General features: G+C 40.8%; 2 protein-coding genes and 1 non-coding gene across 8 annotated transcripts in view; all 3 read left to right on the plus strand.

Moving 5' to 3' along the window:
- Positions 1 to 9946: 9946 nt before the first annotated feature.
- trnat-agu (transfer RNA threonine (anticodon AGU)) lies at positions 9947 to 10020 on the plus strand. The gene has a single exon. It is a non-coding gene; the product is annotated as a tRNA-Thr (tRNA).
- A 1624-nt stretch (positions 10021 to 11644) lies between these two features.
- rims1b (regulating synaptic membrane exocytosis 1b) lies at positions 11645 to 116713 on the plus strand. 6 transcript variants are annotated; one of them, XM_063010519.1, is made up of 30 exons: positions 11645 to 11941; positions 38082 to 38295; positions 61268 to 61542; positions 64213 to 65087; positions 70061 to 70101; positions 70831 to 70941; positions 72666 to 72765; positions 73574 to 73697; positions 73950 to 73996; positions 74145 to 74263; positions 76614 to 76744; positions 76953 to 77124; positions 78750 to 78903; positions 80226 to 80282; positions 83047 to 83197; positions 83368 to 83481; positions 84291 to 84353; positions 85707 to 85826; positions 90268 to 90357; positions 90771 to 90836; positions 91133 to 91207; positions 91663 to 91769; positions 93394 to 93512; positions 94596 to 94747; positions 101362 to 101579; positions 107822 to 107969; positions 109227 to 109333; positions 109650 to 109751; positions 110973 to 111112; positions 115779 to 116713. In XM_063010519.1, the coding sequence occupies exons 1-30, from the start codon at positions 11769 to 11771 to the stop codon at positions 115995 to 115997; spliced, it is 4584 nt and encodes a 1527-aa protein (XP_062866589.1). In that variant the 5' UTR covers positions 11645 to 11768; the 3' UTR covers positions 115998 to 116713. The 6 variants fall into 6 exon arrangements, with proteins under 6 accessions (XP_062866589.1, XP_062866584.1, XP_062866587.1 ...); XM_063010514.1 differs by lacking the exons at positions 85707 to 85826; positions 91133 to 91207 and adding an exon at positions 43991 to 44011; XM_063010517.1 differs by lacking the exons at positions 85707 to 85826; positions 90771 to 90836; positions 91133 to 91207 and adding an exon at positions 43991 to 44011.
- Positions 116714 to 130986: 14273 nt separating this feature from the next.
- kcnq5b (potassium voltage-gated channel, KQT-like subfamily, member 5b) overlaps positions 130987 to 144179 on the plus strand; it is a 170924-nt gene continuing 157731 nt past the window's right edge. The window contains exon 1 of the mRNA XM_063009305.1: positions 130987 to 131794. Within this exon, the coding sequence (XP_062865375.1) occupies positions 131520 to 131794 (275 nt within the window). The 5' untranslated portion in view covers positions 130987 to 131519. The remainder of the gene's footprint in view (positions 131795 to 144179) is intronic.

Genomic DNA, 144179 nt, shown 5'->3' on the forward strand with positions numbered 1-144179 from the left:
ACCTCACAAATTCCCATAGACACACACCAGAATGTTGTGGAAAGCCTGACCAAAAAGTAGGCTGCTAAAGTTGCAATATGGACCTTACACTGTAATGCCCATGTTTTTGGAAGGGGATTCCCAACATGCTCATGGCCAGCAGTCCACATACACCGCACACTTAACCAAGTGTTTAAGCCTTAAGTAAAGTAAACCTAGTTTATAGTGACCTCTAGTGGTAACTCTACAAAATACAGCATGTTTTAATAAGGTTCCAAATGGGATACAAGTTCCAAAATAAACAATCTTAGTTGTGTTTATATTTTTATATTTTATTTGAAACAGGTGAAACTCTGGTATTATCCAGAAATAATATGCACAAGGTAGGAAATTGCCCACACATTTACAATTCCTAGAAATTAATTATCAAATTGCAGGAATTTCACGCAGCAATTTTAGTTTGTATCAAAGAAGCTATTTAGGAATTTGACTTAAAACATACTTTGTTTAAAAGTTGAACATTCTGGTTATGTGAAACCTCAAACACATGCAGTCAAATTATTTTAATTATTTGAATTTTTTTTAAAGATCAATAGAGGGGAAAAAATGGAATCGCTCACTGCTGAGAAAAAAAAACATCATGGATTCACCTTACAATTTATATTTCAGAAATAAGTCCAGAAATGCAAATTAGTCTGCTGTTAAAATGTAGTGCTTACAGACCATAACGAGCTGTTGGACTTGGCTATTTGAAATGAAACCTGGCTCTAGCAGGAGAATTGTCAATTAAAACACTGACAAATAAATATCAAACTCCTTTAAGACAGAGATCCTGTGTCAAAAGATTTCGGTTGTTTTTAGCCATTTGGGCCTAAATCTTTAAAGCATTTAATAGTAGAGAAGCACCACCAATGGCAAGTTGCCACTGTTGGGTCCTTGAGCATGGCCTTTAACCCTTAATTGCTTGCACTGTATTCAGTCACATTTGAAAGTCACTTCTGAGAAAAGTGTCTCCTAAGTGCCACCATGTAAATTTACATTTTCAGCAGACGCTTTTATCCAAAGCGACTTACACAATGAGCAACTGAGAAGGGCTTTGCTCAGGGACCCAACAGAGGCAACTTGGTGGTGGCGGGGCTTGAACCGGCAACCTTCTGTTTACTAGTCCAGTACCTTAACCACTGAGCTAGCACTGCCTGTAAATGGTAATGAAGTTATTTGAGGAAGGTCATGCTCTTGCCACAAGCACAAAGTTTGGAAACTTATTGATAGATCTCATTTGGAGTTAAATAATTATGGTGGAAATAGGTCCCTGACAAGCTCCATTCAGTAAAGCTTTTCGAGAAAGTTGGAACATGTGTGTATTTGGGAGATGGGAGTTAACAGCAGTACCCCAAGGAAAACACTCACATGGGTAGAACTTTGAGACAGTAAGAAATGAACCCAGGTCGCAAGGACTTGTGTTGCTATGCAGCACCTACTGTACCAGCTGTAACACCATGCAGTTCCAGTACTAGACAATATACAAAAATGAAATACACCCACTTGTTAGTAGTCTTATATTTAACAATATTTATATTATTTATTATTTATAAAACACATTAAATATATAAAGTCGTTACAAGGGACAGTACATAATGATCTTAGGAGACGACTAAATAAGCTTTTCATCACAAGATCAACTCACAACTGTTAGTCAAGAAAATACGAAAATGTATAAGTACTACCATAAAAAAGAAATTAAGCTGAGTTATAACAAATTGAACTTAAAATGAAAAGGACTATAATCAGCAACACGTGCTTAAAACTGCAATAATTTCTTTCTTTTCTTCTGGCTGCTGCTGTATTTAGGGTTCACCACAGCGGTCCGCATACCAGGTTTGCTTCAGTTTTTCCACCAGATGCCCTCTCTGATTCGAGCTTGGACCTGGCACAGAGAGCGCACTGACAAGTGCATCTCCCAAAAGCTAGGCTGTTTCAGCCCATCCCAAACCGACCCTGGGCCCCATATTCCTCCAGTAGAGTGCTATAGTACTTTACTGCTGCACCACCCAAGCATACGAATATTACTTCCTTAATAGCATGCATAGCACATTGCAGGATTTGTGTCACTTCTTTGCAAGGTAGATGTTTGATGTGTGTATGTGCTGTTTTAAGAAATTCCAAATGATGATAAGAAGTTTTTGTAATTATATTTTTTAAGAAATAATTGAACACTTAATCCTGGAGGCTCATACTTACATGTGAAAATTTTAGATTTATTACTCCAGTACCAGGGGGAAAAAAACATTTACCCAAATCAGCAAAGGAAGTCCATCCACCTTTAGTTGTTCTTTTTAAATGTGATGGAAGATTGAAGTTAACAGCAGTACCCCAAGGAAAACACTCACATGGGTAGAACTTTGAGACAGTAAGAAATGAACCCAGGTCGCAAGGACTTGTGTTGCTATGCAGCACCTACTGTACCAGCTGTAACACCATGCAGTTCCAGTACTAGACAATATACAAAAATGAAATACACCCACTTGTTAGTAGTCTTATATTTATGTGGGCTATCATAACTGAATACTTACGTGATTACACTCTGGGTGTAATAAATAATTGTCACGTTAAAATGTATGATCACCTCTGTGTAGTCCCTGTTGCATAATGCCACAAAACTGAGAAAGGAGGGGAATCACTTTTTTTATGGATAACAATGATTAAAATAACTTTTTGTTTAAAGCACAGCCTAATGTGTGCTACTAAAGGGATACCGTATTTTCTCGCGGATGTTATTGGTAGTATAAACAGATAATTTGCCAACTTTCTTTAAAATGTAGGCCCAGGTTGTTACAACTACCTAAATGTTTTATTCATGCTTGTGATTGCTGTTATTAATAATTTCACCTTTTTAGTATCCGGCCCTAGCTTGGATTGTCCACAAGAGGGAGCCCTGTTGCTTTTCTGCAATGGCACTGTGTGCTTGTTTCACATGAGCTATGGTAAACTATTTACATTGAGACTGCTTTATAGAAGACTCATCCTTGACTGGCTGGCCCTCGGGTCATAAGTTAAATACTTCTAATAAATTAGTAACCTTGCTAGTGTGCCAGTTTTATTTACACATGAAGGATGCTGCTGGTTCTAAGCAGTCAAGTGGCAATCTGCAGCTGCAAACATCTGACTGAAAGTTTGTTAGTGATCCAGCTTCCAATCAAAGATGTTTACAAATGCTCCACTGCCAGGGCCCTCCGTTTGGTTGATTCCACCATCCAAAGGTGTGTCAAGGTCATCCGGTGTGGTCTGTGTGACAAACAAAATCATTGTTAAGAAAGTGTGTGAAAGTGTGTGCTTTGTCAACTGAGGTGGATATTTTATTAGATTTTACTGTACTCCTATCACCCCTATGACCTTGTCTATATACAGTAGCAACCTAAGCACAGGATCATATGGCAACACCGCTCTTGATTGACTTAATGTCCTTGACAGGTTACATGGACACAGGTTAGAATATAATAAGATGTATGGATGAATGGTGCAGCCAGTTATGTTGGCAAAAAAGCCATTTGCCCAATTGTTTAATGGTTTAGTTTGAGTTTTGATATGCTAAAGTGCCTCAGAAGAGGGGAGGGAATGACATTCCTGTCTCTGCTCATCAGTTGTAACAATAGTATTGTCTAATAGGTGTTTGTAAGCGCATGTGTATAGACAAAGGCAGGTAGCACCTTCTCCAAACACAATGATCATTCCAATGACATGAAAAATAACAACTAAAAAAGCAGTAAATAAAAATATTTGACATTAATAAATAAGAATTTATTTTTGTTTGTGGCCCATAATTGTTGTGTGCTGGACAAAGTAGTTTCCCCTCATTTAGGAAATGTTAGGAAATTGATTTACCCTGTTTTTTCAGAAATAATCATTGACAAGGTGTTTTTTTCTCAGTATTATTGATGGTTTAGCCGCTCGCTTACTATAACTGTAAAATCATTTCTATTTGAGTTTAAAAATACAAGTAGGCCTGATAAGTAGTACATTTGCCAATCATGTTACAGATGCAGAACATGAAATGCCACTTCATTATTATATATAGTGAGGTGAGTGGTTGAGTTCATGTCGTGGAGGTCCCCCCTCTGCCATGGGCCCCAGTGCACTTGCCCCCTCCCCTGTAGTTACGCCCCTGGTTGTAAGGTTATTCATGAAATCTAAATTGTTTAATGAGCATATCGGTAGGTACCAGTTCCGATATTGTTAAATGAAATTTTTGCACAACCATGACATCCGGCGGCACGGTGGCTAAGTGGGTAGCACTGTCGCCTCACAGCAAGAAGGTCCTGGGTTCGATCCCCAGGTGGGGCGCTCCGGGTCCTTTCTGTGTGGAGTTTGCATGTTCTCCCCGTGCCTGCGTGGGTTTACTCCGGGTGCTCCGGTTTCCTCCAACAGTCCAAAGACATGCAAGTGAGGTGAATTGGAGACTCTAAATTGTCCATGACTGTGTTTGACCTTGTGAACGGATGAATCTTGTGTAATGAGTAACTACCGTTTCTGTCATGAATGTAACCAAAAGGTAAAACATGACATTAAAATCCTAATAAACAAACAAACAACCATGACATCAAGCAATTTTATATAAACATGGTTCTCAAAACAAGTGACTCCAAACACTGTGTGTATTTTATTGTTTTAATCTACAAACAATGAGTGTAAGCATCATTTATCAAATAAAGAGTGACCTCAGCTGTCCCAACAGGAGAGCTGGAAAGACTTAGTTCAGAAAATGGCTGAATTGTCCTTGATCTTTAAAACAGCCTTGACAAAATAGCCAGGCATAGCTGTTACATTACTAAACATTATATGTTTAAAGTCAATAGCTGTAGTCTGCTACTACTTTTCTTGTATTAAATTGAAAGCATACATGAGCACCTAAGTGGTGTGTCCAATAACTTGCAATCATCACTGTTATAAACTCGCTGAATGGGATATTATGCAGAAAATAATAACATATTAAAAGAATGCAAATAATTACCCAAATGCCCAAGCTGTTGAAACACTTGTGAGTTTAACATCGAGTTTATCCGAGTTCTCACCCCGCGCGTCCTTCAGTACCGGTGATTCTTTCTCAGCTTCATAGAGATGAGTGGAAAAAGCCTCGGGCACGCGCATGCGCACTGGCGTTGACCTTCATCGCGTTGTAGCTATAGTTTTCCTATTTAAAACCTACCTGGCACTCGGTTGACGTCACTTACACGCGTGTGTTCTGTTACTTAATGACCAGGTCTTCCACTTTGGCATGTGGTCCTTGGTTTACCATTCAGGGTAAACTAGTCTAGTGACTATTTTACCTCTTTAGCCCATCAAAGCACATCTTTCCTGCTGCTTTAAAACAGTGAGTTTGGTCAAGTTGCCAGATTGAACAGAATAATTCCAGATCATTCATGCTTCCCTGGTCATTTTAACGAAACCAATAGTACATAAACTAAAGTGCCTTTATTTATAACATTGGTCAGGGTTGTGGTACATCTAGGGACAAGTGCAGTCACTGAGAACAGGCAGCAATGCATCCATGGCAGCATCTCACAATCAGCCTTTCACGTGCTTAGTGGCAATTTAGAGCAGTTAATCCACTTTCTGCATTTTCAGGGAAATCCTCTGAACTGTTTCTGTGGTGCACTCAATTCAATTCAAAGAGCTTTATTAGCATGACTGTTATAGTTGCAGTGTTGCCAAAGCAAAACACAAGATATAAAAAGAAAACATGTATATATCAAACACTTTGTCTGTGTAGGTCTATCAGGGCTGTTCCTCTGTTTGGGTGTATCAGCTGGTGCTCTCCATCTCTCCCAACATGATGATCATTTTCTGGCTGTTGGTGAGAGAGCAGAAATCAGGGTTAGGTTTTTAAATTTTTTTGTAGTAGACCTAAAACTCATTGGATTTAAATTCATTAGTTGATTAATTAAATAGGCACAGAGGGATAAAAATTGAAGAAGTGGCGCCCAGGTGGCGCAGCAGGATATTCTGCTAGCACACCGGTGCCGAGATTCTGAACTCCATGGTTCGAAACTCAGCCTTGCCACTGGTCGGCTGAGCACCATCTAGCGAGCATAATTGGCAGTGCCTGCAGCAGACACGGTTCTACGTGGGTGGGGTTTTCAAACACTGTGTAAGGACCCTGATTGGCAGATAGAGAGGTACCTGTGCAGAGTGCATAGGTGAAAATGGGTTCTGGAGGAGGCGTGAGCATCAATATACCCTCCTCGATTGCAATCAGGGATCCCCCAGCAGTGGAAGACAAATTGCCTATGATAAATTACAAGAAAATGGGAGAAAAATGCATAAATAAAATAGGAAAAAAAACTAATTAAAGAAGGAACCAAAACATTGGCATTAGGCTTGTTAAAAGAATTGTACTGTTGTTGCAAAACAGTTTTTCTTGCTAAAGTAATCTCATTGTGTATTTTAATAACACAATTTTTATAACAAATTTTAATATTTTTTATTTATTTATAGTAAAATACTCATGTAAAGGCTTCATGATATCAAGAATTAAAATTCTACACGAACTGTAAATTATTTACACCACTGACTAAACTAATAATGACTGATTAGACAGTACTCTGTGGTGCATTGTAAAGTGAAACATTAAAAACAGCTGACTCAGGGAATGCAGTGGGAAAGATCACACCTGCCTTAGTGACATTTTGGTGGTTCTGCTATTTTGTTCTCTTTTTAACATAATGACAATTATTCTTTTGATACATAAGCTGCCACATGGGAGAACTCAGGAAGTTTGATGCTTAAATTTTAAGGTTGTGGTAGGTGGGGTGGCACACTAATTCTTTCAGTAATATAGGGAAAATCATTAGTAGTCATCATTTGTTTGCTGTTTTACGGTCATGGAACATGATCATCAGACCTGATTATTTACACCAAATTGCTGCCCATTTCTGATGAAATAGTCTTTCACTGGCAGCATGTATTGGGGACTTATGGCATCCTCTGTCTTACTTGAGAAGCGTAAAAAATGAGGTAATAGTTCATTTATCAGAAGTCAGAGGTCCAACCATGTCTGCATCCAAATATCCCAGTTTCCTTCAACCTTCCAAATTCATGTAAAATGTGGATTGGCCTCTTTAAACTGTCCCCAGGTGTAAGAGAATGGGTCAGTGTGTAGTGCCCTGCAATGCATTGCTGCCATGTGCAGGGTGTTTTTTGCCTTGCAACCTTTTTTGGGTGGTGCTGGTCCAACTACTATTCTGACAAGGATGATTCATTTATTATAGATTACTGAATAAAATATGGGCACTACCAGACAGTTGAGTAGGTCTTTTAATTGTCACAATTATGAATTCATTTTTACTTAGTTTGTATTTATGGTTCTAAATGAGGTTTAGTAGTTCCAAGTAAACTAGCGTCAAGCTGTATAGTAAGACTTTTAAGCTGTCCATGGTCCTGAAAACAACCCTGCACAATCCCAAGCATATGAATTGCATTACGCTTCCTCTCTACTGATGCTGATCCCCACTGCTGATTGAGAAGAGCGAGACTGTCACACACCCCCCCTCCGATACGTGAGTTCATATGTGGATCAGCTTTGTGTACGGAGAGCCACACCCTGTCCACATTATCCCTCGACTCAACCAGCCAGCAGAGGTTGTAATTGCATCAGTTATGAGGTCCCTATCCGGCTACCCACCCTATATGAACAACAAGCGTGTTTTACCGCTGCGTCACCTAAGCGGCAACGTCCCCTTAACTCAAAATCTTTGAAACTCAACGTCCTTTGTCGAGAAATTTTTACCCTTAAACTCAACATTTCCCTTAAACTCCTTAAACTGTTCACCTTTTAAAAAAAATGATTTATTTAATTTTAATTAACAGTGAACAGTCACTTTGTTCAGCGATCCGCTTGGGCGGTGTGTGTTAACATGTCATCAAAGTGCGATTATAAGACAAATCTGCATTTGTGTGAAATAACTGTCAAATTCACTCTAAAAGCATCTACATCAGTTGCGATTTCTCTAAGACTGCAAGGGAAGCTCAGCTTCCCCTAAAATGTCAAAAATTAAATGGTCACATATGTACAGTTGTGCTAACATTTCATTGACTACAAATGCGTTAGAACACGTTCATCTCGAAGACGAGTTCGTTCAGAATCAGCTACTTATCACAAATCGACTGACTCGAACTTCTCATACATTCCCGTAGCGTCAATGCATTTGCCCAAAGAAGCTGAGCATCTATTCACTTCAATGGGACTGCATGGAAAAGTTTTTGTCATTGCTTCGAAACTCGCCGGTCATTGGATAAATGCAACGTTTTTGTCCCGGACGCGGAGCTTCTGCAAGATGATTGGAGGATCAGTCGAAAGGCTGAATCCCGTTTTGATTGACAGCTATTTTGAGATCTACACCGTCACTTGGAATCATGGAATGCATTAACAGATTTCCCAAACATCCTTATGGGACAAAAATACCTTGAAACTCAACGCCTTTAAAACTCAACGCCACTCCCAGAACCAAATGACGTCGAGGTTCAAGGTACCACTGTATATTGTTACTTTATACAACAGGTAGTTCCGACCTTACAATCTGATTGGTTGAGAAGCGTTCTAAACGTGCTGATATTCGTGATAACAGCACGGTCTTTTCACACCACAATGGTATTACTCCGCTGACGCGTTGCCATTAACGACAAGCTTCATGCACACAAACGCGCACGCAGGCGACACAGCCTTTTTTTCCCGGTCGCGTTTTAAATCCGTTATCTGATATACAATCTAGCGCACTGTGTAGGGAACATAACCAATTGTCTAATTTACTATCTAGTGCACTATGTAGGGCACATATATCCATGATCTGATACACAGTCTAGTGCACTATTTAGGGAACATTAATGTGTTTGTAACGCGAACAGTTAGTTAAGCCAGTTAGCAGCTCCTAAGAGTTCTGTTTTCATCCATAGCCTTTGGTGTGTGCGAGAGGTTTTTTTATTTCTTTTTTTCCCTTCGGAGGTTCTTGCTTTCTTCTTCTTCTTGTTCTTACCTCCCTGAAATGAGTTTTTGCAACTTGGTATGTCTGCTTTGTAGTGTTAAACGTTATATTCGTTGTGGAACTACTTTTTGGCGGAAGGTATTGTCAATATTAAAGCATATTTAATATGAAATTCAGGGCTTCTTTGATTTATTTTCTTTCTTTCTTTTGTAAAAACTGTTGTATAAAAGCAATAGAACACTCGAGGTCGTGTGTTATCGCGAATAACATCACGGCTGTGATGATCTACGGCACTCGCCTTCGGTTCGTGCCTGCGACCAAATCACAGCCGTGATGTTATTCGCGATAACACACTCCCACTCGTGTTCTATTGCTTAAGTAATAGTTTAGTCCTGTGTTGCTTTCTAGTTATTATTAAATGCAGTAGGTTATTTCGTGGTCGTTCAATTCTAAATAAATGTTTAGTTTTAGTAAAGATGATTAGATTAGCTCTCACGATGTTAAGTGTGAGGCCTGTTTGAGTGATTTTGAACAGAGAAAAGCGTGGGCGTGGACGGGCTACTCCGAGCACAACCGAGTCAGAGGCGCTCTCCTGTGTAACAGTGAGTATAGTGACGGGCATCACGACTCGTTTTTCTGAGTCGACTGAATCATGCTGAATCAAAATCTGCGAGTTTTGATTCACTTGATTCACCACTGTCCAGAAGTGTTCTAAGATGTTGATGGAACATCTTATTTATTCTCATATTTATTGCATTTGTAGGAAATGAGCAATTACCACAAAATAGTTGAAATAGCTTTCTGTATTGTACAAATCTTATTGGTGTGAAACTTATTTGCGGTTTTGCTTGCAAAATTCGGTACATAAATTAATTTTACTGTGATTTGTCACGATAAACAATTTGCAGTGCCAACTGCTGTCAAAACTATTTACAAAATATTGTGCCAATTTTAGGATTTTGCATGTTCCAAACATCAGCACTACTATTTAGGGCAGTTGTAGCCTAGTGGTTAAGGTACTGGACTAGTAATCCAAAGGTCGCTGGTTCAAGCCCCACCACTGCCAGGTTGCCACTGTTGGGCCCTTGAGCAAAGTCCTTAAACTTCAATTGCTTAGACTGTATACTGTATAAAAGTGTCTGCTAAATGCTAAAAATTTAAATGTATTTAGCTGTATCAACCTCTGAAGAGACTTTACTTTATAAAATGTAGTGACAGTTTGCAGTCAGACAAGAATAAAACAATTAAAAATGTGTACATGTATTTTATGGTTATGGTTTTGTTTTTGTAGCTTGCCACAATAACAACATTAAATATCAAATTTCTCACAGAAAGAAACAAAAACAAATTGTTACTGCAGCATTTACATGCTGTCAAACTGGAATGCATAACTGTGAGATGTTAGTTACACCTATGTCCATATACTTATGGTATTAGGCAGAGTATTTTAGCAAGAACGTCCTGGGTTTGATCCCCAGGTGAGGTGGTCTGGGTCCTTTCTGTGTGGAGTTTGCATGTTCTCCCCGTGTCTGCGTGGGTTTACTCCGGGTGCTCCGGTTTCCTCCCACAGTCCAAAGACATGCAAGTGAAGAGATCGCGACACCAGGTTACGTGTGACGCAAGCACGTAAGTGCGAGCCCTCCTGGAACCCATACAGTCCTTAGGGCCACCCAGACCAAATTTAAACATCAAGCAAGTATCTACAAAGGGGGGGGGGATCATATAAGTAACAAGTAAATTACAAGTAAGTAATGTAATTTTTAAATTGTGAATTGTGATTGCACGTATTGTATCTCCCCAATTGTTTAATTGTACTTGTTTATTCATTGCACATCAGCCCCGATGCCAATCTTTATTCTGGATCTGCTGCACCTCAAATAAAATGCTATCTGATGAAGACTGAATTAAATAGTTAGTGTGAAGGCTTTACTTAATTGTATTATTAATGGTAAAGCTGGTCTCTCTCCATGTTCAAAGTCATTTGTGAGGGCAAACTGACAGATGACTTAAGATGTTCATTATTTAAGCTTTAATTTACCCATTGCCCCCTGAGAGATTTGGCAGGAGCCGCCACTGCGTTAAAATACTAATAAACAAACAAACAAACCACCCAGTTGTAATCAAATGTATAGTAAATGTAATGAATCAGCTTTGGGTTGATTCTTTTGAATCAATATACTTCGTTCAAACGAACCGATTCATTTTCGAATCGCGCATCTTTGGTGTGCCGTCGAGCTCACGCCAGGCGCGCCCGCTGATCTGTGGGGAAACAGAAAGCAATAACGCCGGTTTCACGGTTGTGGTTTGTCCACTACTCAGGATTAGACTCGATTTTGGTTTGTAAGGAGCTCTAGGTCTTAGACGAAAGTACATTTTTATTTGTTATTTTACATCTATATCAGCAGAACTCATAATAGCGAGGGAAAGGTAAGAATAAAGAGGTGGACAAAAGAGGACAGATAAAAGCACAGGAACCGCGACACGGACCGTTTTTTTGTTTTGTTTTTTGGCATTTTTTGCATCTGTCCAATACTACACTACACATCCTGGATTTGCGAGCTGACGCCGGAGTTCCAGCGTCCACGTCGCCTCCCGGTGTAGAGATGGGCTTCCCGTAACCGGAGGTGGAGGGGAAAGGCGGGGGTTGGGGTGGGGGGTGGCAGAGTGCAAGAAGACTGGATAGACCAGAGAGGTGGAACAAACCGAACGAACGGAGACAAAAGCTCAATGGTGGGCACCCGCAGGCATGAGGTGACGCCGAGCCTGGCCTGAGGTAGAACGCGCCAGGAGCAGTGGAAGGGAGGGGCCGGGAGAATGGCCGCCTCGGTAGGGCCCCAAGGTGGCCCACGGGCTCCGGCAGCTCCGGCTCCGACATCCATGCCCGACACACCGGACTTAAGCCACCTCACTGAGGAGGAGAGGAAGATCATTCTGGCTGTAATGGCGCGCCAGAAAGAGGAAGAGGAGAAGGAGCAAGACATGTTAAAGTAAGCCTGGATTCCATACTCCCTATACGCCCATTCACATGTCAGTTGTAGTAATAGTGTAGATTCTACATTAATGCGTGCAGATCTAGCCCACCAAGCCTTCACCTTGGTTGGCACCAAGGCTTATCAATATAGGAGCACTATATATCTTAAGAAAAGATGGTTCCTAATGGGTTCATCGTATGGTTAGTAGCCTGATGTGGCCTCAATGCTTCCAACTTGACGACTTCATTGTTTCTTGATCTTTGAAGCTTCCATGTTCCAGTGAAGCTGCTGGATGGAAGCACCACCTGTCTTCCAGTCTAACTATTTGATCTCAATGGTTAGGAGCCCAGATGTGGACTGAATCCTTCCTACTTGACGACCATCTGAGAGACCATTGTTTCTTGATCTTTGAAGCTTCGATGTACCAGTGAAGCTGCTGGATGGAAGCACCACCTGTCTTCCAGTCTAACTATTTGATCTCAATGGTTAGTAGCCTAGATGTGGCCTGAATCCTTCCTACTAGACGACCATCTGAGAGACTATTTTTTCTCGATCTTTCAAGCTTTCAAGCTGCTGGATGGAAGCACCATCCGGTTCGATCTCAATATCATGGATAACAAGTGAATCAGGAATATGGTACATGAATCCATTCTGAAGATATGAAGGCTATTCGATGACAATTTGATTGTTTTAATTATCTAAAGAAAGATTTGTACATGATAAACCTTTTAAAAGACATGAAAGCTCTTGCTGCTCTAAAGGTTTCTAAAATACTTGAATTGGCTTCACACAGTTTAAAGGGGGGTCTCATAATAAATGGTTCTTTCAAGAGAGAATGCTAAATACTACACTGATGTCAGGGTTTCCCCAGGAGACAAATGAAAGAACCCAATATGATGCTGGGATGAAACCTTTTTCTAAGAGTGTTTTCTTATTGTTTGGGTAACGTAGACATACAGTAGATGTTTTAGGTTATTCTGAACTTCATAAAACATGCATACCCTTTAAATAGAAACAGTGTTCATATTTATACATCGTTAAGTGCAGCCTGTGTGAGAATGAAGGAGTAACAGGTGTGAGGAATGGGGCGTGAGGCACGAAGCTTGAGGATGAATCATACGACATGTCCAAAACCACACCCTATTCACTATGTAGTGCACTATGTAGTGTACTCAATTTAAAAAGACCAGTGCATAATATTCAGGTTAATGAATCTCACTATCCTAGATTATATAATATTAAATAGTATGATGAAGTGCAAGCCTGCTGTTATTGTCCAGCTATTATGGGTGCACACTAGTATTATAGTATTCGATATAGGCTTCTATTTGGGGCGGTCGTGTACCGTTTGCGTAACCTGTGTAATCATTATGCAAGCGTCAAAAACGTTTCTTCAGGTTGCCACAAAAATGCGAAATAAGTCGTATATATGTCATATAATGTGTGTGGATGTCGCTTTCCGTATTGCAAAAGCTAACCATCCTACATACTGCCGAAAAAGGCAAGGGCTGTGTCCCAAACCACTTTCATACTGTACTAAATAAAAAGTCAAATGAGTGCACCTTGAATAATTTCGCTGACATTTTGTAATACAGCTTGGTGCAAAAAAACCTAGTAAACGCTTTATAATGCGACGACTTAATTTCGTTCTGGACCCGGAGCACCCGGGTGTGGTTAGATATTTTAAACTAGTGATGGGCATTTCGGCTCTTTTAGTGAGTCATGCATGTCATGTTGGATCAGCTCACAAAGAGTCGACTCACTTTTACTGCCAAGGATCTTACTCAGTACTATAAAGCCCCTGAAGGGACATGGTGTAATTTTTAAGTAAAAAAAAGTAAAAAGTAACTGGTGCTTACCACTTATTTAACTTAAAAAATGTATGCAATATAAAACACAAACCTAATGTGTGGCGACTGCAGTAAACAAATGTCAACATGAAAGCAAACACAAATTCAAAGACATTTTATGCAGTTTAAAAATCCTAGCAGCATGCATGTGTTTCCAAAAAAACGTATGGTAACTCTATGTAAGTTTATAAATACTACTTTGTATAGCTAAAGTTACATTAGGCTAATTTATATCATTAAAGCAGCAATGTGCGTAAGTGGTGAGCACCAGATACTTTTCGGTGAGCAACATATCAGACGAGCATGCACCTACTTGCACTCGGGTGAGCACCATTTTGCAGTTATACTTTATCTGAATAGATATTGGTGAGTTTATTGAACTTTATTTTCAGCTATGTGTCAAATATAAAGACATAACATTTATAATTGCCAGTCGTCATGAATATATTATCACTGAGAAACATTTAAAACGCATTTTAAAAACGAAGGTTTTTTTCAGTGAAACTATAGCAACTTGGTGACTGGTGCGCACCACTTTTTTTTACTTAGAAACTTACATAGAGTAACTATACGTCTTTTGGGGAACTAAAAATGCATGCTGCCAGGATTTTTAAACTGTATAAAATGCTTTGGCTTTGTGTTACTGCAGTTGCCATACATTAGGTTTGTGTTTTATTTCATTGATCCTTTTGTGCAGGTTCCACCTTTCACACAACGCAACTGGTCAATTATGTACTTACCCTACATGCAATCATTGGTCATCCTCCTCAGCCTGTGGTCAGAGACTGCATTGTCAGATTAAAAAAAAGAACATGTCTAAGTAACTGTTTGTGTTTCTTTGCATTAAAATTGTGGCAAATCATAGAACAGGGCAAGGATATAAAATAATTTGAGCAGGGCCCTTAATCCTCAGTTGCTAAAATTGTATAAGCTGTAAGTTGCTTTGAATAAAAGCAATTGCTAAATGGCATAAATGTAAATGTAAAGTAAAAACAAGACCTGTTTTTGCCATATAGAAATTGTTGGTGGATCTTTCTAAGGATTAATCTTTGTATTGATTTAGTCAGTTATTTATTCATTAAGAAATCTGTTAAGAAATAATTTTTCATTACACAGCCATTAATTAATGGTATATAAAAAGTCAGTGCAATGTATCTGTCTATATTCTATTTTGATTCAAAAGCTTCTGGAGCTGTAATTATTTGGGTTAAAAACGACTCTGCACTTCGAGTCGACTCCTTATATTCACCTGGAGTTGACGACTCAAAGAACCGACTCATTCGTTATCGAAACGTCGCTATTTCAAAGCCTTCATTGCGCGCGACACTTTTTTTTGTCAGTTAGCATGGTGCTAACCGAATATTTACCACAATTTCTAAAGCGGTAGTGTTTTCCTATTTAAAAAATGATTTATTTATTTATTTATTTATTTATTTATTTATTTATTATTATTTATTATTATTACCTGTATAAAGTACCTGTGACAATGACGTTTGGTTTCATCTACCTCCTTGTTGGTAAACAAAGGTAAACAATAAACAAATACTTTTGTGAGGACTCACTGAGGTAATTTATAGCACAGTCAAAAATTGGTCAGGACTAAGTCATATCCTAGGCTATATCACGGCTATTTATATTGTTATACAAAAACTTACAAAAACTTACAAAAACATAATGAAAGTTGAAGTTTGCTCACACAAAATGTCGAAAATTATTGTCATTAATGCGAAGTCTGTCCCACCGTAGTGGCTAAAACGGCCTCCACTGTTTTGGAAAGGCTTTTTCTACTAGATTTTGGAGTGTGTCTGTGGGAATTTGAAAAAAAGGGGAGTCAGGCTCAAAAATAATGTCTTAATTCCAAATGTGTTTAGTGGGGTTGAGGTCAGGCTTCTGTGCTGACAGGTTTTTAGAAAAGTGGGACATTTCATAAAAAGTTGGGACTGTGCTGCACCACCTCTAATATTAATTTTACTTCTAACCATTAGACAGCTAAGAACACTAATTCTTTTCTTTTTAATTGCAGTTTTGCAGATAAGATTTTTGATCATTCTTGTTTGACGCAAGACTTCAGCTGCTCAGGAGTCATTTTCAATACATTTTCAATACATTTTCAATAGGAGACAGATATCTAATGCAGGCATGGGGTCAAGCGCACAAAAACTTGGTTTTAGTAAATGCAGAATGAGTCTTGGCATGCAAACTAATCAAGCACTTCCCTGGAAAAGATCTCACCTTAAAGGCAGCATATGTCTCTTTAAAATTCCAAAATATGATTCCTCTGAGGTCAGTGGTATCGTTACAGATATGTAAGTCACCCATGCTGTGGTCACTGATGCATCCCCGTAGCATGACAAATGTTGATGTTTCCACCTTTTCCTGATAACAGTATGAATGGTGATTTTTGTCTGAGATGAGCTTGGGTCATGCATAGAATTGATGTTTTTTCTTTGTTTCAGATTGTAAGTACTCCCAAGTCCATGTGACTACATTTATCATAGTAGCATGACAGATTGTCATGAATTGCTGTCTTAGAACTTAAAGGTCAAAGACATCCTACAGTGGTTTCTGGCTTTGCCCTGAACAAACTGAAATGTCTTTGGATGGACAGTGGTGAGGCATGACCTATCTTCTGAGCTGTTGGTGGATCTTGCTTTTATGTCCAATCATGATTCCCTTACCTGTTACCAATTCACCTGCTTGTTGTGGAATGTTTCAAAAAAAGTCTAACTTAAATATTCTATAAACGTTTTGCTCATATTTTGCCCCAGTGTTTTTAAGTGTGTGCTGACATCTCAGGGTGGTCAGCCAAAATAATAAAAGCCATTCCTTTGTACTTTTGTAAGTTAAATAAAGGTTCAAGAGTTCAGAGTTCATTGCACTTTATAAAACTTTTCTGGAAATTGGGTTTAAAACAAAAAAGTTTATCATAATGGGTGGGTTTCATAGACAATTTGTGTTAAGAAAAAAAAAAGTAATATTTGTCAACATAATTTGTTATAGTTTTGATTAAACTCACAATATGCTGACTGAATGCTAAGGGTAATTCTGAAAATTCATTTTTGCTTAATCTCTATCTGGCCCTTGTGACAGACAATATATATGTATTTTTTTATTTACTACAAAATAAAGGTTTTTACAGTAAATATGATGCAGTTTTAGCCTATAAGAACTGTGATTATTCATGATAAATACATTCTTTGTAAGTTTAAAAAAGCTATGGAAAACAAAAAACCCTAGGCAAAGGATAAGTAACCAAATTGCTTAAACTATGTTTCACAATGTCTTTGTGTGACGGGGCCACCTGCAGTAAAGATCAACAGGGGGCACGGGTTGCAGATTTAGTCTCACCTGCTATGCCATTACGACCACCATGAAAGCACAGAGGACTGTCAACAGTTTTTCCTTTACTTTGACTGTTTCTGAGAACTGAGAGAGTTCTGCATTTTATTAGCCTTGATTTGCTGCAGCTGGGAGAACTTGTTATATGTTTTATCCAGTTGGCCTTCTTGCTGCTGACTCATTGGCATTGTGCTCTAAAGTATTTGTGTCTTTTTGACATCTCCGTAGTCTCTGCGAGGCCGGTACTTTTGTTTCCACTGGTTCATATTTCTAAATTTTTTAATCTTATTTCCAAGAAACTCAGCTGGTTTTGTGGCACCTCTGGGTCGTCACGGTGCAACCGTTGTAGACGAGCCGTCTCCCTGGGTGATTTGATGGCACCCTTTGGAGCAGAGCGCAACAGATGGATTCACACAGGACTAGGGCTGTCGCGGTGACAGAATTTCCCCTTGCGGTATTCAGACTGTCTCAATATCGCGGTATGCGGTTATATCGCCATTTTTTTGTTGTTTTTGAAAATTACTTAATTGATCTGGATTTTAGAGCTATATAAACAAGCTTTATTGTTAGGCTATGATTCGATATATTATTGCTTTATAATGACAAAGATGAGACGGCTTTAAGACCAATGAAATGTGTGTTTATTGTTAAATACAGAACAGAGCAGGGATGCGCGTCTTTTCTCTATTAAAAAAAGGTTTAAATTAAGCTTCTAGCCTAGGCTAGATATACACTGTGAAACAAAAAAAAAGTGTTTAGGCTAAATATTTTAAATGCACATCTAATCAAAATATGGTAAAAAAATAGAATAAAGAATAAAGTCTGTAAGAGTTTAAACCTGCGTTATCATGCGCGCTAGACGAACCAACATGTTCACCTGATGTGTTTTAGAGAGGATCTGAGTGGGGTAGCGATGTTCCCCTCGGTACTAAAACCCTCTCTGATGGTGCTCGTTGCATTAATACACTGTAGATGTACTGAACCTGCATGCGACTTTAGAGATCAGAGAAAGTCTAGCCTGGTTATCGCGCCACTATTAACCATCTATTTAGTAGGTATAATTAACATAACAATATATACTACGTTTCAAGTTATTATTCGTTTCAATACATTTTTATTCAACGAAAAAATACATTTAAATCATTCCAGCAAGCCAGCAAGAGAGAATCTGCAGGCTGCAATGCCATATTAACCGTCATTAAGTGTTTTAGTTCGCCAAGGCTGTTTAAATATAGTCTAAATTACAAGTATTTATTGAGTGTGAACTCAATTTAATCATTAATAAACTTGCCTATAATTCCTGTTGCGATTGTTTACATTTTAAAACACAAAGCCTGACACTCAGCAGCAACGCATGAGAACAGGTTGCGGGAAAATGTCGCTCCTAGCTCATTTTCATTATGAATTTATTTAACATTTATTACGCACGAATGTAAGCGTATAAAACAAGATGGACCCTGCAACAATAAAAAAAAGGAGAAGAAAGAAAGAAAAAACGTGAATATCGCGGTGTTGCGGTTGTCCAGCATGCCCTGCGGTTGGCTGGTCTATACCGCGATATTTCAAAATTGCGGTTAGCGCGACAGCCCTACACAGGACATGGGTTAAGTCAGTGGTGGAGTGGCTGTGCTGCTTTTCATTTTAATTGCCGCCCGACTTATATTGGGTTGCAGTGTTTTTTGTCTTTTTTTCCAGAAAATATGGGTTATTATACACTGGTGAACAGAAGTAGTGTTACACTGGTGTAACTAGTTAGTGTTGTCATTACTTAGTTTTCATCATTTTTCTCTTTAATCAATTTTTTCTACTTTCCTCCGTGTGTTTAGAGCTATTCAGCAGGTGGGCCTGTTACAGAAGCTAAAGACGATCCTGAAGCATTGCCTTAAGCTTTCAGTGTATTCAATCCCAGGCTTGTGTGAGCCTATTTGCTCAAGCATTAGCAGGGCATAGTGGTTAATGATATATTACATGATAATTATTTTAGTAGTTTACAGCTTTCTATGGGCTTGTTATTGAGACAATGCAGACGTATACAGCAGACGTTAATTGGCCAGGTTTACCCAGGTCCATTCCTGTGCCAAAAAGCATAAACCTTCCTTATAACATTTCATTAAAAATTAGCTGCATTTTTATAAAAAGACCAAAACATATTAGTTTTTGTTTTCATGTGATTTCTAATAAATATTTTCCCTGACTGGTTAATGGTAGAAAACACCAGTGACTACTAAATTTGCAGCCTTGTGTAGTAACTTGTCTGCAGGGCAGTGGCAAAAAACTTGTAATTATGATGCATAACCTACCCAGGTGCTTAGGCTAATGATTTTGTCTAATAATGTGGTCTACAAGACCAAAGAATATTAAACACAAAACAAACAATACTTATGCAGACTACCAAACATGCTGTGTTTATTGTTGCCAGCAGCATAACAAGGGCCAGCAACCCAAAAATGTACTTGGATGGTTAAAGTGTTTTATCCCATTAATGGGGGTACTCTAGTAAAAGACAGTCCTGTTGGCATCATTAAAAGTGAGATAGATTGAAGTGTAAGCGGTTCCTGTTCTGAGCCACCCTCAATGATGTTACAGTACGGGCTTAGAATTGACCAAGGTTGAGGCATAGATAAGGAAAGTAATAGTCATTCAAAATGCATCTGGTCCCATACAAAGCTAAGCCAAGACCAGCAGGGACCTGATGCTCATATACTAGCTGAATGCACACAAACAGGAAATCACACACCAGGGAAGTGAGGATGGGGGTGGGTGTTTGCACACACGCTCGGACACAGCCTTTAAGACTAAACCCTGGAATGATCTGGGTCTGATGTTGACATTCTTCTCGTTGTCAGGGTAATTCAGGAAATGTTGAATACACTTTGGCCTTTTTTGTTTCCAGTAGCTACAGCAGGTCTGTGTGAATATTGTCTTAGTAATTATTGTAAATACTCTCACTCTGTATCTCCTGTTGGGATACCATTGTGTTTGTGCGTTTGTGTGTTTGTGTGTGTGTGTGTGTGTTACTCTGGCTGCGTGTTACTCTGGTTGCGACCTGGCTGGGTGGCCTTCAGACCCAATTATCTGAGAGAGGGAAAGTCAGATTGGTTGCTTTAAAACTAGTGGTGGTGAATTTAAATAAAGCAAAGCATTACTTGATTTCCCACTGATTCCCTCACCTGTTACCTATTTACTTGCTTATTGTGGAATATTTCAAAGCAGTGCAACTTGAATATTCTATAAACTAGACTTAGTCTATAAAGTCTTATTTTGCCCCTGTTCCAACTTTTTTAAGTGTGTTGCATACATCAAATTTAGAATTTTTTAGAACATTTCTTGAAGTGGGGTTTGTACAGTGGTGCTGGAAATAGCTCACATTTGGAAGCCCTACCTGTGATAAAGCTTTGTCCTTTTACTGGCTTCTGTTGATTTTGCAAACTGTTTCTAACCTTGTTAAATTTTAAACTAGTTCAGCATGCTGTATTTTGTATTAAGTTGTTATTTAGTAGAGTGTTGGTCTGTTGCTGTACATTTTTAGTCGCATGGTGGGAATATTGACATCTGTTGTACTTTGATACCAAATTCCTGGAATTTACTAGTTAATTATTACACGCATTAAAAATGCACTGACGAGGAACAAGCTACATTATTTGAAATGGGCTGTATTTAGAGTATAAGCACCTGTAGTTTGCTAGCATTACTAAATTGTCTCAAAAGTTTTGGAATTATTTGGGGGCAGCATGCTGATGCACCAGCATCCTGGGGATATAGGTTTAAATCAGCAGTGTGTAGGTGCAAGAGTAGTGTGTAAGTGTAACAGCAGCATGTATGTATCAGCAGTGTCTAACAAAAGGTGTGAGTAGAAGTGTGTGGAAGTGTAACAGCAGGTGGAAGTGTAACAGCAGTTTGTAACAGCAGATACAAGTCTAACAGAAGCTTGTAAGTGTAACAGCAGTGTGTAAGTGTATCAGCAGTGTGAAAGTGTTACATCAGTGTGTACGTGTAACGGCAGGTGTAAGTCTGTAGCAGTGTGTAACACCAGGATGAGGCCCATATATACAGTGTATCACAAAAGTGAGTACACCCCTCACATTTCTGCAGATATTTAAGTATATCTTTTCATGGGACAACACTGACAAAATGACACTTTGACACAATGAAAAGTAGTCTGTGTGCAGCTTATATAACAGTGTAAATTTATTCTTCCCTCAAAATAACTCAATATACAGCCATTCATGTCTAAACCACCGGCAACAAAAGTGAGTACACCCCTTAGTAAAAGTTCCTGAAGTGTCAATATTTTGTGTGGCCACCATTATTTCCCAGAACTGCCTTAACTCTCCTGGGCATGGAGTTTACCAGAGCTTCACAGGTTGCCACTGGAATGCTTTTCCACTCCTCCATGACGACATCACGGAGCTGGCGGATATTCGAGACTTTGCGCTCCTCCACCTTCCGCTTGAGGATGCTCCAAAGATGTTCTATTGGGTTTAGGTCTGGAGACATGCTTGGCCAGTCCATCACCTTTACCCTCAGCCTCTTCAATAAAGCAGTGGTCGTCTTAGAGGTGTGTTTGGGGTCATTATCATGCTGGAACACTGCCCTGCGACCCAGTTTCCGGAGGGAGGGGATCATGCTCTGCTTCCGTATTTCACAGTACATATTGGAGTTCATGTGTCCCTCAATGAAATGTAACTCCCCAACACCTGCTGCACTCATGCAGCCCCAGACCATGGCATTCCCACCACCATGCTTGACTGTAGGCATGACACACTTATCTTTGTACTCCTCACCTGATTGCCGCCACACATGCTTGAGACCATCTGAACCAAACAAATTAATCTTGGTCTCATCAGACCATAGGACATGGTTCCAGTAATCCATGTCCTTTGTTGACATGTCTTCAGCAAACTGTTTGCGGGCTTTCTTGTGTAGAGACTTCAGAAGAGGCTTCCTTCTGGGGTGACAGCCATGCAGACCAATTTGATGTAGTGTGCGGCGTATGGTCTGAGCACTGACAGGCTGACCCCCCACCTTTTCAATCTCTGCAGCAATGCTGACAGCACTCCTGCGCCTATCTTTCAAAGACAGCAGCTGGATGTGACGCTGAGCACATGCACTCAGCTTCTTTGGACGACCAACGCGAGGTCTTTTCTGAGTGGACCCTGCTGTTTTAAAACGCTGGATGATCTTGGCCACTGTGCTGCAGCTCAGTTTCAGGGTGTTGGCAATCTTCTTGTAGCCTTGGCCATCTTCATGTAGTGCAACAATTCGTCTTTTAAGATCCTCAGAGAGTTCTTTGCCATGAGGTGCCATGTTGGAACTTTCAGTGACCAGTATGAGAGAGTGTGAGAGCTGTACTACTAAATTGAACACACCTGCTCCCTATGCACACCTGAGACCTAGTAACACTAACAAATCACATGACATTTTGGAGGGAAAATGACAAGCAGTGCTCAATTTGGACATTTAGGGGTGTAGTCTCTTAGGGGTGTACTCACTTTTGTTGCCGGTGGTTTAGACATTAATGGCTGTATATTGAGTTAATTTGAGGAAAGAATAAATTTACACTGTTATATAAGCTGCACACAGACTACTTTTCATTGTGTCAAAGTGTCATTTTGTCAGTGTTGTCCCATGAAAAGATATACTTAAATATCTGCAGAAATGTGAGGGATGTACTCACTTTTGTGATACACTGTACATGTATTTATAAACATATGTAACTTTTGTATGCATGTTACTGTTCAACATTACTGGTACGTTGAGCACTTAAGCCTTGTTAACATGAAATTAAGAAATGTGTTTGATATTTTAATATAGGTCACCATAGGCTTGTTGATTAACAATAACAATCAGTTAATTCAGTTTAATTATGGGTTAAAAGAGTCTTGTAAAAATTGCATCCTTAGCAGTGAATAATTTAGGCAGAATGCATTTTAGCAAAATTCCTCCTTCTAAAGAGTTATTAAATATGTGTTACTGGTTTAATAAACCTCCTTTAAATGCCTGTGCCTGAAAATATTAGGCTTTACAGAACTAACCTGCCAATCAGACCTGTTATACTTAATATAAAAATAAAATGGTTAAGCAATTTTATAATAGTAATGTATTTGGAAAACTATGTAACATTTTTGGGTTATTTACTGAATACTACGGTACCTGTGTAATTATAACTTTGTATTTATAACAATCTTAATAAGCCATTTTTTACTTTTTGTTTCCATCAACTGCTTTGTTCTGGTCAGGGTTGTGGCAGGTCCACCGGGAAACACTAGACACAAGGCAGGAATACCCTGGACAGGGCGCCCATCCATCACGGGACATCACGGGACCATTCCACCCTCATCAGACAAAGCCAATCATGTCTGTGTAGATAATCGATAGCTGGCCGATAGATCAAGGTTCGAATGTCAGCGGTGGTAGGCCAGTGTACTAGACTACTATAAAATTATTTTGTTAAATATCATTGGTAATCAGAATTTTATGGCGAAATCCATGTTTTGAAAAAAGAAAAAATAGGCATATCCTTCACAGAAAGCATAATTTGTTATATATAAATTTGTTGCACACTGTTTAGTTGCTAAATGTAATATATCAGGAAAATTAAAAAGCATAAAACGGGGTGTGTGCAGTATGGTGCTTTTAATAATTTAAGTTTTATTTTTCACAAATCTAAAAATAAGCAAAAAAATTGAAATTGTGCAGAAATTAGTCACATCCTGTGTCACATGATGTGTTTACATGTTGTCTGTTTCAAAATGTGAAATTTCACCAAGGATTTGATACACTGATACAGTCAGCAAAGATTAATTACACCAAATGTGTTCATTTTAGTGGTATTTTTAAATGATACGTTTATTTAATTTAAAAACACGTGCATTTTAATGCACAACTCGTTTCAAAATGGTAAAACTTGTAAAGGCATTTTGGCCTTGCTAACTTAGTTAGATAACCTCCTTTAAAAATGATGGTAAAAGTGTGAGCAAGAATGAAGAGAGTGAGCAGACCTGGTGTCCATTACAAAAAGCACTTAAGTCTATAAATACATCAATAGCAAGCAAGCATAACAAACTGCATCAACATCCAGCTTTGTGCTTAGACTTTAGCTACCTAACACTTCACCTTTATGCTGCGACATGAATGTGGTAAATTTGTTTTAGGATAAATTCTCTTTCAATTGTGATCATTGTTGTTTTGTTATTAATTAAACGTGTTGTCTGTGATATTGGTGAGATACTGTATAGTTAACTGGCAAACATACATACTGGTTTTTGTTTGGTCTGGTGCCTTAAACGGCATTGTTTGCCCTAATTTTAAATACCGTCAATATTATTCCATAGCCACCCATTGAAAGTACAGAGGAGCATAACTAGATCCTTCCTCTCTGATGAAAGAATAGTATTCATCTTCTTTTAAGCAAATTAAATTGACATCAGGCCAGTCAGGTGGCACAGTTGTACATTAAGCTAGCCTAATACCACTGAGATCCCGGGTTCGAATCCCTAGCAGTGCTATTGGTTGGTCAGACAATTTTATACCGACCTGATTGGCTATATCTAAGAAGGTGGTGGCTAAGGCCCTGCCATGGATTGGTGTCCTGCACAGGGTGCGTTGCTGCAATGTGCCCAGTGATTCCAGGAAAGCCGGACTCAACACAACCTTGACCAGGATAAAGTGGTGGTAAAACAGACCACCAAGTTTTATGGCCTAGATGGTAATGTGAAAGAAAAGCATCCACTTTATACAATCATCTCAATTCCTCTCTTCCTGCTGACTATGTCAAAGAACTTAAAATACTGTCAGATTTACCAGAAATAACTAGAAATTATGTACTAAACATTTTTCCAGTCACATTAAGATCATATTGCTGGTTCTTTCCGTTAAGTAGTTTAGCATTTCAGCAGACACTATATGATATGACAGATGGAGTGGAAAACACAGTCATCTTTTCTGCCAGTCATTCTTGCATTTGCTATTAATGTCTTGTTTGAAGGAATTCTGTTTAATACAGCCCCAAATCAGAAAAAGTTGGGACAGCATGAAAAATGCAAATAATAAAAAAAAACCCACAGAGTTTCTGACATTCTGGCACTGAGGATACAAAGCGATTTAGTGTTTCAGGTTTCATTTTGTCCCATTCTTCCTGCAAACACGTCTTCACATCACATCATTATTTAGTTTTTTCACCTTATTACTAGCCCTAAATTGCCCCCGTCTCAAATTTTTTTTGGAATGTGTTGCAGGAATGGATATTTTTTTTTTTTTTTATATACATATATATGCATTTTCTCCTGACTTTAGCGCGTCCAATTGCCCGAATGCGTCATGGTTCCTCTCCACTAATGCCGACCCCGGCTCTGATTGAGGAGAACGACGCTAACCGACGCCCCCTCCGACACGTGGGCAGCTCGTCACCTACACTTGACGAGTGCAGTGCAGCTCAGCGTTGTGTACGGAGAGACACACCCTGATCAGCGCACTCTTTCCTTGTCTCTGTGCAGGTGCCATCAATCAGCCATCAGAGGTCGTAGTGGCATCAGTCATGAGAAAGTCCCTATCCGGCTTAATATCCCACCCCTATATGAACAACAGGCCAATCGTTGTTCATGTGGTTGCTCAGCCCAGCCGGCAGGCAGAGCTGAGACTCGATACAATGTATTCGAGATCCCAGCTCTGGTTTTCTAGCGTGTGTTATTACCGCTGCACCACCTGAGTGGCGTGGAATGGATGTTTATTAACTGTTCAAACTGTCTGCAGTTAAATAAAAGTCAGAGTAAATGTAAGAAACTCTGTGTTTTTATTTTATTTGCATTTTTCATATTGTCTCAACTTTTTCTGATTTGGGGTTGTATTATCTCTAAATGTTCCAAAAATTCCAAACTCAGCTTTTAATGTCTAATATTAGTAGACACTTGGGAATTGTTTATGTATCTGTTTATGTGAAAGGAAGAGAGAGAACAGATTGTCTAGGGATTCTTGTATTGATCCGTCTTCCCCAGATGTCGTTAATCTTTGTAGTCACTTCATCACTTGGCATGTGCATATTTATTTGTCATCTATTTTCTCATTTCTCCTTCGTTCCTCTCTAAAGTATGCTCATTTTTTCATGTTCACATGCACTTCTCCTACCAGGATAAGAATAGATGTTGTATTATAAAACGTCACTTGCTGATCAATATTTTACTGGTTTTCTTCCAGCTTAGTTTTTTTCTTTTTTATGCTTAGGTTTAATACACAAAATAGGGATGCATCAATACCATTTTTTCCCAATCGAGTACAAGTACATGTATTTTTGTACTTACCGATACCGATACCAATACCTATTTAGAACACTCGTGAGAAGTGACGAGAAGTTTAATGATACCACGCTGACGTGATGAAATCAAGGAGGAAAAATAAATGAATCTGAGTGGATTTGGCAACACGAATAGCATGGATTGTTCTGTAGTGAGTTGGAGGTTAATAAATATTTTTGCAATGTTGGTGTTTTGTTGTTATGTTTTGCAGAGAACGATCAGGTCAGAAATACTGTAAAACGTGTGTGTGTGCCGGTGTATTCTGATATAAACTATATTATCCCCCTGTCCCACCTGTTTACACTCCTCTCCTGCGTTTCCCCTCACACCGTATCCTGCGTTCGACATGTCACTCATTCCCAGTCGCACAGCTGAGATCAGATATCTGACGTGCTAGAAAACTCGAGCGCTCGGCGAGCCGGTCGGATCGAGTTGTTGGATAGTTCACACTTAGCGATCGAGAGCCGAGTTTTGATCGCCGAGCGAACGCCGAGTTGCTCCAGAGCCGGCAAATCTAGCGCCGACCAGTCGCCGAGCGAAAATCAGGGCAAAAATCGTGTAGTGTGAACCAGGCACAACGCAGCAACGTGCACTAGGCACACGGTATCGGATGTTTAGTATCGGAGCCTCGTTTGCGAGTACGAGTACAAATTAATGAGCGCGGTATCGGGCAAATACCCGATACCAGAATCGGTATTCATGCATCTCTAGCACAAACGTATTTGATCTTTTATGTATTGTATTAATACACAAGAATGAATGTGTGTCAGATTTGCTGAATTAGAATGACCAGCTTTGGACTTTTAGACCAAAACTATTTAATCATTTTGCAACAAAACAAAATGCTTTGGCGTTGTGACCCAGATTAAATGAAATTTTTTAATTAACCGTTTTTTTTTTAGGTTACACTAGAAACATGTTACTCTGCCAGGCCATTTTTTATCTGCATTAATTTTTTTTTTTTTACTTGTATTGTTGCTGGATGCTGTCACAAAAACACTGAGTGCAGGGTTTTATTAATCTAATTCTCTTAATTCTAGTTGCAGATTCTGACTGAACTGTTTCATATGCATAATAAAAACAGCAATTTGATCGAAGTCTCCATTTAAATGGTGCTAAAATGTATTTTGCATCAACTGTACATGCATGGCTTGCTATGCATATCTTGATTAAAAAGTTTTGTTTTTGTAGTTTAGTTTTTGCTTTTCAGTTTCATTCGTCAAGGTGCCAGTCCTCCGCAGGGCTTGGAATATCCCTCCAAACCCCCAGACAATGCCAATCTTGTCTGTGTAGATTCCCAGCCAGACAATAGCCCTGCTGATATTCAAACCTGGATGGTTTAATAGGCTCCTGCACCACCTGAGCATTTTTGGATTAAAAGGTGTTTTATATTTGTGTTTTCACCATGTTTGTAACAAGGGTGAGAAAACAATGTGTGGAAAAAGACAAATAAAACACTGAGAAACACTTTCAAGACAAACCTGCCAAGAACCAACTGGCAGAACAGAAATAGTCCTTTCTTCTCACACCCTGCACACTGTTTCTCTCATCTCTCCCCCTTCTTTCTTTTCATCCACCATCTATCCATTCCCATCTCCCCATCGATCTCTTTCTCCCTCTTTCTCCACCAGTGTATTTATAGAGTGATAATTACCAGCCAAGCTGAGTGAGAGGAAGGGAGGACACCCTGTTAAAGTCTAAAAGAAAAAGGGAAGGAGGATGGTAATAGTGTGTGCAGAATAAAAAACAAAAAGGGAAAGAAAGGACTTTCCCTAATTTGGATCTATAATCATTATTCTTTTAGCCTAATTTCTAAATCTGTATATATATATATATATATACAGTGTATCACAAAAGTGAGTACACCCCTCACATTTCTGCAAATATTTTATTATATCTTTTCATGGGACAACACTATAGAAATAAAACTTGGATATAACTTAGAGTAGTCAGTGTACAACTTGTATAGCAGTGTAGATTTACTGTCTTCTGAAAATAACTCAACACACAGCCATTAATGTTTAAATGGCTGGCAACATAAGTGAGTACACCCCACAGTGAACATGTCCAAATTGTGCCCAAAGTGTCAATATTTTGTGTGACCACCATTATTATCCAGCACTGCCTTAACCCTCCTGGGCATGGAATTCACCAGAGCTGCACAGGTTGCTACTGGAATCCTCTTCCACTCCTCCATGATGACATCACGCAGCTGGTGGATGTTAGACACCTTGAACTCCTCCACCTTACACTTGAGGATGCGCCACAGGTGCTCAATTGGGTTTAGTCCATCACCTTTACCTTCAGCTTCCTCAGCAAGGCAGTTGTCATCTTGGAGGTTGTGTTTGGGGTCGTTATCCTGTTGGAAAACTGCCATGAGGCCCAGTTTTCGAAGGGAGGGGATCATGCTCTGTTTCAGAATGTCACAGTACATGTTGGAATTCATGTTTCCCTCAATGAACTGCAGCTCCCCAGTGCCAGCAACACTCATGCAGGCCAAGACCATGATGCTACCACCACCATGCTTGACTGTAGGCAAGATACAGTTGTCTTGGTACTTCTCACCAGGGCGCCGCCACACATGCTGGACACCATCTGAGCCAAACAAGTTTATCTTGGTCTCGTCAGACCACAGGGCATTCCAGTAATCCATGTTCTTGGACTGCTTGTCTTCAGCAAACTGTTTGCTGGCTTTCTTGTGCGTCAGCTTCCTTCTGGGATGACGACCATGCAGACCGAGTTGATGCAGTGTGCGGCGTATGGTCTGAGCACTGACAGGCTGACCTCCCACGTCTTCAACCTCTGCAGCAATGCTGGCAGCACTCATGTGTCTATTTTTTAAAGCCAACCTCTGGATATGACGCCGAACACGTGGACTCAACTTCTTTTGTCGACCCTGGCGAAGCCTGTTCCGAGTGGAACCTGTCCTGGAAAACCGCTGTATGACCTTGGCCACCATGCTGTAGCTCAGTTTCAGGGTGTTAGCAATCTTCTTATAGCCCAGGCCATCTTTGTGGAGAGCAACAATTCTATTTCTCACATCCTCAGAGAGTTCTTTGCCATGAGGTGCCATGTTGAATATCCAGTGGCCAGTATGAGAGAATTGTACCCAAAACACCAAATTTAACAGCCCTGCTCCCCATTTACACCTGGGACCTTGACACATGACACCAGGGAAGGACAACGACACATTTGGGCACAATTTGGACATGTTCACTGTGGGGTGTACTCACTTATGTTGCCAGCTATTTAGACATTAATGGCTGTGTGTTGAGTTATTTTCAGAAGACAGTAAATCTACACTGCTATACAAGCTGTACACTGACTACTCTAAGTTATATCCAAGTTTCATGTCTATAGTGTTGTCCCATGAAAAGATATAATGAAATATTTGCAGAAATGTGAGGGGTGTACTCACTTTTGTGATACACTGTATATATATATATATATATATATAATTTATGGAGGCAACTATGCAATAATGCAGTACAGTATTGGTTTCAGGTCAGTAACACTAGATCTGTATTGGACTGAGTTTCACACTTTCTGAGCTGATCTACTGATATAATCCCCACATCCCTGATATATATATATATATATACAGTGTATCACAAAAGTGAGTACACCCCTCACATTTCTGCAGATATTTAAGTATATCTTTTCATGGGAAAACACTGACAAAATGACACTTTGACACAATGAAAAGTAGTCTGTGTGCAGCTTATATAACAGTGTAAATTTATTCTTCCCTCAAAATAACTCAATATACAGCCATTAATGTCTAAACCACCGGCAACAAAAGTGAGTACACCCCTAAGAGACTACACCCCTAAATGTCCAAATTGAGCACTGCTTGTCATTTTCCCTCCAAAATGTCATGTGATTTGTTAGTGTTACTAGGTCTCAGGTGTGCATAGGGAGCAGGTGTGTTCAATTTAGTAGTACAGCTCTCACACTCTCTCATACTGGTCACTGAAAGTTCCAACATGGCACCTCATGGCAAAGAACTCTCTGAGGATCTTAGAAGACGAATTGTTGCGCTACATGAAGATGGCCAAGGCTACAAGAAGATTGCCAACACCCTGAAACTGAGCTGCAGCACAGTGGCCAAGATCATCCAGCGTTTTAAAAGAGCAGGGTCCACTCAGAACAGACCTCGCGTTGGTCGTCCAAAGAAGCTGAGTGCACGTGCTCAGCGTCACATCCAACTGCTGTCTTTGAAAGATAGGCGCAGGAGTGCTGTCAGCATTGCTGCAGAGATTGAAAAGGTGGGGGGTCAGCCTGTCAGTGCTCAGACCATACGCCGCACACTACATCAAATTGGTCTGCATGGCTGTCACCCCAGAAGGAAGCCTCTTCTGAAGTCTCTACACAAGAAAGCCCGCAAACAGTTTGCTGAAGACATGTCAACAAAGGACATGGATTACTGGAACCATGTCCTATGGTCTGATGAGACCAAGATTAATTTGTTTGGTTCAGATGGTCTCGAGCATGTGTGGCGGCAATCAGGTGAGGAGTACAAAGATAAGTGTGTCATGCCTACAGTCAAGCATGGTGGTGGGAATGCCATGGTCTGGGGCTGCATGAGTGCAGCAGGTGTTGGGGAGTTACATTTCATTGAGGGACACATGAACTCCAATATGTACTGTGAAATACTGAAGCAGAGCATGATCCCCTCCCTCCGGAAACTGGGTCGCAGGGCAGTGTTCCAGCATGATAATGACCCCAAACACACCTCTAAGACGACCACTGCTTTATTGAAGAGGCTGAGGGTAAAAGTGATGGACTGGCCAAGCATGTCTCCAGACCTAAACCCAATAGAACATCTCTGGGGCATCCTCAAGCGGAAGGTGGAGGAGCGCAAAGTCTCGAAAATCCGCCAGCTCCGTGATGTCGTCATGGAGGAGTGGAAAAGCATTCCAGTGGCAACCTGTGAAGCTCTGGTAAACTCCATGCCCAGGAGAGTTAAGGCAGTTCTGGGAAATAATGGTGGCCACACAAAATATTGACACTTCAGGAACTTTCACTAAGGGGTGTACTCACTTTTGTTGCCGGTGGTTTAGACATTAATGGCTGTATATTGAGTTATTTGAAGGGAAGAATAAATTTACACTGTTATATAAGCTGCACACAGACTACTTTTCATTGTGTCAAAGTGTCATTTTGTCAGTGTTGTCCCATGAAAAGATATACTTAAATATCTGCAGAAATGTGAGGGGTGTACTCACTTTTGTGATACACTGTATATATTTAAGCATTAGAACACGAGAGGGAGTGTGTTATCGCGAATAACATCACGGCTGTGATTCGGTCGCAGGCACGAGCCGAAGGCGAGTGCCGTAGATCATCACAGCCGTAATGTTATTCGCGATAACACACAACCTCAAGTGTTCTATTGCTTTTATACAACAGTTTTTACAAAATAAAGAAAGAAAATAAATCAAAGAAGCCCTGAATTTCATTTTAAATATGCTTTAATATTGACAATACCTTCCGCCAAAAAGTAGTTCCACAACAAATATAAAGTTTAACACTACAAAGCAGACATCCCAAGTTGCAAAAACTCATTTCAGGGAGGTAAGAACAACAAGAAGAAAAAGTCAAGAACCTCCGAAGAGAAAAAAAAGAAATAAAAAACATCTTGCACACACCAAAAGATATGGGTGAGAACAGAACTTCTAGGAGCTGCTAACTGGGCTACTAAGCTAACTGTTCGCGTTACAAACACATTAATGTTCCCTACATAGTGCACTAGATTGTGTATCGGATAACGCATTAATGTTCACTACATAGTGCACTAGACAATATATTAGACAATTGATTTATGTTCCCTACACAGTGCGCTAGATTGTATATCAGATAACGGATTTAAAACGCGATCGGGAAAAAAAAGGCTGTGTCGCCTGCATGCGCGTTTGTGTGCATGAAGCTTGTCGTTACTGGCAACGCCTCAACGGAGTAATACCATTGTGGTGTGAAAAGACTGTGCTGTTATCACGAATATCAGCACAGTTAGAACGCTTCTCAACCAATCAGATTGTATATACAGTGTATCACAAAAGTGAGTACACCCCTCACATTTCTGCAGATATTTAAGTATATCTTTTCATGGGACAACACTGACAAAATGACACTTTGACACAATGAAAAGTAGTCTGTGTGCAGCTTATATAACAGTGTAAATTTATTCTTCCCTCAAAATAACTCAATATACAGCCATTAATGTCTAAACCACCGGCAACAAAAGTGAGTACACCCCTAAGAGACTACACCCCTAAATGTCCAAATTGAGCACTGCTTGTCATTTTCCCTCCAAAATGTCATGTGACTTGTTAGTGTTACTAGGTCTCAGGTGTGCATAGGGAGCAGGTGTGTTCAATTTAGTAGTACAGCTCTCACACTCTCTCATACTGGTCACTGAAAGTTCCAACATGGCACCTCATGGCAAAGAACTCTCTGAGGATCTTAAAAGACGAATTGTTGCGCTACATGTAGATGGCCAATGCTACAAGAAGATTGCCAACACCCTGAAACTGAGCTGCAGCACAGTGGCCAAGGTCATCCAGCGTTTTAAAAGAGCAGGGTCCACTCAGAACAGACCTCGCGTTGGTCGTCCAAAGAAGCTGAGTGCACGTGCTCAGCGTCACATCCAACTGCTGTCTTTGAAAGATAGGCGCAGGAGTGCTGTCAGCATTGCTGCAGAGATTGAAAAGGTGGGGGGTCAGCCTGTCAGTGCTCAGACCATACGCCGCACACTACATCAAATTGGTCTGCATGGCTGTCACCCCAGAAGGAAGCCTCTTCTGAAGTCTCTACACAAGAAAGCCCGCAAACTGTTTGCTGAAGACATGTCAACAAAGGACATGGATTACTGGAACCATGTCCTATGGTCTGATGAGACCAAGATTAATTTGTTTGGTTCAGTTGGTCTCAAGCATGTGTGGCGGCAATCAGGTGAGGAGTACAAAGATAAGTGTGTCATGCCTACAGTCAAGCATGGTGGTGGGAATGCCATGGTCTGGGGCTGCATGAGTGCAGCAGGTGTTGGGGAGTTACATTTCATTGAGGGACACATGAACTCCAATATGTACTGTGAAATACTGAAGCAGAGCATGATCCCCTCCCTCCGGAAACTGGGTCGCAGGGCAGTGTTCCAGCATGATAATGACCCCAAACACACCTCTAAGACGACCACTGCTTTATTGAAGAGGCTGAGGGTAAAGGTGATGGACTGGCCAAGCATGTCTCCAGACCTAAACCCAATAGAACATCTTTGGGGCATCCTCAAGCGGAAGGTGGAGGAGCGCAAAGTCTCGAATATCCGCCAGCTCCGTGATGTCGTCATGGAGGAGTGGAAAAGCATTCCAGTGGCAACCTGTGAAGCTCTGGTAAACTCCATGAGCAGCAGAGTTAAGGCAGTTCTGGGAAATAATGGTGGCCACACAAAATATTGACACTTCAGGAACTTTCACTAAGGGGTGTACTCACTTTTGTTGCCGGTGGTTTAGACATTAATGGCTGTATATTGAGTTATTTTGAGGGAAGAATAAATTTACACTGTTATATAAGCTGCACACAGACTACTTTTCATTGTGTCAAAGTGTCATTTTGTCAGTGTTGTCCCATGAAAAGATATACTTAAATATCTGCAGAAATGTGAGGGGTGTACTCACTTTTGTGATACACTGTATATATATACTGTATATACTGATCCTTGTTTCCACACTCACTGTCTATTTTATCAGCTCCACTTACCATATAGAAGCACTTTATAGTTGTACAATTACTGACTGTAGTCCATCTATTTCTCTACATACTTTTTTAGTCTGCTTGCTTATCCTGTTCTTCAGTGGTCAGGACCCCCACAGGACCACCACAGAGCAGGTATTATTCAGGTGGTGGAGCATTCTCAGCACTGCAGTGACAATGACATGGTGGTGGTGTGTTAGTGTGTGTTGTGCTGGTATGAGTGGATCAGACACAGCAATGCTGCTGGAGTTTTTAAATCCACTCACTGTCCACTCTATTAGACACTCCTACCTAGTTGCTCCACCTTGTAGGTGTGAAGTCAGAGACGATCGCTCATCTATTGCTGCTGTTTGAGTTGGTCATCTTTGAGATCTTCATCAGTGGTCACAGGACGCTGCCCATGTGGCGCTGTTGGCCGTGATATTTTTGGTTGGTGGACTATTCTCAGTCCAGCAGTGACAGTGGGGTGTTGAAAAACTCCATCAGCGCTTCTGTGTCTGATCCACTCATACCAGCACAACACACACTAACACACCACCACCATGTCAGTGTCACTGCAGTGCTGAAAATGACCCATTAGGTCAAAATAGCATTTGTAAGGTCAGGCACTGAAACTTAATGAAGGCCTGGTCTGCTATAGATGTTCAAGATTATTTTAAACAGTTGGATTGAGCATGTCTTTATGGAGTCCACAGAGACACAGTCATGCTGGAACAGAAAAGGGCCTTTTCCAAACTATTTTCACAAAGTTAATATAATTAACTATTATAGCATATAATTATAAAAGCATATAATTAATTTACAATTAATTGAATACTCCTGTTAGTAATGGGTGTAGCTAAATTGTCAATAATTGGGGGTGTCCCCATACTTTTGAGGGTTTTGGCTAACAGACATCCCTGATTACCTCTTATACATTTTTATGAGAATGAGTCCTATGAAGTCAGGACAATGACCAAGTAAAACGATCAAGTGTAATCATTTTGAGAGTAGATTTTTTTAGATCTTATATACTGAGATAACCTTTTTTTGCTGTGCTAGTGTGAAGTTTACTTTGTATAACAGTTCTGGCAGCAGTTGGAGTGTTTTCCTTTAGTCATCACATGTGTTTGCTTCCCATAACTGCGGAAATAGAGCACAACGGCTGCGATATTGTTGTTTCCATGACAACTGCTGGCTGGGTCTCCTGCTACCATGCTACCATTCCCATGGCTGACACCAATGCCCTAGACATCCCTAGACATCCTTATCCTTCTTACAACTTCCAAGTTGGCACTGTTGGGCCACTGAAGTAGACCATCAATTGCTTGCATTGTATACATTTACAAATGCAAGGTGCTTTGGATAAACGATTGCGTCTTCATTAACATGCATAACACAATGTTAGTAAAACAGAAAAGTGTAAAATCACAGTACAGTTTTAACAACATTAAAATTATAAATGTTTCAGTAATACTGCAAGCAAAAGATTTTATGTTAATGGGTCTGTTAGGCAACAATTCTGGACCCCCCACACTTTATGCTTTATGTCATGGTTAAATTCCATTTGCGTAATAGAGTTTTCAAGCCAAGGTGACTAATGTATTTTCCAGTTCCAGCTACCTGGGGCTGCAGTCTGCTGCCTCATGTCGTAAGGTGCCGTAAGATTCAGAACGTAGGAGGTGTGCAAGTGCTAGTTAAGAAAATAAAAACGTGTAGGAACCGCTCTTGTAGCCATCCTCGGTGGAATTTGGATTTACATTCGCTTGCTTTAGCTTTCTAAAAATTCTGTAATGTCACTGGATGATATGGCAGTGCTCATCAAAAACAGGTAGACCTTGACTTCATGGTGGTTAATACTTTTAATTTGTGTATTATAGATATGACATGCGAACAATGTTTTTGGAAAACATGATTTATAACTTGTACTAACCTAATTAGGATACTTATAATATTTGCAAACCAGGGTTGAATTAGCGTTGGGCAGGGCAACCAACATTACATGCCAAAAGTATTTGCACATCCCTTTTCAACAACAGATGTTTTTTTTAAATGAAGTGACCTCTGTGTGATCTTTTCAAAGTCACAGGACTTTGACATATGTCTATGGTAATTTGTGCCAGTTTAGTCAAAAGAGCATTTGTATGGCTGGGTGCTGATGACGGTCAAGAAAGCTTTAATTGACGTTCCAGTTCATTTCAAAGCTGTTCAGCAGGGATCCAGCAGATCACCAGAGTTTCTTAAAACAAGCTTTTCTTCATGTCTTTATAGAGCTTGCTTTGTGCACAGGGGCACAGTCATGATGGAACGTGAAAGGGCCTTCCCTAAACGGTTCCTGCAAAGTTGGAAGCATATAATTCCCTTTATACTGTATAATTGATTTCACTTGTTAGCAATTGCTTTGCCTAAAACACATGAATTTAGTAATTAGAAGGGGGTGGGTGTGTTGCTGTAAGTGTACATAGGTGGATGTTTGGATTGATTGTTAGTGGTAGATAAAAGTTTAAAAGACATTTGTTTGTTCTGTTAAAGAAAGGCAATAACTACAGACACATTTTATGGACTAAAATGTTATTGTTTTTGATGACTAAAAAACCTTTTGGAATGTTTACCAGTGTCAAATGGACTAAATGGCTTTATTATACATACATTATCGCAGTACTAAAATACTGTGTGACTATTAACACTGTCAGTCACCAAGAAGATGTACTGATGTACTGATGTTTATGTACATTCTCAAACATTCAACAAATCTGTTCCTGGTCCAAAATGATCTGTTCAAAATCCTTTAAACTATATTTATCTGTTTGCATGGTCATTAGATGAGCTAGCTCTTTTTTCATGGTTGAAAACCTCATTGGTAATGCATCATTCCTTTGAGTAATGTTACTTTAATATGGTCCTGTCTTGTCTTAAGCAGAGAACATGCTTACTTTGTAATTCATTAACAGTTTTTTTCTTTGTCAGCAAAATAAGATCTTTATACAAGTGTTTGGCTGAACTTTGCAGTTTAAGTGTGTGATTTATTTGGAGTTTTAATTGCTCACTGTCATATAAGAAAACTTATGAGAACTTTCAAAGGGAATTTAATATATTTGTGAACAAAGAATGCTTAATGTTAAAAGGGTTGTCTGGTTTTTTTTAAATACAATTTATGTGGTGGCTGGTTTAAGATCAGTTAAACTGTACATCAGAGCTGGGATTTCAAACACATCATTTCGAATCTCAGCTCTGCCATTCGACTGGGCTGGGCGGCTACATGGACAACGATTGGCTGTTGTTCACAGGGTGGAAAAAGCCAGACCAGGGCTCCTTATAGCTGATGCAGCTACGACCCCTGCTGGCTGATTGATGGCGCCTACGCAAAGTCAGGGAATAATGCGTTGACCAGGGTGTGGTTCTCAGTCAGCAGTGGAGGGTTGTATCAGTAGATGGGAGGTGTAATGCAATCAGGGTAGTTGAATACAACTAGATTAGGGAGAAATTGAGCTGTTATTAAATAATACTTGTACTTAAAAACAAGGTGTGTTAGGTGACTGCATAAACAATAAAAAAGACAGTAACGTAGATCAACTTGCTTTAAATGAACCTTCCACCTGGCTGGGATGTTTTAAAGACAAGTAAACATGACAAAAACAAAACTGTGCTTTTATAATGTTGTTAAATAAGAATTAGTTGATTACTTATTGTAATTTAAATAAATAATGGTGTGGAAAAATTGTGGCTTTACCAAATTATTTTGCCAGTTACTAAATGGTAAAATGATCATCGTTATTTTAACTATTGGTGCTTTCCCACTAGAAGAAAGGACATTTATTGCATATAATATTTGAAGGATCTCCTGCCAAGGTTTTTTAGGGGGGTTTATTGGGTGGGCATTAGTGCTTTATTAGTATGAAGCTGGTAGCTGGTTGTGAAAGGTCTTTTTTCTGTCTCACATTTCATTAGGACGCTTCATCAGCAGTTTGAGAGCTATAAGGAGCAGGTGCAGCGGATCGGGGTGGAGAGCAAACATCAGCAGACCTCCCACAAGGACGATGCCCCTACCTGTGGAATCTGCCATAAGACAAAGTTTGCAGACGGCTGCGGGCACCTCTGTTCCTACTGCCAGACCAAGTTCTGTGCCCGCTGTGGAGGGAGGGTGTCTCTCCGCTCCAACAACGTGAGAAATAGCCTTTCTGTTTACTTACCTATCCAGACATCCATCTATCCATCCACTGTTCCTTCCTTCATTCTGTGATTACCTTGTTCAGTCATGTTTTGCATGTCTTGATGCCTGGCTTTCACTTTGCCCAGCATGCTTAATATACGAATCATACAGAATTGAGTTATGGGAGTTATGTCACATTTGCAATACAGTAGCATTAGCAAAGCTAAGAGTATTAACGTAAATGAGCCAACACTCCTTACACAAGTAAAACATTCTAGGCAATATGTGGAAATGCTTAAATATAGTGCTCAATGCTCAGGACCTTTGTCATGCCATTTAACAATGAACACATTCACATTGTAAAACATTTTTTAATTATAGGTGTTTGACGAGGTGAAAAATACATAAAAATGTAAGACGCTGGGGTCAAGAAAACCTTTAATGTACCTTTTATAAATTATTTAAGTCTTTAAAACTGTACTAGAGCACCACTTATTATAAAGATTTCTTATTATAGTGTTTTCTGATGGTAAAGAAAATTGTCAAACACCTTTAACACCTCAGTCAAAATGTTCTGTTGGGTTTTATTTGGCTTGAGGTCAGGGGAACTTAGCATATAGATTACATAATATTCATACTCATTAAAACATGGTTAACCCTTGTGCCCTGTGGATGGCAGCATGACTATTCTGAAAGAGGACACTTCTGTTAGGATTATCAAAGAAGAAAGTCCTAAATTAAGCCAGCAAAATGCCCCCACAGCATAACAGTTCCAGCAGATTCCATTACTGTAGGGAGCAAAGCTATCAGACATGTACTGTTCTCTTGGTGTACACTGCAGTAGTTTACACTAGTAGTTAAGCAGTCTTTTTTTTACCTGAAAATACTGCTTAATATTGGTTTTCAATACATATTGTGGTCAAGAAACGTCAACCTTAACAGAGATTTGACTAATAGACTGAAATTTACAAATAGCTGAGATGTGGAGGGGAAATCAAGCTTCAACAAATATAGGCCCACATATGTTGACAATATTAAAATATGTCATTTATGTAAATACCTTTTAATGATGGTGATACCTGCCTTTATTTTCTATTCAAGTGTATTCCTTTAAAAAGTACATTGTTATACATCTTCCAATATAAAAATGAAAAATCAATGGACCTACAGTAATCCATAAACAGTTATTGGCCAGTGCTTTTTTCCCCTCAGAGCCCATTTACCCTGCGTTTGCCATTGCTTCAATAAAGTGTTGATTGGAATAAGTTCCAGCATCACAGCATGGAGTGGACTATTTTCGGCTCCTGCCTCATCCTGCTGTCTCCAAAGCGAGCTTTACTTTGCTTACCTACGGATGGACTCTTGACTGTGGGCATGCTGTGCACCAATCTGCCCTGGTTCTGGCCTTCACTGGTCATGGTGACCCCTGTGGTACACAGATATTCATTCAAAAACATACTGGTGCCATTTATTTGAATAGAAGCAATCTATACTCATACACAAGACCAAATTGACACTCTGCCGTCTATTAATAAAGTTTACTAGGTTAAAATGAAGTGCACCACAATGGAATCATCAGCCAATCAAAGACATTGTCACTTAAGTCAATAAAGTAAATGAACAAGATAAAAATGAGAACACTAACTCTAATTTAGTTAATTAATGACTGTTGAAGGATGTTCACAATCCAGAGTACAGGCAAGACTGAAGTGTACAAGCATTTATGAGTGTGTATAAATCCACAAAACAATGTACTAAATACATGACAAAACCAGTAGTGTTAAGTATGCATTATGCAGTTTTACACACAAGTTTGCCATCTATGTTCTCTGCCCAGCCTTTTACAAAACTTGTGCATCAAAAATCCAGTAAAAAGCTAATGATGTAACGTTTGTACACCAATTATGACTTTACTGGCTGTACTGCCAACTACAAATTCTTATAAGTTCCTTGAGCAGTTAGTAAACTTTACAGACTATTTTATGCAATATATTCTGTTATGGAAGGCTTTGCTGTTATAATGATTAGAAAATCCATCACCTTTAGGTTTAATATTGACCTCACAACACATTCTGTCAAATAAGGATGGACAGTTTTAGTCAGCTGTAGACAAGTCAAATTATTAATTACTAAAACATCTGGTTCTTGTATGGTTCAGCCAGTAAACTCTGGGTGCAGGGAAGGAATACCTTGGACAGGACACCAGTCCATCGCAGGGCTTAAGCTATAACCCCACCCAGACATAGCCAATCATGTCTGTGTAGACACCTGACCAGTCGATAGCACCGCCGAGTGAACCCAATAAGAGGAATCAACCAAAAGTATTGTATATTATTTAAACATTGCACATGTTGCTGAACATGGCACATGTTTCTTCTGATAAAAACATGTTTGGATGCAAAGTGTAAACAGAGCTGACTGGAAATCTATCAGGCTGTGCAAACTCCCTTTTTTCCTACAGAACAGAAGTTACATGAATAGTAACATTCTGTTGTCAAGCATGCCTGTTTTTTAAGTGCATTTCATTTTTTTACAGACAGATTTAAATTGATTTTCTTTTTTGATGACTTTGTGCATTTATAACACTGTTGTTTAGCTTAATTGAACACTGATATATATACTGATCAGCCATAACATTAAAACCACCTCCTTGTTTCTATACTTACTCACTCAGTTACTGACAGTAGTCCATCTGTTTCTCTGCATACTTTTTCAGCTCCTTTTCATGCTGTTCTTTAATGGTCAGGACCCCCACAGGACCACTACAGAGCAGGTATTATTTAGGTGGTGGATCATTCTCAGCACTGCGGTGACACTGACATGGTGGTGGTGTGTTAGTGTGTGTTGTGTTGGTATGAGTGGATCAGACACAGCAGCGCTGCTGGAGTTTTTAAATACTGTGTCCACTCTATTAGACACTCCTACCTAGTTGGTCCACCCTGTAGATGTAAAGTCAGAGACAATCGCTCATCTATTGCTGCTGTTTGAGTTGGTCATCTTCTAGACCTTCATCAGTGGTCCCAGGGCACTGTTGGCTGGATGCTTATTGGCTGGTGGACTATTCTCAGTCCAGCAGTGACAGTGAGGTGTTTAAAAACTCCAGCAGTGCTGCTGTGTCTGATCCACTCATACCAGCACAACACACACTAACACACCACCACCATGTCAGTGTCACTGCAGTGCTGAGAATGATCCACCACCCAAGTAATACCTGCTCTGTAGTGGTCCTGTGGGGGTCCTGACTATTAAAGAACAGCATGAAAGGGGGCTAACAAAGTGTGCAGAGAAACAGATGGACTACAGTCAGTATGTGTAGTGCTACAAAGTGCTTCTATATGGTAAGTGGATCTGATAAAATGGACAGTGAGTGTAGAAACAAGGTGGTTTTAATGTTATGGCTGATTATGTATATATAATAATAATAATAATTATTATTTTTTTAATCAGCCATCAGCCTGCACCAAACATTAATGAATCATTACACTCTGTCATGCTCACATCCTTTCATCAAAATTGACAAATGTAATGGAACCAAAATGTACTTTTATTTAACAAATTTAAATTACACATAACCAAAGTAGCTCCATTTTGGTAAACTTGTGTCTGTTGACTAAATAACTTGTCATGTCCATTCCTAACACCTAACCAACAATATACAAGAACAAAAAGTACTAAAGAGACTGGTGGGGTCTGACAAACGGCTTGTCTGGTTACTTCTCCTCTTGTGTTTTTCGGTGCCATTTCTTCTGTGTATCATGCATACATGGAACTGCGGAATTTGTCACATTGCTGCCATATTTTATCTGTGTTGTACATGTAACTTCTTGTACAATGCCTATGATATTGATTTCTCATTCCACTTACACGATATTACTATTTAATTAGCAGTGGTGTTGCTTTAGGCCCTGTCCACACTAATATTTGATAATGATGGTTTGGCTTTTAGTCCACACTGCAATGGTATTTTACACTAAAGACATATTTTTCTGAAATGTTAACTCATCTGCCTTTCATTGAGTCTCACACAGAGCCTTATTGTGTTTGGAGAAATACACTATGCCCTTATTTGAAGGATCCATCCATTTAATAGGTGCCACAACCACACAGCAGAGGTCACATTTGCTACAGCAAAAAGGAACCCTGTCAAACACCCTTCCTCAGCCACAGCTAATTGTGTCTGTTCGGTGGCCAGCCAGGTCAAAAGCACAGCTGAAGCCACTCAGGTGGCGCAGCGGTAAAACACGCTAGCGCACCAGAGCTGGCAGTTCGAACCCATCGGTTCGAAACTTAGCTCTGCCATCCGGCTTACACAAAGATTATCCACACATGAACTCTCCTCATGCAGGTGAAAGAATGCAGTCGGCTACTGCACACGTGTCGGAGGGGGGTGTGTCTCGCTCACCTCAATCAGCAGTGGGGATCAGCATCAGTAGAGAATTGTGGAATTGTGGTTGTACTTAGCAACCACATGTAACACTGAGTTACCACCGCATTTGAATTTCTGTGGACGTATAATAGGCAGCACAGAGATTACCCCTGACAACTAAACAGTGGAGAGATTCTATAACATCAGTTTGCGTCTGAGGAGAGCACGTCGCTGTACACCCATCTTTCAAAACGTGCACAGCCCTCCTATTCCCGCCCGTGCATTCTGCACAGGCGTCTCTTCCGCCAATCAGGGTCCTTACACAGCGTATGAAGACACACCCACCCACACACCCACCCACCCTTACTAGGGCTTACTAGGGCTTACTAGGGCTTACTAGGATCAGTTTACATTAAATGGAGACCATCCCAAATGAAATGCTAATTGTTAAAGAATATGCTCAATATAGTTTACGTTTCTTTGTTACTCTACAATTTAGTGTGAATTACATTGACATTTTTCGGCATTTAGCGGACGCCTTTATCCAAAGCGACTTACATTACAGTTACAGTATACAGTCTGAGCAACTGGGTTAAGGGCCTTGCTCAAGGGCCCAACAGCAGCAACCTAGCAGTGGTGGGGCTTGAACCAGCAACCTTTGGATTACTAGTCCTGTGCCTTAACCACTAGGCTACGGCTTGCCCTACATGCTGAATTAAAAAAATATATCTTTTGTGAATACATTCATATTAGTGTGGACAACTGATTTAAAACTCTGCAGTTTGATTTAGGACACAGCCCTCTGTCACTTTCACTGTCACTCTCATTGGATCTGTATTTTAATGATGAAAAGAAGAGACGTTTTATTTACTAACACTTTAACCTTCTCTCCCTCTTCTCCCTACCTCTTCCTCTTCTACCATCTCTCACACATGGAACGTCTTAATTTCTCACCATTTATTTTTAATTTCTATTTTCACACTTTCCTCCCCTGAACCCTGCCCTCCCATCTCCTGTTTCCCTCACTTCTTCCTGTTTGCCTGTCTTTCACTTCTCTCTGCTTCCTGGACTGCATGGCTCAAGGAGGATAAAGTGGTTAGCACTTTTTTCTGTTTTTTCTCTTCCTGTTTAATAATGTAATTGTTGTGTCATTATGAAAGGAGTATGTGTAAGTGCGCGTTTGAATGTGTGAGCGTGTGTGTGTGTGTGTGTGTGTGTTTAAAAGGTTTAAAAGCTCAATATCTATCCAATTATTCATGGAATTCCTAATAAAACTAGTCATTTTATTTACAAATTATATATTGACTAATTTTTGTTTCATTGTGTCTTGCTTCTGCAAAGTGTCTCATAGGGAATGACAGGGTAAGGATTTCTGTATTGTAGTTTCTGCACGGAGTTCCAATCCCTCCCTTACTATAGCCAACTGATCAAGTGCCCCTTCCCCTCCTTGTGGCTGTTGCTGTGACGATGGAACAGGGAGAGGTTGTTGGGCATGGGCTGGCATCCTGGTCGAAATATTTATGTTATTAGTAGCACTTTAGATGAATGGGCACATTAATTAAGTAGTCAATAATAATAATAATGAACACGTTATTGATGTATTACAATGTCCCGTTCAGTAAAGTGCCACTAACTGTGAGAATGCATGATTGCTGCGCTTGCCTGTACCCTGGGACTGCAACGGGCATGCCAAGGGGGTAATGGGTCAGAACATACAGCACTTATGTATAACACAGTTTATCTATTTTCTCTCCCTCAGTAATCCCACTTGTCACTCTTCCTGTGCACTTGTGTTGTCCTAAGTGTGTTTGTCTGTGTAAGTCTTTCAAGTGTGTGTTTTTTTGTTGTACAGTACATTTAATTTGTGTGTCTTTTTTTAATGTCAGGCAGTGTAGCCGTAGCCCTGGTCACATGCTAACTTCAGCGCTAATTGATTGATTGATAAAATGAGCTACACTTTAACTTAATGTTTCCTCCTAGGTCTGAACCTAGCAAAGTGAGTTCCCAGTTAGTGCTGTTACCATGTAACATGTAGCCTCTACACATAGCTGACAATTCCCTTATGGCTTTATATTGCAGAAATACAGTAAGGTTTTTTTTTTTTTTTACCATAACATTGAATCCACCTTCTTGTTTCTACACTCAGTGTCCATTTAATCAGCTCCACTAACCATATAGGAGCACTTTGTAGATCTACAATTACTGCCTGTAATCCATCTGTTTCTCTGCATGCTTTGTTAGCCCCTTTCACCCTGTTCTTCAATGGCCAGGACTCTCCCCACAGGACCACTACAGAGCAGGTATTATTTAGATGTTGGATCATTCTCAGCACTGCATTGACACTGACATGGTGGTGGTGTGTTAGTGTGTGTTGTGCTGGTATGAGTGGATCAGACACAGCAGCGCTGCTGGAGTTTTTAAACGCCTCACTGTCACTGCTGGACTGAGAATAGTTCACCAACCAAATATATCCAGCCAACAGTGCCCCGTGGGCAGCGTCCTGTGACATCTGATGAAGGTCTAGAAGATGACCAACTCAAACAGCAGCAATAGATGAGCGATCGTCTCTGACTTTATCGTCTCTGATCGTCTCTGACATCTACAAGGTGGACCAACTAGGTAGGAGTGTCTAATAGAGTGGACAGTGAGTGGACATGGTATTTAAAAACTCCAGCAGCGCTGCTGTGTCTTATGCACTTATACCAGCACAACTCACACTAACACATCACGACCATGTCAGTGTCACTGCAGTGCTGAGAATGATCCATCACCTAAATAATACCTACTCTGTGGTGTTCCTGACCATTGAAGAACAGGGTGAAAGCAGGCTAAAACAGTATGTAGAGAAACAGATGGACTACAGTCAATAACTGTAGAACTTCAAAGTGCTTTTATATGGTAAGTGGAGCTAATAAAATGGACAGTGAGTGTAGAAACAAGGAGGTGGTTTTAATGTTATGGCTGATCAGTGTATATACAGTGTATCACAAAAGTGAGTACACCCCTCACATTTCTGCAGATTTTTAAGTATATCTTTTCATGGGACAACACTGACAAAATGACAGTCACAATGAAAAGTAGTCTGTGTGCAGCTTATATAACAGTGTAAATTTATTCTTTTCTCAAAATAACTCAATATACACCCATTAATGTCTAAACCACCGGCAACAAAAGTGAGTACACCCCTAAGAGACTACACCCCTAAATGTCCAAATTGAGCACTGCTTGTCATTTTCCCTCCAAAATGTCATGTGACTCGTTAGTGTTACTAGGTCTCAGGTGTGCATAGGGAGCAGGTGTGTTCAATTTAGTAGTACAGCTCTCACACTCTCTCATACTGGTCACTGAAAGTTCCAACATGGCACCTCATGGCAAAGAACTCTCTGAGGATCTTAAAAGACGAATTGTTGCGCTACATGAAGATGGCCAAGGCTACAAGAAGATTGCCAACACCCTGAAACTGAGCTGCAGCACAGTGGTCAAGATCATCCAGCGTTTTAAAAGAGCAGGGTCCACTCAGAACAGACCTCGCGTTGGTCGTCCAAAGAAGCTGAGTGCACGTGCTCAGCGTCACATCCAACTGCTGTCTTTGAAAGATAGGTGCAGGAGTGCTGTCAGCATTGCTGCAGAGATTGAAAAGGTGGGGGGTCAGCCTGTCAGTGCTCAGACCATACGCCGCACACTACATCAAATTGGTCTGCATGGCTGTCACCCCAGAAGGAAGCCTCTTCTGAAGTCTCTACACAAGAAAGCCCGCAAACAGTTTGCTAAAGACATGTCAACAAAGGACATGGATTACTGGAACCATGTCCTATGGTCTGATGAGACCAAGATTAATTTGTTTGGTTCAGATGGTCTCAAGCTTGTGTGGCGGCAGTGGTGTACACAGTGGTGTACACTGTGTATCACAAAAGTGAGTACACCCCTCACATTTCTGCAGATATTTAAGTATATCTTTTCATGGGACAACACTGACAAAATGACACTTTGACACAATGAAAAGTAGTCTGTGTGCAGCTTATATAACAGTGTAAATTTATTCTTCCCTCAAAATAACTCAATATACAGCCATTAATGTCTAAACCACCGGCAACAAAAGTGAGTACACCCCTTAGTGAAAGTTCCTGAAGTGTCAATATTTTGTGTGGCCACCATTATTTCCCAGAACTGCCTTAACTCTCCTGGGCATGGAGTTTACCAGAGCTTCACAGGTTGCCACTGGAATGCTTTTCCACTCCTCCATGACGACATCACGGAGCTGGCGGATATTGGAGACTTTGCGCTCCTCCACCTTCCGCTTGAGGATGCCCCAAAGATGTTCTATTGGGTTTAGGTCTGGAGACATGCTTGGCCAGTCCATCACCTTTACCCTCAGCCTCTTCAATAAAGCAGTGGTCGTCTTAGAGGTGTGTTTGGGGTCATTATCATGCTGGAACACTGCCCTGCGACCCAGTTTCCGGAGGGAGGGGATCATGCTCTGCTTCAGTATTTCACAGTACATATTGGAGTTCATGTGTCCCTCAATGAAATGTAACTCCCCAACACCTGCTGCACTCATGCAGCCCCAGACCATGGCATTCCCACCACCATGCTTGACTGTAGGCATGACACACTTATCTTTGTACTCCTCACCTGATTGCCGCCACACATGCTTGAGACCATCTGAACCAAACAAATTAATCTTGGTCTCATCAGACCATAGGACATGGTTCCAGTAATCCATGTCCTTTGTTGACATGTCTTCAGCAAACTGTTTGCGGGCTTTCTTGTGTAGAGACTTCAGAAGAGGCTTCCTTCTGGGGTGACAGCCATGCAGACCAATTTGATGTAGTGTGCGGCGTATGGTCTGAGCACTGACAGGCTGACCCCCCACCTTTTCAATCTCTGCAGCAATGCTGACAGCACTCCTGCGCCTATCTTTCAAAGACAGCAGTTGGATGTGACGCTGAGCACGTGCACTCAGCTTCTTTGGACGACCAACGCGAGGTCTGTTCTGAGTGGACCCTGCTCTTTTAAAACGCTGGATGATCTTGGCCACTGTGCTGCAGCTCAGTTTTAGGGTGTTGGCAATCTTCTTGTAGCCTTGGCCATCTTCATGTAGCGCAACAATTCGTCTTTTAAGATCCTCAGAGAGTTCTTTGCCATGAGGTGCCATGTTGGAACTTTCAGTGACCAGTATGAGAGAGTGTGAGAGCTGTACTACTAAATTGAACACACCTGCTACCTATGCACACCTGAGACCTAGTAACACTAACAAATCACATGACATTTTGGAGGGAAAATGACAAGCAGTGCTCAATTTGGACATTTAGGGGTGTAGTCTCTTAGGGGTGTACTCACTTTTGTTGCCGGTGGTTTAGACATTAATGGCTGTATATTGAGTTATTTTGAGGGAAGAATAAATTTACACTGTTATATAAGCTGCACACAGACTACTTTTCATTGTGTCAAAGTGTCATTTTGTCAGTGTTGTCCCATGAAAAGATATACTTAAATATCTGCAGAAATGTGAGGGGTGTACTCACTTTTGTGATACACTGTATATATATATATATATATATATATATATATATATATATATATATATATATTAAATAAAGTAGCATTTTTTTAAACATACATAGATGCATAGAGTTTCTTTTTATACAAGCAAGTCACACCATGCCATTTTCAAGTCTTATTCATACCATTAAAGCACAGGCTCAGAAGACTTTATTGTGAATTTCATTGACCCATCAGAAGCTTAATTATGTTTATGTTGGTTACTTATTATAAATATAGAATAGAATAGAATGTTTATTTGTCATATATACATATATACATGTACAGTACAACAAAATTCTTTCTTGTTTGGAAGCTGGGGTAAGAGCGCAGGGTCAGTCATTTTACGGTTCCCTTCTGGTGCTGAAAGGGGTTAAGGGCCTTGCTCAAGGGCCCAACAGTGGCAGAGCTGGGATTCAAACTATCAGCCTTTCAGCTGATAGCCCAAAGCCCTACCCACTAGGCTACGACACTCTAAAACTCATGTTTTTTTTTATTCCACTTTTACTGAAACTGCTATGCTGATTAAAGGTTTCTAATAAAAATGCAAATAAAAGCATTTTACTAGGTGTCTTTAATTCATGCAGCCTATTATATGTAGCTTAACATTCTTTACTAGCTTACAGCCTAGCACTGAAAGGTGGATAAAGAAAATGTGGCTTACAACATACATTAGGTTGTGTACCTTAAATTAAGAATTTAGTCATAAAATCAATTCACTCTGTTTTGTTTTAGGGGTTAAACTCTGGCTGTGTGTTGGCACCTAACATTATATGCATTTGATTCAAAGTTAATAAAGCAGCTATTCAGAAACTCAGTGTAACAGTGTGGGGCAGGCCTTGCTTCTGAGGTGGCAGCAGGGGCGGCTCGTTCTCTAGGGTGATCGGGCGACGCACCACCAAAGGGCGAATGGGAAGAAATTTTTCTATCACAGCTGTGACTGTTCTGGACAGTCTGTCTTGCCTCTAAATATCATAGTCCAATCAGCGTCGAGTTGTGTTCTGTACAGTACCGCCCCTTTTGGGGCGACTTCAGTCTGATTGAAAATCGCCCCGGATTGCTCTCATAGACTCTCATGTTAAGGCTCTTTTTTTCAAACTGCAGGCGCTGCAATACAATCTGTATGGGTTCCGGGAGGGCTCGCACTTACGTGCTTGCGTCACACGTAACCTGGTGTAGCGATCTCGTCACCATGACTACCATCACCTCAGTTCGGAGCAACTCCATCGTGTCATTAATGCCATTCAGTCATCGTAGTAATCAGGATAAATTAGCAACTTAAGAATTAGGGCCACCCAGACCAAATTTAAACATCAAGTATCTACAAAGGGGGGAATCATATAAGTTACAAGTAAGTTACAAGTAAGTAATGTAATTTTTAAATTGTGAATTGTGATTGCACTTATTGTATCTCCCCAATCGTTTAATTGTACTTCTTTATTCATTGCACATCAGCCCCGATGCCAATCTTTATTCTGGATCTGCTGCACCTAAAATAAAATGCTATCTGATGAAGACTGAATTAAATCGTTAGTGTGAAAGCTTTACTTCATTTTATGATTAATAATAAAGCTGGTCTCTCTCCATGTTCAGAGTTATTTGTGAGGGCAAACTGACAGATGACTTAAGATGTTAATTATTTAAGCTTTACTTTACCCATTGAATGGGTCACCTTGGCCATCATCGCAACAATTGCCCCCCTTTGAGAGATTTGGCAGGAGCCGCCACTGGGTGGCAGGTATAGTCACATTCCTGCAAGACCAGGGAAGATTAACCCAATATACATGATGCTTAACCACCGCCGTTTTGTATTTTTCTGTGAGAAAAGTTGTGCCGCACTGAATGCTGGGATTGCCTTCACCTATAAGGCAGCATCGGATGCTCCCTCGTTCTTGAGTCAAATACCGTGGAAATTTTAAGATACCTTAGTAGTGAGGATATTAAGGCATCTAGGATTTCGGGAGCACGCACAGGATGACGTAAAATGTTGTCTATGTAGAGAGCTCCCTAGGTTTTCGAACACACCCATTATGTTTTTAATGATTTGGGGGTGTTGTTTATAGTAGTTTATTATGCTGTGTCCTACTGTTTAGGTTGTTCAGATATCTGGTGGCTAGCTTGCTACCCCTTTGAATCGTTGAACATAATGTGCATACTGCTTGCTTGTACATCATTCATACTTGTGCATTATTAATTACCAATTAATTTGTACTATTTTTATATCCTGATATTTGCACTTAATTAGCAAGGGGGTTTCCCAGTCAGCTGTATTTTCCTGGCTTAAAGATATCACTAATACTATCACACTTTTGATGTAATAGTTGAGACTACACCAAAATTGTGCGGACTCTTTAAATTATTGTCCAATAATGTGTTTTGTCTCAGGGGTATGATTCAGTTAGTTTGTCTCAGCAAATCTCTTAGACTTGGAAGAGGGGCAATCATTTTATCTAGCTTATTTCCTCTCTGGGTCTTTAAACCAATCCCCCACCTATCTCTCTCTCTCTCTCTCTCTCTCTCTCTCTCTCTCTCTCTCTCTCTCTCTCTCTCTCTCTATCTTACTCATTCTGCCTCTCCACCCGCTCACACACACACTTCTCTTTCTCTTTCCCCATATCTGCTGTGGTTACCATGGAGAACTGTGTTCAGCGAGGCAGGCAGGGGGAGGATGGCACACTTACACACAGCCGTCAGGAGAAAACACATTCACAGTCATGCTATTCACGCTAGCATACACACACACAAATTCTTTTTTGACTATTTAAATACTTATTTGCCTCATGCTGTGTGTTTTTTTTTTTTTATATAGTGATCTGTGTGATCTAACCTATGACTAAAACATAAACATAGCTGCCCCAACATCCAGTAAATAAAGCAATAAGACCCCCGAAAATGCACAACCTTACAGGAAAGTATTTGATAAAAGAGTTGATCACAAATAAACCAGCTACTTCATTTACCAGCATGCGATAGCTGAGTTCCCGAATAAGCATAAAGAGAGAAGAACTCTTAAACAGTAAAACTGGGAGCGGCTACAAATGGACAGTTGACCCTGTTGGAGCCCTAATCCACTGTCTATCCACATGTGGGGTTTACACAAAAAGTGACATTTTGTCGCTTCTGGAGTAGGCGTGCTGTAACGACAGTGAGGCATCTCAACATCGGTTGAGTTCCCTGGAAAGAGATCAAATAATGCCGGCAGAAACAAAAGTACCGGTCTTACAGAGCAGGCAGGTGTCGGAAAAGCACAAATACTGTGCAACACACTGCAATAAACCTGCAATGAGGTGGCCAACAATGCTGGTATTTAAAAATCTCTCACAGCTGCAGTGAATTCATGCTGATGAGGCACAGAGACTGCCTGATTGAAAGAAATGCCACTGCCGGCCATAATGGCACAGGCAGACATGATTCATGGCAAGAGGGCACCGTTACACTATCAGCATACATTTGTAAATGTAATAAATGTAATTCTGGAAGATTTGAGCCTGGAGTCTATGTTTTTTGAGTATGCTGGTATGAGCATCACGTCATTTAGATCCTCATCATTATAGAGTATGCTTACATAGGCGTAAGATATGCTGCATTTCATATTACGTATCTATCATGCAGCAGATTTAATGCAATAAACCCAGACTTTCATAGGACCTAAGCTGGGTTCCTCATTTTTTGCTGCAGTAAACTTAGTGAACTCATCCTCATGGCATGATGGATTGCAGTAAGAAAACTGAATGAAACGCACGTCTCCTGACAGCCTGAGTGTGAGAAATATACATCACTTGCAGAAGTTCCCGTGTGATCATCTGTCACACCCCCGGAATAACTGCTGTTCAATGCAGTATTAAAATAATGAGCAGCATTAATAAGGAACAGAAGTGCACAAACAAGGCACATTATAGAAGGAATCCTTTCTGTAAAAAAAACATGCAAAAACTAGCCGAAATTCAAACCTGGGAACTTAGAATCTCAGTGCTGATGTGCTAGCGGATTATTCACTGAGCCACCTGAGCGCACTAATCAAGGTTAAAACAAGGTTTCCGAGGTTGTGTTGCAGCCTCTTTGCCCAAATTTGAACTGAACCAATATACACTGATCAGCCATAACAATAAAACCACCTCCACTGTCCATTTTATCAGCTCCACTTACCATATAGCTGCACTTTGTAATTCTACCATTACTGACTGTAGTCCATCTATTTCTCTACATACCTTTTTAGCCTGCTTTCACCCTGTTCTTTAATGGTCAGGACCCCCACAGAGCAGGTATTATTTAGGTGGTGGATGATTCTCAGGACTGCAGTGACACTGACATGGTGGTGGTGTGTTAGTGTGTGTTGTGCTGGTATGAGTGGATCAGACACAGCAGCGCTGCTGGAGTTTTTTAATACCGTGTCCACTCACTGTCCACCCTATTAGACACTCCTACCTAGTTGGTCCACCTTGTAGATGTAAAGTCAGAGACGATCGCTCATCTATTGCTGCTGTTTGAGTTGGTCATCTTCTAGACCTTCATCAGATGTCACAGGACGCTGTCCACGGGGCGCTGTTGGCTGGATATATTTTTGGTTGGTGGACTATTCTCCATCCAGCAGCGACAGTGAGGTGTTTAAAAACTCCAGCATGTAACACACGGTGACAATGGACGGTGACAGTGGACAGTGACAGTGAATCGAGCTGTAAAATGGTTACTACATTTAGTGGCTTTGTGAGCAGCAGATCTTTGAGAAAAAAAAACGTTCGCTCGGGTGGCACAGTGGTAAAACATGCTAGCCCATCAGTGCTGAGATCTCGAGCTCTCAAGTTTGAATCTTAGCTCTGCTATCACCTGGCTGAGCGTCTATACAGACACACAGTTGGAAAAGGTTGAAACAAGGTTTCTCTTTGCTGGTGCAAGTGCAGCTTCTGCTGTCTGGTAGAAGGGCATGCACAGATGGTGGCTGATCATAGATAGCATTGCGTGGCTCTCTGCGTGTGATTCTGCGCTCTGTGAGACCACGCCCCTTTCAGGTGAAAAGAAACGACCAGCTGCGCACATGTCAGAGGTGGCACGTGCCAGCCTCTGCCCCCTAGATTGGGGGTAAGGGTGGCGACAGTGATAAGAGAGAGATAGGCTTCAGTTGGCCATGCTTGAATCAGGGTGTAAATGGGGGGAAAGAGATGATGAAAAAAAAAAAAGAATACTCTCGCGTGTGACTCAAATTCAATCTAATTTGAGGATTAAATCTGGATTATTCTACCCGTTTAACCACACATACAGTGCCATCAGATAATATTCACACCCCTTCACTTTTTCCACGCTTTGTTACATTACATATTTGAAAACCGATTTGAGTATAGTTTTCTTTTAAAAAAATCTACATGAAGTAGCCCATAATGACAAAGTGAAAACATGTTTTCAGACATTTTTGTAAATGTATAACAAATGTAAACATTTAAACATAATAGGTACATAAGTATTCACACCCATGGCTTAATACTTTGTTGAAGCACCTTTGGCAGCAATCACAGCCTCAAGTCTTCTTGGGTATGTCTGTACAAGCTTGGCACACCTGTTTTGGGGCATTTTCTCCTATTCTTCTCTGCACATCCTCTCAAGCTCAGTCAGGTTGGATGGGCAGCGTCTGTAGACAGCCATTTTTAGGTCTTTCCAGAGATGTTCAATTGGATTCAAGTCCGGGCTCTGGCTGGGCCACTCAAGGACATTTACAGACTGCTCCTGAAGCCACCTTTTTGTTATCTTGGCTGTGCGCTTTGGGTCATTGTCGTGTTGGAAGATGAATCGTCGCCCTAGTCTGAGTTCCAGAGCACTCTGGAGCAGGTTTTCTTGAAGAATCTCTCTATATTTGGCTGCTGTCATTTTACCCTCTATTCGCGGCTAGTCGCCCAGTTCCTGCCGCAGAAAAACATCCCCACAGCATGATGCTGCCACCACCATGCTTGACAGTAGGGATGGTGTTAGCCAGGCGATGAGCAGTGCCTGTTTTTCTCCAGACATGGCGCTTGTAGTTCAGGCCAAAAAGTTCTATTTTGGTTTGATCAGACCAGAGATTCCTCTGGTCTGTGAATCCTTAAGGGGCTTTTTGGCAAACTCCAAGCGGGCTGCGATGTGCCTTTTTGTGAGGAGTGGCTTCCATCTGGCCACTCTACCATACCATAAAGGCCTGATTGGTGGAGTGTGTTAGCAATGGTTGACCTACTGGATGGTTGTCCTATCTCAACAAGGGAACACTGGAGCTCTGCCTTAGTGACCATTGGGTTCTTGGTCACCTCTCCGACCAAGGCCCTTCTTCCCTGATTACTCAGTTTGGTCGGGCGGCCAGATCTAGGGAGGGTTCTGGTGGTTCCAAACTTCTTCCATTTCCGAATAATGGAGACCACAGTGCTTTTCGGGACCCTTAATGCTGCCGAAATTTTTTTTGTATCCTTCCCCAGATTTGTCCCTTGACACAATCCGGTCTCGGAGGTCTAAAGACAATTCCTTTGACTTCATTGCTTGGTTTCTGCTCTGATATGCACTGTCAACTGTGAGACCTTTTATAGACAAGTGTGTGCCATTCCAAATTATGTTCAATCAGCTGAATTTACCACAGGTGGTCTCCAATCAAGTTGTAGAAGCATCTCAAGGATGATCAGTGTAAACTGGATGCACCTGAGCTCAATTTTGAGCATCATAGCAAAGGGTGTGAATACTTATGTACCTATTATGTTTAAATGTTTACATTTTTAAAAGATTTACAAAAATGTCTGAGAACATGTTTTCACTTTGTCATTATGGGCTATTTCGTGTATATTTTTTTAAAGAAAACTATACTCAAATCGGATTTCGAATATGTCTGTAACATAACAAAATGTGGAAAAAGTGAAGGAGTGTGAATACTTTCTGATGGCACTGTATCTATTGAGGAGTAATGTAGGTGTAAAAAGGGCAGTTGTAGCCAAGTGGTTAAGGTACGGGATTAGTATTCAGAAGGTTGCCGGTTCAAGCCTCACCTCTGCCAGGTTGCAGCTGTTGGACCCTTGAGCAAGGCCCTTAACCCTCAATTGCTTAGATTGTATACTGTCACAACTGTTAGTCGCTTTGGATGAAAGCGTCCGCTAAATGCCGAAAAAATTTAAATTATATATTCTTTAAATTTTTACAGTGTAAGGATGCTTTTTGTTTACTTTGTTTGGATAATTACTTTATAAGGACCTTTTAGAAAAATGTTGACCCTTGTTGTGGTTTCATGCTAGATGTGTGTATGTTAAGGTGGACTAGCAGACAGTAAGAATAATGGTGGGTGTAATCCTGCTAGGCAGCAGGATTAGGGCAGATGCTAATCCATCCTATGAGAGTTTCTCTGGTCGACTGACAGCTGTGGACCTCTTGACATCAGATTTACCTCAGATTACGCTGAAACAAGGCCAACTGGATCCAATAAGCGCACGATGTTCCATATATCTCTCTCCTCTAGTGCTTCCACCCTGTCCTAATGCAGGATGCATTTCTTTTACTGTTCGAGTTAGTGACAGCAATTAAATGTGAGTGGTGCGTCGGCATTTAGATATTTACCGCTTGTTGCTTGCAGCTTTCAATGGTTGGAATTCTACTGAGCTGTATACTATGCTTTTAACCCTGAAAGAGGGTATCTTTCTCTAACAGGTGCCACCATGTAAGTATTAAAAATGAAACAACAACAATGCTAGCTATAGATTTAACAAACATTTGACTTATTTGATTCTTAAATAAATCTCTGCTGCAGCATTTATGTTCTTGTTTCGAAGCAGATGTGTTCTGCCTGGTGTGTTATTTCTTTTGGATTTTTGTTGGCAGTAGATTTCAGTGCCAGCTTTTTTTAATCTGTCTGTGTTTGTTTAGCATTAGGCACACAGATGACTGTTATGACACTTGCTTCTCTGGAAATGGCTGTTGTAGCTGCATAGCAACTGGCTGGATGTAGGTTAACATCCAGTGGACTGTACTTATGAAACATTAGGACTATATCATAGTAATATCACAATATATTAACAGAATTTTGGTTATGCATTATCAGGTAGCAGTGATTTTGTATCATAACCAGTGCATTGTAGTGCCGGTCCCAAGCCCAGATAAAATAGGGAGGGTTGTGTCAGGAAGGGCATCCGGCGTAAAAATTGTGCCAAATCGATGCGCGGACCATGATCCGCTGAAGAGCCGACCCCGCAGCCGAACGGGACAAAGGCCGAGGAAAAGAGGAAAAGAAAGTGATTTTGTATCATACTTGGCATATTTTCACCAACAACTTCTATCATTCCTGATTTTTTAAATGGGAAAATCTGCAATATATATTGAAATCTTTGATCTCGTATAAAATGTAGGATAAACTGAGTGTGAGTGTTTTTCTCTAGTTTGTCATGGCAAGTTTGATCAGCATCTCGGTGGTTTATAGTAGGGATGAAGCAAATGTTTGCAGTAAGTGTAGTTACACACATGCTAAACTCTTAACTTGTGTATATTAGAATATGTTTAGATACACACTTTTAGCTTCTCTCATATTTAGACAGCACAACAGTGGATCTGGTCTGAATACCAGACCAGGCACAGTTTTTATGGGAGTATGCCCTTCCCCCTTCTCCTATTCTTGTCCACTCTTGAGACCAGCACTGAGAGTGCATTGACAAGTGCATCTCCCAGTGGTTAGACTGCTTCAGCTTTTGGATTTTCTTAACTACAGACTAATTTGTATGATCTTATTTAATACGTTTTTTAGTATTTTTTAAAAATATTTTTGTTTCTGCAATTTCTTCCCTTTTCTCTCGACTTTTAGCGTATCCAATGACCCAATTGTATTATGCTCCATTTCTACTGAAGCCGATCCCTGCCCTGATTGAGGAGAGCGACACGTGTGCATTAGCCGACTGCAAGAGCCGAATTCATATGCGGATTCACACCCTGATCAACGCATTATCCCTCGACTCTGTGCAGGCGCCATCAATCAGCCAGCAGAGGTTGTAATTGCCTCAGTTATGAGAAGTTCCCTGTATGGCTCCCACCCTGTATGATCAACAGCCAATCGTTGTTCATGTAGGCGTCCAGCCTGCCGGACAGCAGTGCTGAATTTCGAACCGATTTAATAACTTTTAATTACAGGCTGCAAAATGTGCAACAGTGGGTACATAACAATGCATGGCACATGTGCCTCATTGCAGACCCATACCGAGTTATTTGAAAACTATTGGACATGTTGACAAGGAACAAGTAAATGTACTGGACAACAATAATCATGTACTGTAATAGAAATCGAACTACTGAGAGCATATTTTTTTTTAATTTAATTTAATTTTATTTTTTTGCATTTTTCTCCACCTTTTCTCCCCCTTTAGCGCGTCCAATTGTCCAATTTGCATCGTGCTTCCTCTCTGCCTATGCCGAACCCCAGGAGATCGAAGCTAACCCACATCCCCTCCGACGTATGAGCAGCAAGCCGTATGCATCGTGCCACCTACACATTGACGAGTGTTGTGCCACCTAGCGTTGCATGTGGAGAGACACACCCTAAGAGCACTCCCTCCTCATCTCTGTGTAGGTGCCTCTAATCAGCCAGCAGAGGTCGTAATTGCACCATTCTGACAGAAAGAGACCCACATCCGGCTTTTTGTCCTGCCCCCCAACTGAACAACAGGCCAATCGTTGTTCATATTGCCACTCAGCCTCAAACCGGTAAGGCAGAGCTGGATTCAATACCATGTATTCGAGATCCAGCTCTGGTTGCAGCGTGTGCTTTTTACCACTGCACCACCTGAGCGACACATTTATTGCTTTTTAATACAACTAAAGAAACTTCAGAAGTCTTGGGATTAATAGGTTGGGCATTTACGCTTCGCCACATAAGTGTAAAATATGCGGCCGCTGTTTGGTCTTCACTGTTAGATAATAGGTCTAATACTCATCTAGTGAGCGCGTTAATTTCACTGTAGAAATAATGAGTCTTAAAAAAAAGGAGACAGTGGGACTAAGACAGCAGGATGAAAAATAATGTGGCAGCCAAGGTATTTTAAGAAGCATCAGACATCCATCTTTGAAATGATCTACCAGAGAGCTCTATTAAATCTGAATAAAAGAAAGGGGAAAAGAGATAAGAAAGAGAAAGATCAGGTTGATAGCTCTGGTAATAACTGCATGTGATGGTCACTAGAGTGTAAAAAGGAAAGCATGTGTGTGAATCTGGGTAAATAATTCAAGCAACATTACCGTGTGTGTGCTTTATGATTGTGTAGTGTACAGTGAATGCACAAGTTTGGGCATTCCTGGCCAAGCCACATAATTTGTTGATTTGTTTTAAGAAAAGAGAAGTCTTCAAACTGAATTCACTCAGTAGGTTTTAATTGGCTCATTAGGGCTTATTAGACAGGCCAGAATTTATCAGCAGGAATAGCCAGGTGATGATAATAAATTTGTAATAAATTCTTAAAATGTTTAAACCCTGAGGTATCACTAAACAACCACCGGCAGCTTTAAGCAGCTAACTGATCACACACACGTTTTTATCTGTCTAAAAAACCTTAAAAAATTATCAGCACATCCTAAAAGCAATTGTGACGCAGTCAGGCTGACACAATCAGGCTAGTTTCTACAATAGAGCTATGATCCAAACTATTCCTTTACATGTCAGAATGACTCTCACAGTCCACTTTCCTGAACAGTATTGAACATATGTGGGTAAATGAACTAGAAGCACCCTGAAGGTCTCTGGCACCAAGATGTTAGCAGCAGATCCTTTAACTCCTGTAAGTTGTGAGGTGGAGCCTCCATGGATCTGACTTGTTTGTCCAGCACATCCCACACATGCTCGATTGGATTGAGATCTGGGGAATTTGGAGGCCAAGTCAACACCTCAAACTCAGTGTTGTGCTCCTCAAACCATTCCTGAAGCATTTTTGCTTTGTGGCAGGGTGCATTATTTACACATACATTTACATTTTTCGGCGTTTAGCAGACGCTCTTATCCAGAGCGACTTACAGAAGTCACGTTTCACGTTCATTATTCTGCCGAAAGAGGCCACAGCCATCAGGGAATACTGTTTCCATGAAAGGGTGTACATGGTCTGCAGCAGTGCTTGGGTAGATGGTAAGTTACATCCACATAGATGGCAGGACCCAAGGTTTCCCTGCGGAACATTGCCCAAAGCATCACACTGCCTCTGCCGGCTTGCCTTCTTCCCATAGTGCATCCTGGTGCTATGTGTTCCCCCGGTAAGCATCACGTGACACATTTGGCCATCCACGTGATGTAAAAGAAAACGTGATTCATCAGACCAGGCCACCTTCTTCCATTGCTCCGTGGTCCAGTTCCGATGCTCACGTGTCCATTGTTGGCGCTTTCGGCGGTGGACAGGGGTCAGCATGGGCACCCTGACTGGTCTGCGGCTGTGCAGCCCCATATGCAACAAACTGTGATGCACTGTGTATTCTGCATCAACACATCAACTTTGGGGATAAAATGTTCACTTGCTGCCTAATATGTCCTACCCACTAACACGTGCCGTGATTGATATAATACAGTATAATAATATATATTGACATTTTTGATCTAATAAAGTGGTGTGTTTAACACTGTGGGTTTATAGTTCTGTTGGCACTTTGGTAGCAAAACCTCAGCAAATATTGTAATGCTGTCTTGTGTATTATAAAATGCTTATAAACTTATCCTACTAACATACGCAAGACAAACACATAAAACACAAATGCTATTCGCTGACATTGTGGCATTCCAGACTGTCAGGACATAATTCAGAAGTAAAAGCTGCATTTTGCAGTGTTACTGCAGACAGACAGACAGACAGACACAATTAGGCTAGTTTCTACAAGAGGACTATGATCCAAACCATAGACCACTGAAGTTGTGCGTCATTCTGTAGTCCTCGTTATGCCCATATTTGGAGACCCGGGTCTAAGTCAGATTTCCTGTGGGAAAAATGAACGTGGTTTTCAAAAAATCGACTCTAACGCATCCTGTGCTAAATAAACATGTCCAGAACCCTATACGTTTTGTCCTATGTGCATTTTTCTCTTGTACATCACTGGATCCTCTGAATTACGAGGTTGTTAAAGGGTCGTAATACTAATAATGCTACACGAAAGCTAATGCATTAATTAGACGTCACTGAACTACACCAATCGAATTGACGGAAAGAGCGGCCCGCTTTTGGTGAGTACAACCAAAGGCGTAACACCCGACCATCCTTGCTTTCTACTTTAATGTAGCTAGCTACTAAAAATATATACTAAAACTTGTGAATATCACTCCACTGTTACACTGATGAATCACGCTGCTTCGTGCGGTTATTTAAGAGGCTTATAAAAGAAAAAAAAAGAAAAAATTAAGAGGCTTCCAGTTTAGTGACGTCAATTCAGTGCGCAGTAGCATTAGCTTACATGTCGCAATATTCATATTTTGACTCTTTAACGACTTAATAATTCAGAGGATCCAGTGATAATAGACAGAAGAATCTCCATAAAACAAAACGTAACAGCTTTGGAAAATTTTTTATGACTACAGGATGCGAGAGAGGCAATTTGCGAAATCTCCATTTATATTTCCCATTCAAAATTTCTCTTAGACCCGGGTTACCAAATATGGGCATAACAACATGGCGTGGCCTACAAAATGACGACACGACTTCAGTGGTCTATTCCTTTACCATTCCTGTCAGAATGACTCTCACAGTCCCTTGAACATATGTGGGTAAATCTTTAATTTAATTCATAAATATTTCTAAACTAGAAGCACTGTGTAGGGAACAAGGGGTGTAATTTTCTAAAACAAGGATAGAAAGAATCCCAGCTGGCTAAAAAAGTGTTTGCAGGCTGTGATATATGTCAAAAGTGGTGCAACTAGTTACTGACTCATTAGGTTTTGCAGATTTTGCACGTCACAATGACTATTTTAATGCTTATCAAATATTAGACAACTTTTATATTACAGAATTAAGTTACTTTTGAAAAACATTCTGTCTGTTCTTTATTATATCAAAGTCACAAAGGCATTTAAAGAAACCGTTAGATTCACCCATGCTACCTGCATCTTTTTAGCTTCACCTATTCCGTCTCTTTCGATAGGTGATGTGGGTATGCAACCTGTGCAGAAAGCAGCAGGAGATTCTCACCAAGTCTGGAGAATGGTTCTCATCAGGACCAAGAGGCAGGCCACTGAGCGCTGGTGCTCCCGTGGCCGTCCCTGAGACTGACAAAGACGGAAAGTTGCGCTCCAGGTCACAGGCACCATCGGGAGCGATCCTCGCAAACGCTAACGACACCCAGCCACCCACTGACAGAGCCAAGGGAGCGGACACCATGCCAGCCTCACGCGCCCGGAGCGAACCACCACGAGAGAAGTATGTCTGTGTGCCAAACACTCTGCGGTCGCTGTAAATGAATAAATGTGTTATTTCCGTGATCAGCTTAAGTATATTAGATCAGACATGACAGTGTGGTATTCAGTATGTCTAGTATTTTTCTGACCTTTGGCACTAACAGTTGCCTGGTGACAGAGAATGTAAAAAGGAGCTGAGTTAAAGTCGGTTCCAGGATTTTCTACAGTGCTGGAAATCTTGCAAAGTCAGGGAAATTTCAATGTTATAAATGTAATTATAAATAAATTGAACTCAATCTAATACGATTAAATACTATTTATTTCATAAACTACTTGCATTTGATGCATAGTGACAAATGATCAATCAACAGAGAACAAATACTATTTGTATCATTTTTTTTCTATTTATTAATGCATTTTCTCCCTTTTTTCTCCCGATTTAGCGTAATCAATTCTGCTGCTGTGGATCCCTGATTGCGTTAGAAGAGAGTATTTTTGCTCCTCACGTGCCCTCCGACGCATGCGCAGTCCTAGCGGACCCCTTCTTTACGCCCGTGCTTCTGCACAGACGTTTCTATCTACTAACCAGGGTTCTTACACAGGCCACCCACTTAGTCCGGTCATTTCCCCTACCCAGCAGACACGGTGGCCAATTTGTGTCTGGTGCAGGCACTGCCAGTTGTGCTTGCTAGATGGCGCCCAGTCGACTGGAAGCAGAGCCGAGACTCGAACCGATGTGTTCAGAATCTTAGCGCTGGTGTGCTAGCGGAATATCACGCTGCACCACCTGGGCACCTGGGTATAATATTTATTATAAGGACATCTTGCTTTGTAGCTACAAGATACACTGACATAACTTTAAGATCATTTTAAGAACATTTCTCAAGGTACATTTTGGGGGATAAATTTAGGAATTTTACCATCTATCTTCCATAACACTATTAAAAGATTTAGATAATTCCTACAAATTTCTCTTCATAAAGGACAGAGTGGAAAACTGCAACAATAAACGTCTGTCGATTTCAATTCCTCAGACACACTGCGTTAAACACTGACATGCATCTGTATTGAATATAATCATGTAGGCTCAGGATTGCTCTCAAGAGACTCTACTTCGAGAAACGAAAAAAACATACATCAACAGCATCCAGAAATGCCAACGACCTCCCTGAGCATTATGCTAATCTGAAAAGTGCAAAGTCCATTTCAATTACAATTGTAAGCCTGGTCTACCTGCAGTCCAAACCTGTCTTCCTTTAAAAATAATATTGCTGATCCTGGATTGCAAGCAGCTGAAGTGTTATAACAAGCTAAGATGGGTAAAATAGCCACGTACACAACTCCGGGATGATTACAGAACATTGTTACAAGAAACAGTGATGTAACACAGTGGTAAACATACCCCAGTCCCAATTTTTTTTAATTTGTTGCAGCCATCTAAAATTTGGATTGACTCTTTATAAATACAGAAAAATTAAGCTGATAAGTTGAATTAGTTTAATTACAGGTATTTGCAAATCTGTTTTATTTACAAACCTGTTTTCCTACAGTCCCAAGCTTTTATAATTTGGTTTGTGACTCAGATCATAAAAAAAGGTTAGAAAAACGTTGTAACTCAACGTCCCCTAAACTCAAACTCTTTGAAACTCAACGCCCTTTGTCGTGAAATTTGTACCCTTAAACTCAACGTGTTCACCTTTTTTAAAATTTGATTTATTTAATTTCAGATTCAAACTGCTTTGTTCAGCGCTTCGCTTGAGCAGTGCAGTAAGACGTCATCAAAGTGCGAATATAAGACGAATCTGCATTTGTGTAAAATAACTGTCAAATCCACTCTGAAAGCGCCACATCTATCTATGTTAGCTGGATTTTCTTTATGTTTCACTTTTAAACTTGTGTTACAGCTCAGGATGCTGAGAAATTGTAAGAATCACTTTTTTTCCCGAGAGTCTAAAGCACTTATTGTTAAAAAAAAAAGAAAAGCTTAACGTGACTTAATGTATTAAAATTATGACACATATGAAACACTAAATTCTCTTAATTAATACTGCTCATAAGTTCTCTCCACTAATAAAATTCCTCACTCCTTTTAGTACGTCACGTTAAGCTTTGCGCAACAGTTTTCAATTGCATTTCACTGTTTTTATTTTATATTTGTGTTATTTTTAGTGTGTAAGTGTCAAAACAACCCCATTATTTTACATTAGCCTAAAATATATGCAGTTCCACTGGACCATGGAATGCATTAACAGGTTTCCCATACATCCTAATGAGAAAAAATACCTCGAAACTCAACGCCTTTTAAACTCAACGCCACTCCCAGAACCAATTGACGTTGAGTTTCAAGGTACCACTGTATATGATTTTAAACAACTAACAACTGTGTCTTGTAAATGTACATACCATAAATTTTTTTAAAGACCTATTTCAGAATGTGGTCTACCTTTATAATCCTATAAAAAAGAAACAGTGGCTTTGCTGCCCTCACGTGATTAAAATAAAACGGTTTTAGCAGATGAATTTTTCTCATATATTCTTTCTCAGGTTTATGAACGAATACTTTATGAAAACAAAACATTTGTATTGGTTGACACCCTAGCTGCCAGGGATTTTTATAAATATGTTATTCTTAGTTATTTGCTGCTCTCTCATTTTCTGCTATCAACCTCTGATCATTCTCCCTGTCCAACAGGAAAAGGCCTCTGTCCCTACATGAACAGAATGGTAAGGTTGTTGGCAGAGGTGAAAAGAGAGTGGGCCCGGGCAGGCAGCCTTTACAGGCGTCAGAAGAACGTATTCCAGGTGAAAGGAGGGACAGCAGGCGTCTGCAGAAAGGCCATACGCAAGAATACGAGCACCCTAACGGTGAACCTGTCCATCCTGACCAGAGAAGGAGAAAGGAAGATGAGGAGCGAGAGCGCCAGCGGCGGGAGGAGGAGTACCAGGCTCGTTACTGTAGTGACCCCAACCTTGCTAGATACCCTGTCAAACCTCAGAAAGAGGAACAAGAGATGCGCATGCATGCCAAAGTGTCCAAAATGCGCCAAGAACGGCACCACAGCGACATGGCCATCAACGAGGTAGGACTAGCTCAAGGTGGCGGAGAGACCCTGGGCAACCGAGTGAGCAGGAGGGGAGCGACCACCGAGATTCGCAAGGCACTCTTGGAAAACCACCGGTCGTGCTCTGTGGACAGGACCGTGGGGGGTGGTACCGGTGGGAGGCCTGGACCTCTCCAAAAACAGGGTCATAGTGGCTCTCATGTGAGCCCCGGGGGTCCCTTAGACCTGAGAGACGGACAAGGCTCCACTGGCTACTTGGCGCCTGGCTCGGCAGCTTTACTTCACAAGACCAAACGAGAGAAGGCTGCTGAAAGCTTTCGGAAGGATTCCTCTCTCAGTTCAGACCAGTCAGAGTGTCTCCGACCCCCTCCGCCCCGGGCATACCGGTCTAAGCGAGTCCTTAACAAGAGGCAGATGTCGATCAGCAGCTCAGAGGAAGAAGGAGGGTCTACACCTGAGTACACCAGCTGTGAAGATGTGGAAATTGAAAGTGTCAGTGAGAAAGGTAGGGTGCCTTTTTCGATTGACTTGACCGTAGAGCATGCCGGCCCAACTGACTGACTGACACCCATTATTTAAGTGCTTGTGTAGAGGTCAGTTGAGATGCATTTTTTATCAACCATGTTATCCTGGTCAGGAACACAGTGGCCTTAGTTCCATCAAAAAATGCAAAGCAGGAAAACCCTGGATAAGGCGCTAATGGCTTCGGCCAACACCCAGACATAATCAGTCATGTCTGTGTAGATGCCCAGCCAGTCGCTAACATCACTGAGGTTTAAAGCCGCATTGCAGCAGTGGTGGGCTAGCATAATAGAGTGCTGCGCCACCAGAGTGCTGCAAGTATACAAATTAAACATAGTCCAGCTAATTTTTCTAACTAAGTATTTTTTCACCTGTATTCTGACCATGTTTGTTCTCTGATTGTGGGACTGGTAAGCAGAAGGTTCCTGGTCCTTCCTTGAGCAAGGCCCTTAACTCTCAATTGCTTAGTCTTTTTACTGTAAGTATATATAGAGCTCGAGTGGTGCAGCGGTCTATTACATTAGCCCACCGCTACTGAGTTCCGGTTTCGATATTCAGCTATACTGTAAGTCGGCTGGGCATCTACAAAGACATGATTGGCTATGTCTGGAGGAGAAGAATGACCTTGCATCCAATGGCCTGCCTTGTGTCAAGTGCTTCTGGGTAAACTGGACCTTCTGCGAGAAAGAAAGCATTCATTCATTCATTCATTTTCTTAACCGCTTATCCAATTAGGGTCACGGGGGGGTGCTGGAGCCTATCCCAGCTTTTCAATAGGCGACGCCAGTCCATCGCAGGGCAGGCAGACACACATACACACACACACACCCATTCACTTATAGGGCAATTCAGTGTCTCCAATTAACCAGACTGCATGTTTTTGGGCTGTGGGAGGAAACCTGAGCTCCCGGAGGAAACCCACGCAGACACGGGGAGAACATGCACACTCCGCACAGAAAGGACCCGGACCGCCCCGCCTGGGGATCGAACCCAGGACCTTCTTGCTGTGAGGCGACAGTGCTACCCACCAGGCTTGTAAACCATTCAAACACAAACTCCTAAATCCAATGGAATAATTGTTGCTAATTGTTGATCTTAGTTAGCCTTTAGGCCAATATGCTTGAGCTACACCTGGATTTCTTCCCTTGGTGCAGAGTGATAGATAAATGGTGATGAAATTGCAAAAGGTCTGTACCTAATTTCACTTGCTCTGAGGGCTTTGTTTTGTATCACTTTCACTTATTGTCACCTATGGTCAAAGGTAATCTCACAAGATCTGCCATTAAGTGTTTTAAACTCAAAGGTCAGACCTACCTTCCAAAAGGGTATCCTTCTTCATTCTTTAGATCCTAGGCAACCAGTGCCTGAGGAAGGAAAGCAACCCCAAATCTTCTTTACTAAACCTTCTTCAACAAAGCTTAGTTTTTTCCCCTTACCTAAAAGCTCTAATTTTGATTAATCTGTTTGCAGCAAATTCTCACAGAAGGACTGTAGACTGTCAGGATGCATTTTGGCAGCGATTGTGTCTTGCTTGTAGAAGAGAGCTTTACATTTTAAAAATATGCAAGGTGATCAATATTTAGCCACATCTATTGAAAGTGTTAATTGACTTTGTTAATTAAAAATTTTACTGGTTTTGAAACCATGGTAAATCTGTTTTATAGTTTATATTAATTCGCGGGAACATGTTTAGAGGGACAGCGCAGGTAGGATGTTTTGGAGACAAAATTAGGAATGTGTGATTATGATAGTTTGGGCATTTGCAGAGGAGGAATCAAATCAAAGTTTGTCACATACACAACACAACTGGCAGTGAAATGCTTTTGTGACTGCTCGACCACATTAGTAATTACAGAATTGCACAAAAAATATTACTAGTACTAGACTAAATGGTTGTCTACTGAACCTCCTCAAATACATGAGTGGATCGACATTGTTTACGAAGTTTTTATTTTGGAAAAGCTAACCTATTACTTAAGAATTCAGAAGGATACATTTTATCAGATTTGGTCTAAATGGCTAGATTATATAGGACCCCAGCGACCAGACATTTCAAGATTCAAGATTCAAGAGTTTTATTGTCATGCGCACAGAAAAAACAGCAGTTACACTGTACAATAAAATTCTTACTTTGTTCGTCCTCCAAACGTCAAAGTATTATACATAAAAACAAAAATTAAACTAACACACAATAAAAAATAAAAAAACTTAGTAAACAAACTTTTTAAATATAAACCTGAGTACAATGAGTAAAAATAGAAATAAAAGTAAACTAAGGTAGTAAAAAAGGCACATAGCAGCAATTGTTTAAGGTGCAGAGAAATTGTGCAATGTTTAAGAATTTAGCAGCATTTTAAGTTATTTTAAGTAACTTTTAAGTTGTTTAAGTTGTTTTAAGGTGCAAATATGCATAGCAGCAGTCATTGGATATACAGTTGTGCATTGTATTATGAAGTTTAATGTTCATGAAGTAGGTTGTGTGTGTGTTAGTCCATGTTTGTTCACAAGCCTGACCGCCTGTGGGTAGAAACTGTTGGTCAGTCTTGTTGTTCTGGCCTTAATGCCTCTACAGCGTTTGCCTGATGGCAGAAGAGTGAAGAGGTAGTTTTGGGGGTGTGTGCTGTCCTTAATTATGTTGTGGGCTCTCCTGACCACCCTGGTCTGATAAATGTCCTGTAGTGCAGGGAAGGACGTTCCAGAAATTCTTTGTGCAGTTTTTATTACAAGCTGGAGTGCCTTCCTGTCCTCTGCAGTGCAGTTTCCGTACCAGACTGTGATGGAGCTGGTAAGGACACTTTCGACTGTGCATCTGTAAAAGTTGCTGAGAATTTTGGTTGACATGCCAAATTTTTCAATTTAGACTTTAATGACCTCCCCATCCTCTTCTTTCTCTTTCTATCTGAAAGTAAGCCTCCCCATTCACATTGTAAAAAATTTTTAGATATAAAACGGTGATTTAATCATAAGGGAAAGTCAAAAATTCTGGTGTCTTAGTTTTTTGTAATAATTTACCTCAGCTGTGTGTTTTGTTTGTAACAGGAATTGTACTCTTGGTTTACAATATTTGGAACATTAATTGTGACACTGGACTTCGTTACAAAGTAAATTCTGTAATTGCTTTTCTTTCCTTATAAAACACATTTCCCAATAAAAAGAATATGTTTATATGATATATATACAGTATATACAGTATATATATATATATATATATATATATATGTATATATATACATATATACAGTATATATATTACTACACAATAGAATTATTTTATGTAAAAAGGGTAGAATTTTTTTTTTTTTTATTAAAAATTCAAATAGAAGCAGTTTAAAGTAGAGATAGGGAAACAAAATGTGCAACATGACAGAGAAGAGACAAAGAATGAGAGTTACATCAGGAGAAGGGTGCTGAGGATGGAGCCGCCAGGCAAAAGGAGGATAGGAAGGCCAAAGAAGAGGTTTACAGATGCGGTGAGGCAGAACATGTAGGTGATTGGTGTGCCAGAGGAGGATATTCAGGACACGGAGCAGCTAAAAGAAGAAGGGGAAACATGTTTGCACGAGTTTTTGCTTGAGTGTTTCTTTAGCGCTACATGATGATTTTGTCAGTAAACAGTAAAAATACCAGATTCACCTTCTTATAGCACATACTGATGTGTTCTTTTACTCTAGCTGTAGGGCGGCACGGTGGCTAAGTGGGTAGCACTGTCTCCTCATAGCAAAAAGGTCCTGGGTTCGATCCCTAGGTGGAGCGGTCTGTGTCCTTTCTGTGTAGAGTTTGCACTTTTTCAGCGTGGGTTTCCTCCGGGAGCTCCAGTTTCCTCCCACAGTCAAAATACATGCAAGTGAGGGGAATTGGAGATACAAAATTGTCAATGACTTTATTTGTCATTAAACCTGTGAGCTGATGAATTGTGTGTTACGAGTAATTTCCTGTCCTGTCATGAATGCATCCAAAGTGTGTAAAACATGATGTTAAAAAAATCCAACTTAAAATCCAAAGTAATTACTCTCGGTGTGTTCGAAAACCTAGTGAGCTGCCTTGCTGTCTTACTGCCTACACAGCTGCCTCAGCAGAGAGGATTCTAATAAGTCAATGACTTATAAGGCAGGTTATTCGAACGCGCTACTTAGACAGCGATTCCATCGGGTTTCGCATTTAGCATCTTGCCATTCAAACCAATGGGATGGGGTGGCACAGCGCGCTAGCATGTCAACTAACATCTCCCTTCATGTACCGAAACATTTACATTTACATTTACATTTTCAGCATTTAGCAGACGCTTTTATCCAAAGCGACTTACAGTTATGACTGAACACAGTTTTGAGCAATTGAGGGTTAAGGGCCTTGCTCAGGGGCCCAACAGTGGCAACTTGGCGGTGGTGGGGCTTGAACCGGCAACCTTTTGATTACTAGTCCAGTACCTTAACCACTGAGCTATCACTGCCCTACAGTTACATTTAAACGGTTACATTTGCTGACAAGCCCGAACTTGCAAATAAAAACACCTGTGCAAGTTTCTACAAATTAAAAATCAATAATAATTTATTTACGTTTGAAAATAACTCCGTTCGTTTCTCCCACCGTCAGCCATGTTTTTATTATTTTTCTGTGAGAGCAGAGCTGCCGCACTGAACGCTGTGATTGCCTTGATCACTAAGGACGCTTCCGATGCTCACTCGTTCTTGAGTTAAAATAACATTGAAGTGTTAAGATGCCTAACTAGACAGCATATTAAGGCATCTAGGATTTCGAACAGCCTCCTTCTCGGGAGCGCGCGTAGGATGATGTAAAATGCTGTCTATGTAGAGAGCTCACTAGCTTTTCGAACACTCCCTCTGTCTGTATATTTTATGATAAACTAGTTACACTAATTAATAAATAATTAATGTCGCAGATGCATCTTCTGCAAAGGTACATAATATTTTTCTCTTTCTTGTTTTTTTTTTCTTGTAGGTGACTGGGACTGTCATCCTCTAGACCCTACAATTTGGCATGTAAGTTGTAGAAAAAGAAGCACTATTGTTAACGTTGTCAGACTGATTCTGTAACTGTGTCAGCTATTATACTTTTATATATAAAGAGAGATTCTCTAATGAGACAAAACTTTATGTCCATCTGCTTAACCTGACCCACTAACACATGGACTCCACAGTATCTGGTACCATGACATTACCAGCAGACATTTAACTTCTGTATGTAACCACATGGATGGGCCTATAGTGTATCCTGGTGCCATTTCTTCCATGGGTAATTAATGCACACATGCCTGGCCATTACCATAATCTTGAAGAAGACAGGATTCATCGCACCAGCTGACCTTCTTCCATTATTCTGGTGGCCAGTTTTGATGCCTCTGTGCCCATTGTAGGTGCTTTCAGAGTTAGCATGGACACTTTGACTGGCCTGTGGCTGTGCAGCTCCATTCAAAGAAGAGTTTGACGCACTGTGTGTTGTGACACATTCGTCTTATCACTAGTATTAAAATGATCTGCAATCTGAGTCATAGTAACTCCTCTATTGATTCATACCAGACTTCACAGCCTTCATATCCTCTGACATCAATGACAGTCGTTAGTCTTATTTTCTTGTGTTTTGCATATTGTACAAACTTTAGATACTGATATATTAGGTCTAGGACGATGCACATTTAAAGTGTTCTTTGCATCAGTGAGAGTGTACCAGTCATTAATGGGACTGATAAACACTGTTCCATTTCCCCTCAGCATCCTGTTACGTGGCAGCCGTCCAAAGAGGGAGATCATTTGATTGGCCGCATTACTTTGAGCAAACGTTCAGCTGTGCCCCAAGAAGCTGGCTCCCTGCTCGGGCTAAAGGTGAGCTTGGCAGCGTTTGTACATGTCAATGTCAATTTCTCAGCATTACACCTTCACTCAAATTACTGTGCTTGACTGGTCCAGGTGTCAGTATAAGCTTCTGGCTTAATGTAACCCTTGTCTTCACTGATTGTGTAATGCTGTCAGTTACTGTAAATCACATTTCTTTCTACACTCTTCACCTAATACTACACAGCCACTTAGATGTGCTTGCCAACACTAATGTGCTGTTGCTCATTATTACACCATTATCTTTATTGTTAAAAAAAATCCCCATTGCTAGTATTTGCAATGGAACTGATATTGTAATAGAAATACCTGTCAGAAAAGAAAAACAGAACATTGGACGTAATTCTAGTCTCTTTAGGGAGGCTTATCATGTACATTCTGGGCAGAGGTGAAACATTAGCAGACACAAGTACTAAAGGCACATTAATAATAATTACATTGCCAATTTATTTGACTGACATTCTCTCTAGATTTTGTCTCTGTCATTAAATCCTGGCCAGGATTAAGTGCTTACTAAAGCTAAATTAATAAATAAACCAAAATACAGCTAAAGGTCAAACTGGGTAAATACCAGACATCCAGAATTAATACTAAATAACTGATTAACAAAATCTGAGAGTACACCAAAGAACTGCAATTAGAAAAGGCCAGTAAATGGACAAAAAAACAGAAACCCATAACAATATGTAAAGCATTCTTTAGGTGTCTTACAGTTCTGATTTTTTTTCTGAAATATTTTTGCAGCCTACACTTTTATAAATATACACACTCTGTTTCTATTAACATTTATTTAACTGACAAAATTAATACAAATAATGACTGTTTTGGCTGACCAACTTGTATTTATTTTATATGAGCACATTTGAATTTGATGTCTGCAACACACTCAAAAAAATTGAGCCAGAAACAAAAATTAGAGTAAAAAAGCTACACCATTTTTAAAACATTCTATTAAAAGGAGATATATTGATAGCAGGTGAGGGTTTTATGTTTAAATAAAAAAACAGGACCCACCAAAGGCTCAGTCATGTAAACAAACATGAGTCATGACTTACCACTTTGTGCCAGACTTTGTGAAGAAATTGGCAATTAGCTTACAAATAATATTTCTTAATGCACGGTTGCAAATAATTTAGGTCTGAACCATCTACTGTGCATGATATTGTGAAAAGATTCAGGGAATCCAAAGAAAACTCAGTTCTTGTAGAGCAAGGCCAGAAACAACTGTGGAATGGGCATGACCTCACAATATGTTTAGGGTATTCCTGGCTTGCTTCTAGTGTTTCCCGATGGAACCGGACCCACCATGATCGTGACCAGGACAAAGCGGTTGATGAAAATGAAACAAAATGTTTTATTGTTTATTAACATAATATAGCCCATTTTTACATCCAAGGAAGAGTAAACATAATAAACATAAAACATAAGTAAACATTAACAAAACACACATTGATACAGTGCTAAGTTGTTTCCAGGCAACTTAACAATGACACATTATTGAATGAGTCAGTGGGTGTGTGCTATCCTGCACAGAGTAACCTAGGGTCCCTTACCTGTCGTCAGATTTTATGTTGTACCTAATTTTAAGTGTGGTTAAATATGTGTACCTCATCATCACGCCCTGTTTGAGTACAGCACCCGTCTGCTTCATATAAAATGTGAGACATTTGTTGGTGCAGTTTTTTTTAAATGCTGGTGTGCTTTGTTGTCTGTAGGTGGTTGGCGGAAAAATGACCGATTCTGGGAGACTTGGAGCTTTTATCACCAAAGTAAAGAAAGGAAGTCTTGCAGATATTGTAGGACATTTACGTGCAGGTGAGCATCAATTGGTGACCATTAGCAAATTTTCTAAAAATGTTACATTTTTTTTTACATTTCTGGTGTTATTTAAAATACAGTTTACATGCACTTGTAGACACCAAATATGTCATGCCTGCCATGGGATTTCAATGTTTTTTTCCACTGTTTTTCCACTTAAGGACTTTAACTGCAATAGACTGGTTGGGCGTCTACATACAGACATGCTTGGCTATGTCTGAGGGGGGTGGCCGAGGACCTATGATGGATTGGAAATTAAAAGAAAAAAAAAAATATATATATTGGTTATGTTAACCTTCTTGATTATGATTGAATGATTATGACTGACCCATTGAAAACATAAATGGAACAGGGGTCTTCTGCCAAGGTGGTAGGAAAACCCAAAAAGAGCTAATTGGTACTGATGCTTAGATGTAGTCGATGAAACACCAAAAATTTGTGTCTGTTTGTGGCTGATTACATAAAGAAAAATCGTGAGGGGTATTTAAGCTGATGGTGATGTCAAGCCAGCGTGGTGGACTAGCGTGATAGACCACTGTTCCACCTGAGCAACCAATAACTTCAGTTTAATTATTCAGTCACAGTAAAACAACATGCACTACATGATCAAAAGTGTCAGTTATGATAAAGCCATGATGACTTGAACTGTACATTTAATGCGTATGAACTCAGATGCTGAATCATAATTATACATACATGCTAAGAGTGTAGTTGATTTTGCGTTTAAATAGAAGGAACTCTACTCCTCCTTGTATGATGGTAGATGTATGGTACCCCTGGTTAATGTTGTCCATTTTGATTTTAGGTGATGAGGTGCTGCAGTGGAATGGAAAGGCGTTGCCTGGAGCAACCAAGAAGGAGGTGTATAACATCATTTTAGAGTCACAGTCTGCACCTCAAGTAGAAATAGTTGTTTCAAGGCCAATTGGGTAAGCACAATGGAACATACACACTTTAAATGATATTGTTAATTGTAAAACACTCCCAGTTATTAAGCTATCTCTGGTGTTGATAGCTTATTAGCATTCTTAAGCTCCCATTCAACCCTTCAATTCCTACTCTCTCCCCAGTAAGTAATGCCACTGTTAGAAATGAACATTCACTGTGTTTAACACTAATATTTCATAGTATTTGCATGTTTACTAGGTTTATTAAGTTTTTCATGTGTTTGTCTTTTAAAGAGCTACACCACGGCTTCCAGAGAGGTCACACCCTCCTCTGGAATCAAGTAAGCTGAATCTTTAATCTTTCTATTCATCCCACGTAACATCCAAGCCTGTTCTGCAACACTTTATACCAACACTTTAAGTGACATGCACTTGTTTATATTAATAATTAACAAAGCATTTAACATTCTTTGTCTTTTGCCAATATAGCTGGTTCCAGTTCAATAGATGAGTCTCACAAGGTGGATCGTCCCTCTATATCGGTAATGTCTCCCACAAGTCCAGGAATCTTAAGAGACATCCCTCAGGATCTACCAGGCCAGCTTTCTGTAAGTGTCAGCACACGCATGTATGCTTGTATTATACAACACAAAGAGATTTACCTTTTCCTTCTTCTCTCCAAACTACAAGTAGACTAGCAAGCAAGAATAGACTGGGCATGCCGCTCAGGTGGCGCAGCGGTAAAGTACGCTAGCTCACCAGAGTTGGGGTTTCGAATGCATCGTATCGAACCTCAGCTCTGCCTTTCCGACTATGCTGGGCGTCAGTACGAACAACGATTGGCTGTTGTTCAGGGTTAGAGGGTAAGAAAGTCGATCATAGGTCCTCATAACTGGTGCGACTGAGGAATAATGCTGATGGGGGTGTGGCCCTCCGACCACAGTGCCTGTCAAGTATTCGAACTCGACTCATGCAGGTGAAAAATGCAGTATCTGTACTGACTGTGCGTACCGGAGGTGGCGCATGTCAGTTGAGAGGCGTCCTCAGAAGGGTCGAATCAGTATAGAGGACGCAATCAGGGTAATTGGACACGACTAGACTGGGGGATAAAAATTGAAAAAAAAAGAATAGACTGAGCATGGAGCTGACAAATGAGCCAACAGGGACACAAATGAAAAATGTTTTTACCAGCTGGACAGAAACAAGTACAAGCTAATTGTAGGAAAGTCAGACAGAAAGACAAATCATAAGACTAAAAAGTACTAGGAACATAAGTCATTGTACAGACAGTACATTTAATTTCATTTACAGTGGGGGAAATAAGTATGTGATCCCCTGCTGATTTTGTAAGTTTACCCCCTTACAAAGACTTGAACAGTCTATAATTTTATAGAAGGTTTATTTTAACAGAGAGAGACACAAAATCCAGAAAAAAAACATTAAATAAAAGTTATAAATTAATTTGTATTTAATTAAGGGAAATAAGTATTTGATCCCCTACCAACCAGCAAGAATTCTGACCCCCACAGACCGGTTATGTGCCCATGAGGCACACAAATTAGTCCTGTCCCTGTATAAAAGACACCTGTCACAGAATCAGTTTCTTCCGTTCAAATCTCTCGACCACCATGGGCAAGACCAAAGAGCTATCAAAGGACGTCAGGGACAAGATTGTAGACCTGCACAAGGCTGGAATGGGCTACAAGACCATCAGCAAGAAGCTTGGTGAGAAAGAGACCACTGTTGGTGCGATAATTCGAAAATGGAAGAAATACAAGATCACAGTCAATCGCCCTCGCTCTGGAGCTCCATGCAAGATCTCACCTGGTGGGGTAAGAATGATTCTGAGAAAGGTGAGGTCAGTCCAGAATTACACCGGAGGAGCTTGTCAATGATCTTGTCAATGGTCAGAATTCTTGCTGGTTGGTAGGGGATCAAATACTTATTTCCCTTAATTAAATACAAATGAATTTATAACTTTTATTTAATGTTTTTTTTTAATATATTCTGTCTCTCTCTGTTAAAATAAACCTTCCATAAAAATTATAGACTGTTCAAGTCTTTGTAAGGGGGTAAACTTATAAAATCAGCAGGGGATCCATTTTATCCAAAGCCACAATAGTGACAGAATACAAGCAATGCAAGCAATGGACCTTAAGGACATTGCGAAGCATACATGCGTGTGGTTAAGGTACTAGACTAGTAATCAAAAGGTCGCTGGTTCAAGCCACACAATTGCCAGGTTGCCACTGTTGAGCCCTTGAGCAAGGCTCTCAATTTAACTCTCAATTGCTTAGACAGTATACCGTTATGGCACTGTAAGTCACTTTGGATTAAAGCGTCTGCTAAATGCCTGACAATGTAAATGTACAGCATTAGGAAATTTGTGGATGTCATAATTTTACAGTTATATCAGGCATAGAACGATAACTTGCATCAGCTGTAGTAATACAGACTGACATAGCACTAATGAAGGAGGTTCCAATATATGTAATAATCAGATATTTACATATTATTTCTTTCAATGGATTTCAGTGGGATTATGTAAAATAAACTACAGTAAATGTCTGAAGCCAATGGAAGAATCACTTCCTTGCTGAGACATGCTTATAGAGCAGCGTTTTTCAAACTTTTTTGAAGTGACCCACATTTTGTCCATGATTGTTTGTCCAACACAAACACTCAAAACAAAACACAAAACGAAATATATTTAATTAATGAAAATGGTGGCAATCTGCTCACACTGTGGTTTACGTAAAGCCTCCACATGGGGACGTACGTGGACAAGTTCAATTCGTGTATGTGTCTGTAAAAATTGGTTTAATTATTTTTTTATTTGTATTTTTTTTGGCTCGTGACCCACACAAAGATCACAACCCAGGGTTTAAGCAACCCTGTTATAGAGGAATGTAGACTTTATTTGTATGCTAAACAACCCTGTATATTTTTCACAACCAGGTAAAACTGTGGTATGACAAGGTGGGTCATCAGCTTATCGTCAACGTATTACAAGCCATAGACGTTTCTCCTCAACTAGACGGCCGACCACGTAACCCATATGTCAAGATGTACTTCCTACCTGACAGAAGGTGAGCATCTGTATTTGTTCATGCACTACCTGACAAATGACCCAGCTTTAAACTAAGAAACTGGATACATGGGTAACTGTTTAAATGTTGCTTGCCACCTTTGTTTCTTGTTTTTTTCTAGTTTACAGAGTCCATTTTTACACCACCATACTTTGCAGTCTTTCCTATACACAAATATAAGACATATCCTAATGTCAATGTCTTTTAGTGACAAGAGCAAGAGGAGGACAAAGACGATTAAAAAGAGCTTAGATCCCAAGTGGAACCAGACGTTCCTTTACTCACATGTGCACCGCAGGGACTTCAGAGAGCGCATGCTGGAGATCACCGTGTGGGACCAACCAAGAGCACAGGAGGAGGAGAGTGATTTCCTTGGAGAGGTGTGTTTATGAGTGGTGGAGATCAGCAAAATCTGGATTAAATAGTTTTTTTTTTTAGTAAATAGAAACTAATCTAGAGTTAAACAAATTTGTTCATTTTTAACACCTTTCCTCTTTACACAACTGTATGCGGGGCGCTCGGGTGGCACAGCAGCCTATTGCGCTAGCCCATCACCGCTAAGATTCTGGTTTGAATTTCAGCAGGTGATATTGGCCAACCAGGTGCTTATACAGACATGATTGGCTATGTCTAAGAAGAGGATGGCCAAAGCCATGGGGGAGTGGTTGGTATCCTATCTGGCATGCATTCTTGCCGTGCTCCCATTTTTTTTTCGGAGAGGCTGGTCCCACTGCAACCTTGACCTGGATAAAGCAGTGGTAAAACACGCTAGCACACCAGAGCTGACATCTCGAACACGTAGGTTCGAATCATAGCTCTGCTACCGGCAGGCTGGGTGCCTACACAAACGATGATTGTCTTGTTGTTCACGAAGGGTGATTGATGGCACCTGCAGAGATGGTAGATAATGGGATCAGGGTGTGACTCTCCGTACACAAAGCTGATCCACATTTGAACTCGCCTTGTGCAGGTGGAAAGAAGCAGTCGGCTACCGCACACGTGTCGGAGGGGGCGTGTGTCAGTCACGGCTTTCCTCAGTCAGGAGTGAAGGTCAGCATCAGTAAGGGGGAAGCATAATGTGATCGAGTAATTAGATATGACTAGAAAAATTGGGGAAAAATGCAGAGTAAACAAAACTTTCTTAGACTAAAGCTTCTAAATGTATATTTGAGAAATGGTTATGATGAAATGGTATGAGAAAAGCCATCGTCTCCTGATTCGTTTGTGTTTTTTGTATTATTTTTGTTTTATTTATGCATTTTCTCCCCTTTTTCCTCCCTTTTAGCGCGTCCAATTGCCCAATTGCGTCATGCTTCCTCTCTACCAATGCCGATCCCTGTTCTGATTGAGGAGAACAAAGCTAACCCACGCCCCCTCCGACACGTGGGCAGCATGCCGTATGCATCTTGTCACCTACACTTTGACGAGTGCAGTGCAGCTCAACACTGTGTACGGAGAGACACACCCTGAGAGCACTCTTTTGTCATCTGTGCAGGCGCCATCAATCAGCCAGCGGAGGTCGTAATTGCATTAGTTATGAGAGAGAGTCCCTATCCGGCTTAATCCCACCCATATCTGAACAACAGGCCAATCGTTGTTCATGTGGCCGCTCAGCCTTAGCCGGCAGGCAGAGCTGAGATTCGATACGATGTATTCGAGATCCCAGCTCTGGTTCCAGCGTGTGTCTTTATCGCTGCGCCACCTGAGCGGCGATTAGTTTGTGTTTTTATACTCTTTGTTGCTGCTGTTGGGCCCTTGAGCAAGGCCCTTAACCCTCAGTGTAAATGTAAATGTAATATCACCTAGCACTTCTGTCATGAGATACTCACCACCCCTTTGACAATATTGAACATTTGTTGGCACACGTCAGCACCTCCCATCCTGTCAAAGTTCTTTGTTAATTAGAATGTCACCTAACTTATGATAATAGTGCAAGCCAGCTTGTTTTAAAAACGTGTTCTTTTTCCAAACTAAGATAATGTTTGACTTTTAAATGTTGTTGCAGATCCTGATTGAGCTTGAGACTGCACTGCTGGATGATCAACCACACTGGTATAAGCTGCAGACCCACGATGTGTCCTCTCTCCCTCTGCCCCAACCCTCACCATACCTCCCGCGTAAACACGTCCACTCAGACAGCTCCAGCAAAAAACTACAGAGTAAGTGCTCAAAATCTGTTCATTCTGGTGCGTACATTGATAAATTGTATTAGCTACATCTACCGTAAAGATAAGCTTTGTTGGTATACAAATACAAATGTAGCCTATATGTTGTTCTGTACACTTTGCCACAACCTGTACCCCATTTTTCAATCAAAAGGGACACCTCATAGAACCCACCAGTCATAATGTTTGGGTGGTGGATTGTTCTTAGCAGGGCAGCATGGTGGCTCGGTGGGTTGCACTGTCGCCTCACAGCAAGAAGGTCCTGGGTTCGATTCCTAGGTGGAGTTTGCAGGTCTCATAATCCAAAGACATGCAAGTGAGGTGAATTGGAGATACAAAACTGTCCATGGCTGTGTTTGGCATTAAACTTGTAAACTACATGTCCTGTCATGAATGTAACTAAAGTGTGTAAAACATAATTTAAAATCCTAATACAATAAAATAATAAAATAAAGAATTGTTCTCAGCACTGCAATGACACTAACATGGTTATGACATGGCAGTGCGTGTTGTACTGGTATATTATATGAGTGTATTAGGTGCAGCATTGTTGATGGAATTTTTAAACACATCAAAGTCAATACAAGGATGAGAATAGTGCTCCAAGCCTAAAATATAAAGCCAATAACATCCTGTGATCAGAAATTGTTACTGATAAAGGACTGTACTGTACACCTACGACCAGTGCTAACAGGGTACATGTTCCTAATAAAGATGCCCATCAGTCTAAACTGTATTTAAAAATCCCAAGAGCACTGCTGCACCTGATTCACTTATACCAGAACATGTTACTGTGATAGTGTTAAAACTAAGAATTATTCCCCACCCACACATTAAACATTATGGTTTTATGAGGTCACTTTTGATTGATAATTTGGGTTGCAAAGTTCACAGAACAACAGATGGGCTACAGTCAATAACTGTATAACCACAAAGTTTATCTATATTGTAGGTATAGCTTATAAAATAATTAATTAATGTATGTTCTTGATAGCTGTGCCTAATAAAGTGCTTTTGCTTTTGATTAAGCAAATTGTAAAACATCCTTATAGCAAAAACAAATTGCCAGCAAAACTTTTACCAGTTATCTTCAAGAGATATTATTGACTTACTTGTCTTTACATTTGGAATGAACTTGAAATGTAATTATTTAGATTCCTTTCGATGTATTTCTTATTAAACCAGTAAAAATATATATACACATTGAGTGGCATTAAATATTGTTTCCCCGAGAACATTCTTCTGCAAGTTGTTTTGTATTAATGCTCTTTTTTGTAGGCTTTTAAATGTATTTGTATATTGTGTGTATATCTCAGGATCTCACCGCATCATTGAGACTGATTATGATGATGCTATTACAGTTGTTTCTTCAGGTGGGTGGGGCGGGTGCATGGTGACCACGATCACAACATAGCTGTCCATCACAGGATGAGAGAGACAAAAGACAGCCAAGACAAGCTTTAACCTTTTCAGCCGTGTGTGTGTTTTATAGTTCTAGATAAGTTAATATGAACCAAAATATATGATGTACTGAATCATAACCCGCTGTTAGAATGGAGACGGGGAAATTGTATTAATAGTTAGACAGTCTCTCTCCCCCTCTGCTGGGCTATTGTAGTAATAAAGCTGCACAATAAAGACAAAACTCTGAATCACAACTGCATGAAAACTAAGAATGGCACTTAGTAGTTTTATTTATTACTCCTTCATAAGGTCTAAAAGTGCTATAATGCTGCTCTAACTGTTGTTCTTATTGTTAATAACAGACTCAGCGTATGCACTAATATGGGCCTTATGAGAATATCCGACTTTTCTTTTAACCATATCTTACTCTGTTGCATGCCTGTAGCAAAGTTTGCTTTATATAATTTTGGCTTAGCAATAAAATCACAAAAGTAGAATTTAATATGTGGTTAAGTGCTAATATGTGGTTAAGGCATCCACCCAGATATTGGCTATTTCTGAGGCGGGATGGCAGAGACCTGCAACATATTGCTGCCCTGTCCTGCCATGCACATAGTGTTTCCCAGGCGAACCGGACCACATTTGAGTCTCGTTAGATAACCAACTTTTATTAGTCAATGGATAATGGATAAATGAAAACCTAAATATTAATATATAAATCACATTGTGGCGTTTTACATCAGCAAGACTTTATGCTTAATGTGCTGAATACAGGTTTACTGATTAAACATAGCAGTAAAATAGAACAGTAAGTTTAGACTGCAGCTTAGACTGGTCGGCAGCTGGAACACACAGACTCTTGATTAACAGTCACCTGTGCCTTATATGCATAAAGTCGCTTCAGGTGGCTTTCCTATATAGTCTTCTTTGTCAGCTTCTTTGTTGGCACACTTGCATTTTTCTAACCTCGTGGTGGTGGACTGCTCGGTCCGGTCCAGTTTTCTGCTGATGAGGGTTGTCAGCATTCTGTTGATTCATGAGAACTTGGCCTGATGTCTCGACTTGTTGGGCCTCACGAGGGAACCGCCTTGGGAGAGCGAATTGTCCTGAGCTGGATTTGCAGTTTACGGTTATGTGCAGGGGAAGCACAATTTGGTGTGGTAGGGGTTTCACTCGCATACTGCCGGAATTGTCGGAATACTGGTCGGACAGTTCCCTGTGTTTCCTCTATTCCAAGAGTTGGTGTGGATATATTAATCTCACAGTGTTGTTGTTGTGTTGTGTGTGTGAGAGAGAGACAGAGCGAGAGACAGAGATCTGCAGCTCTACTCTCAATAAAAAAGTGTTTACTGTTGGAAATGGATGTAAATGACCTTTTTAACCAACAGTATTAATTGAGCCATGGTTAATTTGTGGGTTTATTGATTAATTAGTTAATCGTAAACATCTTCAATAGAAACTGGAGAGAGAAGTAAGTAGAGGTCTTTAGTTATATTAATAGGGTTTTTACTGTGAAGGAGTGTACCCTGAAAGTATAGTTCATGACTTTAGCTTGAAAATGCTTGAAAAATGTGTGCATTACTTGGAAACCACTAGGACTGAGAGGAGAAACATATATGGCCACTTACATAATAAAAGTTTTTAATTATGTTAAAGTAATAAACCATTTTTTACTAATACAAAGATGTGTAAAATAGGCCTTTGTGCTGTAAATTCTTCATTTTTCTTCAACCCCCCACTGCTGACTGAGGAGCTTTGCAACTGACACATGCCCCCTCCGACACATGCGCAGTACCGACTGCCTCTTTTCACTTGCACGAGGCATGTTCATATGTGGATCAGCCTTGTGCACGTAGAGCCACACCCTGATCAGCATTATTCCCAACCCTGCTCAGGCACCATCATTCAGCCAGCAGAGGTCGTAATTGCACCAGTTATGAGGAACCCTGGTCCAGCTCATGCCACCAATCGTTGTTCATGTGGCCGGATGGCAGAGCTGAGATTCTATATGATGTATTCGAAATCCCAGCTCTGGTATTCTAGCGTATTTTACTGCTGCGCCACCTGAGTGACGTTAATTCTTCATTTTGTAGAAAGCAAAATATAAACCTGATTCAGCTTGTGTAAACAAAAAGTGAACATATTATCACTATGTGTTCTATTCGTTTATGTTTTGTCTGGGGAAAAAAAAATGGTTTGTATTAGGTGGAATGGATATGGGGAAATTTCCCACATGAATATTTATTATTTTAGGCATAAAATAACGATGAGGTCTGGGAATGATGTGACTGACGGACATTTGATAACATTTCTAAATAATAGTACACTAGTAATGAGTGGTTTAGGATTTTACCCAGACAGAGATTGCTGGAGCCATTCAGTCATCCTCCCAGTTTTACACAAGCAATACATGCTGATTTGAATCAGTGCTCCTGTTTCGTAAATAGTAACCAGTGTGTATACTACTGTATATACTGTACCATACTGTATTATCACGCAGTGCTTTGTAGACCTCTTGGCTTTTGGTTTGGCATGCTGTAGAGCAGTTGTGCTGGTAGTTCGGCACAATTTCTTCGCATGAGTTTAAACAACTTTGTTTTTCAACAATAGATTTTCAAAGTTGTGAATACCACACTGATTTCTAACGTTCTGGCAGAGCTTTAATGATATCATATCGTGAATCACAGTTCTGCCTGTAGGCAGTGTCTTACTGTTTGTGTGATATGTCAGCAGCAGACAGGAACTCCAGGGAGATAGAGAGGTGCAGCACTCTGACGGTACCTGAGAGGCAAGCAACCATTCAGCATCGTTCTCGCTCCGTCTCCCCACACCGAGAGGACCAGTGCAGATCACGCTCACGTCACACACACGTCCCCATGCAGAGGCAAGTCCTTAACACACACATTCACAGTATCATACACCACCATATGCACCCACATATGGAGGCACCACGACTTAGATGTTTCACACTCTCCTTTTAGTAAAGCCAACTTGATATGATATTTTAAAATGTCTTTTTTTTCTTCTTTTTGGCTTTTTATGGCCTGTTCACAGGAGTCTGGATGAAATTCACCAGAATCGACATAACTCCCAGTCACCCATCCACTACCATAATACTCAGCAGGAACACAGATCTCTAGACTCAGATTACGACTACTCCGAGGACAGGTACACCCCACCTTATACTGTATCAAGTGACTGGAATCAAGTCAAATAAATCTAATTTTACTCTTAGATCCAAAGTATCTAGGCTGCTTTAATTGCTTTAAGTCAAGTTAAATATATTGGGTTCACGGGGATAAGAGGGCTCGGGCTACCCTTAGTAATGTATTCTGAGAGTGTTGTTTATTCTTACTGACTCCTTTCCACATCAGAGCTTACTACAATGAAAACAATTATATTAACAATTATATATAAACAATTATAAGATCATATAAAAGTCCAAATTAAAAAGGTCCAAAAATAACTCTCAAGTTGAGCCTGAAGTCATAAATGAATAAACCTCTGCCCAACTCCAGGTTTACAGTAATATTTTGCTATATTAGACTAACTGATAGATATACAACAATGAACCAAATCATTTGGACTACTTGCCTAACATGCTGTCAAAACTCTGCTGTCAAGACTCCACAAGACTACTGATACAGTCCTGTTGTATCTGGTACCAGGACTTTAATATCTGTACATTGCGAGGTGTATCATCCTTTAGTAAATCCTTGTGCCACCTCTCCCGCTGTTAAATGATGCACACAAAGCCCTGCGATAGATTGCTATAATAGTGATCAGATTAGCGATGCTGAGCTTAACACACTACTAACTACTAATCTGACTAATATGACTAACCGCCTTTAATTTGTGTAGTTTCAGTATAATTGGAACCTCTCTGTGTGTTTCTAATGATCGTCTCTCTGTTTACTGACTTACATGTGGGGTTTATTATTTTGGTTCGTGTCATAACACGTCTGTGTCAACTTCAGCGAGTACCTGGAAACGCACAGATCCATTCGGGGCGGAAGTGCCGAGTGCCTGCACACTAACAGGTAAAAAAAATAAACTCTAAGTTGCCAGTTGGTTTTCTTCAATCTGATTAGATAAAAGCTACATAAAGTGTGTTTTCTATGCATGTACAGCTTGCATGCTTTTATCGTTTTAACACATTTATTTTTACTCTTTTTACTGCATGACCTTTTGTGTACTAACGTGAGTAGGAACTTAGCTAGGCAGTGTAACACTTTGCCCCCAAAGATGCCCTTATTAGTGAATGGCATTCATAAAGACATATACAGGTAAGATCCGACTTTAAACTGTACCTTGATGAATATTATTCCTATTTCCCTTCTTGTGATATTTTTAGCTACACTTAAAATAGACAAATTAGCTGTTTAATCATTTCAGCTTTGCTGTCGTGTGCTTTTGTTTGTATGGATATTTGCAGAAATTGGATCAGTTTCTAGTATGGGACTTTATTCAGAGTGTCAACCATCAATTTTCCTTTTTTACAAAGTGAATGGGAATCTACACCAGGGGGTGCCCAATACGCCGATCGCGATGTACCAGTCGATCGCACAGTGCACGCTGGTAGATCGCGTCTCATTCAAACAGGTCAAAGTGATTGACATGAAATGTGGCCACTGTTTCTTTAACTTGCGGTTTGTTACCATAGCTACGCCTCAGCCTGCTTAAAGCACCGATAATCTTGAAAGTTTTCATTCATCAGTAGCCAGTTTGTGCCATTTTTGCATTTTTTCTTTTGTAACCTACACTGTTTGTGAAGATGAGTGCGCAACCAAGCACAAAGAAACCAAAAATGGTTCGATTCGGGCAAGAACACGGCAAAGACGTCTGTTTTGTTTGTACGTAGAAGAAGCTGACAGAATATTTAGATCCTCATGTTACATACTGAAAGTTTAACCCTACGATCTGACATTTATATGAAGTCAAGGACCTCTGCTGGATAATTTTTGAACATAAGAAAGAACATGTGCCACATATTTGACAGCATTTTTGGCTCAACCTACTTGTGTGAAACAGCCTTTTCCCACATAAAAAATAATTAAGTCTAAATATCTGTCCACTCTTACTGATGAACGCATGGAAGCTTGAGAATTGGCATCAGCAGCTACTGTCCAGACTACATAAACCTGGCTGATACCAGTCAGCACATTTCTTCAAAGCTTTTTTGAAAAATCATGAGGCCAACCTTAAAAAAGTAGATCGCGATGACCTGTCGACTGAAATAGTAGATATCAAGCTACGAAAGTGTGGGCACCCCTGCTCTACATGTCATCTTGTTTATGAGCTGTACTCTTCCCTCATCTTTATAAATGAAATAGATCTTTTATGTTTCAGATTTGTTGCATGCTTTTTTGTTGTTTCTTTCTTTCTATGCTAAGCTCAACTCTTCCTGCATGCCTAAAGAGTAAATCAGTGCGGCAACTCAAAGGGGGCACGGTCTGCCCTCGTAGCACCAACCCTTGCCGTGTGCTAAGGTTTACAGATGAGGTCAGCAGTAGGTAAGCATCTGTAGGCTCATATTTAGATATTTAGGCTAGCAAACAAAGTTGTAATTGGGCGATTTCTTGTAAGGTGACATTTCAGCGAGAAAGCAGATTAATGTTTAAAAGTAAGATATTCATATTCGATAGTGCAGAATTGTTATATTATAGGTTATTGGTTTAATTAAAAAATCAAATATAATACAAAACTCAACAAAAATAATACAAAACTCTTTGCAAACCTGATGACAGTGACAGTTATTTTTTTTTATCATATTTAATTAAAAGTTAGTTATATGCCGCTCAGGTGGCACAGCGGTAAAAAGACACGCCACAACCAGAGTAGGATTCTGAGTACATCGTATCGAATCCAGCTCTGCCTTACCGGTTCGAGGCTGAGTGGCTGTATGAGCAATGATTGGCCGGTTGCTCAGTTGGGGGGTGGGACAAAGAACCGGATGTGGGTCTCTCTCTGTCAGAATGCGATTACGACCTCTGCCAGCTGATTAGAGGCGCCTGCACAGAGATGAGGAAGAGTGCCCTTAGGGTGTGTCTCTCCGCATGCAACGCTAGGTGGCGCAACACTCATCAATGTGTGGGTGGCAAAAATGCATCCGGCTGCTGCCCATGTTTCGGAGGGGATATGGGTTAGCTTCGATCTCCTCGGTCAGGGCAGGGTTCGGCATAGACAGAGAGGAAGCACGATGCAAATTGAACAATTGGATGCGCTAAAGGGGGAGAAAAGGGAGAAAAAAAAGTTAGTTATAGACCTAGATGCCGAGCTATTCATTACTTTTGTTTTTTTGCAATTTTCCCATCTAATTTTCTCCCTAATCTGTCGTATCCAATTACCCTGATTGCATTACGCTCCCTCTGTACTGATACTACCGTCCACTGCTGACTGAGAAGCGCCGCAACTGACATACGCCCCCTCCGACATGTGTGCAGTACTGACTTCATCTTTTCACCTGCACGAGGCAAGTTCATATGTGGATCAGCTTTGTGTATGGAGAGCCACACCCTGTCCACTAGTCCTCAACTGAGCAGGTGCCATCAATCAGCCAGCAGAGGGCGTAGCTGCATCAGTTATGAGGATCCTCGGTCCGACTTTCCCACCCTGGCCCAATCGTTGTTCACGTAGCCGCCCAGCTGGATGGCAGAGCTGAGATTCGAAACGATGTGTTTGAAATCTCAGCTCTGGTGTGCTAGTTTACCGCTGCACCCCCTGAGCGGCACATTACTTTTAATATGATTTGTCAATGCCATCCCTCACTGCTTACTTATTGAAGGGTATCTGCTGTGTTTTTAATCTTGTTTGACCGTTAAGCTTTTTTGTCTGGTTGTAGTTTTTACCTTTTAGTTATACTGTAACTGTAGAATCACTCCATCTCTCAACACCAGTGAGATGCCCATGAGATAAGAGAATGAAGTATGCTCCTATGGATATATAATTACACAAATTATATGATTGTAATTGTAAATAAACATTTACAACAAATGTTTTTATTTTAAATGTGTGAACGTGAAGGGTTAGTGTTCGCATCCAATATATTTAACTGTGAACATTTTGTCTGTTTTTAAAAGTACTGATTTTTCTAAAAACATTTTACCTTTTTTTTTAATTTATGACCTTGTGTTATATATATCAGTGGCGATTTCTGTCAAGAATTAAATGGTCAAATATGTACAGTTGTGTTAACATTTCATTGACTACAAATGCGTTAGAACACGTTCACCTCGAAGACGAGTTCGTTCAGAATCAGCTACTTATCACAAATCGACTGACTCGAACTTCTCATACATTCCCGTAGAGTCAGTTTATTTGCCCGCAGAAGCTGAGCGTCTATTCACTTCAATGGGACTGCATGGAACTGTTTTTTTCATTGCTTCGAAACTCGCCGGTCATTGGATAAATGCCACGATTTTGTCCCGCCTCCGGACGCTGAACGTCTGTGGGGGTGAATGGAGCTGTGGGCGGGTCTGGACGTGGAGCTTCTGCAAGATGATTGGAGGATCAGTCGAAAGGCTGAATCTCGTTTTGATTGACAGCTATTTTGAGATCTCGAAAGACAAACTGCAGCCCATTTCTTGGAATTTGCTTGGTGAAATTACTTGACCATTTCCATTGTTCATTGTGTAAATAAAACACACTCATAGTATTTGTTTCAGTTTAACATAATTTCAGCATTTCCTTGTTCGAGTTTAATATCGTTTCGTTAGTCCGTTCAATCAATCATTCATACTGTTGGCTAGGTCGGAGTGAACTAGCCAGCTAGCAAGGTGCACACAATGGCAGACAATGCTAATATTGTTGACCTGATTTTGGCAAAGCCATTTGATAGTCTTTCTTACGAGGAGAAAGTTAGAATTAAACAGCAGGGCAGATCAACACCTAAGATTGATTTGGTGCAAAAAGTAGGGAAAGGTAACAGGTCTTTTCAGCTCTCCTGGTATGACAAAGTTAGCTGGCTGACTGGAAGTGCTGTGACAAAGCCGCCACTGATATATTTTTATGTACAGTGTATCACAAAAGTGAGTACACCCCTCACATTTCTGCAGATATTTAAGTATATCTTTTCATGGGACAACGCTGACAAAATGACACTTTGACACAATGAAAAGTAGTCTGTGTGCAGCTTATATAACAGTGTAAATTTATTCTTCCCTCAAAATAACTCAATATACAGCCATTAATGTCTAAACCACTGGCAACAAAAGTGAGTACACCCCTTAGTGAAAGTTCCTGAAGTGTCAATATTTTGTGTGGCCATCATTATTTCCCAGAACTGCCTTAACTCTCCTGGGCATGGAGTTTACCAGAGCTTCACAGGTTGCCACTGGAATGCTTTTCCACTCCTCCATGACGACATTATGGAGCTGGCGGATATTCGAGACTTTGCGCTCCTCCACCTTCCGCTTGAGGATGCCCCAAAGATGTTCTATTGGGTTTAGGTCTGGAGACATGCTTGGCCAGTCCATCGCCTTTACCCTCAGCCTCTTCAATAAAGCAGTGGTCGTCTTAGAGGTGTGTTTGGGGTCATTATCATGCTTGAATACTGCCCTGCGACCCAGTTTCCGGAGGGAGGGGATCATGCTCTGCTTCAGTATTTCACAGTACATATTGGAGTTCATGTGTCCCTCAATGAAATGTAACTCCCCAACACCTGCTGCACTCATGCAGCCCCAGACCATGGCATTCCCACCACCATGCTTGACTGTAGGCATGACACACTTATCTTTGTACTCCTCACCTGATTGCCGCCACACATGCTTGAGACCATCTAAACCAAACAAATTAATCTTGGTCTCATCAGACCATAGGACATGGATCCAGTTATCCATGTCCTTTGTTGACATGTCTTCAGCAAACTGTTTGCGGGCTTTCTTGTGTAGAGACTTCAGAAGAGGCTTCCTTCTGGGGTGACAGCCATGCAGACCAATTTGATGTAGTGTGCGGCGTATGGTCTGAGCACTGACAGGCTGACCCCCCACCTTTTCAATCTCTGCAGCAATGCTGACAGCACTCCTGCGCCTATCTTTCAAAGACAGCAGTTGGATGTGACGCTGAGCACGTGCACTCAGCTTCTTTGGATGACCAACGCGAGGTCTGTTCTGAGTGGACCCTGCTCTTTTAAAACGCTGGATGATCTTGGCCACTGTGCTGCAGCTCAGTTTCAGGGTGTTGGCAATCTTCTTGTAGCCTTGGCCATCTTCATGTAGCGCAACAATTTCGTCTTTTAAGATCCTCAGAGAGTTCTTTGCCATGAGGTGCCATGAACTTTCAGTGACCAGTATGAGAGAGTGTCAGAGCTGTACTACTAAATTGAACACACCTGCTCCCTATGCACACCTGAGACCTAGTAACACTAACAAATCACATGACATTTTGGAGGGAAAATGACAAGCAGTGCTCAATTTGGACATTTAGGGGTGTAGTCTCTTAGGGGTGTACTCACTTTTGTTGCCGGTGGTTTAGACATTAATGGCTGTATATTGAGTTATTTTGAGGGAAGAATAAATTTACACTGTTATATAAGCTGCACACAGACTACTTTTCATTGTGTCAAAGTGTCATTTTGTCAGTGTTGTCCCATAAAAAGATATACTTAAATATCTGCAGAAATGTGAGGGGTGTACTCACTTTTGTGATACACTGTATATATATATATACGTATATATATAAACCAAAGTTAAAACATGGTAAGTAAGTAAGTAAAATTTATTTATAAAGCACATTTAAAATGACAGAGTCAACCAAAGTGCTGTACAATACAAACATAAAATACCGAGCAATGTAAAGAATTAAAACATAAATAAATACTTAACAAGATTGCACAACACTTAAGAATCAAATGGTACACTCAGATCACCGATCTCACCCATCATAGTTTGTGATATTTCTTTCTGATTACTTCTTTCTCTTTCTTTCTTCTCTCCCTCCATTCTTGCCCTCGCGCAGTGACCTTCAGCCATCATTTGACAGAGTCCGAAGTGCCAGTACGACCTGCTTGAGACCAGAAAGCAGCTTTCACTCTCCTGACAGAGAAAGGTACAGAAAAGCTTAGAAACAGACAAAAGAATAAAGTATACAAGTATTAAGCTGATGTCTTATAGGATCACATCAGGTGACATCAGTCCCTGCAGTTTTTGTTGTTACTAGTTTTATGATTATTTTAATACATTGTATAGTTTGAGTAACTAAGGTCAGCCCAACATTTAATATATCCCTCACCAAAACATGCACATATGCTAAAAAAATAGGCATCACCATGTACTTTTTCAAAACTGTATACATTGACTGTTTAATGTTTAAACTATTGTCAAAACAGACAAGATCAGTCCTCATCATGTGCTGTCTCATAGCTCAGTTTGTTTTATTCATTCAGCTACTTTCTCATACCTCATGTTTTATTTTGTCTATTTCATTTTTTGTTGGTCATTATGCTTATAATCTGCATGCAGGCTGACAGGCAGTTTGGATAGACCTGCCTGCACAAACACTAACAAGAAATCCGTTGACAATGACAGGTGAGATTTTATCCATCAGGACACCTTGTTAATTCGTTTTACTAAACTATTGCTATACATGATTGCAAGATGCATCCTATTGGCCAGGCAGTTCTAAGCTATTCAGTTGGAAGGCTGATTTTTCATTGGTTTTCCCAGAAAAGACTCCTCTCACTTATGTTTTAAGTTCACCCACTTGCTATGAAACATACCTGTTTTCTTTTAATGTTGTGCCTGCCTGTTTGCTGACTCATACAAGTTTCCATTTCTTGTTTTTATTCTTCACCTCGTCCCTTTTGTTCAATTCCTGCATGCAGGATTCAGCCCACCTCCATCCTGCGGGGCAGCAGGTGGAGACGAGACATCTCTCTCAGGCCTCTTGGCCAGGACAGGTGCATGCTGGTTAATGCGAACTCACCCTTCATCCTTCACCTAGTTAATCTACCCTATATTTACTGTTGGTTCTTTTCAAATATTAGTTATTGGTCTGGCAGTGCATCTTCAAATAATTGCTCTATTAGAACCATGATGGCACAAATGGAAGTGTGGGTACTTCACAACTCCTGAAAACCTGTGTTTAGTCCTTACCTCTGTTTACTTTGTAGCTTGTGTGGAAGTAAGCATGTTTCCCTGCTTTCCTCTCACCTTACACCCAAGTAGATGCAAGTTAGTAAGTGAGTAAATGTGAGAAGCCCTGTGATAGATTCCTGCCCTGTCTGGAGTGTGTTCTCTGTATGATTATCCCCCCAAAGCATCACACAATGATTGACAATACTTTGAGTGTACTATTAGGTCTGTGTAAAAAAAAATATAAAGGTAATAGCTTTGCTTGCTTTCTCTCCTCCAGAGCACATGTGCGTGGTGGACGTTCCTCCCCTACAGAGGCTCCGTTATCAGTACGCAGGGGGAGACAGCTTCCCCAGCTTCCTGCTAAGAGCAGCAGTATAGAGCAAGGTAGGTTCTTCTCTTCTCTCAGAAGAGCATGCATGGCCTGAAGATATATTCTGCCTGTAAATCTCCACCATGCATTAAATGTAGGTGCCCCTTTTATATTTGGCTGGCTTTACAGGAATATTCACACACAAATGCACTATATGGCCAAATGTATTTGGATACCTGGACATCCAATTAAAAAAGTACACCGATCAGGCATAACATTATGAGCACTGAAAGGTGAAGTGAATAACACTGATTATCTCTTCATCATGGGGCACCTGTTAGTGGGTGGGATATATTAGGCAGCAAGTGAACATTTTATCCTCAAAGTTGATGTGTTAGAAGCAGGAAAAATGGGTTGAGATGAGATTTGAGTGAGTTTGAGAAGGGCCAAATTGTGATGGCTAGACGACTGGGTCAGAGCATCTCCAAAACTGCAGCTCTTGTGGGGTGTTCCCGGTCTGCAGTGGTCAGTATCTGTCAAAAGTGGTCCAAGGAAGGAACAGAGGTAAACCGGTGACAGGGTCATGGGTGACCAAGGCTCATTGATGCACGTGGGGAGCGAAGGCTGGCCCGTGTGGTCCGATCCAACAGACGAGCTACTATAGCTCAAATTGCTGAAGAAGTTAATGCTGGTTCTGATAGAGAGGTGTCAGAATACACAGTGCATCACAGTTTGTTGCGTGTGGGGCAGACAAACGGGGGACCGACACAATATTAGGAAGGTGGTCATAATGTTATGCCTGATCGGTGTATATATTGTAATCTCTATGTGATCTTTTCAGCTATAACTTCTGAGAAGGCTTCTTACAAGACTTTGAAGTATAACTTTGGGAATTTGTGCCCATTCAGTCAAATAATGTATGATTATGAAGGGCATCTTCATGTCTTCATAGACTGTGCTTTGTTGGAACGGGAAAGGGTCTTCCTGCAAAGTTGTTGCATAAACTGTTGCAATAAATGATTATTATATCTGTTAGCACTTGTTCTGGCTGAACACATTAATTTAATAGACAGGGGTGTCCCAATTGGGGAGTTTGTTGGGGGGTGGGGGTGGTCACATGTAGCTTAGCATGGCTCTCTGACGTGGTACGGCTGTGTGTGGGACCGCAGATTGGACACGTGTATGGGGAGTGTGCGGTGATCCGGCAGTCCTCGATTGGGGAATGTGCAACTGGCAGTGAAAAAAAATAAACATGAGTTTATCCTGCATCTAAAATTGTAAATGCAGGGCAAATTCAAGAAGAACCAAAAGGAAGAAGATTTTTCCACAACACTTTTGTTATCTAATATATAACTGTCTAATTCGAAAAAATGAGCAAAAGTCACAAATGTTACTTTTAACAATAATATGCCGTGCAATATTTGTGGTCGACGGGGCAAAATCAAATCAAATCTGCTCACGAATTACATGGTAAGTGGCATAGATGTTATTAGGGAATAACTGTATCTAAATGCCTTCTAAATGAGTGTTTTAAACATTGATTTCTTATTAACTGTGTTCTAAAGGACTGCACAGTTTTGTATTCAGCAGGGATACATACATTCCACAGCTATACCTAATGTATTTTTGCGCTGAATTTTATAAAGCACTAATATTTTATAAGGTGTCATATTAGGGATTATTCTGATTTTATTTTAGCTTTGGCAGTAGAAGAGCGAGCACGCCAGTTGAGTCAGATCCGAGTTTCTTCTTATCGTCCGGGTTCCTCCGCCAGCTCAGGCCACGATCAAGACATGAAGCTCAAAAACAAAAGAGAGGTATGGGAACCACATTAAGATACTGGTGTAAAATTGGTTCTACTTATCAAATTTAAGTTGCGCTTTATGAATAGCATTTTTTGATTTATCATATTTTGTTATTCTGTTTAAGAAAACTCATTAAAGAAGTGAAATAGTTGTGGATGTTTTCTTTTTGGTTGTGTGTGTGTGTGTGTGTGTGTGTGTGTGTGGTGGGGGGGGGGAGAGAATTAGGAAAAATACAATTGTTGCACACTTTATTTAAATCCCAGGACTGCCATGACATACAGTACAAGTGTATGTACAATTTTAACGTTTACTGTAAGTCTCAGACTTGTCCGCTCTAAATTGACCCTTACTTTGAGGGAGAAAATGTGTCTGTTGTCATGGCTGAAAGAAGTGGGTTATTAATGAATCAGAAAACAGAAAGAATGTAAATATAGCCTAAAGGTTAGATCGATTATGTATGGCTATTACAATATTATAGGAACGCATTTCAAATGACAAAACAATGCTTACCTTAGGTTATTTTATTATATTGTTGTGGTTATTATTTACCATAATTTGTTGCGATTTTTTAATCTCTTAAAATTAAATTTCTTCTTTCCTGAATTAGATGGAAGTTTGAGTAATAAATAATAAATTATTATTTTGTTTATTGTATCTGTAAAGTACTACAAATCTGATCCAGTCATCAAATCCAGTCATCAGATCCAACTAAACTTCAGACACTCTAATTGACTTGGCTAACAGCATGTAGATTAATTTTCTTTTTTTTTTATGTATTTGGGACAAACTATACTTTTAAAGCAGGCAGCTTGAATGTAACAAAATTGGCACAAGTAATTCAAATTAACTAATGTGGCTAGTGGGTGCTTGGGTGGTGCAGTGGTAAATTATGCAAGCCCAATACCACTACCCAGGGTTTGAATCCCCAGCAATGCTATTATTTGGATTGGGTGTCTACATACAGACATGATTATCTATGTCTAAGAGGGGGTGACAAAGGCCCTGTGATGGATTACCGTGACCCTGACCAGGATAAAGCAGTGAGTAAAACATAAAGTAAACTGAAAACTAATTCAGCTGTTTGCGATTGTGTAGATGTACAAGAGGAGTTGTGATAACGTCTCAGCGAGGTCATCGGACAGCGATATAAGCGATGTGTCGGCCATCTCCCGGGCTAGCAGTGCCTCCCGCCTCAGCAGTGCCAGCTACATGTCTGTCCAATCAGAGAGACCACACGGACGGATCAGGTTTGAAAATGAACACGCACGTACAAAAGGTCTTTCCTGTTAGAGAGACATATACAGTGTATTAATATTTATTTATACAGATGGGTGAGAAATGATTTGCTGATGCTTATATACAGGACTGCTTGGTTTGAAGCCACTTGTCCACTTGACACTGCAAATCAATTCAGTTTTTCAGACTGATTGCCTAACATGATGAAATATTTTTATCCTGGTGGAAGTAAAGTCAAGTCAATTTTATTTATATAGCGCTTTTTACAATGGACATTGTCTCAAAGCGACTTTACAGACTCCAGGACCAACAGACCAAAAACCCTTTTGAGCAAGCCGAGGGCGACAGTGGCAAGGAAAAACTCCCTTAAAATTACAGGAAGAAACCCTGAGAGGAACCAGACCTAGCAGGGACCCCCACCCTCCTTGGGTGGCCTGGAGGATAATTTAAATAAAAATAATTTAGAATTAAATTGAACTAAAAGTTATAACAAAAAATTATAATTGCAGTTCTTCATTATTCAGTCCAGTCTGTGATAAAGCTCAGAGTGAGTTCTTGACATTTTTGGTGCAAACACACCAGGTTTCCGTCAAATCTAGCAGGAGCAGCATTGTTCTCACAGCAGTCTCGATACCCTCGGGTGGGTAAACAGGTTTCCGTCAGAACCACCTTGGGGTAAAACAACAGAAAGCGTAGTTAAAATGTAAAATCATTAAGAGTAAAATACCAGTTCTGCAGAGAGCAGCATTAGACTCCGGCACCCCTAATTATTACAGCATGACTAAAAGGGAGAGCGAGCAGGTAACTAAGTCATGAAGGCTTTCACAGAACATTAGCGCCCACCTCCCCCACCGTCATCAAACCTGAGTGATCGGACAAGAGAGGCAGAACGGCCGCTCAGGTGGCGCAGCGGTAAAGTACGCTAGCTCACCAGAGTTGGGTTTCTAGATGCATCGTATCGAAACTCAGCTCTACCTTTCCGACTGGGTTGGGCGGCAGTATGAACAACGTTTGGCTGTTGTTCAGGGGCTTAGGGGTAGAGTCGGAGCATAGGTCCTCAAAACTGGTACGACTGCGGCCCCTGCTGGTTGACTGACGGCACCTGCACGGGGCTGAGGAATAACATTGAGGGGGGTGTGACCCTCCGTGCGCAGTGTCTCTCGGTGTATGAACTCGGCTCGTGCAGGTGAAAAATGCAGGCTGTACTGACTGCGTGCCGGAGGGGGCGCAAGTCAGTTGAGTGGCGTCCTCAGTCAGCGGCAAAAAGGGTCGAATCAGTATAGAGGACACTATCAGGGTAATTGGACACGATTATAATGGGGATAAAAGTTGGGGGAAAAAAGTGGGAAAAAATAGATAATTTAAAAAAAAAAGAGAGAGGCAGAACGACAGCAACCCGACATCCCTGATCGCCACAAGTTCCTATGACTTAGAACCCCCAAGCTCTGTGCCTTTGTCTATAGTTGGGATGGGCAGCACCGGTCCTAGCAGTCCGAGATCAGGCACAGCCAGAAGCCATTACACAGCTCCTGCAAATTTGACTATCGACAGGCAATTAAGGATGTCTAACAGTTTTAGGAGCATGTAAATGATAAAATCACTATATCTCAACACCATTTCAGAGGAATGATGTTCTTTCCCTTTCATGACAGTTTTGAACACTTTAGAGAATCTGTTGTAAGGCACATTGAAGCGTTTTTGCAGTTCACGATGGCTTGGGCTTTCATTTCATTTGTCACCCATCAGTTTGTGCACTTGTTTTCCTTTTCTGTCTAAAAATTACTAAGACAATGACAACTCTAATCACACTATCCCGAAGCAGGTGATGTGGCATCTCAAACCAAAGCCACTGTCCACTGTCTTTTTTTTTTTGGCTTTGCTTTGCATGTCTTTCTCTGTGATGCATGCTCCTATCTGTCTCGTCCTTTTGTTCTTCTTTGTTTTTTTTAAACACCTGCACATCTACACGCTTGCACTTTTCCACGCGGTGGGGTTTAAAGGTCAAAGTCGTTGGAGAACTGTAAAGGGGAGGAGAAAAGAGAGAGGAGGATCTCATGGGGGGTGAGTGGGCAAGGGGAGAGGAGGAGTCTGGGAAAGAGGCGCTTCTCTGAGGAACTGAAACGCCGGCGCCACACTGTGGCGGGAGACGTCAGGTAACAGCACGAACACACTGATCCTAGACTTGCTCCCTCCTCCCTGTGACTGATGTGATCTAGTGAAGTGAAATCAATGACACCTTGGGATCCACTAGGATTCGATTTGAATGAAAGAGGATACTGCACTCCTACTTTACTTCTGTTTCAATAAAGAGCTTAAAGTAGTTCAACTCATTTAAGACTATACATATTTATGATTACACTGCAGTACTAAGCAGAGATGTTCACAAGTCACTAAATATGAGTCCGAGTCAAGTCACGAGTCTTTAGACTAGAGTCCGAATCAAGTCACGAGTCAATATAATATACACAAAACATATATTGGAAATGTAGATAATATGTAAGTTCATATAAAACTGAGTCATTTAAAAGTAGAGTAGAGTCTGAAGCAAAAGCAATTGTCAGGCTTGATCAGTCTGGAAAGAAAAAGAGAAAAACACAACGCAAACAAGACTTCTGCATGTCTAAAAGTGTCACTAAGCTTTTTTAATAATCATTATGTCGTTCAGACTAACCTTCATACAGCCTTGCTGCTGTGGAAGCCAACTAGAGCGTTATGAAATTTGAGAGCCTCCAGCTCACGGTACTCTTTTGAACACTCTGCTTAATAAAAGACATTTTAAAAAATAGTTTTGGTCTAAATTGTGTCCCCCGGCCAGAAACTCAATTTAGGGAGTCGTCTTACCTAAGGTCTGATCTACCAACGTCATTAATATAGTAATAATGGTCGTATTTCTTGCCTGACAAAACCAGTAGCACAGTTCCAAATAAGTTATAATGAGTTTTGCTCCAAATACTACACAGGTTGAGTAATGTATAATACAGACTATAAGACAGTTTTGCCGGTGCTACAAAGCAACATATTTTAATGAGCCCACTTGTCAAATATATCTGTCAGAAAGGGCATAGAAGTGCAGATGATTGATGTGTTGGTTACACAGTATTTGAATTGGTTCTTGCAGGTGCATGACTTCAGCTGGCACCTCAGTGGACCTACGCAGTACTAACAAATTTTGCCAATGTCATCTGGCAATTTTTTATGTATACAAACACTACCTGATTATGTATATAGAGATATAATCACAAAAAACAAGGATAGTGCGATTGACAGTGTGAACAATGCCCACACCACAAAAACCACTGCAGTGTCATCAACTTATGTTTGTAAGGAAAAATCTGCCTGCTATGAAACTTAGAAAATAGTCTTAATTAGATTAGATATTAGCTAATCTTTTTTTTAATGCATTTTCTCCCTTTTTCTCCCGATTTTTAGCACGTCAAATTTTTTACCCAATTGCGTAATGCTTCCTCTCTACTGATGCTGACCCTCACCCCGATTGAGGAGAGCAAACTGATCCCCCCCGACTCGTGTGCAGTAGCCGGCTGCATCTTTTCACCCGCACGAGGCGAGTTCATATGCGGATCAGCCTTGTGCACGGAGAGCCACACCCTGATCAAGGCATTATTCCTCAACTCTGTGCAGATGCCATCAATCAGCCAGCAGAGGTCGTAATTGCATCAGTTATAAGGTCCCTATCCGGCTCCCTCCCTGGATGAACAACAGCCAAACGTTGTTCATATAGCCGCCCAGCCCATCCGGATGGCAGAGCTGAGATTCGATACGATGTATTTGAAGTCCCAGCTCACAAATGAAGAAGGCACACAGATAAAGAAAGCACACAGTGGTACATGATCCTAGCCATTGGGGGGGACATATCAGTGCACCCTTAGTGCCGGTATGTGTATAATATGTGGGTTGCATTTGGAAAATCATTTGGCATTAAAACTGTGCCAAACAATTAAGCAGATGAATCATTTGATGTGGCAACCCCTAACAAAAGCAGCCAAAAGGAATCATTCATATTGCATATGAATTCATATTCCATGGTCTTTTAATATAAAAATTATAAAGCTTTCCTTTTCTTTCAATGCTTTCAACCCTTGACCAATTTAATAATTAATTGTTTTAGCTGCTCATGTATAGGGGTCACAACACAGTTTTTTGTCGGATGCCCTTACTGACGCAACCCTCCTATTATATCTGGGCTTGGGACGAGCACTGAGAGCGCACTGACATGTGCACCTCCCAATTGCTAGGATGTTCGACTACCTCCCACCCTCAAAAGAAGTCCCAGCTCTGGTGTGCTAGCGTATTTTACCTCTGCGCCACTTGAGCGGCTATTAGCTAATATCTTTAACTGGTCGAAAAGAAAGCAAACACAGGTTCAGCTCAACGAGTCTTTAGTGATAACTGTCTATTTTACTGAGACTAATTAATAACAATAAAATATGCGAATCACGGCTCTTTGCAGTTGTATTGTGGATTAAATTGAGTCTAGTTCTAGTCTAATTTCTTTCGGATAGAGTCATTATGTAAAAAAAAAATGTGGGGGGGCAAGGGAGTTAAAATTTTATTTTAAGAGATTAAAAAATCGCAGCAAATTATGGTAAATAATAACCACAACAATATAGTAAAATAACCTAAGGTAAGCAAGCGTAAGACATCTGTCCTAATAAAAGTTTTGTCATTTAAAATGCGCCCCTTATGATATTGTAATAGCCATACATAATCGATCTAACCTTTAGGCTGTATTTCCATTCTTTCTGTTTTCTGATTCATTAACAACCCACTTCTTTCAACAATAATAATTAGGTGGGATTTACTTGGTTTCCTGTATATTTCTCAACTCCTCAAGTGCACAAGCTAAAGAAATCTTCCCCTTTTACACACATCATGTTTTTGAGTTCTTGGCATGTGCTTGGTTCAACGACTTTCAATATCCTCTGCATGTGCGTCTTGTGTTGTGTGTATTTTGTGTGTGGTGTGTGTTCTAGAGCCCTACTTGCATGCCTGCGATCACATCTGCGATGCCTGGAGACAGCATCATCACGTGAATCCCTTCCACCCAACACCCTTGCTGTTCCTCCTTCGTTTGCCTCTTTCTGTACTGGAGAAGAAAGGCCTACCTTTTCCCTCCCCCTTCCTACATCAACTCCAGTCCCATGTATGAGAGTGTTAGGGACTAAAGTCAGAGAGGAAAGTGTAATCGGACAATCATTCAGCACCCTCACTCCCTCGGAACCTGCTGACACACGCCACCTCCTCCGTAGACCTAGGGGGTATCAGAGGCCTCTGTTTTACTGCTGTGTCAAGGGAAACTAAAATAAATAACAGACTGGGGTCAATTACTATCATATTTATGGCTATACGTTCAAAATTGCATACTTGTATACTTTATTTGACTTCTTGCACACTATATTGTGTTGTGATTTTATTTTGAATGGATATAATTGCCATTCATACCTCCTTGATCAAGGCCCAATTTGACCAGATGGCCAACATTAAAGCTGTTGATATTGTTCTATATTCTTGCCATGATTTATACCTAGCCCATTTTTTGATTGTGGAGATCCACAGACAGTTCTTTGGACTTCTTGGCTTGGTTCTTGTCATAACAATGCAGTGGAAATATACCCAGACATGTGACCCTTTTCAAACTGTGTCAATGTAGTTAAAATTGCAATAGGTGGACATATCTCAAGAATAGTTTAAGCAAACTCGATTCACCTGACCACAATTTGGAGTGTTACAGTATACAATCTAAGCAATTGAGGGCTAAAGGTCTTACTCAAGGGCCCAACAGTGGCAACCTGACAGTGGTGGGGCTTGAACCAGCAACCTTTTGATTACTAGTCCAGTACCTTAATCACTGACCTACAACTACCCTATTCACTCATTTTCTTAACCGCTTATCCAATTAGGGTCGCAGGGGGTGCTGGAGCCTATCCCAGCTTTTTAATGGGCGTAAGGCGCACAGTAACAATCTGGACGGGGCGCCAGTCCATCGCAGGGCAGACACACACACACACACACACCCATTCACCCATAGGACAATTCAGTGTCTCCAATTAACCCGACTGCATGTTTTTGGACTGTGGGAGGAAACCGGAGCTCCCGGAGGAAACCCATGCAGACACGGGGAGAACATGCAAACTCCACACAGAAAGGACCCGGATCGCCCCGCCTGGGGATCGAACCCAGGATCTTCTTGCTGTAAGGTGACAGTGCTACCCATCGAGCCACTGTGCCGTCCTCTGCCCTATTCATTCTTTTTACAACACAATAAAGTGTGCAAAAAGTCAAGGGGTTTAAACATTAGTGTACATTCCCAGTACATAGGATGATATTTTGGATGTAACCTTTGTCAGCATGTTTCTAATGAGAACAATGATCTAACGAGCACAGTGTTAAAGCCTCAAAAGCAGAGACTTCTACAGTATTTCAAATCCCAAAAAGTTTGTCATGCAAATGTTCTGTAAATTTTTTAAATGTGATATCCTAGTAAATATGTTTATATTATTTATTTATATAATATTATCAAATTAAGACCACAAAAAACATCCACTGCTTGGTAACAAGCAGGATATGAGAGTTAAAACTTTGCCTTTGGCTCGCTCTTTGCTTCCAGTCGTCAGGTTCGAGCCTCAGCAGGTCGCAGCATGTTGAAGAGTACCAGCGTGAGCGGAGACATTAATACGCCGGAACGCACAGACGGCAGCCAGTCGGACACAGCACTGAGCACAGTTGGCAGCAGCAGCAAAAAGCGCCGCTCAAGCCTTAACGCTCGCTTTGTGGCCATTGTGGGCAGCAGGCGTAGCCGCAGCACCTCCCAACTTAGCCAAACAGGTCAGTTCATTTATTCATTTAGGGCACACAGTGTGCGTGTTTGTGGTCTGAATTCTTTTCTTAATAGTGCTACTTCAAGTGTGTTAAAACAACATCCAAACTTATTTACTTAATTTTTATTTTAACCACTGCATTATCCTGGTCAGGGTTGTAAAGGTACTGATTCCCTCCAGAAAACCTGGGCACAAAGCATGAACACACCCCAGTCGGTGCACCAATCCATTTTAGAGCACCTGCTTATATTCAAACCTAGATCTTAGTGGTGGTGGGCTAGCATAATAGATCGCTGTGCCACCCAACCACCTACAGAAACTTTTTTAAAATTTGTATTTAGTATTGCAGCAATTAGTGTTATTATTGCATGCACAGAACATGCCAATTCACTTCCCAAGCAATACACTGTTCAACCTTACAGCTTAAAAAATGAAGAGGTGATTCTAGTCTGAGCATAAATATTGTTGTTTAGTCTGATGCTGTTTCATGAATGTTCCTAAAATGGATATAAGCTTTGACATAGTAAGACGTGAAGGCCACAACACCACCATCAGACATACAGTGTATCACAAAAGTGAGTACACCCCTCACATTTCTGCAGATATTTAAGTATATCTTTTCATGGGACAACACTGACAAAATGACACTTTGACACAATGAAAAGTAGTCTGTGTGCAGCTTATATAACAGTGTAAATTTATTCTTCCCTCAAAATAACTCAATATACAGCCATTAATGTCTAAACCACCGGCAACAAAAGTGAGTACACCCCTAAGAGACTACACCCCTAAATGTCCAAATTGAGCACTGCTTGTCATTTTCCCTCCAAAATGTCATGTGATTTGTTAGTGTTACTAGGTCTCAGGTGTGCATAGGGCGCAGGTGTGTTCAATTTAGTAGTACAGCTCTCACACTCTCTCATACTGGTCACTGAAAGTTCCAACATGGCACCTCATGGCAAAGAACTCTCTGAGGATCTTAAAAGACGAATTGTTGCGCTACATGAAGATGGCCAAGGCTACAAGAAGATTGCCAACACCCTGAAACTGAGCTGCAGCACAGTGGCCAAGATCATCCAGTGTTTTAAAAGAGCAGGATCCACTCAGAACAGACCTCGCATTGGTCATCCAAAGAAGCTGAGTGCACGTGCTCAGCGTCACATCCAACTGCTGTCTTTGAAAGATAGGCGCAGGAGTGCTGTCAGCATTGCTGCAGAGATTGAAAAGGTGGGGGGTCAGCCTGTCAGTGCTCAGACCATACGCCGCACACTACATCAAATTGGTCTGCATGGCTGTCACCCCAGAAGTAAGTAAGTAAGTAAGTAAGTAAATTTTATTTATAAAGCACTCTTAAAACAACTTACGTTGACCAAAGTGCTGTACATCGAATAAGCATACATAACACAACATTATATTAAAAAAGTAAGAACCAAATAAAAATACAGAGTAAGAGACAAAATAAAACAGATAAAAATAGACTAAACAATTAAAATTAACACAGCTCCTCACTGTTCAAATGCCAGCTTATAAAGGTATGTTTTTAGGAGTGATTTAAAAACAGCGGCCGAAGGTGCTTGTCGAATATTAGGAGGTAGAGTGTTCCATAGCCTCGGAGCATAAACTGCAAATGCACGATCACCTTTTAGCTTCAAACGAGCCCTAGGAACAGTCAACAAATTCTGAGTGGCTGATCTTAAAGATCGCTGTGCGGTTGCGGGAGAAAGCATACCACTGAGATAAGCCGGGGCTTGACCATTAAGCGCTTTAAAAACAAATAAAAGCACTTTAAAATGAATCCTGTGCTGAACAGGCAGCCAATGTAGTGAGGCAAGGACGGGTGTAATATGGTTTCTTTTCTTGGTATTAGTCAGTAACCTTGCTGCTGCATTCTGGACTACCTGCAAGCGCCGCAACAGAGACTGACTAATCCCAATATACAGAGAATTACAGTAGTCAATTCTTGCAGAAATGAAGGAAGCCTCTTCTGAAGTCTCTACACAAGAAAGCCTGCAAACAGTTTGCTGAAGACATGTCAACAAAGGACATGGATTACTGGAACCATGTCCTATGGTCTGATGAGACCAAGATTAATTTGTTTGGTTCAGACGGTCTCAAGCATGTGTGGCGGCAATCAGGTGAGGAGTACAAAGATAAGTGTGTCATGTCTACAGTCAAGCATGGTGGTGGGAATGCCATGGTCTGGGGCTGCATGAGTGCAGCAGGTGTTGGGGAGTTACATTTCATTGAGGGACACATGAACTCCAATATGTACTGTGAAATACTGAAGCAGAGCATGATCCCCTCCCTCCGGAAACTGGGTCGCAGGGCAGTGTTCCAGCATGATAATGACCCCAAACACACCTCTAAGACGACCACTGCTTTATTGAAGAGGCTGAGGGTAAAGGTGATGGACTGGCCAAGGATGTCTCCAGACCTAAACCCAATGGAACATCTTTGGGGCATCCTCAAGCGGAAGGTGGAGGAGTGCAAAGTCCCGAATATCCGCCAGCTCCGTGATGTCGTCATGGAGGAGTGGAAAAGCATTCCAGTGGCAACCTGTGAAGCTCTGGTAAACTCCATGCCCAGGAGAGTTAAGGCAGTTCTGGGAAATAATGGTGGCCACACAAAATATTGACACTTCAGGAACTTTCACAATGGGGTGTACTCACTTTTGTTGCCGGTGGTTTAGACATTAATGGCTGTATATTGAGTTATTTTGAGGGAAGAATAAATTTACACTGTTATATAAGCTGCACACAGACTACTTTTCATTGTGTCAAAGTGTCATTTTGTCAGTGTTGTCCCATGAAAAGATATACTTCAATATCTGCAGAAATGTGAGGGGTGTACTCACTTTTGTGATACACTGTAACAGTGATCTTTGTGTAACGTAATGTCTTCAACTTAATCTCTGATTCACGCTTATAGTCTTTACTTTACCCATTTGGCAGAATTTAATCCGACCACATTCCTTCAAGGAGATATTTACGTTGTGATGTGTATAATGTTCTATGTTACTGCTGCTGTATTGACAAAGTTATATTTAGAATCAATCAAGGTTTGTCTAATCTAATTAGAATAAAACCAAAGTCCAATTATTTATAGCATATGGCAATGTATGTTGACACTTCTCCTTATTATTTAGCTCATTTACAGTTATATTTATATTTACATTTTTGCCATTTATCCAGTGCAACTTACAGAAGTGCTTCCACAGTACACATTTCCCTACTCTAGTTTAAGTAGACAACAGTCCAAGAACACAAATCTGCTGAAACTGTTAGAACAAAGGTTTTTTTTAAGAAATAAATAAGAGCTTTAGTAAGTACATGTTAGTTCTCAGCTTAAGTGCTTAGTAAAGAGGTGGGTTTTTTAATCGTCTTTTGAAGACAGTGAGAGACTGGGGAAGTTTGTTTCACCACTTGGGTGCTATTACAGAAAAGAGCCTTGATGCTTGTCTTCCTCGAGTTCTGGGTCCAGGATCAAGATGAGCGAGACTAGTATCTCGGAGGTTGCGCGGTACAGAGCGGGACATGATGAGTTCTCCAAGGTAGTTTGGAGCTGGTCCATTTTTGGCTTTGTAAATGAGCATCATTTGAAGTAACACAGCAGTGTGGTGATGTGGCAGCATTTAGGTTGGTTGAGTTGCAAGGGTTTAAAACTGGACATGGGGGCATGTCTAAGTTTTCCCTAGTAAAGAAATAACATAGTTGCCATGTTTCATAAGTCTTCATAATTTCATGATTCTTCATTTAACATAAAACAGATCCAGACACATGTGCCAAGCCTTATTGTCTCTGAAAAAAAAAAACATGACTTATTTATAATCATTTTTGTACAGAATTATTCAAGCAATGAGTAGAATTTCTTTTGAGCTTGCCAATGCCTAGTTCACACTACACGATTTGTGCCCTGATTTTTGCTCGCCGACTGGTCGCCGCTAGATGTGGCAGCTCGTAAGCAACTCGGAGTTACTCAGGGATCAAAACTTGGCTCTCAATCGCTATGTGTGAACTGTTTAACTGTTCAGCTCACCGACCGAAGAAAAATATCTAGCTTGTTAAATATCTGGACCAGTCGCAGACTCAAAATCGTGCAGTGTGAAAGTCGTTGCGAGTGGCAGCGAGTGCTTTGTCAAACTACAGCCAATGAGAAGACAACCTTCAATAGGATAGGGGGTGAGGGGAAACCCGGGGAAGGAGTGTAGAAACGTAGGACATGGGATTAATATAGTTTCTATCAGAATACATCGGCACACACAAGCTTTACAGTATTTCGTGATCTTATCGTCCACGCCAAACCGTAATACCAACGCTGCATTACAAAAAATATTTATTTACCTCCAACTCACTACAGAACAGCCAATCCCTGCTGGTCGCGTTGCCAAATCCACTTGGATTCATTTTTTTCCCTACTTGCTTTTACGCTGCACATCAGCGCACAAACAACTTTGATCGATCTCTTATTGTTGACGTGCATTTTTGGACATGGTATCATTAAACCCCTCGTCACTTCTCGCGTGTGTTTTCATGACAAAACGTAGTTTGGGAGACCAGACAGACTCGCCTGTGATTCCTCCCGGTGATAGATCGTGTAGTGTGTATTCCCCTATCGCCGATCAGTCGTGTAGTGTGAAACACACAACAACTTAAAAGACTCCCGATTGCAAGACATCCAGTTGTGCAGTGTGAACTGTGCAGTGATCTGAACAACTTGGAAAGTTGTGTAGCGTGAACTTGGCTGTTATGTCTAATGGTGTGTTTTGCAGCCAACCTTAAATGTTTACCATTTATCCTGATACTCTCTCTCAATGTCCCACAATGGCATAAAAGCTCTACTTCAAACAAACCCGCCCCAAACCTCCCTTTGATAAAAGCCCATACAACAGTTTAGATTCAATGTGAATCTGAATTATTTACTATAATATAAAGGCTTTTCATGAAGGAGCAGGGATGAAGAGGCTATCTCTGGCCTCTTTGTAATTGCTCGAATTCTTTGAAGCAGACATAAAACACACATAAGAGACCTTTCAAGCCTGGAGCAACACTCCAGCATTTTTCAGCACAGAGATTGGGGAGATTTAGTTTATTTTTTTGAGTTTATTTTTGTGATATGGAAAGCAGAGGGCAGTTAGCTTAGCACTGGTGGCTAACTTTACAATGAGAAGAGTAACGTACGTGACATAGCGTACTAACTGGAGCTTAAAACAGTTTTTCCTGAAAAAAGGTTATGAGGTAGAACATCCCACAGCTAGCTTACAAAGCATTAAACCCACCTCCTTGTTTCTACACTCACTGTCCATTTTATCAGCTCCACTTACCATATAGGAGCACTTTGTAGTTCTACAATTACTGACTGTAGTCCATCTGTTTCTCTGCATGCTTTGTTAGCCCCCTTTCATGCTTTCATTTGTCAATGGTCAGGACCACCACAGAGCAGGTATTATTTAGGTGGTGGATCATTCTCAGCACTGCAGTGACACTGACATGGTGGTGGTGTGTTAGTGTGTGTTGTGCTGGTATGAGTGGATAAGAAACAGCAGCGCTGATGGAGTTTTTAAACACCTCACTGTCACTGCTAAACTGAGAATAGTCCACCAACCTAAAAAACATCCAACCGACAGCGCCCCGTGGGCAGCGTCCTGTGACCACTTATGAAGGTCTCAAAGATGACCAACTCAAACAGCATCGGTAGATGAGCAATCGTTTCTGACTTTACATCTACAAGGTGGACCAACTAGGTAGGAGTGTCTAATAGAGTGGACAGTGAGTGGACACAGTGTTTAAAAACTCCAGCAGCACTGCTGTGTCTAATCCACACATACCAGCACAACACACACTAACACACCACCATGTCAGTGTCACTGCAGTGCTGAGAATGATCCACCACCTAAATAATACCTGCTCTGTAGTGGTCCTGTGGGGGTCCTGACCATTAAAGAACAGCATGAAAGGATGCTAACAAAGCATGCAGAGAAACAAATGGACTACAGTCAGTAATTGTAGAACTACAAAATGCTTCTATATGGTAAGTAGAGCTGATAAAATGGACAGTGAGTGTAGAAACAAGGAGGTGGTTTTAATGTTATGGCTGATCGGTGTAGCTGTATCATTAATAATTAGAATAGACTGTACATCTAGATAGCAATACAACATAGTGCAACATTGACTAGAATAATAGTTTAAGGAATCAAAAATGTCTTGAGTTTTAATTACCTGTACATGGATTGTGCTGTGTGTCCCTCTACAGAGGCATCCAGTAAAAAGTCAAAGGGAAGTGGGACGATACAGCGAAGCCAGGAGACAGGCATAGCTGTCGAGCTGCAACGCAACATGAGTCGACAGCCGAGCCGCGAGTCCAATAATGGAAGCATGGCCAGCTACAATTCTGAGGGAAGGTGAGCCGCTACTTTTAAAATTGTTTTCATTTAATTATACACTGTAAAATCTCACAGTTCTGAGTGTCTGCCGACTTACTACATTCATTTATTGATTTATTGTTTGTTTTACTGCCGTTTTATTATGGTCAGGGACACGTTAGGTTTGATTCATGGCAGGAAACGCCCTGGACCAGGTCACCAGTCCATGACAGGGCAGACACACCCACACTTGCACTTTTAGCAGCTCCAATTGGCCTGACTGTATGTCTTTGGACCTAATGGAGGAGCATCTAGAGAAAACCCATGTGGACACAGGGAGAACATGCTGACCACACACAAGGACCCTGGATACTGTGTGGGGAATCAAACACAGGCCCTTTTTGCCTTATTACTACATTAAATACTCTGATTAATTTCATTTCATTTTCCTCAACTGTTTAATCCTGGTCTGAGTTGCACCAAGGAAACACTGGGTGTAGGGCAGGAATATGCTGGATAGGGCACCAATCCATTGCAGGGCTTTGGCCATCCGTTAAGATGTCAGTGGTGGTGGGCTAGTGTAATAGACCGCTGCACCACCCAAATACCTATGTTAATTCTATAACACTAAAATGTTGCTGGCAAAGAACCGGATGTGAGTCTCTCTCTGTCAGAATGTGATTACGACCTCTGCCGGCTGATTAGAGGCGCCTGCACAGAGATGAGGAAGAGTGCCCTTAGGGTGTGTCTGTCCACATGCAACGCTAAGTGGCACAACACTCATCAATGTGTGGGTGGCAAAAATGCATCCGGCTGCTGCCCATGTTTCGGAGGGGATATGGGTTAGCTTCGATCTCCTCGGTCAGGGCGGGGTTCGGCATAGACAGAGAGGAAGCACGATGCAAATTGAACAATTGGATGTGCTAAAGGGGGAGAAAAAGGGGAGGAAAAAAAAGTTGAACTAAAAGGTAAGTTACAGTAGTGAACGAGTGGCACAGCCCAACATCACTGAGATTCGTACCTGGATATATCTATGCTTGATGTTGACATTAGCCTTTTTCAGCATTATAATGCACCTTGCAACACTACAAAGAGTACCAGAATGGTTAAAGAAACATGAAAGAGGGTTTAAGATGCTGACTTAAAGTAAGTTTAAAATAATGTGTTGCACCTGAAAAGATGTAACCTTTCAAAGACAAAAAAAGGCTTGAAGGAGAACCTGCAAAACACTCTTATGTTGATCAGTAACCATTTGTACCAGTAACCATCTGCCTGTTTTTTTTTTTGTCTTCCCAGTCCAATCTTTCCAGCTGTGAGGGTAGAAGCACAGTTCAGTGACTTCCTCGATGGACTCGGTCCGGCCCAGCTGGTTGGCCGACAAACTCTGGCCACTCCTGCTATCGGTGAGTTAAGTTGATCTGTCTAGCCAACTTTTTTTTTTACAAACTCTTACTGCTAACATTTACTGATACTAGAAACAAGAGGCCTGATTTAGAACTGTTTTCTATTGTTTAGAAAGTATTTATAATACATAACCAATTTACTAAAAGATGGTTATAATGGATAATAAAAGCAAATAACATGCAAGCAGTATTTTACCGGATTCTTATTCAAGTTTACTATATTACTACCATGCAAGCAGTGTTTTACCACATTCCTTTTCACACTTACTGTATTACTACTGACCTCATTGTGCTCTTTATGCATCATGATGTGCAGGAGATATCCAGATCGGCATGGTGAACAAGAAGGGGAAGCTGGAGGTGGAGGTCATCCGTGCTCGTGGTCTCATTCAAAAACCAGGGTCTAAATCGCTCCCCGGTCAGTAAATGAAAATATTGTGTTAGCCATTGGTGTGTTTACAAAGTTTTTTTTCCCACCTTTATATAACCAAGAATAAAATGCATGTGACTTACTTAACCAACAGTACTTAAATCTTGATTGCAATGTGATTAATCAAACTTAGAAGTACATTTAAAAAAATGAGCACATTTTTTATATACCTTTACACACAATACAGGTGATATAGGTGTTTTCATTTGTAAGTATAACAATATCAGAGCATTAATCAAACTCTTCAATCACCATTATTTTATTAAAGATGTGTGTAAGTGATTGTAATTAAAAAGAAGATAAAAAATGTTGGGCCATATAAAATCCTTTCCCCACTTTGCTTTAGGTTAATGTAATTTATTTTGACATTTTGTATTTTCATCAACAGATTTATCCAGGTCAGACTGTGGGCTAGCGTAATACTGTAGATTACTGCACCACCCGAGTACTATTTTTATGTGCCTGAATTTTTTTAGGTTATTTATGTCATTATTTAACTTTTTTTTAAATGTAAATACAGTTAAAATCATTCCTATTTTAAATCTTTTTAATCATTTCTACATTTTAAATTATGACTAACAATTGTGACCAAATACAATGTAAGCAATCGTGGGTTTAGGAACTTGCTCAAGGGCCCAGCATTGGGGCTTGAACCATCAACCTTCTGATCACAAGTCTATAATGTGTACCAATGAGCCACCACTTGTACTGTATTTTCAGCATTTAGCAGACGCCTTTATCCAAAGCGACTAACAGTACAGTTATAGTTTACAATCTGAGAAATTGAGGGTTAAGGGCCTTGCTCAAGGGCCCAACAGCAGCGAACTTTGGATTACTAGTCCTGTGCCTTAACCACTAGGCTACGGCTTGCCCTCAGGCTACGGCTTGTACTCAAGCATAAACATTCTTTCATCTAAACTGATTTACCAGTGAGCTTGTTTGTTCAATGGTTTGTGCTTATAGTGCTTTTGAAAGAGACATGGCACCACTTCAGCCACAGAGAAAAAAGTAAGAGCTCTTTTAAACCATAGAACATTTCATCTGGAAAGTATGTTTAATGCTTCAGTACAACAACAGTAAAACATCCCAAACTTCATCTTTATGCCCGTGGTTTGGTTTTTGAATGGGATGGATTACAAGCTCATGGTCAGATGTCCACATATTTTGACCATATAGGGGGATTAAATATATTTGTTCTTTTTTTTCCAGCTCCTTATGTTAAAGTCTACCTGCTGGAAAACGGGGCATATGTGGCTAAAAAGAAAACAAAGATTGCACGGAAAACCCTTGACCCGCTGTACCAGCAAACCCTGCAGTTTGAAGAAAGCCCACAGGGGAAGGTGTTACAAGTGAGTGATTTTTATTTCTTTCTGTATTAGAAAGACATTTAAAGTTGAAGGTCAGCAAATTCTAGGACACATGCTTCGTAATTGTTTTAACTGATCATGCTGTAGCCAAACTGTCTACAAATGATCATTCCATACATCCTGGATTAGGTATTGGGGTTATATACAGTGCCTTGCAAAAGTATTCGGCCCCCTTGAACTTTTCAACCTTTTGCCACATTTCAGGCTTCAAACATAACGATATGAAATTGTAATTTTTTGTGAAGAATCAACAACAAGTGGGACACAATCGTGAAGTGGAACGAAATTTATTGGATATTTTAAACTTTTTTTAGAAATAAAAAACTGAAAAGTGGGGCGTGCAATATTATTCAGCCCTCTTGCGTTAATACTTTGTAGCGCCACCTTTTGCTGCGATTACAGCTGCAAGTCGCTTGGGGTATGTCTCTATTAGTTTTGCACATCGAGAGACAGAAATTTTTGCCCATTCTTCCTTGCAAAACAGTTCGAGCTCAGTGAGGTTGGATGGAGAGCGTTTGTGAACAGCAGTTTTCAGCTCTTTCCACAGATTCTCGATGGGATTCAGGTCTGGACTTTGACTTGGCCATTCTAACACCTGGATACGTTTATTTGTGAACCATTCCATTGTAGATTTTGCTTTATGTTTTGGATCATTGTCTTGTTGGAAGATAAATCTCCGTCCCAGTCTCAGGTCTTTTGCAGACTGCAACAGGTTTTCTTCCAGAATGGTCCTGTATTTGGCTCCATCCATCTTCCCATCAATTTTAACCATCTTCCCTGTCCCTGCTGAAGAAAAGCAGGCCCAAACCATGATGCTGCCACCACCATGTTTGACAGTGGGGATGGTGTGTTCAGGGTGATGAGCTGTGTTGCTTTTACGCCAAACATAACGTTTTGCATTGTGGCCAAAAAGTTCGATTTTGGTTTCATCTGACCAGAGCACCTTCTTCCACATGTTTGGTGTGTGTCCCAGGTGACTTTTTATAGATATCTTTGAGAAATGGCTTTCTTCTTGCCACTCTTCCATAAAGGCCAGATTTGTGCAGTGTACGACTGATTGTGTCCTATGGACAGAGTCTCCCACCTCAGCTGTAGATCTCTGCAGTTCATTCAGAGTGATCATGGGCCTCTTGGCTGCATCCCTGATCAGTCTTCTCCTTGTTTGAGCTGAAAGTTTAGAGGGACGGCCGGGTCTTGGTAGATTTGCAGTGGTCTGATACTCCTTCCATTTCAATATGATCGCTTGCACAGTGCTCCTTGAGATGTTTAAAGCTTGGGAAATCTTTTTGTATCCAAATCCGGCTTTAAACTACTCCACAACAGTATCTCGGACCTGCCTGGTGTGTTCCTTGGTCTTCATGATGCTCTCTGCGCTTTAAACAGAACTCTGAGACTGTCACAGAGCAGGTGCATTTATACGGGGACTTGATTACACACAGGTGGATTCTATTTATCACCATCAGTCATTTAGGTCAACAATGGATCATTCAGAGATCCTCACTGAACTTCTGGAGTGAGTTTGCTGCACTGAAAGTAAAGGGGCTGAATAATATTGCACGCCCCACTTTTTAGTTTTTTATTTCTAAAAAAAGTTTAAAATATCCAATAAATTTCGTTCTACTTCACGATTGTGTCCCACTTGTTGTTGATTCTTCACAAAAAATTACAATTTCATACCGTTATGTTTGAAGCCTGAAATGTGGCAAAAGGTTGAAAGGTTCAAGGGGGCTGAATACTTTTGCAAGGCACTGTATGTGTATATATATATATACAGTCGAATCCGGTTAATTGGACCACCGGTTAATCGGACCAGCCTCTTATTCGGACCGAATCCTAAAGTACCGAAACAAATCCTATTATGTAGGTGTAATGTTATTCGCTTATTTGGACCAAAATTCCGTTTAATCGGACCAAAGAACGTGAGAGCGAATAAGAAAAAGAAGCCACAAGTCGCCACTTAGAGCGGATGCAAAGCGGGTCAGCGAGGTATGGGAGGATTCCTGGGCTCCCCGGGAGAATTTATGCTTTTATCAAAGGTCAGGAAATCCGAAAAGTTGTGTTGACTAGAGCAAAACCAGCGGGAGGTGAACACGCCCACCACTTTCTTTCCCACAACGAAGCACCCAGTAGCCAGCAGAGTGGTTATTGGATCCATCTGCATCTCCGCTTTTCGGCGAAATGAGGTCAAGCGTAAACAAGAGTGTCCGGCAACACGTGCAAGGAATTCCCTCCTGTCAATCACGATTAAAGCTATCATTCCACTATCATTCCTTGTAACATAGGGCATGTTCGTGTAATCGGACCAGCCGGTTATTAGGACCAAAACGATCACGTCCCGATGTGGTCCGATTAACCGGATTCGACTGTATATATATATCTTGATCCAGGAATATTAAAATAAAAACACAGGGGTAAACAGCATAATTATGACTAGTGTCTCAATGTATTTTAAAAGGCAATTACAGTAATTGTAGTTGGACTAAAACTAATAAAAACTCTGTGTGTTCATGTCTTAATTTGGTCGACAAAAATGTAAAAAAATTTAACGGGTCAGGCTCTATTTATTATAAAAATAAATGACTGGCACCCATTTCTGAACTCCTCGGTTTGAAATAAATAAATAAATAAATGACTGGTACACCTCAACTTCGAACAGTATATTTGTACCATGTCACATGTCATTACCCACATGGTCCATAAATGCCAGTGTTGGAACATTTAACCAGAGATGGAAGCTAAATTTTATTTTTCAAACCAAAAATTCAAACAATTGACACACAAAGCTGGCCATAAAGCAAAACGAGCAAGTAGATGTTGTTTTAGTTGACCAATTATTTTTACATGTATTGATTTGGAAAGGCGTTCTTTTATCCAGATTGACTTACAATCAAATTGAGTATTTATGGGTCATTTTAGTTTCTTCCTGAAGGCCACAGTGGCAGGCTGGAGGAGACTAAATTTACCAATAACTATATAATAAATCACCCAGAGCCTGCTGAATCATCACTGTCCAGACACATTTGACTATAATTATTAGAGAATCTGTCCAGATGTAAGCAGCATAAAACAACTAAATGTAAATGAGGTGAAATAAGACTGTATACTGTAATACAATTTAATTGTTTTCATTTACAAAGTAAATTCTATTCAATTCTTTTAAAATCGGCTTTAAACAATCACTGAATGTCACTGCAAAAACAGCTCATCATAAAAAATTGATTCTCTTTGGTCAGAAGTAATGATCACAAGTCTTAAAATGCAAACTGTCACATGCTCACTTGCAGCCGATTTAGTGCTGCTGCAACCAAAGACAGCCGACGAAAAAAGTTCAGGCATAGGTAAAATTTTAGATAAAAATCTCACAATGTGAGCACAGCTACTGGGCTCAGCTAAAATTTACCAACAGGAGAATGGCACAAGAACCAAACTCATGTATGAAACTCTTTGTCTTTGGTTCTAGTCGAAACACTGGGTGCAAGGCAGGAATACGATGATGGATCTTTATAAAGTTTCCACACTTTTATATTTTGGTTGGAAACGGTGAGGGAGGGAGGAGTAGTAATTGGTCGTGTCTGAGAGACTGAGAGAGCTTACAGTCCGGATTTAGCCATCTGATTTTCACCTTTATGGACGCTCAAAGAAGCTTTAAGAGGAAAAAGATTTTCATGTGATGCTGATGTAAAAGCAGCTGTGCAGCAGTGGCTACCCGCTCAACCAAAAACCTTTTTTGCGAATGGCATTAAAAAGTTGGTACGACGGTAAGGCAATGCATTGCAAAGGAAGGTGACTGTAGAAACGTCATGTAATTTGTTTTTGAAATTCTTAATAAATAGAGTAAAAAAAAAGTGTGGAAACTTTTTGAAGATCCCTCTTGTGTATATATACAGTGGGGGAATGGTTACTAATGGTTTTCTTGGTGACTGTGCTCCCAGCTCCCTTGAGATCATTGACAAGCTCCTCCTGTGTAATTTTGGACTGACCTCACCTTTCTCAGAATCATTCTTACCCCACCAGGTGAGATCTTGCATGGAGCTCCAGAGTGAGGGTGATTGACTGTGATCTTGTATTTCTTCCATTTTCGAATGATCGCACCAACAGTGGTCTCTTTCTCACCAAGCTTCTTGCTGATGGTCTTGTAGCCCATTCCAGCCTTGTGCAGGTCTACAATCTTGTCCCTGACGTCCTTTGATAGCTCTTTGGTCTTGCCCATGGCGGTCGAGTGATTTGAACGGAAGAAACTGATTCTGTGACAGGAGTCTTTTATACAGGGACAGGACTAATTTGTGTGCCTCATGGGCACATAACCGGTCTGTGGGGGTCAGAATTCTTGCTGGTTGGTAGGGGATCAAATACTTATTTCCCTTAATTAAATACAAATTAATTTATAACTTTTATTTAATGTTTTTTTTCTGGATTTTTGGTTGATAAAATAAACCTTCCATAAAAATTATAGACTGTTCAAGTCTTTGTAAGGGGGTAAACTTACAAAATCAGCAGGGGATCAAATACTTATTTCCCCCACTGTATATGTATGTGTACAGTGTAAGCTTACATAGAATTACTTATTATCTGATAGAGCACTAAAATTGCACAGTGGAATGCTGGCTTAGATTTTAATTCTTTTATAAATAATCTTCCTTTTTCTTAGGTGATTGTCTGGGGAGACTATGGACGAATGGATCACAAATCCTTTATGGGTGTAGCACAAATTCTTTTGGAGGAACTGGACCTGGCCAGCAACGTGATTGGCTGGTACAAACTTTTCCCGCCCTCCTCTTTAGTGGATCCCACACTGGCTTCACTGACTAGGCGTGCTTCCCAGTCATCTCTAGAAGGTTCATCGGCACCCGGTGCGGTTCGATCCTAGTGCACTAACGTTTAAAGCACACTTCACACACAGAGGCTGAGACAGGACAACAATCAAATGCAGACAGAAAAACGCGATGAACAAAAGACAAAGCTTTGATGAAATCTGACAATCACTCCTGTCGATTACGTTGGGTTTGTATTGTTTTTCCTCTTTTGTGTGTCTATATGAAATAAGGCCTATACATTCTGCCATTTTTCTTTGTAACAAAACCGTCTGATGGTTTCGCTCGCAGTGTGTCTGTGGAGCTACAGTAAAACACCATGGGATTTGGGAAACAAACTAAAGCAGGGTGATTTTATCGAAATGTATGTTTACCAGGGCGACAGAATGTATCGACCCTAACACAGTAACGACCTCTGACCAAGGTATTGTGGGGTCTCTGTGGTGACCTCTCAGCATAGATTGAAATTAAAAACGATGACCCCGAGAGAAGCCGGCCATTCCTTAGGAACATCACAGGGCCTTTCTTGGTGCCTAAACGTAGAGGAGCCACAAACTATGGTTCAGAATCAGTTGAACGCTCTGGTTTACAGGATCTTTACCACAAGCGATAGTAATGGAATCTGTTCTCCTTAATGAAGCTTCTTTTCATACTTCTGCCATACAAGGTCTGTGTTGTCTGTGCAATGTGATGATTTACAGAAAAGGAAAATGTACCAGATTTAAAGAAATGGGTCCAAAATCATGATGCCAGCTTATATTGCGTTTTTCATTCCGACAGATTTTGATGCATCATGTTATGCTTACTCACTTTCTAATCCTCAGTAAGACAGTCTGTGACTGTATAGTAGCTGTTTAGTTGCAGATTTCATTAAGGTCTAAAAATCCATCAACCAAAGACTTCTCGTTCAAGAAGTCAAAGGACCAAAAGAGGCGTAATTGCGATTTTTAAAGGAATATGTCGCTTAAAATGCTAATAATGAATGAAATTTAATGGAGACCAGCACAAGATTTGTATTTCTAGAAATGGTCACCACCAGCTTTCATTCACAGTAGCAGTTGCTATTTTTGCTCAAGGCATTCCTTTTACAAATCCTATTACTAATATGCCTACATTTAGTCATCTTGGAAGGGCTATGTGCCCACAATCGTTCTTTGGCACATTTTACCTTGCATTCACTTTAGTATCTGACTGACAGATCATACCAATATGCATTCTTATTGTCTCTGCATTACAAACAGTATGATCAGATCTTAAATGACCTAGCTAGCTCAAGTGCAAGAAATTTTGTCGGCTTTCAATTTGACTTATAATGGTAAAAAGGTTTTGCTTTGGCTGCTTACATTAACTACGGGGCAAAAGTATGTGAACACTTAAACATCATATCCATCTGTGCATGTTGATTATCACATTTAAGCTATGGGCTTTCTTTAAGCGCTACAGGAACTTTCACACCTCTGAGAAGCATTTCCACTAGAATATGGGGTATTACTCAAGAGTACTGGTAAAACATTGGTGTTGATGCATACTACTCAAGTTCTAATATAGTGCTTTTTCACCAAAAGAACTCTGGTTCTTGAACCGGTTCTGTTCAGGTCTCTTCAAACCTTGGTGTTTTGTAGAGAACTGACCCACGTTTCCACCAGTTTTTGGGAACCAAGCCTGCGTCATCAACTGTGGGCTTACACAATGAAAGTAAAGAGTAGTAACATGAGGGCGGAGCGTGTACATTAAGTGCGAGCAACTATTGGTAATAAGAAGACGTAGGCGTGTTTGTCGCATATGTTGTTTTCTTGCTCTCACCGCAAGCCTCGGCGCAAATAGCCGTTTTGCTCAGCGCTCGGCTTAAGCGATGAATCATCACTAAAGTTCCACGACACGAACATCCATTTGTGTGAAATAACCATCAAATCCACTCTAAAAGCTCCACATGTATCTGAGTTTAGCCGTATTAACTTCACGTGTGGTTGTTATGGAGCTCGTGGTTCTGAATCCTCTTCTCGGGAGAGTCGAAAAAGCTTTACGTAAAAAAAAGCGTAACGTGTCTTAATGTACTAAAAGTACTATATGGGAACACTAAAGTTCTCTCAGTTATTACTGGTTATAAGTGATCTGTACTGTCCAAATTCACTGGGCATTGTTTTAGTACAACAAGCCACGTTAAGCTTTGTTTTTCACGTTAAGCGTTGTTCGTACTGTCCGGGTCACTTTTACCACGTCACATCACACAGTTCATCTCCTTGAAAATATCAGCGAATATCAGCTTTATTCAACTTTAAAAGATGAAAGTTTAGCACCAAAGCGGTTTAGCAGCTTCTCATATGAAAGCACCCAAACCTCTATGCTTTGGCACACCCACAGATGACGTCACGGTTTGCGCTGAAAAACTGTTTGGAACTTCTTTTTTTCGGTGGAAACATGCAGAACCGGTTTAAAATCAAGTTCGCGAACCGGAACGGAGCCGGATCCGTGTCGGTGGGAAAGGGGTGACAGAAAGCTTTTTATGGACCTCGTTCTATTCACTGATTGACAGTTTGAGAGACTAAAATTGTTGCTACAAAATTAAAAGCACAAAATTCTGTAGGATGTTATTAAATGCTGTAGCATTAAGATTTCTCATTGTACTAACAAGCCCAGAGAACAATCCATTCCATTGTTTTTTCATTATCCAACCTTACACCTAAATATAGCAGACTGCAGTGTTTGCTAAACCCAGGATAATTCAACAGACTGCCAAATGATGATGGTTATTCATCACTCCATGATTTTACTTTAGGTGCCAGAGCTGGGATCTCGAATACATCGTATCGAGTCTCGGCTCTGCCTGACGGCTGGGCTGAGCAGCCGCATGAACGACGATTGGCCTGTTGTTCAGATAGGGGTGGAATATTAAAAAGCCGGATAGGGACTCTCTCATAACTAATGCAATTACGACCTCTGCTGGCTGATTGATGGTGCCTGCACAGAGACAGGAAAAGAGTGCTCTCAGGGTGTGTCTCTCTCTATACACAGTGCTGATCCGCATTGCACTCGTTAGAGTGTAGGTGACAAGATGCGTACGGCATGCTGCACACGTGTCGGAGGGGGCGTGGGTTAGCTTCGTTCTCCTCAATCAGAGCGGGGATCGGCATTGGTGGAGAGGAAGCATGATGCAATCGGGCAATTGAACACGCTAAAAGGGAGAAAAAAGGGGAGAAAATGCATAAACAAAATATATATATAAAACAGTATTCACATACTTTTGGCCAAGTAGTGTAAAATAGGTATAAACAGCAGAGACAAATCAAACTAGACAAATAAATTGCTAGCTGGTTTTTGATAAGATACATGAAATGCACAACAAGGATGGCTGCTCTACAGTAGTGGCCTTATTTTTAAGGATGGACACGATGCCATGAGCATGCTCTTGGATGCTATTGGATGATTTTTATCTGAACCTTGTATTTGCGTGATTTACAGTTATTTTTCTTGGCAGGGAATGAATGTTATGTTAATAATATGCTAATAATAAGTAACAATTAGAGAAAGCATCCATTAAATCCGTTAAACTTTACTTTCACTTCCATTTACAGTTCAGTACAAGGATGTGTTCGTCTTATTGCCCTCATGCACCTTTGAATATTCAAGTGACCAATACGATTTTTCCATCTCTAAAAGAAACGCCAATCATGTGTGGCCCCTCCCAACGGAAGGGTGGAGCAGCATGACCTGTTCCAAGCTGCATGCACATTTTTATTAACCAACAAAACTGAATTACAAAAAAAAAATGCTACAGAAATAGTTACCTGTGTTAGTTCCACATACAGTAGGCCAGCTTGTTTGTTGCATGTACTTGTACAGTTTGCTTGTACTTGATTATAAAGAGATAAATAAGAAACTGAAGCCATTCACTCCAAGATCAGCTTAGAAAAAAAGCTCCAGTACGTGTCCCACATTCCAGTAACAAATTGTTTTTAACGTTTATTTTCTTCACTTGTTTGTCTCTTCTAACCTCTTTGGGGAAATATGTGCTGTACTGCTATACTGATCATAACCTAATCTTTTTTTTTTCCCAAACACCTCATGATCTCATGTAAATTATACTTTACCTTTAATATATTATCCAGATTAGTCATTAATACACATACAGATTAAGCAAACCATTACACATAGCTACCAAACTGTATCCATATGTGAAATACAGTACCTGCACAATGATAAATAAGTGCACATGCATTTAAATGTAAATATGAAATAACCACACGGTTAAGCCATATTTGCAACGGGGCCAAGGATTTTCTTTTCCCAACTCTCGCCGTGAGGGATCGCTGTGACTCGCTGGAGCCGGGTCGTGACGTCAGGACCCTCTGATGACATCACGCCACTCAATGAAAATCATTCCAACGTGGCCGTCCATGTTTTCAATTCAAGTCTTTCACTTTACTGTGCATTCATGCAAGAAAAAATAATCCATTAACATATTCACATGAGCCTGGTTTTCATTTGACTTTATCAGTATTACTGGGTAGAAAATGAAAAGAAAATATGAAAATACTGATTGTTTACAACTCGCAGTATGTGTTTTAACTCAAACTCAAATCGAGAAGTCGGGGGGGGGGGGGTATTATTTAAAAAAAAATACAATATTCACTTTGCAATTGCATTTTTGTTTGTATAAAATGTGGCTCAAATGACGTGTATGTTTTATATTTTAAAAAAGAGTTCATTTTTATTATTTCCAAATAAAAAGTGTGTGGAAGAATTGATTGCACTGTATATTTGTCACTCGTTGATGTGTTTACCTAATGATTCCTTATTCTTTTCGGCAGGTGGGTTTATCAGAGCTACATTCAGAAAAGACAAGTTCAGATAAGTGCAGGATAGTTGTAGGAACAACAGAGAAATCACTCAACATTAAGAGATGATGTAAGATGATGTACACATGCTCTGGTTTTACATTAGTCAGGGAGACAATAATTATTAGTCATATAAGATGTGAGTATAGATCAACTCAGTGGTCACTAATCACGCCATATGACTTTACACACATACATTCATACAGATTTACGAACCTTGCTTGTACAATTCTGATTAAACAGCAGACAGTCAGGGCCGCTCAGGTGGCGCAGCGGTAAAAACACACGCTGGAACCAGAGCTGGGATCTCGAATACATCGTATCGAATCTAAGCTCTGCCTGCCGGCTTAGGCTGAGCGGCCACGTGAACAGCGATTGGCCTGTTGTTCAGATATGGGCGGGACTAAGCCAGATGGGGTCTCTCTCCCATGACTGGTGCAATTACGACCTCTGCTGGCGTATTGATGGCGCCTGCACAGAGATGAGAAAAGAGTGCTCTCGAGGTGTGTCTCTCCGTACGCAACGCTGAGCTGCACCGCACTCGTCAAAGTGTAGGTGATAAGATGCATACGGCTGCTGCTCACGTGTCGGAGGGGGCGATTCGTTCTCCTCAATCAGAGCGGGGATCGGCATTGGTGGAGAGGAAGCATGACGCAATCGGGCAATTGGATCATAAGTTAATTATCTGACATGTAATAATATTGAACCAGTACATAACCATAATATTTGATGGCTTTTTTAAGTATACCAGGTGAGTAAAAATTATGTTAACACTAGTGGATCTATTATCTGCTAAATGTGTGTCCAGGCTTTAAATGGTACTGTTGCTCGCTGGTTTTTGTGTGTTGAACATGATGGCAGACAGGTTGAGACTGTCCTGTAAATCATCTTACACATATGAAGTATGTTTTGTGAGAAATGGCTTCCGCTATTCAAGTGTTAACATAATTTTGACTCACCCAGTATTTACCTTCATGTACCTCCATATGTGTCGCTTGCAATATAAATGCTGGAACAACAGCATGTTTAACACTGTCACACCTCCTTTACTTTTATCAATCTTTAGTAATCATTTAAGAACCAAATATACTAATGAACTTGCATCAGCTGTACAAATGTACATGCCCTAAATAATGCACCTCACATTTTCAGACATCCCAAGTTGCAAAATCTCATTTCAGGGAGGTACCCCCGGACCTCGACCCCGACCCCCCAAGCCCAAAAAAAAAAAAGCAAAAAGCTAAAAAACCTCTCTCACACACCAAAGGATATGGGTGATAACAGAACTTTTAGGAGCTGCTAACTGAGCTACTAAGCTAACTGTTCACATCACAAACACATTAATGTGTACTACATAGTGCACTAGTTAGTGTGAAAGATAATAGATTTATGTTCCCTACATAGTGCACTAGATAGTATTTTAGATATTAATTTATGTTCCCTACATAGTGCACTAGAAAGTATAACTAGATGATGATTTGTGTTCCTTACATAGTGCACTAAATAGTGTATTACATAATTAATTATGTTCCCTACACAGTGCACTAAATTGTATATCAGATAACGGATTTATGTTCCCTACATAGTGCACTAGACAGTATATTAGACAATTGATTTATGTTCCCTACACAGTGCACTAGATTGTATATCAGATAACGATTTAATAAGCGATCGGGAAAAAAGTCTGTGTCGCCTGCGTGCGCGTGTGTCGCTCTTGGCCGCTCGTTCTAGATTCTGGGAGATTTTATCTGACTTGCGGGCATCAGGGAGCCGCTATGTATATGCGGGAGACTCCCGGAACTTCCGGGAGATTTGGGATGTCTGCATTTTCAATGTAGCTGTCACATAAAGGACCGACACTGTCCTGGACACTCCTTTTATGGCAAAGCATGATTGCGTCACATGTTAAAGATGTTTCTTGAGGGCGCTCGGGTGACGCAGGGATTCAAAGCGCTAGAATACCAAGCTCACAAAGTCGAATCTCAGCTGTGTTAACGACCTGGTCAGCAGTCTGGCCGTGCCTGAGGGTGGGAAGGTCAATGAGGTCTCTTATTATTGTTGCAAATGCAGTCTATGCTGGCTGGTTGAGGCACCTGGATGAGTGGTGGATGACATGACTTTACTGTCTTAGAGTATGCTGCTGACAGGGAAAAAGATTCTTATTATTATTATTATCATTATCATTATTAGGGATGTAATGATGCACCACAAGACAGTTAAAAATGGATTCACATGTGTAACGATTCAAATCAGCTTACATGTATAATGAATCAATATTCACTTTAAACAGCAGAGGGCACTGGCGCTATTCACCTCGCCTGGTTGACGTCACTACAGGGTTGCCAAATTCGGAATTTTCCAGCCAAATTTATTTATGTATTAATTTATTTATATTATGTGACGATTCTTTATTTGTATTATTCATTTATTTATTTAATGTGGGATTTGTTTTAAACTTTTTTTTTTTACACAAAAAGGGAAATGTGCAGCATTCTTTTGCATAGTTTGTACCTACCTCAGAAATAAAAGGACATTGATTATTTAGATAAATAAAAAATAAGCACAAATACAGTATTTTATTTTATTTTTCAAGAGAAATAATAAAAGAAAACTTTGTCGTAATTTGTCTTCAATTTAACTTTGTTTAAAAAATCGGGAAAAAATCGTATCGTGGACTCAATATCGTGAATCGCATAGCATCGTGGGTAGAGTGTATCGTTACATCCCTAATCATTATTATTAGTGCCTGTTATTAATACTTTCAACTCCTGGCAACCATGTGGACAGTGTTTTTCCAGAATGTTTGGGTCTTCAAGCTTCTTACTGGCTCATTTAGTATTATTTATATTAAAATTATTTGCCACGTTGTAGTACTGAAAAAGCGTTCCACTACAATGCCTACTGTCAACCTGTAAAAAAGCTAGTGGGTGAGCCATTCCCGAGGTTAAATAAGTAAATGCTCTGCAGTAAACTAGCACCCATTGACTCAAGGATATAGTCACTGTCACCCCGACCTGAATAACACAATATAAATCAATTCAAATCAATTTAATCACAGCGACCAGCAGATGGCAGACTTTTCTCAGACTTTTCTCAACCTGTATGCAGGAGGGTCACAGAAACCTTTTAAATCAACCCTACCCACTCCATATATCAAGGGGTGTCATTTACTGGATGATTCACTCATAAACGCTCATTCTATTATGGCATCACGGGCCATAATTCTAATGTGACCTGTTACTGTGCTGTTACTGGAGTGTCTTTTCACTGTATGACACATCACACACCGGATCGATGAGGGGATCTCTTTCAGATCTGTTCAGTTGTACCTGTGGAGTTGGAAATGTTAAAGAATACTTTTACTTTTTATATAAAGCATCTGTAGTATGTGGATTATTACCACTAACAATCATTGTAACACATTTATGTACTAAAATGGTGGGAAAATAATAATTTGACTATATTGTAAAAAAAAAAACCAAATTTTCATGTCATTTTCATCAACCACTTTATCCTGGTTATGGTCACAGCTTGTCTGGTTCTACCAGACAGGAACACTCTGTACAGGGAGCCAATCCATGGCATGACATAGTCAATCATATCTGTCCTGATGCCCGGCAGTTTTGGATAGTGTACAAATAATACAGTAGACTGCTGCCCCACCCTAGTGCTTAATAAATGTATTTCAATTTAAAACTACAACCCTCTGCAATGGGTGGCACAGTGGCTCGATGGGTAGCACTGTCGCCTCACAGCAAGACGGTCCTGGGTTCGATCCCCAGGTGTGGCGGTCCGGGTCCTTCTGTGCAGTTTGCATGTTCTCCATGTGTCTGTGTGGGATCCTCCGGGAGCTCCGGTTTCCTCCCACAGTCCAAAAACATGCAGTCAGGTTAATTGGAGATACAAAATTGCCCTATAGTGTGTGTAGGTGTGTGTCTGCCCTGCGATGGACTGGCGCCCCGTCCAGGGCGTTACTGTGTGCCTTGCGCCCATTAAAAAGCTGGGATAGGTTCCAGCACCCCCAGCGACCCTAATTGGATAAGTGGTTAAGAAAATGAATGAATGAATGAACCCTCTGCAATGGACTGGCACACTGTCTTTGGTATTACACTTTACCAACTGAGGTGTTTGGATTTTACTTTCTGACACTTTTTTTTTTGTTTTGTGGCACCCAAACATGCTTAGCCTAAAAAAATCTCATCTTTGAAGGGATGAACAGCCCTAAAGCTTTATTTACAAACACAGAGTGGCATGGTAGCACTGCTGGTAGTGTGGGTGCCGCACAGAAACAATCGTCCTTGAGGACCTGGGTTTGATTCTTGCTTTTAATTGCTGTCTGTATGGAGGTTTGCATGTTCTCTGAGTGCCTGTGTTCCTTTGGGTCCTCTAGTTTTCCCACACCCAGCAAAAGATGAGTACAGACCTCCACTCCTGACTGAGTAGGGCCAGAACTAACACATGCCCCCTCTGACATGTGTGCAGTCTTTTTTCACCATAGCACATGGAAAGTCACGCACTGATCACCATTATTCCCCGTCTTTGTGCCAGCCAAAGGTCGTAATTGAATCCCTCCAGCCATCCCTCACCTGGACAGGCCAGTTATTGTCCATATAGGCACCTAGCCAGCTAAACTGAGCAGAGCTGAGATTTAAACTCGCAAGTTCGAAGTCTTAAATCTGGTAGGCTAGTGTGTTTTCCCACCAGACACTGGGCTGCACAGTTTACTTTAAAATACCTAGATATTTTTCTGACTTTACCAGTGCCTAAAGCAGCAAAGAAACCCCAGAACATCACTGAGCTTCCTTCATGTTTCACAGTTGCCATGGTGTTTTTTTCTTTGAAAAGCTTTGTCTGTAAACATAGAGTTGGCATGTCTCATCTGTCTGAAGCACATACTCCCAGAAGGACTGTAGTTTGTCTTCCGCTTGTTAATATTTTGATAAAATGCAGGGGTATCAATATCACATTAAGTCTTTTTTAGTCTTATATTTTAGTTTATTTTACAGATTTTATTATTTAGAGTATCTGTAATGTCTGCACAGATCTACATGCTAGATTTTTACAGAGATGCTGGATAAAAATTTGATGCATTTTTAATGTAGACGGGGACAAATGAGTACCTTTATTAATTATCTCAAATTGCATTTTTACAGGGGACACCAGACATCCCAAGTCTCCCGGAATCTAGTGCACTATGTAGGAAACATAAATCCGTTATCTGATATACAATTTAGTGCACTATGTAGGGAACATAATTAATTATGTAATACACTATCTAGTGCACTATGTAAGGAACACAAATCATCATCTAGTTAAACTTTCTAGCGCACTATGTAGTGAACATGAATGCATTTTCTAATACATTATCTAGTGCACTGTGTAGGGAACATAAATCCGTGATCTGATATACAATCTGGTGCACTGTGTAGGGAACATAAACTAATTGTCTAATTCACTATCTAGTGCATTATGTAGGGAACATAAATTAATATCTAAAATACTATCTAGTGCACTATGTAGGGAACATAAATCCGTTATCTGATATACAATTTAGTGCACTATGTAGGGAACCTAAATCCGTTAACTAATACGCTACCTAAAGCATAATGTAAGAAACATAAGTCTATTATCTAGTACACTATGTAGTGCACTACGTAGGGAACATAAATTAATATCTAAAATACTATCTAGTGCACTAAGTAAGGAACATAAATTCTTTTCTAATATACAATCTAGTGCACTATGTAGGGAACATAAATCTATTATGTTTCACACTATCTAGTGCACTATGTAGTACACATTAATGTGTTTGTGACCCAAACAGTTAGCTTAGTAGCTCAGTTAGCAGCTCCTAAAGGTTCTATTATCACCCATATCTTTTGTTGTGTGTGAGAGGTTTTTTATTTATTTATTTATTTTTTTGGGCTTGGGGGGTCGGGGTCGAGGTCCGGGACCAGGGGTACCTCCCTGAAATGAGTTTTTGCAACTTGGGATGTCTGGGACACTACAAAGAAACCTAGTTTGTTAGTAAAAACGCAATTTGTGGTTATATTGTTGAACCTAGATATAGTTGTATATAATTGTAAATTATATAGCTATAATTTAGTTACATAAGCAAATGAAAACTAAGTGACAGCATAAATGTAAAGGAAGTGTGTTCTTCCTACTGCAGAAAACAAGGCATAAATAAAGGGGCATCAACTTCCTCTTTCTAGAAAGAAAGATTAGTAGTATTAGTAGTTTAAGTAAAACTCAGCTATTTAAAACTAAGATTGATAGTATGGTCATTAGCCGACATGATTTCAGCAGCCACACTGACATGTCATCAAGACACCTAGCATTTGCTGTTCATAATAATCCTTGTAAAATTACTGAGACATGCACTAGTTATTGAGTTCAGGTGTCAGGTCAAGATGTTTTTAAGTTCGACGGAACAGTTTAGGAAAGGCCTTTTTAGTTCCAAATGCCCCTGTGTACAAAGTCAGGTTTATGAAGGCATGGTTTGATCAGTTCAGTGTGGAAAAACTGCACTGACCTGCACAGAACCTCACAGAACAACTTTGGAATGAATTGAAACTTTGTGAGCTTCTCTGTCCTACATCAGTGCCTGACCTGTGAAATGATGTTTTGACTGAATGGACACAGATTTCCACTGAAAGTCTTATGGAAAAAAAAACAAGAGACTGACAAACATCTATGTTGACTAAATGTAGAGATGTTTTAGCCTGACAGAAAACTGTTTTCTCTGCTGAATATACACTCAGTCATAACATTAAAACCACCTCCTTGTTTCTACACACACTGTCCATTTTATCAGCTCCACTTACCATATAGAAGCACTTTGTAGTTCTACATTTACTGACTGTAGTCCATCTGTTTCTCTGCATACTTTGTTAGCCCCCTTTCATGCTGTTCTTTAATGGTCGGGACTCTCCCAGGACCACTACAGAGCAGGTATTATTTAGGTGGTGGATCATTCTCAGCACTGCAGTGACACTGACATGGTGGTGGTGTGTTAGTGTGTGTTGTGCTGGTATGTGTGGATCAGACACAGCAATGCTGCTGGAGTTTTTAAACACCTCACTGTCACTGCTGGACTGAGAACAGTCCACCAACCAACAACATCCAGCCAACAGCGCCCCGTAGGCAGCGTCCCATGAACCAACTAGGTAGGAGTGTCTAATAGAGTGGACAGTGAGTGGACACGGTATTTAAAAACTCCATCAGTGCTGCTGTGTCACACACTAACACATCACCACCATGTCATTGTCACTGCAGTGCTGAGAATCATCCAACACCTAAATAATACCTACTCTGTAGTGGTCCTGTGGGGGTCCTGACCATTAAAGAACAGGCTGAAAGCAGGCTAAAAAAATTATGTAGGGAAATAGATGGACTACGGTCAGTAATTGTAGAACTACAAAGTGCTTCTAGAAACAAGGAGGTGGTTTTAATGTTATGGCTGATCAGTGTATACTGTATTTAATGGTCAGCTTCTGTCATTGAAGCCACTGTTGTAATGAATGAAAGATTCTTATAAGAATGTAGTCATGTAAAGCGTGAATAAGAGTATCTCAATGTTTGAATATTTTGAAAAGTAGACCGTAATGCTTTAAAAATAAAGTTCTAAAGTTCTAAGAAAGGTGGGATAAACAGGGTTTTTGTCCTTTCAGTGTTTAACACTAATTATAATCTGGTGCCTATTATTATTATTTGCTTCATTTAATAAAAAATAAGTAGTATTCCTTTTATTTGTCATATATAGATGTGAACAGTACAATGACATTCTTTTTCCACGTGCCCCAGACCCCCAGTCTGAAAGCTGGGGTCAGAGCACAGGGTCAGCCACGGTATGGCACCCCTGGGGCCAAGAGGGCCCAACAGTGGCTGCACGGTAGAGTCAGGATTTAAAACTACTACAGTCTCCAAACACTGCTACATGAGATAATCATGGCATGGTCCCAACTAACCATGTCTGTATAGATGTATGCTGGTCAGTAGCACCCCTGAGATTCAAACATGAGTCTCAGCTGTGGTTGGCTAGCATAATGTTGGAAACACTGGGTGCAGGTTCCCAGGTTTAAATCTTATCAGTGCAATAAACCACTGTGCCACCCAAGCACCTTCCCCAGTGTTATTTTTTTCAGCATGCACACATTGCTGTTTTCTATTAAGAAAAAAATTAAGACTAAGATTTTGCAAAACTTGCAAATATGTTTACCTTTAAAAGATATGTTTCGGATTCTCAGGTGGTGCAGCGGTAAAACAAGGTAGCACTCCAGAGCTGTGATTTGCCGGCTGGGCTGGGCGGCTGCATGAACAATGATTGGCTGTTGTTCACAGGGCAGGATGAGCTGGATAGAGACTCCTGAGAAAATTACGACCTCTGCTGGCTGGTTAATAGCCTCTGCAGAGAGTTAAGGAATAATGCTGATCAGGCTGATCGGCATATGAACTCGCCTCGTGCAGGTGAAAAGATGAGTCTAAAAGATGCAGTCGTGTGTCTCGCACTCCTCAATCAAGCCAGTGGTCAGCTTCAGTAGAGAGGAAGCATAACGCAGTTGGGTATAAATTGGATAAGGTACAATTGGGTGAAAATGAAGAAAATGCATTAAAAAAAGATATGTTTTTGATATAGAATAACTGATTTATTAAAAAATTACACAAGATGTTAACTTCATGTTGACTTTAAATTAAATAAGAATGACTTAATACAAGGGTGGCACTGTGGCTAGCACTGTCGTCTCACAGCAAGAAGGTCCTGGGTTCGATCCCCAGGTGGAACAGTTTAGGTCCTTTCTGTGTGGAGTTTGCATGTTCTCCCTGTTTCTGCATGGGTTTCCTCCTGGAGCGCCAATTTCCTCCAACAGTCCAAAGACGTACAAGTGAGGTGAATGGAGACACTAAATTAACCATGACTATGTTTGATATTAAAACTTGTGAACTGATGGATCTTGTGTAATGAATAACTACTGTTTCTGTCATGAATGTAACCAAAGTGTAAAACATGATGTTAAAATCAGGGGCGGCTCGTTCCTTAGGGCGATCGGGCGACGCACCACCAAAGGGCGAAAGGGAAGAAATTTTTCTATCACAGCTGTGACTGTTCTGGACAGTCTGTCTTTGTCTCTGAATATCGTAGTCCAATCAGCGTCGAGTTGTGTTCCGTACAGTACCGCCCCTTTTGGGGTGATTTCAGTCTGATTGAAAATCGCCCCGGATTGCTCTCATAGACTCTCATGTTAAGGCTCTTTTTTTTTCGAACTGCAGGCGCTGCAATACATTCTAAATGGGTTACGGGAGGGCTTGCGTCACACGTAACCTGGTGTCGGGATCTCGTCACCATGACTACCATCACCTCAGTTCGGGAAATGCCATTCAGTCGTCTAGTAATCAGGATAAATTAACAACTTAAGAATTAGGGCCACCCAGACCAAATTTAAACCTCAAGTACCTACAAAGGGGGGAATCATATAAGTTACAAGTAAATTACAAGTAAGTAATGTAATTTTTTAATTGTGAATTGTGATTGCACTTATTGTATCTCCCCAATTGTTTGATTGTACATCTTTATTCATTGCACATCAGCCCCGATGCCAATCTTTATTCTGGATCTGCTGCACCTAAAATAAAATGCTATCTGATGAAGACTGAATTAAATCGTTAGTGTGAAGGCTTTACTTCATTTTATGATTAATGATAAAGCTGGTCTCTCTCCATGTTCAGAGTTATTTGTGAGGGCAAACTGACAGATGACTTAAGATGTTAATTATTTAAGCTTTAATTTACCCATTGAACGGGTCACTTTGGCCATCATCGCAACAATTGCCCCCCCTGAGAGATTTGGCAGGAGCCGCCACTGGTTAAAATCCTAATGAATAAATAAATCCTGGTCAGTAAAGCGTGACAAAATCTTCAGAAGCCCCAAAAGCATTTAGTCCCCTGCTGTCCTTATCAGTCTTCAGAACTGCCTCTGGACACTAATGTGCTCTAGGCTGGAACCTTTTTTTTAAAGAGTAAACAGTAGCGTGAGGGTTTGAGGGGGGTAACCTGAGACTGTAACGGGGGGGTTTTATTTCTGGAGAAGTCACGTGGTTTAGTTAGAGTCAACAGACCAGTCGCGTCTGATCTTGGAGAGTCTGATCTGAAAGTTTGCATGAGATTTTTGTACGGTTAACTTTATGTAAATGATTGTTGTAAAGCGTTGACGTGATTCTCCCCGACCGCGATGGGAACTGTGCACAGGCAGTTGGCATCCTATTTAAATGGGCACTGAGAGTTCTTTGTCTATGCAAATATTGGAGTGTTTTGTGCGTGAAAATGCGCATTTGTGGCAAGCGGATTGGAACCGACGCGTAGGAAATCAGCTCCGGGGTTCTAGTGGAGAGAAGAAATCCTCTAATGTGTGCGCGCGTTGGGTAGAATCGGGAGCACTGAGCGCCAGTTTCCTGTGCGCGCTGCGCTGCTTTGACTCCACAACAAGCGAGCACGCGGCTTTGATCAGTAACGCAACACAGACTCAGACTCAGTGTTGAATCCTGGACACGGATGAATGCGTCGTTAGAATCTGACTTGCGCGTGGAAGGAACTTTGGAGCTCTTTGGACTCTTGTTGCGCGTCTTGACCATGCTTTTACTCTCGTTCTGGCGGGAAACCGGTTGCATTTGGGTTCTTGGCGCAGCGCGCAGGGAGGAAGTGTGAGCGGGGACGCGCGCATGAAGCTCGGTCGGATCGCATGAGGCCATGCCCCGGGACCGCGGCAGAGATGACGGCGCTCCGGGCGGAGTGCGGCTTGAAGCGCGCGGATCGGAGGATGTGGAGCGCGGTGGAGTGTCCCGGCGCGGGGGAGCGGACGCCCGGCGGGAGGAGACGGGCGCGCGCCTCAGCCTGCTCGGTAAACCTCTGGTGTATGGAACGCACACCGGGCGCAGGACCGCGCGCTACCGTCGCCTGCAGAACTGCCTGTACAACGTGCTGGAGCGACCGCGCGCCTGGGCTTTCATTTATCACGCATTAGTGTAAGTGGCTCATATGTTTGATCCTTGATGCTGGCATGATGTTCCTAAGTAATTAAGAGCTTCATACGGTGGAGGGCGGCACGGTGGCTAAGTGGGTAATTAATTACTTGTTAAATTATTTGTAATCTCGGCAACTCTCCTATTTATCTGGGCTTGGGACTGGCAGTAAGGGTGAACTAATATGCCCCCCTTCCGCAAATACTAGGTTCACGTAACTTCATGCACTTTCTGTATTTGTGACCCTAGTCTGGGATTAAAACCCCAGGAATTTAAGCACTACTGTGGCCAGCAGTGTGGCTAATACCATTATTATTTACATTTTATACTAAGTATTACTTAATTAAACACTAAGCATTTACAATTTCCATGTTAAAACAAAGTGATCACAAACTAATTGAATTGAATACTAATTAAAGCAAGAATTCTATTATAAAACCTGCAGTTGTATGTATGCTGGCTTCATGCTTTCTTTTTAGTACCAGAATAATATGGTGTGCATAATGTCAACCAAAAATGATGGATGCTAAATTATTCACAAGAAGGAAACCCATGCAGACACTGGGACAACATGCCAAATTTATCACAGACAGTGACAGATGAAGGGATTAAACCCAGGATCCCTGTCGCCTCACAGCAAGAATGTCCTGGGTTCGATCCCCAGGTGGGCCGGTCCGGGTCCTTTCTGTGTAGAGTTTGCATGTTCCCCTTGTGTCTGTGTGGGTTTCCTACGGGTGCTCCGGTTTCCTCCCACGGTCCAAAGACGTGCAAGTGAGGTGAATTGGAGATACTAAATTGTCCAACACTATGTTCTATATAATCGTGTGAGCTGATGAATCTTGTGTAACGAGTAACTACTGTTCCTGTCATTAATGTAACCAAAGTGTAAAACATGACGTTAAAATCCTAATAAACAAACAAACATAAGGTGGATACAGTGCGAGTAGACAGAGAAGACCAGTACAATACATACAAGGCATAAACTGTCCTGTACCGTGCGTTTTTTTAAAACTACTTTTTAAATGTTGACATATTCCAGTTAGGGGCACAGTACAGGATGTCTCTTAAGTCTGGACACATGGGCAAAATGCATATTTAACAACATTTTATTTCATTACAATATGAATCAATAACATCTTCAATGTGTTTTCCACTATTTGTGATGCAATATGTATGTGGGTGTATTTTAGTAAACATATAGTTAGTTATAGTTAGTAATATTTCCTGTGTCCAGACTTTAGGAACACATTGTAATAACTGAAATAAGTAACTGAATTTAGTAGATATGGGGCCAAAGGGGATCTAAACAAAGAAAAATGTCCAGAACATTTGCTTTCAGTGCTTACATTCATATATACACCGATCAGCCATAACATTAAAACCACCTTTGTCCATTTTATCAGCTCCACTTACCATATAGAAACACTTTGAAGTTCTACAATTACTGACTGTAGTCCATCTGTTTCTCTACATACTTTTTTAGCCTGCTTTCACCCTGTTCTTCAATGGTCAGGAACACCACAGAGCAGGTATTATTTAGGTGATGGATCATTCTCAGCACTGCAGTGACAATGACATGTTGGTGGTGTGTTAGTGTGTGTTGTGCTGGTATGAGTGGATCAGACACAGCAGCGCTGCTGGAGTTTTTAAATACCGTGTCCACTCACTGTCCACTCTATTAGACACTCCTACCTAGTTGGTTCACCTTGTAGATGTAAAGTCAGAGACGATCGCTCATCTATTGCTGCTGTTTGAGTTGGTCATCTTCTAGACCTTCATCAGTGGTCACAGAACACTGCCCACGGGGCGCTGTTGGCTGGATATTTTTGGTTGGTGGACTATTCTCAGTCCAGCAGTGACAGTGAGGTGTTTAAAAACTCCAGCAGCATTGCTGTGTCTTTTTCACTCACACCAGCACAACACACACTAACACACCACCACCATGTCAGTGTCACTGCAGTGCTGAGAATGATCCACCACCCAAATAATACCTGCTCTGTAGTGGTCCTGTGGGGAGAGTCCTGACCATTGAAGAACAGCGTGAAAGGGGGGTAACAAAGCATGCAGAGAAACAGATAGACTACAGTCAGTAACGTGCTTCTATATGGTAAGTGGAGCTGATAAAATGGACAGTGAGTGTAGAAACAAGGAGGTGGTTTTAATGTTATGGCTGATCAGTGTAAAAAAAAAAAAAAAAAAAAAAAAAAAAATATATACAAAATGCATGACTGACACTGCAGTTTATCTCCAGAATCTCTCAATAATCCCTTTTATAGAGCTGAAAGTAATCAGGGATTTCCAGCAGTGGTTCTGGATTAGGCTACATTTGTCTAAGGCAATATGGCAAAATCATATCACATATTTGGCCACATAAGTATTTTTATTTTTGTGTTTTGCTAATGGGATCGATAATGAGCTTGGTTTAATATGCAAGACTTATGCCAAAATGGTACCCACATGAACCCCTCAGGTGGCATAAAGTTCATATTGGTGCCCCCTGGTTAAGCATAAAAACACAATTTTAAATCAGATGTAATAAAACCTATTTTTATTAGGAATTGAAAACATAAGATACACTATATGGACAAAAGTATATGGACACCTTTCCTTATTTTTGAGTTTTGGTGTTTTAGTATGTTTAGATTAGAATTTATTTTGATTATGTGTGACCTTCATGAGTAAGACGTGGAACAGATTGTGTGTGATTCTGTACACTTTACCAGCACTGACCTAGGTGCATTTTTAGTTGTTCCAGTGGATCTTTCGAAACTTGAGATTGGCCAATCCACAGTGGTTGTCTGTCATGGAAATCTACCTGATCCAGTCTGTTCTTCAGGAGGAACAGTAAAGCAATCTGTGCTGGAAAAACCCCGCAGAATGGGACGTATCTATGAGGAGGGTTGGACAGCTTTTATCTGTTGTAATGTGCACTGCCTGCTTCCCGGTGCTTTAGATAACCGACAAGCATTTGCTCAGTGGAGGTCATTTACTCTGGCCTCTCTGGTAATTGGGCTTTTCAGATCCGCTCGCAGCGACTCAAGGGACGCTGCAGATAAAGGCCAACACTCTTGTGATGATAAAACTGTGGAGTGTAATGAAATGGGTCTTATTACCTGGGGAGTCCACACACTGCACGTGTTCGTGCCCCACCCCCCATTCAACTATAATTAGCCTTTTTTTTTTTAGATCTGATTTTGACTCAATGGTAAAACACAAGTGAATTAATTAGTAAAACTTAGTTTATGGGCAAAGGGGGGGGGGGGGGGCGGGGTTACGGTGGCTCAGTGGGTAGTACTGTCGCCTCACAGCAAGACGGTCCTGGGTTCGATCCCCAGGTGGAGCGTTCCATGTACTTTCTGTGTAAAGTTTGCATGTTCTCCCCATGTCTGCCTGGGTTTCCTCCGGGAGCTCTGGTTTCCTCCCACAGTCCAAAGACATGCAAATTAGGTGGATTGAAAATACAAAATTGTGCCTGACTGTGTTTGATATTAAAGGAATTTAACTGATGAATCTTGTGTAACCAGTGACTACCTGTCCTGTCATGAATGTAACCAAAGTGTAACCATAAATATTTCCCAGAGTGGCATCGCAATGGATTGGCGTCCTGTTCTGAGTGTTAGTGCGGTGCACCCAGTGATTTCGGGGGAAAACCAGACCCAAAACAACACATATTTTGCCAACAATGTATGCATTTGTGCTGAAAATTAAAATAATATTAAACAATCAAATTAGTTTTGCCCTTATGAAAACTACATTTGGGTACAGTGTTGTTTGTTTGCAGATGCAGATCAGTGTATAAGCATGACATGTTTACATTATTTTAAACAAAGGCCTCATGAAAACCGTTATGTAAAGAAACTACCAGCATAAGCGCAGGCAAAGCCTGTATTAAAAAAAAACATTAAAAAAAGACTTATTTAACCTTAATTTAAAGGTTATTTAAATTCCACTTCATTGGACTTGATAACATAAGCACACAAGTTATTATTCATTGTCTTCTAGTCAAAGATGAACACTTCTTTTAAAAGTACAATTTAGTTTTGTTCTTACTGTATGCTTCAGTTAAGTTCCAGTTAGGTTCTTTTGTGTAGAAGTTCTGCATTTCATGTGAGTTTATTCTTTTCTAAATTTGTGTGAATTTTCAGCTAGATTGATTGTTCGTTTTTTGCCTAATAAAGGTAAAAATATTATAAAATGTGGTTGGCTCTGTCTTGCTGCTGACTGAAGAACCCATAGACTTTAGTCTATAGCAGCCAGCCAATATTAAGCAAATTAAGCCGCTCAGGTGGCGCAGTGGTATAGTATGCTAGCTCACCAGAGTTGGGGTTTCAATTACATCGTATCGAATCTCAGCTCTGCCTTTCCGACTGGGCTGGGCGACAGCATGAACAACGATTGGCTGCTGTTCATGGTTAGAGGGTAAGAAAGTCGGATCATAGGTCCTCATGACTGGTGCAACTGCGGCCCCTGCTGGCTGACTGATGACGCCTGCACAGGGCTGAGGAATAATGCTGGTGGGGGTGTGGCCCTTTGTACACAGTGCCCGTCAAGTGTATGAACTCGACTCGTGCAGGTGAAAAATGCAGTCTGTACTGACTGTATGTGCCGAAGGGGGCGTATGTCAGTTGAGAGGCGTCCTCAGTCAGGGGTGAAGGGTCGAATCAGTATAGAGGACGCGCGTACTCAGGGTAATTGGACACGACTAGATTAGGGGAGAAAAATAGAAAATCCCCCCCAAAAAAAAAAATTAAGCAAATTAAGCAGATAATATTGAGCAAAAAGCCTGGTGAAATGACTTTGAGCAGGAGTTATGTAATGTGGGAAATGACACAAGGAGATATCTTTAATGTAGCTAGTGAGGTAATGTTAGCTTATTTCCATCTGCTCAATGCCTGGACGGTACATAATACAGCAGATAATCGTCATAAACCGGGTTTCCATTCAAACGTTTCGCAAGTGTAAAGCGCATTTATGAAGTATCGGCAGAAAAAAAAGCGGAAAATGTTGCGTTTCCATCAACTACAGTTATGCGAAAAATCCTTTACATCACGTGAGAGACGTCGGGCAGAACGAGCAATGGCCCGTCTAATGTGGGCTCAAATCTCCGTGCCACTGCGACGTTCACCTCGCATCTGGGAACGTAAACGCACTAAACAATTTCGGGAGCACATTGTTCAGAACCATTTTTCAGACGAGCTTTGGATCAAGAATTTCAGAATGTCAAAATCAGCCTTTGATGAGCTATGCACCATGATCGGGTCATCTGTAGAGCCGAAAGTTTACAGTCACCGGCCACCTGCGCCAACTGAAAAGAGGATTGCTATTGCCTTGTACAAGCTGGCCACTTGTGCGGAGTACAGGGTAGTGGGCGAGACGTTCGGCGTAACAACAGTTCACCGTAGTGTATACGCTGTATGCCAAGCAATAACATCAAAACTAATGAAACATTACGTCGTATTACCAAATGCGCAGGAGGCAGAGGAAATAGCACAGCATGATTATGCAGCGCACCACATACCACAGGTGTACGGTGCACTGGATGGTACACACATTCCAATCCTCCCTCCAGCAGTCGGGTACAGGGACTATGTACATAGAAAGGGATGGCCATCGATTGTTTTGCAGGCACTTGTGGATGACCAGTTGTTGATTCGTGATGTATGTGTTGGCTCTCTCGGCAACACACATAACGCAGCAGTTATTAATACATCACACCTTTTCAGGTACACTACACACGTTGACAGTGATTCAGTTTTAAAATATATATTTAAATATATATATATATATATATATATATATATACAGTGTATCACGAAAGTGAGTACACCCCTCACATTTCTGCAAATATTTCATTATATCTTTTCATGGGACAACACTATAGACATGAAACTTGGATATAACTAAGAGTAGTCAGTGTACAACTTGTATAGCAGTGTAGATTTACTGTCTTCTGAAAATAACTCAACACACAGCCATTAATGTCTAAATAGCTGGCAACATAAGTGAGTACACCCCACAGTGAACATGTCCAAATTGTGCCTAAAGTGTCAATATTTTGTGTGACCACCATTATTATCACTGCCTTAACTCTCCTGGGCATGGAATTCACCAGAGCTGCACAGGTTGCTACTGGAATCCTCTTCCACTCCTCCGTGATGACATCACGGAGCTGGTGGATGTTAGACACCTTAAACTCCTCCACCTTCCACTTGAGGATGCGCCACAGGTGCTCAATTGGGTTTAGTCCATCACCTTTACCTTCAGCTTCCTCAGCAAGGCAGTTGTCATCTTGGAGGTTGTGTTTGGGGTCGTTATCCTGTTGGAAAACTGCCATGAGGCCCAGTTTTCGAAGGGAGGGGATCATGCTCTGTTTCAGAATGTCACAGTACATGTTGGAATTCATGTTTCCCTCAATGAACTGCAGCTCCCCAGTGCCAGCAACACTCATGCAGCCCAAGACCATGATGCTACCACCACCATGCTTGACTGTAGGCAAGATACAGTTGTCTTGGTACTTCTCACCAGGGCGCCGCCACACATGCTGGACACCATCTGAGCCAAACAAGTTTATCTTGGTCTCGTCAGACCACAGGGCATTCCAGTAATCCATGTTCTTGGACTGCTTGTCTTCAGCAAACTGTTTGCTGGCTTTCTTGTGCGTCAGCTTCCTTCTGGGATGACGACCATGCAGACCGAGTTGATGCAGTGTGCGGCGTATGGTCTGAGCACTGACAGGCTGACCTCCCACGTCTTCAACCTCTGCAGCAATGCTGGCAGCACTCATGTGTCTATTTTTTAAAGCCAACCTCTGGATATGACGCCGAACACGTGGACTCAACTTCTTTGGTCGACCCTGGCGAAGCCTGTTCCGAGTGGAACCTGTCCTGGAAAACCGCTGTATGACCTTGGCCACCATGCTGTAGCTCAGTTTCAGGGTGTTAGCAATCTTCTTATAGCCCAGGCCATCTTTGTGGAGAGCAACAATTATATTTCTCACATCCTCAGAGAGTTCTTTGCCATGAGGTGCCATGTTGAATATCCAGTGGCCAGTATGAGAGAATTGTACCCAAAACACCAAATTTAACAGCCCTGCTCCCCATTTACACCTGGGACCTTGACACATGGCACCAGGGAGGGACAACGACACATTTGGGCACAATTTGGACATGTTCACTGTGGGGTGTACTCACTTATGTTGCCAGCTATTTAGACATTAATGGCTGTGTGTTGAGTTATTTTCAGAAGACAGTAAATCTACACTGCTATACAAGCTGTACACTGACTACTCTAAGTTATATCCAAGTTTCATGTCTATAGTGTTGTCCCATGAAAAGATATAATGAAATATTTGCAGAAATGTGAGGGGTGTACTCACTTTCGTGATACACTGTATACAGTGGGGTCAAAAAGTATTTAGTCAGCCACTGATTGTGCAAGTTCTCCTACTTAGAAAGATGAGAGAGGTCTGTAATTTTCATCATAGGTACACTTCAACTATGAGAGACAAAATGAGAAAAAAAAAATCCAGGAAATCACATTGTAGAAATTTTAAAGAATTTATTTGTAAATTCTGGTGGAAAATAAGTATTTGGTCAATAACAAAAGTTCAACTCAATACTTTGTAACATAACCTTTGTTGGCAATGACAGAGGTCAAACGTTTCCTGTAAGTCTTCACCAGGTTTGCACACACTGTAGCTGGTATTTTGGCCCATTCCTCCATGCAGATCTCCTCTAGAGCAGTGATGTTTTGGGGCTGTCGCTGGGCAACACGGACTCCACAAATTTTCTATGGGGTCTGGAGACTGGTTAGGCCACTCCAGGACGTTGAAATGCTTTTTACGGAGCCACTCCTTCGTTTGGGATCATTGTCATGCTGGAAGACCCAGCCACGTTCCATCTTCAATGCTCTCACTGATGAAAGGAGGTTTTGGCTTAAAATCTCACGATACATGGTCCCGTTCATTCTTCCCTTAACACGGATCAGTCGTCCTGTCCCCTTTGCAGAAAAACAGCCCCAAAGCATGATGTTTCCACCCCCATGCTTCACAGTAGGTATGGTGTTCTTGGGTTCTTCTTCTTCCTCCAAACACGACGAGTTGAGTTTTTACCAAAAAGTTCCATTTTGGTTTCATCTGACCACATGATATTCTCCCAATCCTCTTCTGGATCATCCATATGCTCTCTGGCAAACTTCAGACGGGCCTGGACATGTACTGGCTTAAGCAGGGGGACACGCCTGGCACTGCAGGATTTGAGTCCCTCTCGGCGTAGTGTGTTACTGATGGTAGCCTTTGTTACTTTGGTCCCAGCTCTCTGCAGGTCATTCATCAGGTCCCTCCGTGTAGTTCTGGGATTTTTGCTCACCGTTCTCATGATCATTTTGACCCCACGGGATGAGATCTTGCGTGGGGCCTCAGATCGAGGGAGATTATCAATGGTCTTGTATGTCTTCCATTTTCTTACAATTGCTCCCACAGTTGATTTATTCACACCAACCTGCTTGCCTATTGTAGATTCACTCTTCCCAGCCTGGTGCAGGTCTACAATTTTCTTCCTGGTGTCCTTTGACAGCTCTTTGGTCTTGGCCATGGTTGAGTTTGGAGTCTGACTGTTTGAGGCTGTGGACAGGTGTCTTTTATACAGATAACGAGGTCAAACAGGTGCCATTAATACAGGTAACGAGTGGAGGACAGAAGAGCCTCTTAAAGAAGTAGTTACAGGTCTGTGAGAGCCAGAAATCTTGCTTGTTTGTGGGTGACCAAATACTTATTTTCCACCATAATTTACAAATAAATTCTTTAAAAATCTTTCCTGGATTTTTTTTTTCTCATTTTGTCTCTCATAGTTGAAGTGTACCTATGATGAAAATTACAGACCTCTCTCATCTTTCTAAGTAGGAGAACCTGCACAATCAGTGGCTGACTAAATACTTTTTGACCCCACTGTATATATGCGTGTGTGTGTGACTTAGACCTTGAAACGTCATGGTTTATTCGCAAAACCCGCTTCCATCCCCTTTTTTCGCATTTCGGTGGTGCGATATTCTAAGTTTTCCACCTTCCAGCGTGAAAACTATTTTTGCGATATTTGGGTCTTTTTTCGAATTTTGAGCTTTTCCATCCAGGTTTTTTAATGCGCATTTTCAAAATTTGCAAAAAGTTGGTGGATGGAAAACCATCTATATACAGTCTCTGTCTCAGAGCCACACAAATGACTGTGGATAATATATAATACCAAACCAATGTTGAGAGCACATCAATAGCGCAGTGGAATAGAACCCTCTCCCTGTTTTAGCCAGCAAGTTAACGCTCCTCAGCTAGCGTAAACTGCTGGTCTGGTCTGCACTGAGCACAAACAAAACAGGGAAATTGACTGAATCGCAGCAGTTAAAGCAGTTCTGCAAAAAGACCTATCTATAAGCCTGATCTCCTGGTTTCTACACACAGCTCCACTTACCATATAGAAGCACTTTGTAGTTCTACAATTACTGATTGTAGTCCATCTATTTCTCTACATACCTTTTAGCCTGCTTTCACCCTGTTCTTCGATGGTCAGGGCCACCACAGAGCAGGTCTTATTTAGGTGGTGGATCATTCTCAGCACTGCAGTGACACTGACATGGAGGTGGTGTGTTAGTGTGAGTTGTGCTGGTATGAGTGGATCAGACACAGCAATGCTGCTGGAGTTTTTAAACACATCACTGTCAGTGCTGTACTGAGAATAGTCCACCAACCAAAAATATATCCAGGCAACAGCAAATCGTGGGCAGACACACACTCAAACTGATTCTAATCTTCACATCATTGCAACAGCAAGAGGAAACTCAATTTGAAAGTAACACCAAAGATCACTTTTTGTCATCTTTAAATACGTATGGCAGACCACGTGGCAACACAGCAGTCATGCACTGTGTTTTACAAAACTTCCCTTTTCCTCATACTTAAATGTCAAAGACTGAAATTAGTAGTCAGGTTAGAGGTTCGGTAATGTGCTATGGGGTCGTCGTGTTATTGCTGTACAGAGCTATTCAACCTGAAACTAACAGGTTTTCAGGAACAGGTTCAGTCATTCATTTGACTACTGTGTAGAAAGCAAGCACCACGTTTAGCAATTCTGTACGTCTCACTTCCTTTGTCAGTTTCTTCTGCTGTAACGGCTGTAACGTTGGCTGCCATACTCAAACCACAAAACAGGAAGGGGGAAGGAAGACACTGATGCCAACTTGCTTTCACTTTGTGTCTCCTTCACCCAGAAACGCTGCTGATAATAAATACAAGTGTGAGGGGGGTTGTTTGTCTGTCTCTTTTGTTTATTTGTTGTGTCTGTGCTCAGTTGGACTGAGGACAGACTGATGTTTAGCATGAACAGCTCCCTTATAAGAGGGTTTTCCATCCACCAACTTTTTGCGAATTTTGAAAATGCTGGATGGAAAAGCTCGAAATTCGAAAAAAGACCCAAATATCGCAAAAAAAGAGTTTTCACGCTTGAACGAGGTGGAAAAGTTAGAATATCGCATCGCCGAAATGCGAAAAAAGGGGATGGAAGCGGGTTTTGCGAATAAACGATGACGTTTCAAGCTCTAAGTCACATGATTTCGATTTACGTAGTCCCTGTACCCGACTGCTGGAGGGAGGATTGGAATGTGTGTACCATCCAGTGCACCGTACACCTGTGGTATGTGGTGCGCTGCATAATCATGCTGTGCTATTTCCTCTGCCTCCTGCGCATTTGGTAATACGACGTAATGTTTCATTAGTTTTGATGTTATTTCTTGGCATACAGCGTATGAACTGTTGTTACGCTTACGCCGAATGTCTCGCCCACTACCCTGTACTCCGCACAAGTGGCCAGCTTGTACAAGGCAATAGCAATCCTCTTTTCAGTTGGCGCAGGTGGCCGGTGACTGTAAACTTTCGGCTCTACAGATGACACGATCATGGTGCATAACTTATCAAAGGCTGATTTTGACATTCTGAAATTCTTGATCCAAAGCTCGTCTGAAAAATGGTTCTGCACAATGTGCTCCCAAAATTGTTTAGTGCGTTTACGTTCCCAGATGCGAGGTGAACGTCGCCGTGGCACAGAGATTTGAGCCCACATTAGATGGGCCATTTCTCGTTCTTCCCGACGTCTCTTAGCTGCAAACAACATAACCATAAAAAGATGGCAAATGGTTGTAAATATAATTCTACTTAGCAAAAACTAGCAAAAACCGAATTAAATCTCTCCATCTTGCTCGTTTCTCTGCAGCGCGTTGACGCGTCATGTAAAGGTTTTTTCGCATAACTGTAGTTGATGGCGACATTTTTCGCTTTTTTTCTGCCAGTATTTCGTAAATGCGCATTACACTTGCGAAACGTTTGGATAGAAACCCGGTTATAGTGTGAAATAATATTTTCTTACTTACAAGGTTTGAAGCTTTTTTCTTTTTACTTCAAGCTTCAAGTATTTATTTTTCAAGCTGCAATATCAATACAATGTAGCATTTATCACAGATCTAAAATAAACCAAAATAAGTCTGATTTCTGGAACGTTTTGTACAAAAAGTGTGCTTATTGTGGGTTTTCTAAAATTATGCTGGATAAATATTATATATATGGTCAAATAAATGACCAGCGGTGTAGAAAAATACACTATACAAGGATGACTTCTCTGTGCCCATTAAAACAGCCTGTTGAACAGCACTCATTTAACTGAGCCACATTTTGAGATCTGTTCATATCTTCACATGATGAGTCATGTCTAAGCTACTTCAGGTCCCAAGATGATCAGTACATACTACATAAGTACAAACTACATAATACAGTCTGTTTATATTTTTATGCTGATAGAACATTTGCCAGATAGGTCAGACATAACTAAAGAACCATCAAGAAACAGATCTGCAATAAATTAGAAGCTGCTTAAAGGCTGTCCTGACAAAAAGAGGTCCCTGCTCCAAAATCAGGATCTGAAGAGCATCTGAGACTAAACATGGAGACTAAAAGCTTTTGAATTACAGTTTTGTGGTCAAATAAAACTGATTCAGTTATTTAATTAACTACAATATCCAACAGTTTGTTTCAATTAAAATGCTGATGCATTTAGCCCCAATAACAGTGTACCTACTGTTAAGCATGCTGGTAGAATAACATCCTGGTGCCTTACAGAAAGTGGATGATATAGATTTTTAACACAACACCAAGTCACAAGCCAGAAGTTTACATTCTGAACAGACTCAATTAAATTCATGAAGGTTTTGTTTGGACATGAATAATAAGTTGCAATTATGTGGTCACAGAAAATGAACAGGGCGGCACGGTGGGTAGCACCGTCACCTCACAGCAAGAACATCCTGGGTTTGATTTCTAGATGGAGCAGTGTGGTTGCGTTCCGTGTGGAATTTG

This window comes from Trichomycterus rosablanca, chromosome 15 (assembly GCF_030014385.1).
Source record: "Trichomycterus rosablanca isolate fTriRos1 chromosome 15, fTriRos1.hap1, whole genome shotgun sequence".
In the NCBI taxonomy this organism is placed as follows: Eukaryota; Metazoa; Chordata; class Actinopteri; order Siluriformes; family Trichomycteridae; genus Trichomycterus; species Trichomycterus rosablanca.

What these genes read in the sequence shown, in the direction of transcription:
- rims1b (XM_063010519.1), top strand. Translation starts at nt 11,769, where the DNA reads ATGGCCGCCTCGGTAGGGCCCCAAGGTGGCCCACGGGCTCCGGCAGCT. An exon ending in ACACACGTCCCCATGCAGAG is followed by an intron (nt 83,198 to 83,367) that starts GCAAGTCCTTAA and finishes GCCTGTTCACAG; the next exon opens with GAGTCTGGATGAAATTCACC. An exon ending in GAGTGCCTGCACACTAACAG is followed by an intron (nt 84,354 to 85,706) that starts GTAAAAAAAATA and finishes TTCTATGCTAAG; the next exon opens with CTCAACTCTTCCTGCATGCC.